This window comes from Maylandia zebra, linkage group LG16 (genome assembly GCF_041146795.1).
Source record: "Maylandia zebra isolate NMK-2024a linkage group LG16, Mzebra_GT3a, whole genome shotgun sequence".
NCBI classification, from domain to species: Eukaryota; Metazoa; Chordata; class Actinopteri; order Cichliformes; family Cichlidae; genus Maylandia; species Maylandia zebra.
This window is the reverse complement of record NC_135182.1, coordinates 28,199,699-28,343,877: the sequence shown is the minus strand read 5'-3', so window position 1 is coordinate 28,343,877 and position 144,179 is coordinate 28,199,699. Positions and strand designations below refer to the sequence as shown.

General features: G+C 40.4%; 2 protein-coding genes and 1 long non-coding RNA gene across 14 annotated transcripts; all 3 read left to right on the top strand.

Annotated features, from left to right (window-relative positions):
* Positions 1-42,637: 42,637 nt before the first annotated feature.
* On the top strand, positions 42,638-59,486 carry LOC106674663 (serine/threonine-protein kinase pim-1). Of its 3 annotated transcripts, XM_024805488.2 has the most exons (14): positions 42,638-42,746; positions 45,479-45,598; positions 45,889-46,306; positions 46,725-46,884; positions 53,692-53,765; positions 54,762-54,887; positions 56,267-56,509; positions 56,644-56,796; positions 56,918-57,012; positions 57,138-57,185; positions 57,289-57,507; positions 58,517-58,697; positions 58,784-58,954; positions 59,044-59,486. In XM_024805488.2, the coding sequence occupies exons 5-14, from the start codon at positions 53,729-53,731 to the stop codon at positions 59,133-59,135; spliced, it is 1,365 nt and encodes a 454-aa protein (XP_024661256.2). In that variant the 5' UTR covers positions 42,638-42,746; positions 45,479-45,598; positions 45,889-46,306; positions 46,725-46,884; positions 53,692-53,728; the 3' UTR covers positions 59,136-59,486. The 3 variants fall into 3 exon arrangements, with proteins under 3 accessions (XP_024661256.2, XP_024661255.2, XP_024661257.2); XM_024805487.2 differs by lacking the exon at positions 45,479-45,598 and having other exon boundaries at positions 42,639-42,746; XM_024805489.2 differs by lacking the exons at positions 42,638-42,746; positions 45,479-45,598; positions 45,889-46,306; ... (1 more) ...; positions 53,692-53,765; positions 54,762-54,887 and adding an exon at positions 55,632-55,851.
* Positions 59,487-69,142: 9,656 nt separating this feature from the next.
* LOC143413050 (uncharacterized) lies at positions 69,143-129,298 on the top strand. 10 transcript variants are annotated; one of them, XR_013093610.1, is made up of 6 exons: positions 69,143-73,575; positions 100,802-100,887; positions 105,483-105,553; positions 105,730-105,901; positions 126,218-126,300; positions 126,611-126,967. XR_013093610.1 is itself a non-coding variant. In XM_076875209.1 (4 exons), the coding sequence occupies exons 1-4, from the start codon at positions 94,884-94,886 to the stop codon at positions 126,639-126,641; spliced, it is 435 nt and encodes a 144-aa protein (XP_076731324.1). In that variant the 5' UTR covers positions 94,833-94,883; the 3' UTR covers positions 126,642-126,967. The 10 variants fall into 10 exon arrangements, 1 of the variants encoding a protein (XP_076731324.1); XR_013093608.1 differs by lacking the exons at positions 126,218-126,300; positions 126,611-126,967 and adding an exon at positions 118,063-124,900; XR_013093615.1 differs by lacking the exons at positions 105,730-105,901; positions 126,218-126,300; positions 126,611-126,967 and adding an exon at positions 129,198-129,298.
* On the top strand, positions 91,801-94,716 carry LOC143412988 (uncharacterized). Its single transcript, XR_013093531.1, has 3 exons — positions 91,801-93,711; positions 93,792-93,925; positions 94,008-94,716. It is a non-coding gene; the product is annotated as an uncharacterized LOC143412988 (long non-coding RNA).
* Positions 129,299-144,179: the final 14,881 nt, after the last annotated feature.

Below are 144,179 nucleotides of genomic sequence, written 5' to 3'. Positions count from 1 at the left end.
ATTTCTAGTCCAGTAAGAACAACTGCAAATTATACTATATATTATTTTGCATATAATTATTTTTTTTCTTATTTTTTATTTCTGTGGGTATGGCACATGTGTAGCATTTATTTCGTTGATTAGTAAAATTTCTTTAAACATAAGAATAAATATTAACTGAAAAAAGGTTTTGATCATAAGTATATGTTGTTTTCCAAAAACCAAACAAAAATTTTTACTGTCACGAATGATAATAATAATAAAATTAAATCTGAAACTAAAAAAAAGACAATTGCATGATAGAGCCACGTGAAAGTTTTAAGGAACATTTTCAGCACCAATCCAAGACAGGCCCCGCTGTAGCCGAGTTGTGGAGCTTTACAAACCTTCATCCCTCTCCGCTGCTTTAATTTCTTCTTCTCAATCCCCGCCGTCAGCCACAACTGTGCCTGGAGGCTTCGTTCAAGGGTCAGAGTGTCGGGATTATCGAAGAAAGCGACAGGGGGAAAAAAATAAAAATGAAGGGGTAGAACTGCCTGCACCTCCCTCTTCTCCTCCCTTTCCTCCCTTCTCACCAATGGCTTTCATCCATAAACTTGTGCCAGCTGTTGCCTCGCGCTAAGCCCAGCTTAAGAGAAACAGACCTAAAAGGCCCAGTGAAGAGCATGGTTCCACCATGAGGCTACTGCGCCACCACCAGCTCTGGTCAGGATGCGACAGTGCAACGAGGGAGGCTCTGGGAAACAAATCACTGACCTATTGCACAGTGGACGCAGTCTAAGCACTGATTCATTTCCCCTGACTCAACTTTTTCTTCTTGTTCTTAGGAAGCGTGTTGTAAATGCTTTTGGGATATTTATGATGCTTGTTGTCATTCAATGAGGAGACACATTTAGATTTTAGAGGCATAAAGGCACTGACGAAATAAAAGATGCATGAACCTCTTGTTATGCTATGTGATACTCTCAAACTCTAGTTAAATACATCAAGTTGATTTTTCAATGAATTTGTCCCTTTTTTATATGTTTGGGGATGTAAAACCTCTAAACCCTTAATTTAAGAATGTAGTTTGCAAGAAATTAACTGAATTCAAAGAAGTCTTGAAGTTGTTTTAGTGGCATATGGGGGGGCTTCAATTTTTTATGAACCACTACAATTTTCAATAACAAATGTCAAGTTTATGAAGCTCATTGTACTTTTATGCTGCTAAGATGGACGTCAAAGTTGATTTGGTATAGGTCTTTCTGATGATGTGGATATCAAGTTCTTGTGGGGGTGACACGATCTGCTGAAAGACCCCATAGTTTTTGTTTAAGGTTTTGAAGGGAAAATGCTGAAAGTAGTGGGGAATGAATGAGCCATCCATTTTCAAACAACCACTGCTCGTGGAGGTTGGACAGCCACGAGTTGTAGGTGGTGGTGGTGGTGGTAGTGGGGGCGAAAGCTCGGTAGGAGCGGCGATCAGAAAGCATGTGACAGTTTGGGGGTGAGGAAAAAGCCCGTGGGACAGACACATCCCGAGTTCAGTCAGAGGTTAGTGTGACAAGAGGAGGGAGCCGCTGCTACTCCTTCTACCACAACTGTTCCACCTCCATCATCATCACCAGCATCATCGTCATCATCATCGCTGCCAGAGCTATCACGGAAATCTGCACAGACACCACCCAACTCTCTGTGAACCCTGACGAGTTGGTTAATTTGGCTACCGAGTCATGAGCTTTTTGCGCTAAACTGGTTACGTTTTAATCCCCTCACCACCACCAAAAAAAAATCAGGGTGAATTGGAGGCCACGCTGACCTGAGATAACATGCGCAATCAAACGCTGTAAACATTGTTTAAATGTTTTTAAATGTATTATCCACATAAGAGCCATTAGAATGTAAAAATATGAGCAAAGTTATATTAACATCAACATGCAATTATATTATTGCATGTTATATTAATATTTTAAATCAGAATAGTAAAAATGTTATGGTTTTAAAGTAATAGTAAAATATATTTATAACGTCTTTAATATAATACATACATAATTATAAAAATAAAAATAGAAACACTTCTAATCCAATATGCTATTTACGAATATACATTAAAGCTAACGAGATTATAAAAATATTTTATTCAAAATGTTATTACGACATATTTATTTATAATTGCAGTAATAACTCAAATATTTAAAATATGTGTTACATTATATATATTTTGACAAAAATTTTATATTACTGAGAAATACGTGTGTATCAAATATAAAAATGTCATGTAAAAATGTCAGCATCATCATGCTTTATGTCCATCCTTAAATACAACATTTGAAATTATATATGAAACTGGAATTTAAACATACGTATATATGTATATTATGAGAAAAACAACAGAGTACCTTCAGTTCATATATGAAATTTAGTTTTAGTTACATAATCTTTGCACTTCACAAATGTTATTATTAGTTATAGTAATTTGATAATTGGCCAATGCTATATAATATAAAATAAACAACAAATGAAAATGAAAGTGTTTCATAATTAGCAATGAGTTTAAAATATAGTGCTTTCATTTCTGTTTTTTAAAGAATACAGGAGACATTTGTTACTTCACGAGTCATTTATTCTATTTTATTTTTTTCAAATAAAAAAATCTCATTAGTTTAATTTATAATTTTATTATATTGCACTTCTCTAAGCAAATATCTAATGTAATTTCCAAACTACTCTATTTACATTACAGATTATGCATTTAGTTATTTATCGTACAATAAGAAATCAGAAGAACAGCTTCACTTCTTTTACTTTCTTATCTTCACAGATGGAGCACAGTAACAGATTTCGATATCTTTCAGCTGCGACACGCATTATGAGATGATTAAAAAGCCTGTTGAGTGATTTGGTTATTCACACATGGTAGCCTAAACTCAGCTTTAGTAATCTTCTAAATATGGAGCACTGGCCTCGTCCAATCGCATGCCCTGATTTGCTCAGCTCCCACAGATACAGGCGGGTTCATTTGGAGTTCATCATGGCCGCCATGGCGGCGGCTCTGTTGAGCGTGATGAAGGCACAACGTCGGGACATACCGATCTGTGCCCGCAGCCTCTCACAGCACCTGTAGAGATGGGGGTGGTGTTAGGCTTTCAAATCGCCAGTTTTTGACATACTTTCTGTTTCCGTGCCCTTCGGTGGCGGTTGTATTTCTCCACTCATGCTCAGGCTGCACATTCCTACAGTTTAGTGATCTCATAAAAATACTTTTCCACGCCCTGTGCCAACATATAACACAAACCGAGTTACTGAAATCCCCAATGGAGTAATCTGTGTTTGTCCTGCTTTTTGCCTCAGCCGGGACGTTGTTGCCATCAGCAGGGCACCGAGTGAGTCCTGCATGTCACATCACACCCATCGCTCACAACGCTGCATATTCCCAACAAGACACTGTTTTACATCCCCCCAACCCAGCTCATAGTCGACCTCCTTGTGATGCAGGAACATGTGAAGTGACAGCATAGATGAAGAATGTTTGTCCTCGTGTGAAAACTCAAAATCCCCCCTCCCACATCTGTCATTGCCACATCTCCAGCTCCCCCAAGAGCAATAAGGTCGCAATACCTCCTGAACTAAACCCGCCCGATACTGAAACAGACCTTTCACCCCTCCGTGTTGTCAACAGGTAAGTAAACCAGGCTGTGATGTGACGTCATGACCATCATGGGTCATCAAATGAAATTAAGGAGGAATTTTGATTGTCCCCATTTGCCTAAAACTTGAGTTGAATACACATAAATTGAGAGACTAAAGTCTCTACATTTACACAGGGTATATTTAATCATAATTAAAAGGAGTCTAGCAACTGTGTTGGTTCAAAATCAAGTGACTTAAAAAGAAAAGACAAATTATTATTTGAGCAAGACGGCCTCTCATTTGGACCCAAAGGAAAAAAAAGCTTTTCAGAAATTCCTTTTCAAAGACAGAAATTTTGTTTTATATATATATACCAAAACTACTTTTTGAACAAAGATTCCTCAGTAAGGAAACAAAAGCCCAAACCCAACCATAACAAAACACAAAAGCACATGTTGCTTTCCTGAAACGCCCTCACATCGCTGTAAATTAAACTTTATATATGACTCTGGGTGTTATTAAAACCTGAACATGCTTAATTTTTTACCATCATCAATACAATAACAATCCGAATAGTATACATATATACATACATTTTTTCTAAAACACAGAAAGAAAAATCTCCAATAAACTTTCATGTAAAATTGTGAGGCTTAACTGTGATTTACTCATGAAAGTTTGCCTGACGTTGTGACATAAAAGAAAAACAGAAAAACTTTCAACATCATAACATAAAACACATTTATGACCTCATACCATGATACAAGTGCCTAGTGAGTTTTACATGACAATCCATTATTTATTTATGTTTAGTGACTCTTATTTTATTTCATACTTTTTCCATTCATCTGATGTCCTTCTTTTGGTTAATTTTCCAGTACTGAGCTATTTTCTTTGATAGTATATTATATTGAAATATGCAACTTTAAAATAAGTTACAAGTTAAATGTTTTGTCTACTACAGCATGGAGATTTGTTCATAATTGAGATAAGTAACATATATATTTTATGAGTAAACCATATCACGAGACATCTGTCTTATGAAGCTTATATTTTTTGTAATACATACAAGATTTACAGTCTTAACCTATAATCCAGTTTAATGTTTAATGAACAGTTTAATGAAGCAATATATCCATTATATTCATAAAAAAAAAATCAAATGCAAACAAATATGAGCCGATGCTAATGGAATATGTTAAGAATGACAGTTGGAACAAATGAAAATAAACAGAAAAAAAGTTGATTCTGTTCATTTGGACATTTTTAGTGGGAGAAACATGTCTTCAGAACAGAAAGAACTAACTGATATTTTCGTGTATCACCTCTCCACATGAAAATATACATTCACCCGAACACACACGGTACCGGCCCGTTTATTTTCCTGACCCTCTAATATATTACTGCACTCTAAAAATTTTTATATGAGCCATGTATGTTTTATATGATACATATATACAAAATTTTATGTTTAATGTGCACATCATATTTGTTCTACTTTTTTCATATGGGATAATATGGTACTCAAATCCAAAGGTTTTTTTTTAATTATCAAATATTGAAACTATTAACTAATGCAAGTAATTAAAAAAAGAAAAAAAGAAAAACACCCCTAAACAAAACATCGATTGCTGACTTCTGATACATGCATCCAGTTTTCTTTTTTAAATATATAATTAAACAATATTATAATATATGCCAAAAGTTTCCATTACAAGAAAGAGAAATGAACACAAATAAATGTTCTCTGATGTTAATGCACAAAAATAAAAAGTGATCTCTAATAAATGCAAACAGTATGTAAAATAAGCAATAATTTAATAAAGTGTATGTATAGCATAGTGCACATAAACATTTCCTCACACACACCCGGGTGTTGGGTTAGGGGTTATATTTACAATCCATTTATTTTCCCCTCTTTCTCGGAGTGACTAAAATATCACCAAAGTTGAAATTTCAAAATAAAACTGAACCCCTTGAAGCTTTTACCAGCTTTGTCTCCTGTGTTTCCTGTATGTTCGTTGCATATTTTGCCCTTTAAATGTTTCTTTTAACCTTCTGAGCAGGTCATCGTTTATTTGACAGCATTACTACCTTCTTTATTTGTACATGACTCTAAAGCATTTATATCTGCACAACTGTGTGCAGTAACAGTGCAAACCTAGTGAAGCACTAATGTACAAAGACGCATATAAAGTGCATTCAGTAGCAGATAGCCACTCTGAAACAGACCGCTCATCAAAAACAAAAGAAAAATGATGACTCCGACTGTCTGGCAGTCCCGGCTTATGATACAAAAATAATTTAGCTCTGATTACGCCACCAACTTATTCAGCATGGCATGATGTGCTTCAGTGGCTAAACTCAATACGGCTCAATCAAGGGCCTGTGTGATATTTCAGTAATGATCTGAGGAGCCATTGTGTTCCCTCGTGAGCAGCCCCCTCATCATATCTGTATCAAGGAGTCCAAGCTCCACGCAGCACCAAGCTGTTATGTAGGTTAGCTCCACAAAAGCGCCTTAATCCAAAAGCAGAAATAAATAAATAAAAGTGTTTAGAGAGAGAGGTGAGTGCTCGGTCAGCCTGTCTGCACAGCCCACACACACTGCCACAGTCGTGTCGCACCCAGAAGCGACCATTAAGACTATGCTGATCTAATGTGGAGTGAGTGTGCCGTCTACCGCACGAAGCGGGCACCGACGGGAAAAAAAAAACACTAGCTGAGCCCGCGAATACCTCCAGTGAGTGTACGCAGCCAGTCATTCCTTCCTACATGTAGATATTAGTGCAAGACCCCGTCATCATTAATCCCATGTTTGAATGGCGAGGGTCCCACAAAACACCCCAAAACTCTGACATGTTTTCCTAAAACGCATGAATAATGCACACTTATGAATCTAGGCCACATGTTTATGTACAGTAACAAATCATCTGGTTACTACTGTCAAAGTGGCAGTGTCAGAGTTCAAGTTCACAATGGAGACGCTCTGGTCGCAGTTTGTACAAGTCACACAGAGAAACTGAATGTCATTTTATATATTTTCAAATAGAATTAAGAAAGAAACTAAATTTAATTTCATGTCATTGTAATTGGTCTTCTGTAAAAAATGTAATTTTAAATTTTATTTATTTTAAATTTATCTTAACACAACTAGAAAATCTTTAAATTAAAAGTTTTAGGTATGTAACAATACATTAATAATTAGAAAGGAGTAAGTGTATAGGTATAATTTTATTTTGTTTATCATCTACATTATTTATGTATGTACTATATACCCACACACACATCTTATAGAGCATATAATCAATATTTAAAATATATATGTGAAATTTTACTATTAATATACTATTAACAATAATTCAAAACTAAACATAAGCTGTTTCATAAAACAACAACAATAATTTCAATATATTATTTGAATATGTATTATTTATTAAACATTTTTAAAAAATATGTGTCATGTGAATTAATAATATGCTTTTATATTTATTCACAATTTTTGTGACATTTCTCCTATTTTGAATTACATCATAATTTTAGTTATATTAAATGTATGAATTTAAAATCTGTTACTTATTTGGTTAATATAATAAAACGTTATTTTGACTGTAATTACAGAAGAGTTAACTCATACGTTTTTCAACAAAGCTTTCAAATTAAATTCTGTTTCTGATGTCTTCAGCTTGAACTTTATACAGGTTTGCTCATATTGATGGAAATCTTCTTTTGTGTCATAGAAATGGTTTGTTGTCACCGTATAGAACATGTGCACTAAATCCGTATTTTAAAGGGGTCAGTGTAGTTCTGTAGTGACGGCCTGTAACAAATCACTGAATATTGAACAGTGAGTGTAGCTGCTGGCGCCTCTTTCACAACACGTTCCACACGATTTAGGATCAATACTGTCACACTTTGCTCGCTGCACAGGTGTGACGGCTGCGAAATGAATCCCAGAGGAGAATTAAAGGTGTTCACCTGTTGAATTCTTGTCTCCTGTGAACAGGGTTAAAAACCAGAGGCTGTCATTCATATAAAGTGTGAACTTGCCTTCATACTTTTGGAGAAAATATGATATAACTGAAGCATGGACTGGGGCTGTGATGGAAAACGGCAGAGCGGTTCTCTGGCCATTGCCAGTTGAAATACTGCTCTGAAAGTGCGTTACCTTTTTCCACACATCCCTTTCAAGCCTTTCCAAAGGCTGCACTGTTACCAAAATACATCAGAGGTGAGTCTGACTTGTCTGCATCTGAGTGTGATTTCCACTTCCTCCCTGCAGTTTCGGTTGAACACAACTTCGCTCTTTTTGTCTTCTCTCTCTGGTTGAGCAGTGACCTCGCAGTGACCAGCCACTCTCGCCCACTCAAACGCCGAAGGACACGACGCTCCGACAGCACCTCCACTCAGGGAGCAGAAAGCAAAAATATGTCGGCTTTGGCTTTTTTTTAATTTCAAAATGTTTTTCACTTTCACCTTGGAGATGAATGTTCCATGCGAGGTGACGTTCAAGTGCAAAGCACGTAAACAAATTACTGACTGACAAGAGGTCAGCAACATCAGCAGCGAGAGACTTTTTAACCTTTTTGTAGTTATTTAGTCTTTTGGTTTGCAAAAACACAGTAATCGCTTTTCAGTGTCACAGCAGCGACAACAGGCAAAAAATTAAATAAAGACGAATGATATAAAAAACAAATGTTTCTAAACATTTAAATATTATTTTATTCATTGTTGCAAAAATGTATTAATTTAAGAATATGATATATCCTTAAATCAATAGTCCAATAAGCTAATATTAAGTGAGAAGCGAGTCATGTTTCAAAATGGGGTGGATATGAGGTCAAAGGTCAATAATGACATTTATAAATAAAACACTTTTGAACTATTTGGAATTATTTGTGGACTTTTTGAATACAGAAACACAACAAATTCCATTTATTCTAGGCTTTTATGTCAATATAGGTCATAAATGAAAACATATTCTTGAAGCTATAAAAAAATATAAGTCATGTGCTGCATGCTCTTTAAAACTTTATGTGTGTTAAAGAGCATAACGACGGGAAAACGTAAGAAAAAACTACAGATCTAGACGGCATTAATATTAATAATGATAATCAAATAAGCTTTGATAAGCATAGGATTATTAATATAAATATCATATCATATATCATAATATGCTGTAACTTTTCCCATATGGAAAATAAATAGAAAAGACTTGCATCAGATGTGGCCTACTTCATATAGTGAATCATATAAGGCTTATATGATTTACTCATGAAAGTGGCCACTTTCATATATTGTTTTAGGAAGTATCCAAAACATACAAGGTTCATTTATATAATTTTTCTAGGGATCTTATATCTGTTTTCACTCTTGTATGCTTTTCATCCAAGTTTCACACAAGACAGATACAAACTTTATAAGATTTATATATATCTTTTCTATATGGGTTTACATAGAAATATATGCATACTCTTTACATAGTTGCTGATTAATCTAATACGTTTATAATAATAAAACTGGAAGCAAGAGTCAAGATTCATTATATTTATATTTACATATGAATGCTAAAATTTACATGTCAGTTCTGTTACTTTAGCTATTAGCTAATTTAGTTATTTGTACAAACAACTGCAATAAAACCTTTGGCTGAGCGAAATTGTCAAATATTGAAACTTTACAAAATGCTAGAAATCAGTACTTTAATTAACATTTAAATAAATATTATTAAAATAAAACTGACCACTGGAGTTTGATACTGCACGCAGCATTAACAAAAATGAGAATAAAAACTGGATTAACTATATTAAAGCCATGCTGTAACTGTGAAACTGTAACTGAAATATAAGTTTTGTATTCAAACTAAAAAATTTCAACATTTAGAAATGTGTAACAAATACTGGGAAAAAAGCTGATTATAATAACAGAGTCAACAGTCGCAATTCGATATGAGGTTTTTGCATAACAACTTTACAAAAGACTTCATATAGTTACCTGCTATAGTCTGGTTAGCTAATCATAATAATGAATGTACAAGGAAAGTTCAATATGAGATCAAAGTAATATTTGACAGTAAGATGGCTACTTTTATACTAATTGAAATTACTTTTATACGATTGTAGCTGAAAAAATACGGCAGACTGTAATCAGCACACACAGGAGGAAATTAAAATAGGAACATATAATTAAACTTAATGTTCCCAACAATTTCAAATAAACCTTATTCGCCAGTACTGTTTCAATGTTGATTTTAAAAACAAAATTGCAGGATTTTTTCTTTAATAAAGTGACAGTGAAGCATTGAGGTCAAAAGGTCATTGCATGTGAATAGAATGAGGCAAAATAAAATAAAAATAGGATTAACTCTTTTTAACATTTATATGCAACATCATTTTATATACAAAATAAGGTTGTATGGGTGAAATTATTGGTAATAAATGGTGCCGTTAAATAAGCCGATCCTCATGAAATTATTTAAGGCACTGACTTCATTGAAGCAACAGTCAAGATTTGAAATAGTCGTCTTTATCGTGTCTGCGCTCAGCTACCATCGCATTTTGTTTTGTTTTGTCTCCTCAAAATAAACAAACTATAAATAAAATGTTGAACATAAAAACTGGAAATTTCTAAAAAAAAAATAGCACCTCAGTTTTACAGTTTCTTCAAAAACTTTCTCTGAAAGTATTACCCCTTTCATTTGATTAGATCTAAATTAATTTTAATCAAATCAGGGCAGAACAAATATAAAAATATAGCAAAATTACACATCCATTAAATCACATCTGATGGGCGATAAAATCTGTTTTTAACCCACTTTCATTTCAGAAACGCAACACAGGTGATAAATATGTAATGAGCCTGAAAAGAAATGTTGATGTTTTACCAGAACTTAAAACTTTATAATGAAGAAGTAGATGCAGATCGCCAAAAAATGATCCTCATATCTGATTACAATGCATATCTTATATCATGTTCTCTCCTCTTTTTAGCCGAGCGCACCTCATGCTAATGTGAGCCGAGCCCTACATAAACAAGGCGAATGCCCGGAGTGTGTGTCCACCTGAGATGTGAACAGCACTCACAAGCACAGCTTTACCTGATTATATAAAGGCTGGGAGAGCGTAGCATAGACAGAGAAATGAGAGAGAGACAGATCCACATAATAATGCTGGCCTATAGCTGAAGGGCCACTGCGCTCTGTGGCACATGCTGGCCTAAATATACCCTGAGTGAACTCTATAAAAAAAAGGAAAAAGTGCTGCTTTTCAGACCCTCCTGTCCTCTGTGTGCGCTGCGTTCGGCTGAGTGAGTTTAAGTAGAACATAATACACCGTGAGCTGTGCGGCTGCCTCCAGACTGAGGCCCGCTGGAGTTTGTATCTGAGCACGGCGCTGCTGAAACGCGATAGCGTGCAATCATATAGGTATGGCTGTAATTTCTGGCCCTGCCTGATGATAATTGCCTGCTTGGCTCTTCAGGATGCTCTGCTGGCTCACCCTGAGCTCACATCCTGTTCTGCTGCAGAGAAAGAAAAAGGGAAAGCGCCTTCTGACCCGATCTTTTAACAGCGACTGTCCTCTAACATACACTGATGATGTGACTAATGATGAATCATGAGTAATGACATTCATGTGGAAGTTAGACCCATACCACAGGTGAATGTTTGCTTTAATAATAGTCATAATAAAGTCAAATACATTTAAAATGACCTGAGAGTGATAACGCTAACTGTAGCAGAGGCAGATGCAGGGAGCTCTTCTAACCGAGTAAAGACGGAAGTTGAAAATAACATTAGCTCATGCATTTCACATTTGATATCTATAAACTTTAATGAAAATAAAAACACACTAGCTGTGGTACCACTTGTAGTCTGGAATCGTGTAGTGTGATTTAGGGTAGTTTGGTTTTCGATTGAGGATCGAGTGTACACTTGCCTTTGTATAGTGCAGTCGGCTTTTTAGGCTGTCTCTGTATGTTTATTTTACTAGTATGTTTAGTATGTATTATTGCTTACTTCAAATTCTGTTTAACTTCTAAGCGACTGCAAACGGAAGCTAAAAGTTAATATATAAATGTGTTTGTGTGTGCTAAGCTTGGTTAATTATTTGTCTATGAAATAAGATAAACAATTGTGCATTTTTCATACAGGTAAACATAATTTAAAATAAGCTATTTAATACAAATAAATATAGCAAAAAATATATGTATATAATTATGTCATGTAATGTCAGTGTCTGTCAGTATATTGTTATATACAGGCTACATTACATTATATATGTATGTTGGCTACATGTGCATATATATATATATATATATATATATATATGTATGTTGGCTACATGTGCATGTATTAGTGTCAGATTAACTAACCTTGCAGTTTAAATTAAAATACCTGTGTTAAATGAATATAGCAGGGCAGAGGTGTCAGATTTAACCTGGCGAAATGTGTGGTTATAAAAGTCTATATATCATGTATGTATACTGCATAAACTTTACCATAACCTCAATATATATATACAAATGTAAAAACATACATATTTTATGGACTTATGCTTTCTAAACCGGTCAGCTCTAACATTCCTGTAATATAGTGACCTTTCAGATTTTCTGCTATACCTTCTATAGTTATGTCAGTCAAAAAAAAAAAAAAAGGATTCTGATGTGACTAGCATATCGACCAGTTAAGTGTTTGAAACGCTGTTTATGGGAATGTTGTTGTAGTTTTAAATGCCAGCAAAATCGTGACAGGCCAGGCTACTTTTTTAAAGTGAAAAGCGATGATTACCATTTACATTTTTTTACACAGTCCTGTAATTTATTTCTGTTACCTTAATTATATTCATGAGCATTTTTAAAATTGTATCCACTAGATAAGCATTTTTTTCTAATGGCACATTTGAAGAATGTATCCTGTAAACATGTCTTTGGATACGTTATTTATACTTGTGTATGTGCTTTACATTTATATGTTAGCAACAGTAGCTGCACACGAGTAGCTTTTTTGGCACCTAGCAGGATGTTCAGCAGGAACAAATATAGTCCCAGAGGACCTTGGGTTTGCCAGAAACCTTGTTTTAACAGCAAATGTTTAACATCTGTTGTCTTGACAGATGTTACCCTGCCTGTTAACCTTTAAATCATGCGGTAGCCACATATTTCTCCTTTATGTTTTTAGTAAAAATGTTTCATACTGTGAATCTTTCAGTCTACTTTTCATAGATTTTAAAGGCACTGTTCCTAAATTATGATATTTTGCCGTGAGCCATGTCTAATAAAGTCCCTGCTACAGAAGTCTTTATTTTAAGTGTTTCTGCGCAAATTATTTTATTACCAAACCATGTTTAGTTTAAAAGTGAAGGTGAAACTCGCTATGATGACTTCCCTGCAAGTTGTTGTTGATCAAAGATTTACGGAGCAACAAATTTATCTGTACTTTACTGCGGAAATAATAATAGTACACTATAATAGGTAGACGAGATCGCTTTATAAAAACGGACAAACGAGGATTGCCAAGATAAATGTAATTTTGCTCGTACAGTTTGTGTTTTGACATAAAAATGATTATTAATAAATTAAAGACATTAAAACCTTTTCAATAAAGGATGCATTTATATTTATTAAATGGACCGAACTTGGTGGTAAAAATGAAAGATGATAGGTACTGGAACAGTTTGTATATTCAATAAAAGGGTGAGGTAAGAAGTTAGCAGTGAGAAAAGGCACGGGAGCAATTAAAAATTAGCAAGACAGATTCAGTAATTATTTAAAGATAGGTAGTCTTCTAAAATGAAAAAAAAATCCAGTTGCAAATAGAGTAAGAGCACAGGAGAAAAGACGTTTCTAGAAGTACCGAAGTGCTAAATGTTAATAAAAGAGTTCCGAAACAGCAGCATCAATGGTTGTACAAATAGAGATTGTATTAGTAACAAAAGGTTTGTGCTGAACCTAAAATATGAGGAACAATTAGCATTCAGTTGTTTATGAAAATGTTATTACAAGTCATCATTATATCAGTGATAATCAGCTGTAAGTGAGTCAGTGAGCGTCTGATGTCGATGAAAGGCTGCAGTGTTTCAGTGAATGGGAAGAAAATGTTGGTGACTAATGCGAGCGGACAGAGGCTAGAGGACACGCTGAAGAAAGATGGATTCCCAAGTTTCAGTGGAGAAAATAGGTCAGCCGTCTTTAATGTGCCTGAACTTTTGACCTGGAATAAGTGGAGCTACTGTTTCAACAAAAGCTTTGCTGTTCCTCATCAAATTTGCTAAACTACTGTTTTTTCACCTCAGAGATTGAGGAGACTGTTACTGCTTTGCTTTAATTTTGCGACTCCTGAGGTTTAAAAAGCAGGCGGCGGTGGCGGCAGCAGTGGTGTAGCGAGCCTCCGCTAAGCGTGGCGGTGATAAAAGATGAATGAACGAGGAGCAGATAATTAGTTCTTTACTGTGGCTTAGGTGCGGTTTAATTAAACGTCTTTTATTGTTTTAATTGTTCAGAAATCTCTCCATCTGCAGCAGAAAGAGGCTCTGAGGTGGGTTTTTGTGCAGAGCTGTTTGCGTCACGCCGCCTCTGACCTCATTTCTGTCCACAGCAAACCTCGATTTAACAGGGCTGCTCTGTGTGCACAAATAACAAGATGGCGGCGTACGGTACCTTAGCATGTCGCTCATCTCTGGCACCTCTTCTTTCTTTTAGATTGAGCCCCCTTGATGAGGTTTTTTTGGCCAACTTGTGCCAACGCGTTTTACATGAACTCCACGGCGTTACAGCATGCTACACAGACTACAATAAAACGAGCGAACACCTCGTCCTGCTGTCGCTGTCTAAAAATCGTTTTGCCCTAAAAGCACTTTGGCTGTGTGTCCATCCCCTGTTTTTTTCCTGTCTTTTTGGAGTGCTACTTGGAGCCCTCGCTCTCTCTGCGGCGGGGCTCATAATATCAGATTGCACAGCCGGTCGTAGCCAAATGTGAATTTTATACTCTAGTGAACACAGGCTTTACACTTTCATTAGCTCACATTCTCCTCAGCAGTGCAAATGCCATGTCGCTGGTCGAGGGGGAGGAGGAGGAGTGGGGGCCTGATAGCGCCCGATGGGGTGAAGGAGGACGGGAGGGCGGGACAAGGAGGAAATAAAAAGAGCTTCCGAAAAGTGCAGTTCACCTCGAGGTGTTTGTGTGTCTGTGAATGTTAAAATGTGGATCACTGAGAGCAGAAACATACCGGATACAGGTCATTTCAGGCCCTGAAGGTATGAAGAAGTTCGATCAACTCGCAGGTGCTGATGTCATCAGCAGGAAACTGCACTCTTGAAACTGCACAGGGAAAATTCACCAATTCACCTGAAATAATGAAACGATACCTCATTAAAATGAAACACACCGGTTTTATTAAAAGATCGTTCAGACAGTCTGCAAAATCCAATATAATTAACTTTATTAAATTGCGCCTTAATGCCTTAAATTTTTAGCTGATCTTTAGCTGAAAACATCTTTAGATATGCGAACGATTTTCTGCAGAAACACTGATCAGGAAAATATGAAAAAAGAAGCACAAAAACATGGATCTAGCCAACAAGGGGTTACTCTTGTGCATTGAGGTCTTTGAGAAATGTGTCCACTGACCATATAACTTGTCTGCCATTTTGGATGTTTCACAATTGTGGTGACAATGTAGGATCAAAATAATAAGGCACCAATCATTGAATGAACCCATAACAACCACCTTTCGCTGAGGACAAAATGTGTATTTCTAACACTGGTAAAAATGTCCATGTGATTTCTCTGGTTGCTAGCATATTGCTATAGTCACAGTCTGAGTGAATGTCATGTACTTGTCTACAGACAGCTACTCTCCGTGCAGCAGAAACTGGAAAGGAAGAAGGTCTCCCTTCAAAGTTAAGGTTATGTCTTTTGAAATACGTCGGCTGTAGCACTGAAGTTTTTACTTTGAAGGTGAATCTTCCATTTCCGGTTTGTGTTGCATTTTTTAGAGTGTCACTTCAACTGGGCTAGTAGTTAGCAAGTGTTTGCAGACAAAAAAAAGATGAAAAACAAGAAGCAATCTGCGATGAACCAAAGCAAACACTAGGAGCCGATTTTATCCAATGAGAGCCACCAACTTGCAGCAGCCACTTCCAGCCAGGCAGGGAATGCACGTTTCCCTAGCAACCAGTGGGTGTATCACGTCCAGTATGGTGGACAGCTCTGAGCAATGGCTCATGACGTCTCATATGAAAGCTCAATGTAAGTCTATGAGAAAATGAGCCCACGGCTCACTTGATCTGTGACCTAAGGAAACTCTTCTCTGATGTGTTTATGATCTCAATCATTGTGTCGTGTCCTTTCCTGAGCTTGTGGCTTCATAAAAGGACTTCACCAGCCAATGAACCATGTTGTCAGAGTGTCTACGTCCATCGTTTTTATAAAGTGTAGGAACTTTGAGTTAAAATTATGGTGTTTCCTGATCAAATACTGTTTAGTGTTGTTTTAACAGCACTGAGCTCCCTCATTAGGATTGAGTTTTTTCTTTCACTTTTCACCTTCTGCTGGAGAACAATAATCAAAAGTTAAAGTGCACATGTCTGGATATGACAAACAGAGGAGGGGAGGCAGAAAGGAATGAAAATCATTTGTGTCAGTGCTCCCCCTGAGAGATGAAAGCAAATGCTGGCTGTGTCTTAAGCTATTAGGGTAAGAAGCGGCGTTTGGCTTGCCTCCCCCTTGTCCTGCCGCCATGCCAGACATGGACGGGTAGAAAATACTGCCCCACTGCCACAGATCTGCCCTTCTCCCACTTGAGAGAATTAACTTTCACTCTGGCTCTGTGAAAGTGCAACGCTAGGTATTTGTATGACTTTTTGCCCCGCCATTTTTCCAATTATCCGCACACTGCACTGTGGCAGCGAGCGATGATCTAACGAGACAGCGACATATCTCCAGGGCTCCACTGGATGACGGCACAAGGTTGTCATCTTCCTATCAGCACTTGTTTCTTTTAGCGTGCTTTTATTTTGAAACAAATAAGAGAACAGGTCTCTTGAAGCCAAGGGGATGCAGGGGGCGGGTTAAAGTCTAGTCACATGGGGCAAGGCGGATACAAGCCACTTCCTTTTTAAGGTTTGGATTTTTTTAAAGGAACAGGTTCACGCAGAGGGCAGCGATTAGAGATATGAATGGAGCTAAAATGGAAACATCTTCGGGGCACTCGCTGACCTGTCAGCCTTATTTTTCTCGAGCGGATCCGATGGCGTGCCGCGATGCCATCACTCTTTCTTTTTCCTCTGTTTCCACATCTCCATCCTTTGCTCTAACCCTGCCAGGCCGGGGTTGGCACACAGAGGCCACCTCCCTCCTCCTCCCATAGCCCATGCACACACACAGAGACACATACACATATACTTGGTCCATTGTGAGCAGCGCCGAAAGCAGATTTGCTCTTTAAACTAATGGCCCGTTATGTGAAACAGACCTGATTACTGCCTGACAGAAGGAATTAAGGCCATCCGAGGCCAAACGAGTGTGCCAGCATCCATGACCTGGCACAACCACTTAGGCTGAATTTTATTTATACTGCACGCAGTAAACATGCATTTGATATATTTAGGAGCAGAAGAGAAGAGAAAACACAATATTCTTGACTTTGGTGGGACGTCATATTGATTTGACTTTGCCGAAGTGACTGTTGATGATTTATTAAAGTAGGAGAGAGGAGGGAGGAAACATAAAACTCTGTGTTAGAGATGTTAAACAGGAGAGGAGATGAGATCTGCTCATCCTAATGCCAGCCATGCTTACCTTTAAACACCAAAAGGACTTTTAAGGTCTTGTGTTCTGTACTTGTGAAGCACTTTGAGTGGGCAATAAAAATTAAAGCAAGGGCTCCTTATAAATGAAGTCTGTTCAGCATTTCTGTTCTGACATTAAATTCAGATTCTAATTTGTAATTTTAATTTTCAAACTTTTAAAAGTCAGCAGTTTAAGACAGAATTACCACAGGCCTGCTTTTCACTACTCACCTAGAGCCTGTACTATAACATATCAAGGATATCTATATCAGGAACCAGGATAAGGAGTCACATTAATGCTTATAAGTTAACCCAGTGAATTATTGGTACACCTAGAAGTATTTTCATATGATTTTACAAAGGAAGATAAAACTATGGTATTAGTGCAATATTAAGAGATTACCAGCAACACAGCAGCATGTGGCGTCATGAGTGTGTGTGTGAGAGAGAGAGAGAGAGTGAAAGTAAAGTATTAAAACCAATGTACAGGTTAGGTATGTAGCAGAAGTTATGACAGTTATGGAACCTGCTCTGACTTTTCAGGATTATGAGTTAGAAGAAGATACCTCGGTATGCCTGAAACCCTGCTGTGTAGTACGGACTTCTGGGTTTGCTGGGAATCCTCTGTTAATCATTGATTAGCTTCTGACTGGTGAGCGATTAGAAGCAGTAAGGGGGGCACAAGTGAGTGGTTTCCTGTAGTCAGTGCACAAGACAAAATCATTGTAGTGAGGTTGTATATACATTTAGATGTAAATAAGTACATTAGTAAAATAAACTGCATTTACATGCAAGTGGACAAAATAACAACATAATACATTACATGTGCCCATATCTAAAGTTTATGTCAGCAGGATTTGTTTTATTCTTATATTAGTTTATATTTTGGTTATTTATGTTGTATAGCAATCCTTCCTTACCTGAACAAGTGGTAGGCTCTGATTGAAGCTGTGAAGGCCGCAAAATATTTAGGCTTTACCAGGTGTTCCAATAAAGTTTCATATCCAGTTGTCCATTAAAAAGAAGATTTAAGAAGGTTAGCAAGTTAGTTTCCATGTAAAGCTGATATACCATAGTCTGACTGAAGTATTCCTAAATACTGAAAAGGTTCTTGTAAACAAAGATTATTAAATAGCAGCAAGATTTGGAGGTTTAGTAAAGTTGGGCTAATACACACATGCTAAGTACTATCTGATGGCTAGCTTCAGAGCTGTAGTCAAGCTAATATACAAACATGAGCAAAAGGAAAATAGAGAATGAGAGTAAAATTTGTATCAGTGAAAGTAGGTGTTGGTGTTTCCCAACGGGCAGAGACAAATCCCATCATACAACAAACAACACAAACCAAACTTCAGCTAAGAGAACGTCTGAGATGATCCATCCACAACACCAGGTGAGTCATTAATATGTTGCTGCGTGGTTTGGGTTGCTCGCTATGAATACATCGATCCTCAGGGTAATCTCCACACTGAAATGTAAGTCAGCCCATGAGCCCATGGGCGGTAGTCACACCATAAGTTTCTAAAAATTAAAGATGTGTTACTTATAAAAAAACAAAAAACTGAAGCATGTTAAAAAGACAAGAGCTTTATCTAACACGTGAGACGCTTGGACTGAAAAGTGACGGAGCAGTTTAGGAGTCCAGGCTCATATTTGACTCTTTCTTTTATATTCCTAAGATTTTGAACTTATTTACAAATGTAAGGGGAGATATGAATACAGCTTTTCTTACATTGAAATACAAAAAAATTCCTAAGTGATTAAAAGGAGCTGTAAATGTACACATTTATAACCTTAGGGACAGTTACTTTACTAAGGTTCATACATACTTTATACATATAGTTGATGAGGAGAATATTTCTGCTTTAATGATATTTAGTCTGCTTTAACATATTTGTGATGGTAAAAGGCAACACAGCAGAAACTATCTGTGGCATGATGAGCACTTTGCCAGAGCATTAGCAAGCTTTAAATTTCACTCTAATTTTCTGAAGGCCAAGGTGAATTTTTGGGGTAATTTCTCAGTTTGTAATGTCTGCTATATAAAGTAAAATATGTTTTTTAAAGATTTCTGAAATTACAGAGCTTGAATTTATTGTTGATATGTTTATTTATCTCTGCAAAGGTATTTGTCTGTATATGAAGAGCCTGTGAGGCAGGGGACATAGGAAGCTTTCTCGTTCATGTTTGAGGTCTGTTAGTCTAAGCTCTAATAATCATGCCTGGACAGTCTTTGGCAGTCTGTTTTAAACAAGCATTTGTCTGTTTTAGAGATTTATCTGAATTTATAGACAACAGATGCACAAAACAGGAAGTATATGTCTGAGTCACCAGAAGCTACACTGCAGGAAAATTGGACCTTGTTCCAAGTGGGCTAAAGAGGCCTTCGCACAGTAAGAGACTAGCAGCAATGTCAGGTCAATTTAGAAGCTTGCAGCTACAACAGGTGAGATCATTGCTAAAAATGCAAGTTGGGTAAGGCTACAACTTGCATTCAGTCTCATAATTTTGGGTTAAGGCAAGGCAAGGCAAGGCAAGGCAAGTTTATTTGTATAGCACAATTCAACAACAAGGTGATTCAAAGTGCTTTACAGAGACATTAGAAACAAAAACAAATAAAAGCATGATTTAAAATTGATTAAAACAAGCAAACAAACAAACAAACTAATTAACAAACAAACAAACAAAACAGGATATAAAATCAAAACAGATAAAATCAGAACAATAGATAAAATCAGTAGTTAAAATGTAAGTTTTGAAATTTAAGCTTAAAAGTGTGGATTTGGTGCTTTATTCAAGAAAGAAAAAATTAATTAAGAAAAAATGAAACAATGGAATTGTGTGAAAACATGTTTGTTAGCATGGTGATGCTTAAAATCAGACTTTATAATGTTTCTGTTAATAAATATAAAGTCAAATAATAGAAAGCAGGTTGAATTCATTTTCCTTTTAGTTAATTCAGGAGCATTATTGGTTGTGGTTGGATGCCATATTAATATTAATCTTAATATTAAAAGCATTCTGCTTACAGCAGTATAAAGTTGCTGAGTCACATGACCGGGCCAGTGTGCAAATGGAAGTTGTGACTCATTGCTACTACTGCAGGGACTGATGGGAAGAAGGCCCACTGGTGGAATAGCTTCACATCAAAGAGGAGAGTTTTGGGTCACATGCTCTCGCTCCTCATCCATCAGCTCATTCCCACTCCACCCAGTAACAGTGATGGGAGGGGCTGGTGCTTTAAAAAGAAATAAAGGAGAAGCCCAAGGAAGAAGGCGGGCCAAAGATGACGGGACGGCAGTCATGTGATACCACTACACAATGTCCTCACTGATCTACAGGTGCCGGAGTGGAAGAGATGTGACTTTGTGGTGACCTGCGAGCACAATATGTCACATTACATTATAATAAATAAAAAAAATAATGGAAAAACCTTGAAATTAAGTTTTAAAACAGTGTCTTAATTAAGAATTAATTAAATCTAAAAATAGAAACAACAAATTAAAAGAGCAGAATTAAGTCTTGTACACTTCCATGCCCCAAGAGACTGTGTCTGCTCCCAGACCCAACAAAACAAGCCAAAAATCAGTAAAAAAAAAAAAGAAAAAAAACCTCTCTAAAAGTCACAAAGAAAGAACAAAGTAGTATTCCCAACTGCACCAAAGAGCATGGATATGGTATGGAAGCAGTCTTCCACACCAGCTTATCAGTTAACTAAAACCCAGGCAGAGTTTAATTTCATTTTAAACCTGATGCTTAGCCTGGTCCACCCTAACTGGAAAACTCAAAACAGTTTTATTTGTTGATATCAGTAATGGGAATAACGGCGTTACAAGTAACTGCATTAATAACGGCGTTACTTTTTTCAGTAACGCGTAATCTAACTAATTACTATTCCTATCGTTACAACGCCATTACAGTTACTAACAAGAAAATGCAGTGCGGTCCATTACTATTTTTCAACAAACAGACGGTTGAAGCTGTGTTCAGCTTACTGCATTTTATATCAGTTGCACGGAAGTAGCTGACTACCTAAGTAATCTGGACGCTACAGCTTCGAGCAGCTGCGCACGCTCCCGCGGACGCCAATCACGATCACTTTCTAGCACAACACCTGGAGCTAAGGGGGCAAAACAGTCGCATGAGTTCTGCTGTTTGACTGAGGAAGAATAAAGTAGTCGTGGTAAGACAATCACATGACCACTTCAAGATGACAAAGCAACAAGGTGATATATACCAGTTTTTAAATTGTGTTGATAGGCCACGTAAAACCAGAGTCACGATAAACAATATATACGAGGCGTTTTTTCCTGAATAGTTTTGTCACGTTTACTGTCTAAGGACAACGCAGCAAGCACTCTCTGCTTATGAGCAAAAAAACCCCCCAAAAAACCACGGGAAGTTTTAGGAGTGACGGCGAGAGAGAGAGAGAGCAGAAAAAAAGTGAGAGCGAGTTTTGAGATGTGAGAGATTTGTGACGCTTAGCGTGTTTGGAGTGTGTAGTTAATGTGTTGTCTTGTGTAGTTAGTGTGTAGTGTTGTGGATAGTTTTGTGTTGTGTGTCAGAACAATGAGGCGACTGCTGTCTCCAGGTAGAAAAAGGAGTGATACACCTGCTGCTGTCAGACCTGCAGGTATCAGGCTGTGATGTTCTCCTTTATAGTGGACAGAAATATTTGGAGTGGCACAAATAATTTGTGTGGCAACTGATTGAATGCAGAACAGATTGTTCTGTAAATAGTTTGAAATGGTTATTTAAAAAAATCAAGGTAAACGGTAAATGGATGCAAATAACTTTGTTGTTTGCAAAACTTGTGCATATAATTTTAAAATTGACAATTTATATTTGCATTTAAAGTTATGAAATATGATTCATTAAACATGTTTGTGGTTGTTACAGTAAAAAAAATATAATAACCTTTTCTACTCAGATTTAATGTTTTTTGTCTGGTTTTAGATCAATTGTGTTAATACAGTATGTCAAAATGAAAACATAACTGTAAATTCAGACACCTGAGGTTGTGCTGAAAAGTACGATACCAAACAAGGCAAAGTAAATAGTTTTTAAAGGTAAAATGTGGAGGGAAAATCAAAAGTAGTTAAAAATGGCCAATTATACCCTGGACCCCAGAGGGTTAAACATTTTTTTTAAAGTAAGGCAATAGTTACTTTTCAAGTAATTAATTACTTTTAGAATATTGTAACTCAGTTACTAACTCAGTTACTTTTTTGAAGAAGTAACTTCTAACTATAATTAATTACTTTTTTAAAGTAACTTGCCCAACACTGGTTGATATCTATTCTCCACCTGGCTTTTACTCAGTTTCCATGTGATTTTTCAGACTTTAAATGAATTTAGTGCCCAGCCCAGATAAAATAGTTATTGCGGGTCATTTAAACATCCATGTAGACACTGAAAATAACAGCCTCAACATGGCCTTTAATGTATTATTAGGCTCAGCTGGCTTTTCTCAAAATATAAAAGAACCCACCCACCACTGAGTAGATGGCTGCCTCTCCCCGACCCCTGGTTCTTCTGGAGGTTCCTTCCTGTTAAAGGGAATTTTTCCTTCCCACTGTTGCCCAAAGTGCTTGCTTAACAGTCAGTCACCTGACTGATCTGTTGGGGTTTTCTCTTTAGTATAGTAGGGTGTGTACCTTACAATATAAAGCACCTTGAGGAAGCGATTGTTGTGATTTGGCGCTACATAAATAAAATTTAATTGAATTAAAAGAAATGTTCACACAGGATTTGATAAAAATCATGAAGCACTGCAGACTTCTCTGAAAGGAAGTGCAAACAAGTCTTTAGAAGTGATCTAAATATAATTAAAGACAGGATTTTATTTAGAAAGGCACAAGTTTGCAGAGGGCTATATCAGAGAAAGCCACATCACCTTTAGTTTAGGTGATGCTGACAGATGCCAAATTCTTTACAACACGTCTGTTTGGCAGTCAGCTCATATTTAACTATTATTGTCTTTTAAAATTCAGTTTAATTTTGGGTAGTTTGATTTTGAAACATTTTATTTTTTCATTTTACCTGTTACAGTTGTTGCTGTTATTATTGTTACTTTAACACTTCACACTTGACAGTGACTTATGGATACAAATATAAGACCTCTTACAATATTTTTGTTCTTTTTTGTTCAGTTACATGATATTTGTCATTGGTGGAGATAGTCAGGTAGAACAATGTTTCTTTTTCCCCCCCTCATTAATCAGTTAAGGGGACAACCAGTGTGACCGGCATGAAAACCAACTTTACACTCCATATGTTTTAAAAGAACATTCTGATCTGTGGTCTCAGATGCTGTGTTGATATCGAACGTGACTCAAATGTTACAGGAACCAAAGGCGACAGATGAAAAGATATAACTCTAACAGAACAGATTCTCTACTGTGCATGCTCTGAGGTAGAAAATGGTTGTGTTGATGGTTTGGATGCAGTACCAAATGAATCCCAAGTGAGGCCTGATGGAAGCTTTCTCTGGCACAGAACCTAAAGGATATAAAGCCTGAGTGAAAGCTGTGAGAAGAATTCAATAATGGAGCAACATTTTTCCACTTTTCATTTCAAAGTGGCAGCTTTTGTTATTGCCCTGCACCTTCTGGCTGGCTGCTTCAGGGCTCGAGGCAGCGCGAGCTCAAGTCTACCTCAGTCCAAGCTGCTCTGTTATAATAATATTCCAGCCCCACTCTCGGGTTTCATTTGCTTACACAGCACGTTTTAGCATGCGTGATTATTCTGGTTTCAGTGGAAAGTTTTTGCTATGTCTATGTCAGCCGGCTTATTACTTTTACTGCTGGTTGCTTTTAGTGCTGTTAATGAGGAAACTGGAGCTTTTTCTACTGAAGTGCGCACTCTAAAGTGAGTCACATTAAATAATAGATGAAAAATAAATTGAAAGTAGACACACGGAGTTGCGGAACATCAGCTAAACACCCTCAAAATAAGATGAACGAAAAGACTCCCGCGCAAGGCCGTGCTAGGACATCAAGCCAGATAAGTCCAAATTGTTGCATCTCCAAGAAAATGATTAGTGTGGCTGTTTTCCCAGGTCTTCTAATAAATATCCAGGCATCCATGAGAGGACGATTTATGAGATTTAGTTTACTGAGAAGTTAGCAGGAGGTTAGTTGTGCAGACATGTGAAGATAATACAGGTTACATGCAACTTGCTAGAGTTACAACATAACTGTTTACCTGATTGACCATGAAGGGTACTTCTCACTATTAAATCAGCTAAATCTCTTTATTTGTATTTACAGAAAGTCCATTTAGGCTTTTTTGGGTTTCCCCCCATCACTAACTGGTTGTCAAACTGTTTTTTTTTTTCTCTTTGCTCGAGACATCTGATTTTAAAACTCCAACAAAGGTCTTGCAGAAATCTTCCTTTCTGACTGACAAAATCAACTTAATGTTTTATTCAATATGAACTGGAAATAGCCTCAACACTAAATACAGTGTATATTTCAAAATCCATATGTATAATCCATGTAAATATAGATTATTAGGAGATTACGATTTAAAGTTATCCTTGGAAGTCATCGGTGAGTAATGAAACACGTCTAAATTTTCTAAAATACAAACTTCTTGCCAAATCTCTTTTATAAATAATGTGTTAAACTGTCAGAAAGACAACTGAGTTTCAAGCACAAAACACTCGAAATGAATGAAACCAAACCTCGGACTCGTTTCTGTGTTTGAGCACGTCGGTTATTTATCGCCGCTTCCTGTCATCCTCTGCCTGTGGGCTGCAGCGTGTAACAAATGGAGCCGCTGAATCAATAAATTACATTTTCTGAGCCAAGGTGCATATTTTGTGGTGGACCCAAAGTCATCTGATATGAGCGCATTTTATCCTATTGAACATGCATGAGAGATTTTCATACTGTACCCTCGCACATTTAGCGAGGGCTGCTATACTTTACCTTCTTTAGCACATCAGCACTCACATTTATGAGCATTATCCAGTCAGATTTAATAATCACACATCTAATAAACAAACACACAGAATAAGCAGCCTGTACTCGATCCAGCCCATTAAGCAGCATATTGATTTTATCAGCAACAGTAATGTAATTTGCAGAGTAATTGTGGTAGTAATTGAATGAATTCAATGGGAGCACAAAACGTCTGTGTTGCCACTTCTGCGTGATAATCATAACAGAGCTGGCAAAGCAATCTCACCCCGGGGTCCATTTAGCTTTCAGTTATGTTACATGAGCTTCATCAGCCTCATTGAATTATAGATGTTCATATTTCCCTGTTTTTCCCAAACCATTTTAAGGACTTTTATGTTTATTAAAAAGTGAGATTTAAACTGATTTCTTCACCTGAGAAATCTGATCGTGTAATAAACTGGAGCTCCTAAAATATAGAAACAAATTTAATAATATTAAATTGGAATAAGGATAGAGCTACTAGTGATTTTGTTGTGCACTGTGTTGAGATAAAATTCCAACTTTTCCCCAAATTTTGGAAAAGCCCCAATGGTAAATATATATTAAACATAAAAGAGCAAAATTAAATTAAAAAAATTAAAAAACTGTTTTATCCTGCTCTACTTGTTTATGGACGATTATGATATAAACAGGTGGAAATGAAATTTAAAACATCTGTCTGGTTCTTTAATTCCTGTTATAACTTACAGGTTTTAGTATTTAGGTATGTATGGATATTTAGGATTGTAGGTTTTAGTAGGGGCAGGGATAGCTCAGTAGGTAAAGTGGTCGCCCCATGATCGGAAGGTCGGCGGTTCGAATCCACTTAACGGCTACCCTGAGGTACCCCTGAGCAAGGTACCGTCCCTACACACTGCTCCCCGGGCGCCTGCTTAGTGGGCTGCCCACTGCTTCACTGAGTGAATGGGTCAAATGCAGAGAAAAACAAGTAATTTCCCCATGGGGATCAATAAAGTATCCATTATTATTATTTAATAGTTCACAAAAAGGAAATAAATACATTTAAAAAGCACAGACTCAAAAAAATTGAACTGGCTTTGAATAAGCTAATTTGAATAAGCCTGACTTCATTAGGTTCAAATACTCAAGTTCCTCAAGTTGAAAATGGTCCAAATTCGTCCAACTCCAATCAAAGGATGTGTTGCTGTTCTCCCAGGTGTTAAAATACAGTTTAATGTCTGTCATAATTGAAAAAGGATTTGTGGAGGTTAGCCAAGTTACAAGTTAGCAGGGAGTTAGCTGGCTGGTTTCCATTTAAAGATGGTCTGACTCAAGTATTACTAAAAATATATAATGTACCGCTCTGCTTGAACTTTGAACATAAACAAAAATGTAAAAATAAATAACATTTGGAGGGTTAGTGAAGTCAGGCCAGCTAACATATGACATGCTTCCCAGTGGATAGCCACAGAGCTATGGTGAAGTTCAAATAAACACATTGGCAGAGGGAAGAAGGAGGATGAGAGTTAAACTGTTCCTAAAAAGTTCCTGTTGAGGGTTTAGTGGACTAAACCTTACCCAAGATAATCTCTAACTTTTCAAAAGATAATGCTTTTTATTTAATTTCATGCAGATTGATAAAAAGAACAGCATAAAGCAATTCTTAGACACAAACTTCAATGGAGCAGATGGTCCATTGGCCCCTCCCTGAGCCTGGTTGTGCTGGAAGTTTCCTCCTGTTAAAAGGGAGCTTTTTCTTCCCACTGTCGCCAAGTGGTCATCTAACTGCTGGGGTTTTCTATCTATACAATATCTAAAGTGCCAATAATTGGAAGTGTGGTTGTTGTGATTTGCCACTATGTTAATGAAACTGAATTTCCACCACAACTAACGTGGAGAAAAGACTGATTGTTATTCAAGGCCACAGTGTTTGCTGGGAAAAAACTGAAGCACGTTAAGAAGACATGATGCTTGAACCTGAAAATAATGGCTGGTTTTACACTAGCAGATCTTGATATCTAGTAATCCCCCATGACTCGTCTTTTTTTGTTCTTATGAGCAAAATTATTTTCTGTGAATGAGGAAACATGATAGAGCCTTGGATGTGTCGGAGCAGTTCAGTTCCACTTGTCCAGCGGTTACCAGTCTGAATAGATGGGGGTATCAGAGTTGAGGATTGGGGTCACCCAGAAGTCCCAAACACACACTAATCACGCCTCAGGTCGCGGTGTTGGAAGCGATACATGGCGGCCTCTGAATTTCCAGCCACAAACATCACAATTTCCAGGCAGTGCTGGCGAGCGAGGGGCAGGAAAACGGCCCCGTGTTTAGAGAGGCGCTCTGTTTATGGTTTATGGACAGTTTCACAGTTCAGCCTGAAATTCCCCGCCACGCAGAAGCGGTGATATTCCAGGCGCCTCTGTGACGCTCGGTGTCATTACACCAAACTTTTCATTATTTTAAATGTGTTTCATTTACTGGTGTTTTTCTCTGTACAAGCTGCACTGAAATATGTAAGGCGATTAAGTGAGGGGGAGATTGTACAAACAAAACACGGTTATTAGACGTGACCTATCACCTCTCCCAGAATCTCCCCCTCTGTGGCTCTCTCTTTTATTAAGATGATTAAACATGAAATGAAAAAAACAGTCTAATTCTTTAGATTGCAGTTATTTCAAATGAGCCAAACACAGGTCTCTCTTTGACAGCTGAGGGTCTGGAGCGCTCACTCTGCAGTCTGAAACTTGTGTGAACGATATTTGACAGGCATCCTGAGGGGAGAGCGAATGCTGCAGAGCACAGATTAAAAAAATGCTGCATGGGTTACAGGAAAGCATCAAGTTGCACCTTGGCCTTCAGTGGAAAACCTTCAAAAAGACAAGAAATAATTCAAGAACTTAAACATGCTTTATGTCACACTGCAGCCATAATAATAATCAGTACATCACAAATTCAAAGCAAAGAGCGTCACAATCACCAGCAGATTGGCTGCCGAGGAGCGTTCGGTATATTTTAAAGCATTCAATAAGTACAACTGCTATCTCAGAGGCCTGCAGGCTTTAACTAAAGAGTGCCATAAAAAAAAGCCATCTGCAAATGAACTGGTTGGAGGCTTTAACAGATGACAGCAATGGAGGCATTCTGTAAACAGTTTAATTCCACTTACATTTGCAGGAGCTCATCTGTGTATAAAATAAGTTGGCGTGAGACCCAAAAAGAAGTACAAATACTCATCTGGGACAGCTCTGTGCAGACAGATATACCTTCTATCATAAAATGAAACACGTAACTTCATATGCTTAATACACGGAAGGTCTGCAGGTCAAAATCAAATGTAAAACTCACAGTTTCGCATATTTTATGTTTTACTTATGCTCACAGTTGCTTCAGAGTTGATTATTAATGCTTCTAATTGTGATGTAAGAAATTCACTTTTTTGCTTAATATGAAAATATTCCACCTTGGCGTGTTCAGCAAATAAACAGCACACCATTATCAGTGATTTTCATCGTTTCAGTTCTATAATGCGAAGGCGCCCCAGCAGAATTTTTGTTTTAAATTAGAATAAAGTTTGCAGACAAAGCATTTCCTGTATTGAACTTGGTGGAGCTGTCGTTGTAGAATAAAGAGCCATGCATAATAACAGTTTGTTGTTGTCCTGTGTGTATGCATGAAATGCCCCTGGCTCACTTACAGCCTCTGTGGTTTCCTTTTTTAAGAACAGGCAGCGAGAAAGCCAGAAATCCTGCACCGCATGAACTCACCCTCAGTGTTTGAATAATCAATGCACTGAACACAGCATGCTCAGCCGGTTCCTTCAGCAGTAACAGACTGTTATTTAGTTAATAATACAACAGAACACAGCCCACAACACGTCTACAAAATACGAAAAGTGTTTGATTCTATTACCAGTGTGTGCCAGTGGGCTGCTTTGGGTGTGCTGGGACTGTCAGTCTGCCTTCTGCTGCCTCGGTGGTGTTGTGGTTCAGTGTTACTGCTGAAATAAGATGGCATTAAAGCTTAAACGTTACGGTCCACTCAACACAGTTTGAATAGAGAAGGTAGCCATTCTAGCTGCTCAATGAGGCTGGACCAGAACACAGAATGAAACAGATCTTCATAAAGTTATTGGAAAAAAGGAAAATTTACATTGAACAAATATAACAAGTTTTGGGGTTTTTTGAGTGAGAAGAGAACGTGGTGTGAACAGAACTTCCAAAGAGAGATCTAAAAATAGGAGCTGGAAGCTGTCTGGAGATGTCCAAGAGGATGATCACAAAGGGGAGATCAGTCAAATTAAAATCAGGTACGAATTCTGTTGGAAGTTTTCATTCACACCTCCTGCAGCCTACCTGCCAAACAGCCCCTCAGCAGCTGTGGCTGTATCTTGTTATGCCCCAGTTACTTCTGCTTGAATGAATGAATGAATGTATCTCTAACAGTAAAAGAAAACCAGGACTGCAGTGTCACACAGCAGCGGATTCCGTGCCATGGAATTGTTGTATTGACACTTGAGTGTCAGAACTTGAAGCGTGTGAAACCACTGCTGTCAGAGACACAGTGAAGAACACTTCATCTGTTGCACTCCTGCAATTGTTTCCAATTTATACCTGAACTGTGGGACAGCGGTGAGATATCACAGGGCAGGACAGATGGCAAAGTTGTTTTTTTGACCTCTGGAAAGAAACATTTTCACTAGTGGAAGTCAGACTGTTCTGATTCATGGTAATAGCAAAGTAAAAAGTCTGATTACAGCAATGCTGCTGTTTGATGGAGATTTAGCCAACAGATAGAACAGTTCCTGCTGGCAGGGCTCACTGAGTCAACACAGATTGAAAACAAACAACTGATTTCCACCCTGACTGATGTCCGGCTGCCTAAACGCAGCTTAAAGACATCAGATATCGATCTCGACCCTTTAGAAGAAGAAAAGAAACCTCTAAAAACCCTTATCTGAGCCTCTGTAATTCTTCAGGATACCAGCGATTCAGTAGAGTTAACAGATATGTTTCTGAGACATGAATGAAAAACAGGCGGTGTTGGAAGGCAAAAGCATATCAGTGTTTGTCAAGATGCCCTTGTAACAGTTGGGCAGTACCACTAAAGTCCTTCTGGAAGTCTGACTTCTTGGCAGCCATTTTGCCATTGACTAGAAGGAACTTAAGAGTGTTTGCAGAATTTTGAAGCATTTTCTAAATTAAGTTTAATTTAAATGGTCACAAGGCAAATCAGATTAGAAACATTACAAAATAACTTCAGGCTGTGTGGTTTAAGCTTTCAGTGCTCATAGTTTTACCCAACTGTAGTAAGACACTGCCCCTACCACCACTTCCTGCCAGTGGCGGACTCCCTCAGACATCGGTGCGTTGGTGGTTCTTTGTGTCCGGGGATGGGCGTCCAGGTACACACCGGCTCACTCCTTGGCGGCCGCTTATCGGGGCCTGGAGCCTGGGGGCTTGCTCGGGCCACTTCGGAGGTGGGGTGCCCCCGGCCTCTCGGCCTGGGGCTCGGTCACTCAGGCGCGGCTGGCTGCCGGCGGAGCTCACGGACGCGTCACTGCAACTCCCCCTGGCTTCTGCTCCGCGGCTGCTGAGTGAGCCCTCATCTGGGACTCTCCTCAGCTCTTTCTGGGACAGTGGCGCGGCTGCCCCTCTGTTGGTCTTCCTTGGTCTCTTGTGTTCTGGGGGCCTCTGGATGTCTGGAGTTTTGATCTCCTCCATACCTGCTTCATGCCCTGGAGGACGGGGCTGTGGCCCCCCCACACCCTCTAGCAGATCATTACATGAAGGAACCTTTTAAAAAAACAAGCGCGTCCATGCTCACAGGTGTACACACGGGTGATCACACCCACAAACTACACCCTTTTTGGCTCCTACCTCAAAGCACACTGTGTTCTGTTGATCTTATGTGCTGCACAATAATGTTTAATATTTAGTATTTACTGTCATATTCCCATATATCATTGTGATGTTGTTTATTCTATTATTCTTGTTCTCTTCTGCTTGTTTTCTTTTTTCTTTCTCAGCAGGTGATCCAGGTGATTGATATATGCATTTTTTATTTCTTTTTTTTTCTGCTCATTCTGTTGGTTTTTGTTTTTTGCCCTTCTCCCCCGTCCCTCTTCTCAGCTGTTTCTCTTTCCCTCTTTCTTTCTCCCCTTCTTTCCCCCAGTCAAGTCTGTCCCGTATTCAGTAAGTGAAAATAAAATAAACAATAAAAGGTGAATCAAATGGACCATTACGGCAAGGCTGGGATGGTCAATTTGGTAAAGTAAATCCGTTGGGCATCTTTCTTTGCCTTTAGACAACAATTCTGATGGCAAAAGAGCCAAACGGGACAGGCCAAAAAAAAAAAAAAAAAAGACACTGCTTGGTAAAGTTTGCTTTAGCTACCACTAGCCACATACAGCCAGTTACGTGGCATACATTTCTTATTAACATCATATCTGAATTATGGTAATGATGACCTACAGGCCGTTTAAATATCAGCAACAATACTGAAGCCAGAATTTGGCACCAGCTGGGAGTGTCTGTTAGCATGTTTATTTCTGCTGTAAATGTGGACATTTTAACATGGGAGTTTATACTGATTAACTGCCTCAAGTGAGCATTAGCGTAAGTGCAGTTTTAGCTTATTTTTCAGGACTGCTTGAATGAATAGAATCTGTTCCTGTTTTACAAAGTTTGTTTGGTATGCTATGTGTGCATTTTCCCTGCATCCTAACCGCATCCACCAGCTATATTAAACTACATCTTGGGAATATGACCAAACCACAAGTGTCTCACATGAGTTGAGTCCTCAGAATTACCCAGTGGTGCATATGTGGTCCAGCAGGTACAGTAATGAGATTTAAATCAGGCTTGTTATGTCAGGCTGCTAATTAGTCTTTTTTGCTGTCTGATAGGGAGAATTTTCAGATTTTGTAGAAGAAAATTTAACTATTTAATGATGTTAATGTCCAGAGGAAACAGGAAGCTTATCTATCCAGGTGTACTGCAAATGTTTAAAATTGGTATAATAGCATCTTTCAGCTGAGAAATGAGCAATTTCTTTAAGGCTTCCATGAGGGCAGTTCAATGCTTCTCCCTGTTTCCCGATCCAGCCAAGTGAGGCCGAGCCAACAAACAGCCCAACAATAAGAGAAAATATCACAACATCCCTGTGTCGTGCCTTTTAGTTTCCAGTGAAATTAAATCTATTTATTGTTGGCCAGCCAGTGCAAACATCTACAGTATATTTTATGTTACTTATTTATTTATTTTTTTCTCCGTCACTGTGGCCTGTCAACATGCTGCAGAAGGAAAAAATATTTTAAAAGCGTGTATGGAGTCCAGCCCTGAGGCGACTCGTGTCACTTCTTGGATTTGGTCTCAGTCGCAAACATTTGGCCTCGGCTGCTCTTGAACACTCACCGTTTCCCACACAAACACCGTTACAGATACTTTCTGTGCCTGATTCAAGCAGCAGTTCTAATGTACATGAATTTAACTCGTTCGTTTTCAGCTAAACCTTAGCACAGTATCACGTTTCCTGGTAGTTTAATGAATTGCAAACTTAAATTGAGTAAAGTTACTACATTGTCCCGTGGGGTGACATTTCTCTTGGATGTAGTGGGGGAAACAAAAACAAACAAAATCTTACTTTACTATACATAAAAATTTAAAGATACCCAGTTTTAAAGGATTGTATGAGAGTGAAATTCAAGTGAAGAAACTAGAAAATGACCAAAAAGCTATTTCTACAGATTAAAATCCAAGTGAATGAATTTGCTGGAAAATATGCTAAATCTGTGGTTAACTGAATGCTCCAAGTTTGGACAGTTGCCTTGTGGTCCCCTGTCAAGATGGAGACCATCGATGGTGCGAAGTGTCCAGCCTTCCACAGTCGGCTTTCTGACCAGTAGAGCTTCTAGTATTCATATTTGTCAGTGTAAACTAAAAATCGGAAGTGTAAGTGGACAAATATATGATCTGAGATACACTATTAGACTCAAGGCAGAAATCAGCATGTCTTAAAAAGGTAGAGGTCACTGTGTTTTTCAGCAATAACAATATCTGGCTTTAGTTGACACAGCTGAGGTAAAAACTGTATGGCTCTATTTTAGAAAATCTTTATGGAGGTGAAGAATGAAAGAATGACTTATATCCGCAAAAACTGTGCATTTATTTGATTTCAGGATTACCTGATGAGTCACAGAATGAGACTGAGGTTTATGCTCTAGTGTGTAGACGAGCTATACTTTATCCCGTTTCTGAGTGGGGCCTGTGAGCCAGGATGGGTGGTCGATAGCTCTGATGGGATTTTTCTCTACCTCTGAGTTATTTCTGCCCGTGCTTAATAGATCTAATTATGGCCTCGTTTAGTGGATGAAAGGGTTGCTTTACTGTGGTCTTGGCCAGCAGAGAGCTTCAGAGAGCGAGGGAGAAGATGTTGTTTATCCATCATTAATTTTCTAATGTAGTTTATGAGTTTTCCTACATGCCAGGCATCTCTTCCAAGCAAAACTTGATGAGGTGATGGAAATAATACAGAAAGAGTTCTGATCTTTTTGTGCTTTTCAGACAGATTTGAAGTTGGCTGCAGTTGATTCTTTTAAGAAGCAAAACTGTAGAGTTACTGTGGGCAGCATCATGACAATTTACCACAAAGTGTAATCACTGGGTTGTCGCTGGGCTGGAGACGATCAGACTGGTTGAGAATCTTTTACCTGCTGGGAACAGCTGGGGGTGGTTGGTAGAATGCTATTATTTTGAAAAGTAGTGTGGGGGAGAAAACAAAAGGTAAGTGTGTTATTTTGTGAATACTATTTTTGTTTGAACATCAAGTTTTGTGTGTGAAGTGGGCAGGGCTACATTAAGGAAGAGGTTTCTTGAGGATTCAGCTGTATGTATCTTTAACTTTTATAATTTTCAGTCTTTGTGTTTATGTCCTAAAGCCACTTTAAATGCTTATTCTAGGCTTTTATCTCAGGCTCCTGCTCGAAAATGATATACCCAAAATAAATGAAATGATAGTGTTTCATGTCTCTATTTTTGGCTTCTACAGCTTTTTATTAGCACTATTCATGTGTGGCATGTTTTTAGATTGAGTTTTTAAAAATTTGACCTCATGATCAAGGGATTTCACTTTGGACATTTCATAGTGATTAATCCAAACCGCAAAGCAACATGTAATGAATTATCTTCTTGTCAGTGGATCACTTCAGATATTTTCTTGGTGTAAGTTTGGTCTCTTTATGTAGGGCTATGTAGCATTTTTACTCCTTGTCCTCCTGCCCCACATACTGAGTGAATTTCCCATGTTTTGATTTGTTCCGTTACTCTAAATTATTCCCTTTTCACTTCAGTTTTATTTATATAGCGGCTTCTTTTATTGTCTGCGATATGCCCAAGGTGGAATTTTACAAGTTACAACAAAGCCACAAGCTATGATATTTATGGAATATGATGAAAACTAACACATTACAAGCAGAATATCAGGTGAGTATTATTTCTCCAACAGAGATGTGACAGTTGACAGATGAACCTCTACACTAACCCAAACGACTACAAGATAAAACAAGAACTCTGTAGTGTCATGGTCCTGGGTCATTTTGACCCAGCGTTCTTAGTTTTCTTGTGTTTTTATATTTTGTTCTTTATTTATTCTATGATTCCTAGGTTGTTCAGTTTTGTTTATTAGATTTCCCCTCATGTCTTTACCCATCGTGTCCCCTTCCACGTATCTGTGTGTCCCCATGCCTCGTTTCTCCTCCTTGTGTTTTATTCCATGCTTTGCCCAGCCTGTCTGTATTCTCTTCCCCTCTGGTCTGCGTCTCTGTGTACTTCCTGTTTAATTGAGAGCAAACAAAACAACTGCTGTACAATGCCGTCCGCCATCTTAGTTGATATGGTCACATGACTGTAGGGCTGCTCAATTAATCGAATTTTAATCACGATTACGATCTGGGCTTTCAACGATCATTAAAAATGACTGAGCCGATTATTAGCCCCTCCCTCATTTATCCGCGACACCTTAAAGGCCGGTCCGTGAAAATATTGTCGGGCATAAACCGGTCCGTGGCGCAAAAAAGGGTGGAGACCGCTGATTAAGAGGACCCGAGGGAAGCTCGGAAAGCTAAGCAGAAGTTATTTGGAGAGTGACTGCCGTTGGTTGAAAAGAGAGTTTAAAAAAAAAAAAACTTCAGTGGTGTTGCACACTATTTTATATTATTTTTTTAAAGTCATTGTTAACCCTTTAAAGCCGGTCAGAGCTGCATGCTCCGTTTTGCGTAACTATTGTTAAATCCCTGTAGAACCTGAACCGTGTAAGCTAGCGCAATAATTTGTTTTGCATATGAAACCGGAGGAGTTGTACTTACATCTTATGCCATCAGCTTGTCCTCGGTCACGGCTTCGTTCCACATATAGCTTTGCAAAAATTGCATAAAAAGCGCTTGCAGGAACAAAAACATAATATTCCAGAAACACGCTTTGCCGTTCCTATCAGCTGTTCGTAACACTTCCCACAGTGAAATGATGCACATGCTGTTTTCTTTGCAAATTTGCATCATAGGATTGTTTTTTGTTTTTCCTGCAGTATATAAAAATTGCTGTATCTCCAAAATAAAACTATGAAGACACTCAAAATAAATTTCCTGTGGTGGGAAACTATTTTTTTGCAACTTTATTGTATTTAAAGTTTTGAGGGATAAACCTCTTAAATTTCTCCAAGTAGAAATATATGTAAACAAAACAAAAGCGATTTTCAATTTTTTTTGTAGTTTATTGCACTTTTTTTGCAATTTATGTAATTACTATGGACTTAATGCATACATATTATTAAAATATGGGCTATAGCAGTTGTATTGATGTATAGCAACTTGAAATGCTCCCACAAATGGCACTACAGCATGTAAAAAAATAATATAAGCTCTGGTGGACTTGGTTCTATAGTAGGTCTTAAAGGGTTAAATAAATATCGTCAAATAATCGTGATCTCAATTTCAGTGAAAATAATCGTGATTATCATTTTTGCCATAATCGAGCAGCCCTACATGACTGCATTATATGACTAAAATGCGTCATCGTTTTCGAAAGCCTCCGTTTTCGCAGTCCACACTGCTGCGCGAAAACAGTTTTTTTTTTTCAAATGTATCCACTTTGGAGAGCGTTTTCAAAAAGCTCAGTTTTCCTTGACCAAAAACAACGTCTCAGTGTGGACGAAAGGCCAAAACGTATTAGAGTGGACATGGCCAAAGTGGGCATAATAACATGCTAGGTTAATACCACCTATCTGAACAAAAAGAGACTTTAAACTTCAGGAGTTTAACTTTTAAAGGTTTACCTAAACAAATTTATCTGTTCACATTACATCTCCCTTTTTGTTTAACTTTGAAAAGCCTTTAAATAAAAAATAAACAAAACTAAAACTGGCTTTTGAGCTTTAATTAAAGTGGATTAAAGTTAAAAGGATGGGACTACAACCAGGAAACATTAAAGTTTAAGATGTTATCTTTACTTCTTTCATTTTTTGATTAAAAAAAGAAATTGAACAACAAATAAAAACATTTTGAAGGAACTTTTTTCTTACACTCACACACACACACACACACTGAGTAACAGTTCTGAATAAATGCATTATTTCCTATTACTTAAGATTTTGTTAACGCTACAGTCTCCAACTTTGTTTTTTAAAGTTCTTTCACTTCATTGCTTGGACACTTTCCCATTGCCTCAAACAGTGAATGGTTATATTTTTCATGGCTTATAAGACTTCTGTGGTTCATGATATGATTTACTTGTGCATTTTTCTCATGTGGCCTAATTATACATATTAACTATCAATCAAGTAAACATTACGTTGCATAAAAAAATACAAAAAGAGGCCACTTTCATCATTCTTAGGAGGCTTATTTGGAAAACAAACATTTATTAGGTCTTTACTTTTCAACATGAGCTAATAACATAATATCAACAAGTTCCATTTTATGTCAGCAGAACATGAAATATACACTCTTCATTTGCAATTTAGTTCAAAGAATCCATTTTTGTAGGAGACCCCCTTATGAAGTGCTAAACTTAGACTCATAAGAAATAAATTAGACTTCAATCAAAACAGTAAAAGTGATATGGAAATAACTGCCGTCACGGTGCCAGGACCTCTAATTGTAATCTGCTCGGTTGAAAACAGGCCACAAATGCCTCCGAGCTGCACTTCCAAGAGCTGCGGGAGAGTGATGGACGTCTAAAATGAGCTGCTTTTGTACTTCACAGTGCAGCAAAGGTTTAGAAGTTGTGCTGGACAGCAGGGGAGGCTTTTGAAGAGAGAACTTAAACAAGAAACTGAGCTGATAGAGTAACTCTCTATTATGCAGAAAGTATCTTGAAATTTGGTAGAAGTTAGAGCCCAGAGTCATAAATCTGTCACTAGTAATGAAACACAGGATGTTGCAATAAATTGTTTGAAGGGGTCTCAGGGATGGAGTGGAAACATGCACCTTGATGTGAGCAGATGTGGGAACATCATTTTAAGACTGGACAAAGAAATAAAATGATTGTAACAATGTTTAATATAATTCAAGAAGAAGTGCATGTATATCAGGCCAGACTTTTTTTAATGAACCTGATCTGCCTGAATGTCTGCCTTCTAATTTAAAAGCTACTAAATTTATCCCTATCACCAAATAATCTTCTCTTTAGACAATGTAATCACGGGCCTTCATCTGTTACTATAGTAACTCTGTCAGGCCTCGCTATGTTTCTGTGCAACAGCTCCAGGAAATATGAAGCTTCTATTTATCCTTCCTGTTTTCCACTGTGGCAATTTCTGTCTGTAGAACAGTCATCATGAAACTCTCTGTGTCTCTGTATTCAATTAAATTACATTAACATTAAAATTAAGCAACGTTGAGCTGAGAAACTCTTACCCTAAACTAGGGGTCAGCAACCTTTAACACCCAAAGAGCCATTTGGACCCAGTTTCCACGCAAAAGAAAACACTTGGAGCTGCAAATACTTTTTGACATCTAAAATGAAGATAACATTGTATATGTTGTTTTTTACCTTTATGCTTTGTGTGAACAACTAAGGTGTGCTGCTTATGAAATCCATGAAGTGCTACAGAGAAAATTAAATTTTATTTATGTAATTAACACATTTTGAACTCTTAAAGAAATATAACAAAAGGAAAGACACCCAGCTGAACTAAAATGATCCATGTAGCAAACAAAAACTGTTGTGAGCTGCCACCCTTATATCGCCTTTGTGCTTTTGGAGCCTTGACCTGACTTTTAAAAAATAATTGGAAAAAAAAGCACTATGCTGCGGAAAAATGAAAAATAGATATTTGCAAAATTCTGCCTAGATATGTATTTTACCTGGTTAATGTGTGTGGCGGGGCGTGGTCTGCAGTGCCGCTGCAGGGGAGGCGGACGCACGTGAGCGGCACCCACTATCACGCCTCGCCGCCTTAACGTCTGTGCTATCTATGCTGTTGTGTTGGTATGTGTCGGGCTGCGAGCTGCAAAGCTACAGCTGGCTGTGTGTGTACAGCAGCCATGTGTGAAAAGTGGTCAATAAAGAGAAGCTGTAAAGCATGTTCATGCAAACATCGTCGGGTCTGCTGTGATATGTTTACAATGGGACTTCTGCTCCTGAACCTCTGCGCACAGCGTCTGCAAATCGGAGCTGTACGAAGTCACTTTCAGATTTACGCAGAACTGTAAGCTGTCATCTGTGAGGTGTGAGCGGTGTTTGTTTTTAACATAGTTCACGGTGGAGAACAGCTGCTGACATAATGTGGATCTGAAGATCCATAATTGGCCTACCTGGGGTTGAAAGTCGGCGGGTATACCGGCTTCCACGAGTGTGACGCTTATTTTGAGCGATGAAAAAAATAATAGAATATAATTATATTTTTATATTTCAATATCACAATAATCTTCCAATTTAGAACTACAAGTTAAAAAAGAACTAACATAAATAAAATACACTTCAGCTAAATACTTCTAATTTATTTTCCCAAACCACGCGGAGCCGCACTATAAGGACTAAAGAGCCGCATGCGGCCGACCCCTGCCCTAAACATTCAGAATATGTGATTTTTGTTTTATTAATTTGTTGTATTCATTTTTCCTTTTTTCAAAAATAGTTATGTAGGATTAGGGTTGCCAACTATTATTACATGGGCCTCAGAGTGTTTAGATGCGCTGCTATCCTTCTACAAATTCTGGTTTGTAACTTGATTTTAAACTAAGGGCATCTTTTATTGATTATAGGACATTTTTTGTTGCTACTGTCTAGATTTATCTTAAAATATGAGATTTTTATAAACTCAACACTTATGCTTGGTCTAAGGTAACACTTTCTTAGAAATGAAATCCACATTAAAAACCATTACACAAATGTGGCTTCACAGACGATTTAAAGGAGAATAACATCAAGCTGCAAGCTACAGTTAGCCAGCTAGCTTGGATTTTACTACTTTTTTTTTTAACCATGTAGGCTAATGTTAGCCAACATTAGCCAAAACAAAGCCAGGTTTATCTAATGAAGTCTGCGTGTTTAAACAGCAATTTTACCATCAGCAGAAACCTGTTATCAATATATGCGGGACTTCTAAATTATGGAGGGATCATTTGGTTTTTGTTAACTTAACATTAACGTAGCGAAACAGCAAGCATCTGCTGTTGGTAGGTTCCTCATGTCCATGTCAGCTTAAATCAGAATCAGAATCAGAATCAGAATACTTTATTGATCCCTGGGGGAAATTATTTTTTGTTACAGTGCTCCATTTTAAACCAACATTAAGACAAGACAGACAATACACTAACTAAGAATAGTACAATATATACATATATATACATACATACATACATAAGTCACTCATAAATAAATAGTTGGAAAAGAAACATGTGTAGTTGTAGCAGCAAACAGTGTGTTAAGTGGATGCGTTGTACAGGGAGATGGCCACAGGCAGGAATGATTTCCTGTGTCGTTAATAGGCATTACACTGATACTCTAGTGTGCTGTAAATACACTGTTCACTCAGCGGCTGACATACAAAACACTGAATTGAGCAACATCATATTACAGGACTGCTTATGTAAAAAAGCTTTTGGGTACCAGGTAAATTGAAAAAAGCTCAAAATTGAAGAAATAGAAACTAAGGGTGTTATCACACCTGCACTGATTACTCAGTTTAAATCAAACTCTTTCCCCCTTGGTGTAGTTTATTTGTGCAGATGTGAACACTCATTTCCCATTATGCAGCTCAGAGACTTTAAAACACTTAATTCCTACTCCACATTTCAAAAACACAATTACAAATTTAAGTTAACATATATATGTTTGCACTATTTTTGCACTAAGTGTGTTTCTTGGCTGTTACTGATATGCCTATAAATTTTTATTCTTCTGTGTAATGTATACTGAACAATTCAGCAAACTATCATTAAGAAGTGGGAGGTGAGACCCAGCAGAGCCCCAAGGTTCATTTACACCCAGTATGCTGTGCCTGCCAATTCATGACCAGCTTATGTGTGTACAAACTAAAATGGAAAATTGCATCAGATACCCAGATGGAAAGACATTTGTACATAGTAACAAAAGGAACTAAAAACAAAAAAAAATATAAATACAATAAAGAAATGTCAGCTCCCATGCTTTCTGCATGGAAGACGTCTGCTTTTCCAGATTTTTCAAACACAGGATGTGGAAGTAGTCTAAATGAAAAAAAGGATTAATGCAAAGACCAACCAACACCAAATTTAAAAAAGTAGCATAGGAATCCAAAAGCAGGAAATCGCAAACCCCAGGAAAACTCAAAGACCACAAACAGACAAACTGGCAAAGAAACATAGAAAGAGTGGACTATACACACAAGGGTGATTAGTGATGTGATACAGGTGAAGCGATCCACATCAGCCGAAACTAATGAGGGCTGGCTAGACACGAAAGAGGGGAAGGAATGAAGATAATATTTCTAAAAATCTAAGACATGCAGAACGCAAGTTGGAAGTAGAATCTGCTTATTGTGTGAAAGGGAGGTAATGTAAACCATACCACTGACAGAACAATGAGGAATGCCTCGGCCTAGAGTAGTTAGTAGACATGAGTCAACCGATATCAGCTGAATATCTGAGAATAAAACCCACACACAACCATAGACACACACACACACATCATATTTCCCACACACAAGCATTTGACTATCCTTGTGAAACCACTGAGATGCCCTTCAGTTATTGTGGACCTTATTAAATGATACACGCACTTTATACTTATTCAGGATCAAGATCAATCACCTTAGCATGGGGATGAACAGTAATTTCACAGATTAGCATCTGCCACCATCATATAATTCCCCTTGCCTTTTTTATCTATATTACGTAAACACTGTTCTTAAACACGGGTTCAAACACTGGTTGCTGTAGCTGCATCTGTCAATATACAGACTCCTGGGCTTACTGGCAGGTTGTCACTTTCTCCATGACCAGGCTCGTGACCGTTGGTTGACTTTCAGAATGGATTGTTTCCTGCCAGCTTGAGAGCATCTAATATTTCCAGTCTTTCACATTTCTAAAACCGTTTTTGATTCAGTCTCAGGGGGCCTTTGGACTCCTCCTGGGAGAAAATGGTCTGTATGGCATTTGGTTTTAGTCATTCTTTTTTCATTCTTACAGCATTTGTGACTCTTAGAGAACTTCCAAATGAGCGTCTGCTGTATTCTCTGCTCCTTTCTCGATGCATTTAGTTGACATTGTCCATGAGCATTTTGCCTCTTTTTTTTTACTTGCCAACAGGGAAGATGTGCAGACTAATATCACTTTCCTTGTTTTTATGGAATGGAATTACAATCTAAGGTAGCAGCCCAGTAAACACCAGTATGTGGGCCCCACATGGGCTATGGGGGTTCCAAGTGGGGATGGGCTTACAATGGGCATCCAATCTGGGACCCACCTGGGTTAGCCAAGTAGGACCCACTTGAGCCAGCCCAGATGGGCTATGTTCTATGGGCACCATATGGGTAACATATGGGAAGTTGCATGAACAGGCAACTGAGTTTAACGATCTTAGTTAAGTATAATTATTAGTCATGTGTAAGTATAAACATGAATTAAGATGAAATAACTGATAATAAATTATGCCAGAGGCAGCATATGTATATTTAATTAATAACAAAATATACATATAAAATATATTAATATAAGTGAAACACAAAGAACAGATGTGACTTAAAATTGTAAGACGCTTAATAAAATAAAACAAATGGTTTTACATTTGAGTGGGAAAAAAATTTCACTCCATGTAGGAGTGCTTTTCGAAATCTCGCGTTATTTCATGAAATATCACGAGGTTTTCTCAAACCCGTCCCCCCATTCTGGAACATTCTTCATTTCGCGCCCTTGGACAAAGCTGACAGTTAAGCTGGCAATTTTTGGATTAAGTTCATCTTTGAGCTACGGACTTATTTTCTGCACTAACGGTAAGAACTTTTTGACTTAATTTGAATCCCTAAGTATAAATGAAATGTTTACAAAGTTATGATGCTGCAAAGTAATGTATGGCACAAGTGCTGGCGAACTTTTTCCTAGCACTCACGCAAGGCTAAGCTAGTTTAAATTTTTAGGTAATGTTGGATTTAGCCAATTTTCACAGTTTGAAAGCATTGTCTGGTGTCCTGTATACTGCTTAACTAGCACCAAAATTAATGACTGCATGTACTTAACATCAAGTTGTACTTAAACATTATCTTGGTTTTTCTCTATGATTAGTATTAATAAAGGACTGTATTAGACCAATTTAACAAAGTTCTAGTTTTTTAGGAGGAATATGGGAGGGTATTTTCACTATCAGAGCAACCAAAATTGCTTTGGTGTTGTCTTTATTAGCTTCATTCCTCACGGCTAAGTGAGGAGGGTAGGCCATGGCCATGAGCAACTAGTCCCCAGCTTTTGCCCCTGTGTCAGGAGCATGCACAGCAGTCAGAGAGGCAGATCAGTGAGCACTCTATTTCTGTAGAAGACATAATCATCATTTTTCTTGCCATTGTTCTCATTTTTCCAGAAAAAGCAAAAAAGAAAATATAGGTATTCTTGATTTGTTTGGGTTTTTTTTTATACACACTTTAGTATGCAACTTTATATGTGTAGTTGTTTTAGTGAGAACTTCATCAGAAATACTGTACTGACTCAAGAATCTGCCTCTTACTGTTGTGCAAGCTCTGTACATGAGGGAAACTGATTATTTAAGCAGAACTGGTCGGTCTTGTTAGGGCCACAGTGCCAACTCCTTTTACTATGATTGCTGTGGCCCTCCTTTTTTCCTTTTTGTAATGTATATTTGGCTAGAATCTACACATTTATTTATTTATAAAAAAGAAAAGCAATTGCTCTTTGGATGTGGTCCTAAAGATCTGTGATCTTTAAGTGTTTGTCTGATGCCTTATTTGTGCATGCGCACTGTTATTTTAATTTGTTTCATTATGGCTTAAATTTGTTTGAATTTTGTGCATGCTCCTTTATCAGCCTTCCTGCATGGACAGCTTGTGTGGTTATTGGCCAGGAGGGTTTGCAATTATCTCAAAACTTGAGATGTTTGTTGTTTTGATTATGACTATGGCTACTTATAAATTGCATAGTCACACTATTACAATAATATGTTATTAATATCTGTATATTGGTTTGATTTTGCTGTTGGACAGTGGAGTGAATAGTAGCAAGGGTTATGTGTGATTTCTTTCTTTCTTTATTTTTACAGACTTTGACATAAGAAGCAGTGTATATTTCAAAATTCATTTCTATTTAAAATTTGATGCATGCCAGAAATATACTTGTAGGAATCTTTTTTTGAGTTTGTAACAATTAGAATTGTTACTTTATAAATTGATGTCAGGGTCTTTTATTGTAATACAACAGCTTTTAAGGCTGGTGTAAGCATCACAGGAGATGTCTTTATGCCAAAGTAACTGAGGATAAAACACAGAAAAAAGGAGATTTTCCTAGAGTGGCTTTTTAAATCAGATAGCCTTAGAAATATTCTGCAGTTGAACAAAAACTGAAGAAAACCATGAATCAATATATGAACATTACCTGATGCTGCTGAAGTAAAGCAGAGCAAAGTTACAGAAATTTTTTTTAGAGGTTTTATTAGTGAACAAGGTGAGTTTTTTGCAATTTGGCATAATTTGGCACAAAAAACAACTGACAACAGCGCTAAGCACAACTGTACACTGATGTATAATAAGCAAGGGAATAATGTGGAAAACATATTTCAGATGGGGAAACTTTTCTTGAAGTATACTACGAGAGAGCTGTGCAAGAAGTATGATGTTTTGTTTTGTTTTTGTTTGTTTTTTTTCAATCATGGTGGAAACAAGACAGGAAGAGGGAATTAATGACAGTATTTATCAAATGTGAAGCGTAGTTTGGATCTTCTTTTGCTGCTGGTTCAGTTAATTTTGAATTTTGATTGGAGAGTGATGAAACCTGGAGCTTCAGAATCTGTGAGCTGTCTTTCAGAAAGCAATGGAGCAATCTCAGAGGACAAAGAGCTCAGAAAGTTGTTGAACATTTTAGTTTCGTTTCACAGTAAAATGAGTCAGAGCATCATCAGGACTTAATATTGTACTCTGATTCTTTTGAGAATAAAACACTTGAGGAAGAGCACTACGATTGCGATGAACATGCTAAAGATTATGTTATCATGAAATTTCTGTTGACTAAAGGACTGATGAAACTTTGTGCTATGGCCAACAAAGAGCACCAGGTTGGGGTGTCACTTTGAACGAGCTGGGTGTGGGATATGGGGGTAATGCGCAAGCTTATTTATCTTTGGTTAAAAAGTCCCCGAAAATGCAGACAGTCTATGCAAATTCTAACTGATTTCAGCATTCATGGTTTCTGTCAGGCAATATCTTCCTTAAAGTTTTGCAAGGAAACCAAGGGCTCTCATTGAAATTAGCACGTAGAAAGCAACTGAATTGAGACAAGTTTTGCTTTACACAAGCCCAGTTCTACTGAATAATATACCAAGCCAAATGTATAGATACTTTATACTGTTATCTGTATCTACAAGAATTCTTCTAAGTCCTGATTTGTATATTGATAACTGACTGTGATTATGCAGAGGATGTTTTGAAGCAGTTTGTGAAAGATTTTGCTTTGATTTATGGTCTTGACTTTGTTGGTTATAATATACATTCTTTAATACACCTAGCTCAAGATGTACGGAAGTTTGGCCCTTTAGACAGCATTTCCTGCTTCCCATTAGAAACCTTCCTTGGTGGAATTTATTTGGATTCTGGAAGCAGATTGGGAAAGGGAAGCGGAAAAGGAGGTAATTATGTTGAAAACACCTTAAAAGCAAAAATTTATTATTGAGATTATAAGAAAAAAAAAACCTGACAGTTTCTTTAGCAGACCCTTGCTGCTCATCAGGTTCAGATATGATTTCAAAATAGCGCTTTATAACTTTTTGACTTTTAAAAATCTGTTTTAGACTTTTTTTTTGATGCCATTATATACATTAATGTTTTTAGTTTGTAGGACTAACCAGTACCCTAAATTATGTGTTTGGTTTATTATTTATTTGTGTGTGTATGTTTGTTGTATTTTGTTTGTTTTAAGGCCAGTGATCCCGTCGAGCTCTGATGAGGATTGGGACAACACTGCGGAACAGCCAGAGACCTCACCACCATCAGCAATGGAGAATAGACATTCAAGTGAAACTCACTTCCTGAACATCACTCATCCATTTGTTCAGCCGCTACAACCCTCAACTCCTTCACCTGTGGTTTCACAAACAGTTCCAAGACAACTTCTACAAGCCACCAATACGAGCATGTTTGTACGTGTTCTAACCCTCCTGGAAGACATTAAGGACACTCAGAGGATCCACAGTCGAATGCTACAGTCTCTCCTTACACAACGTGATGGACCAGTTGCTGCAGTATTACCCGAGGGTGCTGTATTTCCCATCCGGACAGTAGCAGATGTGGCAGCATTGGAGCAAAAACTGGCAGACCCTGTCTTCCTAAAAGAAGTGGTAAATAATAATGATGTAATAACAATATTCAATGATTAATGCCTCAATCAGTCTGTGTTTCATGCTAGCAGTTATGATCAAGGAAAGTTGCTGTTTGTTCGAACATGGTCAGTGCAATGAAGGAGTGGGAGGAGAGCTGAACAAAAGTTGCTATTTTTGTTAATAAAATAACTTCTCCAAACATTACCTAGTTATAAGTTGTGCCATGCCAAACCCAAAACTTAAGAAATTACTTTTGGTGAATCATTTAGCTCTTTGCATTCACATCAGACAGTGTTTGACTTTGACACCTAACTCTTTCTCAGTCAATTAGCATCAATATTATAGAGCCTAATTACTGTGTAGCTGTGCTTGCTTTCTTTTAGGTGTGACTGATGGTACTACTGTCAGTAAAATTATTGTCCTTGCGTGTCCTAAGGTTGCTGTTGTGGCAGAGATCAGAGGGAGCACTGTTGATGAAGCCACAAGAAGAATGATGGCCTACATTATGGACAATGCTCTTTTTAGGCAATATAACTTCGTTGGGTGCCATGGAAAGCGGGAATTTCGAGGGCTTAAAGTTTTTGAAGTGCTATATGGTAAGTTCATTAGTTGTAAGATATTTTGTTGATGTTTGAATAACGGATGCTCACTACAGCTGCAGTCATTCAGAATCAACTTTTCTCTCCACCATTGTGAGCGGCTAGCTTCGCAATAACAGAAGTTTGACTTGATTGACGCGGGAATGTTCCCAGTTAGCCTAGCGGTCAGCAAGGAGGCTTCAGCGCTGCATTATGGGATCTGTAGTTTGTATATTATTAGCGCCTCATATCGCCGGGCCATGCATAACAATAATAGTACATCTATATAAAATGATCTTGCGGGCCGGATATAAATGTATGCCGGGCCGGATGTGGCCCGCAGGCCTTGACTTTGACACGTGGTTTAGATAGACTGTACAAATTGTGGAGATGAAACCATCAGCTCATGTTGTTCTGGAGGTTGGTGGCTGCTGGCAGGAATGACCACGTTTCTTTCTGGCTTGTAGCATACTTGAAGAAGTCTCTCACTAAACAGTTTTTTGGTTGCTCACAGAATGTGAATAAGCTCCATGAACTCCAGAGCCAGCCTCTATTTTTTCCAGTGTAATTAGTAACACACTGATTTATCTGATGGCCCTATTTTTCATTTACATGAAAATTATTGGCGCCCGCCTGGCACACACCTCAAGAAGTGGAATCTGTTTTCTCCTTGGTAGATGTAGCCCTTGTTAGGGCTGCTCGATTATGGCAAAAATGATAATCACGATTATTTTCAATGAAATTGAGATCACGATTATTTCACGATATTTATTTAACAATAACAATGCATTGAATAATTGCTTTAAAGATTGTCAAAAAATAATATAAAATAATGTGCAAATTCTGATAACCGTGCAAATGTTTGCAATATAAAAAATAAATAAAAAAATGTAAACATTAATGTTTAGTGAACTTCAAACTACTGCATAATATTTATGCATACAAATAACCAAACATCAAGGCAAGCTGTGTAGCCACACAATGCACAATTGCATCAAACTGACATTGAGGTATGTCAACTAAAATTGCAGCCTGTACAAAAATAAAATTAAACACTGAAAGTAGTACCTTTTATAAGAAATAAATAAAAACTAGTAGGCCCGAGTCCCATACAATCTCAAAATGGCTCAACAAAACATGGTTCCTGCAACCTTTCAAAGGTTTTTAGCCAAAAACACCAGCCTATTGACATGATCAGGCTTCAGGGATGCACGCAGGCAGTTGACAACATTTCCACCAGTACTAAAGACCCTTTCTGATGAGGCACTTGTGGCTGGGATGCAAAGATATTTCTTTGCCAGGATGGAGAGTCGTGGGAAGAGGTTCTGTGATAGCTTCCACCACCCCAGTGGGTCTTCCTCTGTGTCCAGGGTCCCTGCCTGGAGGTAGGCCTGAAGCTCAAAAGCTATGGCCCGGTCCAGTTGAAGAGCATGTTCTGCACCTGGAGCTGTGCTGTGAGGGGCCTTAAAGAAGCTGCTTAGGCCCTTTTTCCTCTTCTTTTGGTTTGATGCACCATCATCAGCAACCTCCGTGTTACCAACGGGTGTCCCCATCACTGCAGCCTCCTTTAATGGGACAAATATAAAATGACAGCAACACAGAATGAGGAACCAGTTTTATCTGTCTCGGGTTTGGCATTCTAAAATACAATCCTTAAATAATTACTATAAATAATGATAGATAGATGTTTAGTATCTTTATAAATACCATGACGGACTTCATTTCCATTGTCAGTCTGGCTTTTATTGTCTCTTGGCTGACCTCGCTTACATATCTCAGTTTGAACCTTGGGTCCAGGACAGTGGCCATGTCAAGCAACTCTTGTGTTGGTGAGTCACCATACTTTTCATTTAGGTACTCCAGTATTCTCCTCTTGATGCATTTTGAGAGGTCTGTGTCATCATCTTGCTCAGCCAAGATTGAGTTGTTAAATAGGTGGAGTGTTGGTTTTATTAAAGACACACTCACTAGGGCTGGGTATCGTCACTGATTTCTAGAATCGATTCAATTCCGATTCACAAGGTCCCGAATCGATTCGATCCACGATTCGATTTAATTCGATTCGATTCGATTCAATTTAAATCTGGGAAATTTTGACAGTCAGAAATATAATTCAGATCAGTACATTTACATATTTTTGTATCTATAAAAAGGAAGCTGACACTCGCAAGACTTTATCCAAGCTGTGAGCATCACAGCAGATGCCTTTGTGTCAAAGTAGCTGAAGATAAAACACAGAAAAACATGAAGGTGATTTTCCTGGCCTGGGATTTTATAAAAAATATTCTGCAGTACATCAAAAACGAAAGAAAACCATTAATTAATGAACATTACCTCTGACGTTACAGCGGTTTTATTAGAGACACGGCTAAGCATTTTGCATTTTGAATAATTTTAAAAAGTTTAAATTTGTTCAGTATTGAACAGCAGAAATAGACTTGTGCGTAACAAGCAAGCGAATAATGAAGAAAGCAAAACTGTTCGAGAGAGAGAAAGAGAGAGGGTGAGGGAGAGAGGGAGAGAGAGAGAGGGAGAGGGAGAGAGAGAGAGCTGCGCATCGCAATGGAAGCAAAACAGTAAAAGAATTCATGACGATGTTTATGTGAAGCGTTTGGATCTTCTTTTGCTGCTGGTTCGGTCAATATTGTTTGGAGAGAGATCAAACTAACAGCTTTAGAATCAGCGCATAAAGGGCGTGAACACAAAGCGCGGACCCGGATCAGCGAGCTGTCGGCTTTCACTTTCAGCCCCGACTGTGAGAAAGGCGACATCTAACTGATTCTGATCCGCGGGTCACGCCCTGTGTTTAAGTCTATGTGAAGAATCCCTGTACCTGCTCTCATTTACTGTTTGGTGGTTCTTGAAATTTTGTGAGATGTCACCAGAGATTCTGGCATTTCGGACAAAATAAATTTATATTAAAAAATCGATTCAGGATTTTAATGAATCGATTTTACGTTATCCAAGCCAGAATCGATTTTAATCGATGAATCGATTATAAAAACCCACCCCTAACACTCACATATTTCTCTCCAGAAAGTGCATCAGTGAATTCAACCAGAGGTCCCAAGGTCTTGTTGATGGCCTCAAGGACATCAATGTCCTGCCATGAGGGGATGAGGTGCCTGGTTCCTTTGTCTTGGGAGAGGACATGGGCAATGGCCTTCTGCTGCTCAAGGACTCTGGAAACCATGGCCTGCCTAGATCCCCATCTGGTTGGACATTCAGTCTTTAAGGAGTGGTCTGGCAGTTTGAGGTCTATCTGTGCCTTTTTCAGCTCTCTCTTTTTTTTCCAACTGAATGAAAAGGTGCTGACCACTTTTTTGGGGCAGTCTGAGGTACACCTGTGCACTACTCATGATGTCAGATCAGCATCCTGATGTGGCACACCTGTGAGGTGGGATGGATTATCTCAATATGGCAGATGTGCCCACTACCACACATTTGGACTGATTTGTGACCACTGTTTGGGAGGGATGGTTATATTGTGTATCTGGACTGAATTTTAGGTCTCTACGTCCATCCCATGGGGAATGGGAGCAGTAACAAAGGTGTTGCGTTTATATTTTTGTTGAGTGTATATTGCAGATATCACTATCTGCAATAAAAATCTATCAGGGGCGCATACAAGGACTTCGGTTTCCCCCTCGTTGAGTTGGAGGAAATTTGCAGCCATCCAACGTTTGATCAAATCTAAGCAATCATTCAGACGCTGAAGCTTAGATAAATCCTTGGGGATAAAAGAAATGTACAACTGAATATCATCAGCATAACAGTGATAAGAAATGAAGAAGAGCCCATTGTATGCTGGAGGGGGAGAAGATATATTAAAAACAATAAAGGCCCCAAAACTGACCCTTGAGGGACACCATAAGTAAGGGAAGTAGAGGATGACCTAAAATTGGAGACTGCCACAGAAAAAGGATTGGTGATGGAGATAAGAGGAGAACCACTCTAATGCAGTTCCAGATACACCAACCCAATTTTTCAGCCTTTCAATGAGGATGTGATGGTCAACTGTGTCGAAAGCTGATGTGAGGTCCAACATGAGTAGAACAGAGCATTTTCCTGCATCATTATTCATCAAGATATCACTTGAGACCCTAAGAAGAGCTGTCTCTGTGCAGTGAAATCAACAAAAACCGGACTGAAACTTATCGTAAATGCCATGTTTATCTAGAGCTGGATGTATCTGTATGTATCCTCTCTTAACAAAGTTAAAAACAATAACATAGTGATCAGAAATAAAAATGTCTTCAACGCAAATAATCTCAAATCATGCTTTTCTGACAAAACCCTGACTTGAACAAAAAGGCGTCTCTTATTTGTTTTAAACCATAGAACGTCATTGTGTGTGTTGTCTCAGAGTGATTTCAGAGGGGACAGTCATATGCCGGACAGGGAGGTCACTGGATCCCACGGCGTCTGGAGGAAGACTGAGTAGGTCATTACTGTGGAGGTTGAGGCTGCCAGAAACACTTGTTCCGAACCCACAGATGAAAGCCAACCCAGTAATGATAAACAAATTAGGCTAGGCTACACAGAGATGGAACCTGCAGATGTGGTTGCTGTCCGCTTCCAGACATGAAAGCTGCTGTGTCGTCCAGATTGAATTACATTACTCGTTTACATGGCAGCGCCCTTTTCATTGGGGAGGCAGACACAAGATCCACTTTATGAGCTCTGTCCTGTACATTGAGAGCAGATGCTATGCAATGTGAATTTTACACACCTCAGTGATTCCTTAAGCCCTCGATCAGCAGACTGCTCAGATTTCTGCTGCAGCTTGCATCCACGATCAGTCCTATGGTGTGAAAACAGGTGCTTGAATCATCCTTGTGATTGTCCACTAACACTAAATTGCCAGTGAAAACAAAAGTTACATAAATAAAGAAAAGTAAAGAAAATTACGGTCTCACACACGAGTCAAACCCTAGTTTCTAAATGATGTTAGTAATAGGAAATTCTATCTTTAAAAAAAAAACAATTACACCACTTTGTCAGCCTCGCTGGCGTCAAGAATCATTAGTATTACTCCTATGCTAAAGCTTTAGTAGAAGTTGCACATCAGTTGGTGTCCCCGCCCCTTATCCCCCTTAAAATCCTAACTTGAAGATGCAGAATTTGCTCTGTGCTGCAGTTGTAAGACCGGCACTCGAATCCTTCCTTAAACCCTCTCCCCAGTCCCTACTGACATTGTCGTGATGTTACTGCTTTCTCACTGCAGTCATGCAATTTATTCTGTAAAAAGCTCTTAATGTTGTGCTTTTATTCCCCTTGTTTTTTAGTGTATTGCATTTATAAAATGAGGTTGCTGTTGTAAAGTGTGTGACTTTGGGTTATCCTTTAAGTGTGTGAGCTCTCATAAAAAGAAAAAAGAAATTTGTGGGATTAAAATATAATTACATTTTATCATAAGAATCAAGAATCGCACTAACTGTACCATGACATAAAACATGTGGCATTTTACCCAGCTAACTATTTTAATTGGAATTATGTTTTGTAAAGTATATTTTTTGTTTTTATTTTTTGTTTTTGAAGGCTCTGATAGGATGAATTTCTTAGACAACCAAGAAATTGAGGCACTAGTGACTAACACTGTATTTTAAGCGAAAGCATAATTCTGGCAACCACTACCAATCAGCAATCAGAAAACAAAAATAAAAATAATGATGAGGAAAATGCAAATAGTTCATCCAATCTGGGAATCACATCAGCTTTAAGTAAATCATGCTAGCTCACTGCATGTGACAATCCCACCACCTCCTAACAACAGTATGTTGCTGTCATTAGAAGGACCACATTGTGTGATTATTTCACCAAGTGTCTGAATAAAATTTGACCAACTAATTTAGTTTGTGTGGCTATTTCTGTGTGTATAGATTAATAAAATGATTAGGTTCCATTCAGTAATCCAAATCAAGTGAGTAAACTTTGGAAATAAATCAAGAGAGGATACATACACATAATTCGGTAGTAGAAGTCATGAGCCGAATCCGACAGGCCATTGCATGAACTCCTCTGGGGAGTTAGCTTGCAGCACATGTTCAAATTGAATGTTCTGGGTCTTATTATGCTGCAGCGAGATTCAAATCCACAACTGCGATGTTTTTGTTAAGGAAGAAAGCTAAATGTTGTAAAATATGTGAATGAAGTTATTACCGGGCTGGATAGCAGACTGTTAGCAAGCTGGCAGCTAAAGAAACCTGGCTACCTTTCCAATATGGCAGCTGATACAAGGTCAAATATCAAGATTATGTGTTTTTGCCTAAGAAAATTTGGTTAACAGCATTTATTTTTTCTGTTAATATTTTTTATATAGGCCAGCCTGTATCTTTATGATGTTAATAATAATGGATTGGATTTATATAGCGCTTTTCAAGGCACCCAAAGCGCGTTACAATGCCACTATTCATTCACTCTCACATTCATACACTGGTGGAGGCAAGCTACAGTTGTAGCCACAGCTGCCCTGGGGCAGACTGACAGAAGCGAGGCTGCCATATCGCGCCATCGGCCCCTCTGGCCAAGACCAGTAGGCAAGTAGGGTAAAGTGTCTTGCCCAGGGACACAACGACCAGGACAGAGAGCCCTGGGATCGAACCGGCGACCTTCCGGTTACAGATGCGATTCCCAACCCCCTGAGCCACGGTCGCCCGTCTAGCAGTTGTTAAGACTGCTAGATGAGCTGTTAGTGACACTGAGTTAGTCATGACTATGCTTTCTGTGTTTTTTCTCTCCCCTTTTGGTATCCTGTTCCTGCTGGATGAACCACTTCATGATAATCCTGATCTGATGACTCCGCTGTGCTATCCTGCCTGGTAGATTCTCCTTGCTGCAGGTGTATGCTTCTGCCAGCTGGATGCTGTTACTGGATAGTACACCGTTCCAATGGAGCGGTAGGAACAAATTGAAACACACTAAAAGAAAAGGGTTATTGTTTAAAATTGTGTTTTAATAAATGTGTTAATGTTAATTAAGTGTTCATTGTGTGCTGGAGGTCCTACTGGTCCTATGGTGGAGCAGCTATTACCTCTCCTTTAAGAAACTAGCCTCTGATGGGATACAGATATTTGGGACACATTTCAATTCTTGTAAGGGTTTAAAAAATACACAAACTTGGAAGAGTTGGCTGGATTTGTACAAAATGAGAAGGCTGGCAATGGAAAGATGCAATTTGATTGTTACATGTTTAACCCTTTAAAGTCGGTCGGAGCAGGCACGCTCTGTTTTGCGTAACTATTTTGAAATCCCTGTAGAACCGGGAACCGCGTAAGCTAGCACAATAATTTTTTTTGCATATGAAACCAGAGTTGTACTTAAATCTTATGCCATCAGCTTGTCCTAGGTCACGGTTTCCTTCCACATATAGCTTTGCAAAAATTGCATAAAAAGCGCTTGCAGTAACAAAAACATAATATTCTAGAAACACGCTTTGCCGATCCGATCAGCTGTTCGTATTCCAGATGTATTTAATTTGCAATCAAGATGGCAGAGCTGTAATCGTGCTCTAAAATTATATATTGTAATAGGAAAATTGTAAAGTTACTTAACCTGTGAGTCCTTGGTAAAGACATTCTCTTCAAAGTGAACGCTGCAAAGATGAGATGCAAGTTTCAAATACAGTACATTTCAAGTACATCCTTCTTATGTTAGCTAGCCACTAGTTCAGTCTCTGTGCTACACCATCACCTACAGGACAACTTCCAAAAAAAACCAAAACAATAACAACAAAGAATAAAAAAACAAAACATGTAGTTAAGATGATGGTTTTTAATTAGCTGCTGTAAAACAATGTAATAACAATAAATAAATGCAACATGACATTAACTGCTTTTTAGGTAAGTACTTTATATACTTTTGGAGAACTGTTAGATCATCCATGTTTTCTACAGTCATTGGTTTGCTGGACAAAGTGGCCCACCCGAGGGGTCCCCTGCCATCAACCAGCAAGCCACCCTGGCTGAGGATCATCTGGTTGCCAGGGCAGAAGGAGCAGAGCATGCCAGGCAGTCATGGAGGTACAGCATTCTAATAAGGTGTCAAGGGGGTATACACCAGGCTTTGGTGGACACGGGCTGCGCACAGCTCCTGGTTCACCAAACCCCGCTTTGCCCCGGGACATTATTGGTGTTGGAGTGGGTGGAGGTTAAATGTGTACATGGGGGCATTCACAGACAAAACACATGGAATAAAGGCTGCAGTCAGTTTGTACCTGTGGCGTCCTCTAATTTTAGGAACACGTTGGCAGGGATTTAATAAACTTTTGGGGCAGTATGTGGGGTTCTGATCACGATATTAAGTAGTGTGTAGTGTCTGCGTGGCGCTCTGCGGTGATGCAGGGTTGTCCGACGCTGATTCCGATGATTCGCCCCACAGAAGATTTTCCACTGGTGACACCCTACGCTCAGCCTTTGACAAAGTGATAGAAATTGATGATCACTTCCTGCTGCGTGGACCTACCCTCGCTTTGTACTATTGAATGATCCTAACAGAAAAAAAAGAGTTAACACTGACTTAATAAAAAAGTGTTATATTTTATCTCAGATAAACTAGTCAGTGTTTATTAGTGTTTGCTCAACTAGAAGTCTTCATAGTAGCATCCACACATCAAGTCTTTAAACAAATAATGAAAGGATAATGAAAGAAAGTTTAATGTGAAATTACTGAATTATATGAAATATTATGGCTTTGTCTGCCAGAGTGTTTTTCTTTAAACTACTTGGGACACTGCCTTTTAGTGATGTCACTAAAAGGCAAGGTTCTAATGTTGTGTTGCCATAGTCTCCGGAGTTTACTTTTAAAGCTCACTTACAGAACTGACTTATACAGCTTAGTTAGAAAAGTCAAGCATCCAGACATTTGAAGGACTATTCACTCATTAAGGTGACATTTTCTATTTTAAAAGTTCTCAAAAAATTAAGATGAAAAGGGAAACAAGAAAAGTTACGACTGAGGCAGATAAGAAAGATCCAGGAGATCAAAGTAAGTAAAAAAAAAAAATCCCCCAAATAACAGAATGTACATTTCTAACAATGTTGAGGCTCTGTGTATAAAACGATTCATTTTTAGAGGATTTAAATCCTGGTTTTGATTGAAACTAACCTAAGTGCAACATGTCTAATCAAAGAAAGGTTACTGGGGCACTTTGTCTTTTGGTAAAATAATGTGACAAGTTTATTCTTGGACTGAGCAGTGAAAACAGAGCAACAAGTGTCATCAGTATCTAGACTTAGTAGACCTAGTATGGACTCGTGTTGGTGTGTTTTTTATCAAAAGGATAAACTTGTTATTATATTGTAAGCAATACTAATTTAAAATTCAGTGACATCAAAATCCTTCTAGTCCTGATGTCGAGCGCTCTTTTTCACTAATGTGTTGTTGTTGTTGTTGTTTATAGATTGTAAGAGCAGGATGGCTAAAAGAAAGGCCAGTCCTGAAAAAACGACCCCCATAAAAAGAAGGAGGGTCTCTGAGCAGGCTGGTCCTTCCACCAGCTCAGATGCTCATGTGGTCAGGGGAGTCAAGCGAAAGGTCCAACAAGATGAAGCGGGGACAGCCAACACAGCAAAGAAGCGTAAACTTCTTGACCATGTGAGCGGTGACAAGGGGCAGGCATCTTCCTGGTTGGACACTGGTAAAGGTAGGCTAATTAGTTGAGTGAGAGGTAGATTAAGTGTACATCTGGTTGCTAGTTTGAAGATATTAGTGTTTGGGAGATATTTGTGTCTATTATCTAATAAGCTGACGTGCTTTTGGTGTTTTCCACATCTGCAGACTGCAGCATAGAGATTTCAGAGAGCTGCAGTAAAAACAAAAAGGCTGGCAAAAGGAAAGCTGCGGGAGACACCAGGGACCCACCTAAGAAAAAGAAAGTGGACCAGGACAAAACCAAAACTGTTGCCAAAAAGTCAGTGGCTGAACAGAAACGTGAGTAGCAAGCAGCTTGGCTTTTATATTCAGGTGAAGAGCAAAATGAACATTTAGGGTACAGCAGAGAGTAATTTGTGTGACAGCTGTAGTAAAACCCAATTTGTGTTTGTCTGTTTAGGTGACTTCCAAGCGAGATACGTGGAGGAGCACCGGCTTGGAGAAGGAGGATGCGGAGCAGTGTTTGCTGGCTACCGCATAAAGGATCATTTACCAGTAAGTGTTCAGATGGTGATAGTAAGACAGGCAGTAACGCAGATAAGGGATAATATCGTAAGCTGTTTTACACCTTTAATTATGTCATACTGAGGAAATGCTCATCAATGCCCTGTGTCTTTTAGGTGGCCATCAAACACATCCCAAAGGGGAACGTGTACTGCAAAGTGAAGGTAAATATGCAAAACTTGAATTGCTTTTACATTAGTGGATTGCATGCAGCGTTCACCTGTGGAACGTCTGTGCCTCATCATCCACTTTGTTGAAATATTTCAGGATGATAACGGGAAGAATGTGTCAGTGGAAGTTGCCATCATGCTGAAGCTTGCAGCTGAAGCAGATGGATCAGTGGAAACATCAGCCCCAGTGTCTCTGTTGGAGTGGTTTGACTTTGGCAGAGAGCTGATCCTGGTGATGGAGAGACCTGTCCCCGCTGTGGACCTGGATAAATACATAGAAGAAAATGGAGGATTTTTGCCAGAGGACAAGGCCAAGGCAAGTTGACTTGCCTTAGAAGAGTCTTAGACTCTACATCATTCAATCAAAGCACAGAGTGTTAGAGAAACATTAACCCATTGATTGATTATTGTCTTTTTCATCGTTTCCAGGTAGGGCTGGGCTATATCATACCATTCACGGTAATACCGGGGTAATTTTGGGCAACGATAGGAAAATGAAATATCACGATAGAATATGGGTAAAACGCGCATGCGCAGTGCCCTTGTTTACATACGCACATGGCGGTGACGCAGAAAGAGAAGAGCAAAAGTGGATCGTTGAATGAAACGGATGAACCAGAACTGGTTTGTAAAAATGCTGCAACTTTAGTGGTGTGGAACTGGTTTAGCTTTTGTCCGTCAGATACACAACAAAGCACAATTTTTGGTAGCGAATGCTAGCGGGGCGTCGTTATTACCGTGTTGTTTGGAAAATACGGCACACTTAAAATCAATCCTTTGATTTTTCTGAAACTCGACAGTGCCCCTTATAATCCCGTGTGACTTATTGATGAATTCTGGTTGTGTTTACTGACCTCAAAACGATTTTATGTACACGGCAACTTTGCTAAGCTACAAAGCTGCACCGCTCGATGGATTGTCGGAGCATTACGGCTATTGTAGGCAGGCGCCTCGCGGAGTGATACGTACTGCACCTCAACATTATATTACCGTATTGTGTGTATAACCTCTTTTTAAGTTTTGTGGATATTATACATGGTTATGCTGAGGATATGTCGGCCAATTTCCACTGGAAATGCCTTTTGGTTAAACTGTCAGCAAGGAATTTGCACTGTTACATTTTTATATAACTTTAATGGACATAAAAAAACAGCTGCTTGTTTAAGTGAAAATACATTGATGGGGTTTTTTGCACTAATAAGGTTGTGGAGTTGTAAAGTATTTTGTCTAGTGTCAATTATATCGTCAGTTATATCGTTATCGCAACTTTTCAAATGTATATCTTGATAAATATTTTTGGTCATATCGCCCTGCTCTATTTCCAGGTCATTCTGAAGCAGCTGGTTGATGCTGCGAAGCACCTGGAGGATAAACACATCTTTCACCGGGACATCAAGAGTGAGAACATTCTAATTGAGACCGGCTCAGATGTACCGCGTGTTCGTATCATCGACTTTGGACTGAGCTGCTTTGTTAAGGAGCAGTCGCAGTACCGCGTCTTCTATGGTAACATATTCTGCTCTTGCTCTTCACAGATGTCACAATTTTCGCCTTTTGTTTTAGAAGAAATTGCAATTGTCTCTGTTTATTAGGTACAGAAATTTACTCCCCTCCCGAGTGGTACGGGCGCAGTTGCTACAGGTGTGGACCCACCACGGTATGGCAAATGGGAGTGGTTCTGTACGAAGCGCTTCATGCGGGGGACTTTAACACCACGAGCTTCCTCAAAAAGCGCCTGAAATTCAAAAGACATCTGTCCAAAAGTAAGAAAACGTCACACTTCAAGACTGACTGATGGCTTGGACCACTGGAACTATCATCTTCATGTTTTTTCTCTTTCCTTTCTTTCCAGACTGCCGGGATTTCTTGGACGCGTGTTTAACCAAAGTCCCGGAGACGCGGCCAACGCTGGAGGAGCTACAGCATCACACGTGGCTGAGATAAGCATATCACACACACACACAAACACACACAATTCAGACGTTATCATTTATGTGTGATGTATGAATTACCTTGCTTTTTTTCAGGAAATAATTTTTTTAATTGGCCCACTTTAAATTTCAGTGTTTTGGAATTCCTGTAACCCCCCCAGCCATCCCAGGAAAGGGGATCTCTCTTTGAATGGGCTTTCCCGAGGTTTCTTCCCGTCAATCTGGCCCCCCCAGGGGAGTTTTTCCTCGTCTTCATAGAGAGCTTGGGCTGGGTCAGGAGCTCCATCAAAACTGTCTTTATTTAATTACTCTAATGTAATCATATACTTTAAAGTAATCAAATAAAAGACAGTAAAAATCTGAAGACTTGAAGTAAACTTCCATTAAAATAAAACTTGTTTAATTCATCTTTGCTGAGGATACTGTGTTATTACTATTTCAAGGATTGTATTTTACCTACGATGTGTTTTGAAAAGTAAGCAAATTAAAAGGTAAATCAGGTTCAGGTATATACAAAAAAGTCACGCTGCCACTGCTCTGAAGACTTGCATCTGTTGCCCTAACCCCCAACCAGTCTTGACAGATTCTAGCAGAGGTTGCAGCAGTTTTTCCTTCCCACTGTTGCTGATTGTTTGCTCATAGTGGGCTGTCTGATTGGTGGGATTTAGGGTTGCCAACCGTCCCTTAAAATACGGAATCGTCCCGTATTTAGAAACAAAAGCACACGTCCCGTATTGAGCTAATAAGGGACGCACTTTGTCCCGTAATACAGTGAGAATCAAAAGTAGTCTATAAATGTTAATGGAATTAACGCTTTGTTGGAAAGCATAATTCCCAGCCCCTCTCCTGCTTTGTGACCAATGAGCTGACAGCACACTTATGACAATTCGAGTATGACAATTCAGATTGCCGCTCATCTCATTGGTCGATGAAAGGTCGCTTACGGAGAAAATACCGGAAGACAACAGATGACCACAACAAGAAGCATGGCCAACAGGGAAACAAACGCCGACACTGCGGTGCAAGTCTCGGACGACAGTACACCTAAAGCTGGGCAGACACTGTGCGATTTTCAGTCACGTTATTCAGCTCCTGCTCAAACTGCACGATTGACTCGCAGGGGTTAGAAGTTGGTAGGTCACGATGCAGGGTCTCACACTATACGGCCCGATGCTCTGATGCGACCTGAGTGCTCACACTGTGCCTCCATAACATGAAGGTTATAACAGAAAATCTGTCGCTCTCTCTCTCTCTGTCTTTCACTCACACAGACACACCACCACCATCAACTTTGCTAAATTGCTAATGAAAAACATGATCAGGCAGCTGTGAATGAGCAGCAGTGTAGATCCAACTATTTTCACGGTTGTTGTGGTCGTGATAATTTTGTGATGCCACATCGAAAAGGCTCGGATGAGCTTTCCAAAGTTCTACAAGTTGTGCCTCCATCACTTGTGTCCAGATCACACGCTGCACTGCCGTGCTGCGCAGTCTTTTTCACCGACGTTTACGTGTTTGCGCGTGAGCAGTGTGAGCGGCTCACGAGCGATTGATGATCGGGAGCTGCTCGAGGTGTTAATCGCTTCTCGTTACCCCACGTATACTACACGATGCACGATGAAGGCCAAAATCGGGCCGATCACCAAATCGGTCGCACGACTCAAAAATCGGCTCAAAATGGGCCAAAAATCGCACAGTGTAAGCCCAGCATTAGAGCAGCAATGTTTGTTCGCTCAGAGAAAGAAAAATAGGCTGCAAAAGTACTGGGAGGAATGGGAAAAGGGAAACACCTGGCTGGGAAAATACACCATAACACCTTTAAAGCGCACTGCACTGTGTGCCGGCGCACTTTTTCCATAGGCATGCTTCTAGTGGTGGGCACATGAAGAACATGAGGGGCGTGAAAGCTCGGGGAACCCTTAACCAATTTCTTGTCCACCAGGCCACGGCAGAAGCAGATATGGTATGTAAACACTGGTTTGTTGTTTAAACCCTCTGGTTAAGGTTAATATGGGCATGTGCAGTGAATATCAGCGCTATGTGGCCAGAAGTGTGATAATATAACTTATTTTGTGTAATAAACAACTGCAAGGATAGATGATTACAACAAATAGATCACTAATACATAAAAGTAATACATAGATGAATAATGATGATGAGTTATGATGCGTAATCATGGGAACAAGTGGGTTTACAAACCTGATTAGCTTTAGAAAAGCTGAAATAATACCTCAACTGAAGCCAGTTGTACTAAATGCACTAAATGTGCACAGTTACAAGAATGATTTTGTTCTATTGTTTTCTATTAATTTATATAATTTTAAGTTAAGCAGGACAGAGTTCTTTTAAAGAAAGATTTACTTATATCTTCAAAAGCTAAGCATGACAGGCTTCTGTTTAAGAAAGAGACCTGTTTTACTGTGTTAATGTTGTCATTTTGAGCTAAAAATAAATGGCTAAATGATCATTTGTTTCCCATATGGTCATATCACAAAGAATATGCATCTGCTTAAATCAAATTCAAGTCAAATGGTTAAAAAATAATTTCACACACAAAAAAAAAGAGCTACCACACTGGGAAGGGTGAAGACAACTGGGTTGCCCGGCCCTGGCCACGAGGTGTCCCTTATTTATTTTTCAGGGAGTTGGCAACCCTAGTGGGATTCTTTCTCTAATATGGTGGAATCTCTACCTTACGATGTAAAGCGACGGATGTGATTTGATGCTATAGTTACGATTGAATTTATTTGTTAATCGAGTCTGCAGATGGCGGCGCGTGAACAACGCGAGGCTCAGTGTCTCTCCAGAATCTGCTATTTAGCGGTTTTTTATCTACTTTTAACCGGATTATTCGTCCAGAATTGCTGTGCGTTGCTGACCTACAGCAGACAAGAGCTTCTGGACATCTGGAGTCACAACTCCAACAGTTTTATCGCCGATCTCCGACTCATCCCAGAGATCTCCAGAACACCGGAGGCTGCCCACTCTCCCCGGCTGGGCGGAAGTGCACGCAGACGGCGCCGAGATCGTAAACAAAGGCGAGGTAGGCGCGGAGGGCTACGGGCTAAGCTAAAGCTAACACCACACCGGCTGCCTTTACCCAGTATTTTTCTCGCCAATGTCCGTTCTCTGGCAAACAAAATGGATGAGATACGGCTCTCCATCACTAACAACAGACGGATTATGGACTCAAATGTCATGTTTTTCACCGAAACATGGCTGAACAACAGCTGCCCGGACAATGCTATCGAGTTAGCAGGACGCCACACACACCGAGCCGACAGGCTAGCAGATGACTCCGGCAAGACCAGAGGTGGAGGTTTGTGCATTTATATTAACAATGCTTGGTGCATGAACTCCACTACTACTGAGAGTCACTGCTCACCTAATGCGGAGTTTTTAATGGTCAAATGCAGACCTTATTATCTCCCCAGAGAATTCACTTCGATCATACTCACTGCCGTGTATATACCCCCCGACGCTAATGCTAGGTTGGCCATGAAAGAACTTTCTGCAGCCATTAACAAACACCAGAATAAACACCCCGAGGCTGCTTTTATTGTTGCTGGCGACTTCAACCACACCAACTTAAAGACAGTCCTCCCCAGATTCCACCAACATGTCTCCTGCCACACCAGAGGAGACAAGACTTTAGACCATGTGTATTCCAACCTGGCTGGAGCCTACAAAGCCACACCCCTCCCCCACATTGGACAATCGGACCATCTCTCCCTGTTCCTCACACCTAGGTATTCACCACTCATCCAACGTGTGAAACCTGCTGTGAGGACAATTAAAGTGTGGCCAGAGGGGACAGACGCAGTGCTCCAGGACAGATTTAAAAACACAGACTGGAATATGTTCACCCACACAGACCTGGACCAGTACGCCTCATCTGTACTGGATTACATCTCCAAAACCACAGACAGTGTCACCACCCAGAAACGGATCACCATGTACCCCAACCAGAAGCCTTGGATGAACCGGGATGTTCGTCTCCTCCTGAAGGCCCGCAACACTGCCTTTAGGTCAGGAGATGCACACGCCTACAGTACAGCCAGGGCTAATCTAAAGAAGGGCATCAAAAAAGCCAAACACCATTACAAAAAGAAGGTAGAAGAACACTTCTCCAACTCCAACCCCCGACGCATGTGGCAAGGACTCCAGACCATCACAGACTACAGGACCACCAAACCCTCCCCCGCATCCTCTGATGTCTCCTTCCTCAACGAGCTCAACAACTTTTTATGCTCGTTTTGAGCGAGGGAACCCCACAACCACAACCAAAGCAGACATGACGCCAGACCACCAACCTATGACTCTCTCCCCCACCGATGTAGGAGCGGTGCTGAGCAGGATCAATGTCCACAAGGCTGCAGGCCCTGATGGCATCCCCGGGCGTGTTCTCAGAGCGTGTTCTGGGGAGCTTGCAGGAGTGCTCACAGACATATTCAATCTGTCCTTGGCCCACGCTGTGGTACCGGCCTGCTTCAAATCCACCTCCATCGTCCCGATACCCAAAAACTCCAACCCATCTTGCCTCAATGATTACCGCCCAGTAGCACTCACCCCCATCATCACTAAGTGCTTAGAGCGACTGGTCCTAGCACACTTCAAATCCTGTCTCCCCCCCACCCTGGACCCCCACCAATTCGCATACCGCCGGAACAGGAGCACAGAGGATGCAGTCTCCATCGCAATGCACTCTGTCCTCTCACACCTGGACAACAACAACACCTACGCCAGAATGCTGTTTATAGACTTCAGTTCAGCATTCAATACAATCCACCCCTCACAACTCATCAGGAAACTGACAGACCTGGGTATCAGTTCCCTCATCTGCAAATGGTTACTGGACTTCCTGACCAACCGCCCCCAACATGTCCGGCTGGATAACCGCTGCTCATCTACCATCACAATGAACACCGGTGTACCACAAGGCTGTGTGATGAGCCCTTTCCTCTACTCCCTCTTCACCCACGACTGCAGACCTGCTGATGGTTCCAACACCATCATTAAGTTTGCAGATGACACCACGGTGATTGGCCTCATCAGTGACAACGATGAGGCCGCCTACAGGGAGGAGGTGGATCGTCTGGCTGAGTGGTGCGACAGAAACAACCTGCTGCTTAACACCGAGAAGACCAAGGAGCTCATCGTGGACTACAGGAGGAATGCTGACCCACATCCACCCATCCACATTAAGGGGACGGCTGTGGAGCGTGTGAGCAGCTTCAAGTTCCTGGGAGTCCACATCTCCGAGGATCTCACCTGGACGACCAACTGCTCCAAGCTGGTCAAGAAGGCTCACCAGCGCCTCTTCTTCTTGAGGACTCTGAGGAAGAACCACCTGTCCTCAGACATCCTGGTGAACTTCTATCGCTGCACCATCGAGAGCATCCTGACCAACTGTATAACAGTCTGGTACGGGAACTGCTCTGCCTCGGACCGGAAGGCGTTGCAGAGGGTCGTGAAAACTGCCCAGCGCATCGCCGGAGCACCACTTCCTGCCATAAAAGACATCTACAGGAAGCGGTGTCTGAAAAGGGCTGGGAAAATCATCAAAGACCCCAGTCACCCATCACATGGACTCTTCACCCTCCTGCCCTCTGGGAGGCGCCACAGGAGCCTCCGGACTAAGACCACCAGGTACCGGAACAGCTTCTTCCCCACAGCTGTCAGACTCCTGAACTCTGCCTCCTGACATCTGACCCACGTTAAACTCATGGACTGAACATACACACACCCACAATGGACAACTGTACCCTCAAACACAATAATAACATGGACTGAACCACCACTCACAACCACTAGCACTTTATATAGCCTCTGTAGAAACTATCTACACCCTCACTTATCTTAACTGCACTACTGTATAGCTCTGTGTAAATAATCATTCTGTACATTCGATAATCTTTAATCCTACAACTGTTTACAACTTGCATAGTTCCCATTTCTGTATAGCTGTATATCCCAGATTCTGTAAAGTTATTTATTTCATATTCTGTATAGTTTTTCATATTTATATCCTGTTCATATCCTGTACATAGCTTGTACTCACTACAGCCTGTACATACTTATAGTTATAGAATATTCACAACATACTTCATACCGTGTACATTATAACATACCATAATAGACCCATTTCTGTAATATACTCACATATCTATATTATTGCTAATATATATTGTAATATATCTATATCACTAAAGCACTTCTGGATGGATGCAAACTGCATTTCGTTGCCCTGTACCTGTGCATGTGCAATGACAATAAAGTTGAATTCTATTCTATTCTATTCTAATGTCCGTTCAAGAAAGTTTGATATTTCTTAATATCCGTCTATGCTCAGTGTGAACTGTGAGCTGTTTGACTGATCACCTAATGTGTGACAAAAGAATGCGCTGTGATGCTAATGACAGTCTGCGCTCTCTTACCTGTCTGCAAAGGTTGGCCATAAAATTACTGCTGCAATTTATCGGAGATGTGCAGAAGCAGAGGCAATTTACCGGATTTAAAAATGATGTAATTCATGCAATATTGGTTAAGCTACTGTTAAGACATAACGTAATAATTTAACAAACTGTGTTTATTTATTTATTTCTATAAATATTTCTATATATATATATGTGAATTCCACATTTGTTCCTTGTACTTAACCTAAATATTCAACATCCTCACTGAGGACTGCAGAGATTGACAAAAACAATCTCAAAAACTATATCTCAATCTGAGCTTGGATTGAATTTGCCTGTATGTCCGTTCACTGAATTAGTCAAGTCAGGTGTGACTTTTTAAAAACAGAACAGAACCACTGTTGTTAAGCTTTATGCAACAGTTGCCCTAGATTAACAGTACTGGTGATTTCAAAATATGATTTTATGTTTCTGTAATAGTTAGATCAAAAATATAATGCTTAAAATTAAGGAGCTTGGAAAGAAAAGCGTCTGGACTTCTTTTAGTTGCTTGAAGGCGTTTCACCTCTCATCCGAGAGGCTTCTTCAGTTCTAAGAGTCAAATGGTGGAGAGTCCCAGATTTAAACCCAGTGAGAGTACCCCCCCAAAGAGGGACAAAGGACCCCCTGATGATCCTCTACCTAATCACATGTGCCAAGGTGTGAAAACAGGTGTGGGTCACAATCAGCCAGGGTTTCGGGTGAGCTCATTGTGAAACCTGGCCCCACCCTATCATGTGATTTCCTGAGGCCAGATGCAGTGTTGCCAACTTAGCGACTTTGTCGCTATATTTAGCGAGTTTTCAGACCCCTTAGCGACTTTTTTTCTAAAAAAAAGGCGCTACAAAAAGACGTGAAAGCGCGTATCGCTTTTACTCTCAACAAGCAGCGGGTGCTATAACGCAGTCAGTTCTTCTTTTACTCTTGTGCTGTTTTGTGGATCACATGGTTTAAAACTACTTATAAACAAACACACACAAAGTAGCTCCACCACAGTGCCTATTTCGGGTCACTTTTGCCGTTATGTCTTAACAGTAGCTTAACCAATATTGCATGAATTACATCATTTTTAAATCCGGTAAATTGCCTCTGCTTCTGCACATCTCCGATAAATTGCAGCAGTAATTTTATGGCCAACCTTTGCAGACAGGTAAGAGAGCGCAGACTGTCATTAGCATCACAGCGCATTCTTTTGTTACACATTAGGTGATCAGTCAAACAGCTCACAGTTCACACTGAGCATAGACGGATATTAAGAAATATCAAACTTTCTTGAACGGACATTAACAAATAAATTCAATCGTAACTATAGCATCAAATCACATCCGTCGCTTTACATCGTAAGGTAGAGATTCCACCATATTAGAGAAAGAATCCCACTAGGGTTGCCAACTCCCTGAAAAATAAATAAGGGACACCTCGTGGCCAGGGCCGGGCAACCCAGTTGTCTTCACCCTTCCCAGTGTGGTAGCTCTTTTTTTTTGTGTGTGAAATTATTTTTTAACCATTTGACTTGAATTTGATTTAAGCAGATGCATATTCTTTGTGATATGACCATATGGGAAACAAATGATCATTTAGCCATTTATTTTTAGCTCAAAATGACAACATTAACACAGTAAAACAGGTCTCTTTCTTAAACAGAAGCCTGTCATGCTTAGCTTTTGAAGATATAAGTAAATCTTTCTTTAAAAGAACTCTGTCCTGCTTAACTTAAAATTATATAAATTAATAGAAAACAATAGAACAAAATCATTCTTGTAACTGTGCACATTTAGTGCATTTAGTACAACTGGCTTCAGTTGAGGTATTATTTCAGCTTTTCTAAAGCTAATCAGGTTTGTAAACCCACTTGTTCCCATGATTACGCATCATAACTCATCATCATTATTCATCTATGTATTACTTTTATGTATTAGTGATCTATTTGTTGTAATCATCTATCCTTGCAGTTGTTTATTACACAAAATAAGTTATATTATCACACTTCTGGCCACATAGCGCTGATATTCACTGCACATGCCCATATTAACCTTAACCAGAGGGTTTAAACAACAAACCAGTGTTTACATACCATATCTGCTTCTGCCGTGGCCTGGTGGACAAGAAATTGGTTAAGGGTTCCCCGAGCTTTCACGCCCCTCATGTTCTTCATGTGCCCACCACTAGAAGCATGCCTATGGAAAAAGTGCGCCGGCACACAGTGCAGTGCGCTTTAAAGGTGTTATGGTGTATTTTCCCAGCCAGGTGTTTCCCTTTTCCCATTCCTCCCAGTACTTTTGCAGCCTATTTTTCTTTCTCTGAGCGAACAAACATTGCTGCTCTAATGCTGGGCTTACACTGTGCGATTTTTGGCCCATTTTGAGCCGATTTTTGAGTCGTGCGACCGATTTGGTGATCGGCCCGATTTTGGCCTTCATCGTGCATCGTGTAGTATACGTGGGGTAACGAGAAGCGATTAACACCTCGAGCAGCTCCCGATCATCAATCGCTCGTGAGCCGCTCACACTGCTCACGCGCAAACACGTAAACGTCGGTGAAAAAGACTGCGCAGCACGGCAGTGCAGCGTGTGATCTGGACACAAGTGATGGAGGCACAACTTGTAGAACTTTGGAAAGCTCATCCGAGCCTTTTCGATGTGGCATCACAAAATTATCACGACCACAACAACCGTGAAAATAGTTGGATCTACACTGCTGCTCATTCACAGCTGCCTGATCATGTTTTTCATTAGCAATTTAGCAAAGTTGATGGTGGTGGTGTGTCTGTGTGAGTGAAAGACAGAGAGAGAGAGAGCGACAGATTTTCTGTTATAACCTTCATGTTATGGAGGCACAGTGTGAGCACTCAGGTCGCATCAGAGCATCGGGCCGTATAGTGTGAGACCCTGCATCGTGACCTACCAACTTCTAACCCCTGCGAGTCAATCGTGCAGTTTGAGCAGGAGCTGAATAACGTGACTGAAAATCGCACAGTGTCTGCCCAGCTTTAGGTGTACTGTCGTCCGAGACTTGCACCGCAGTGTCGGCGTTTGTTTCCCTGTTGGCCATGCTTCTTGTTGTGGTCATCTGTTGTCTTCCGGTATTTTCTCCGTAAGCGACCTTTCATCGACCAATGAGATGAGCGGTAATCTGAATTGTCATACTCGAATTGTCATAAGTGTGCTGTCAGCTCATTGGTCACAAAGCAGGAGAGGGGCTGGGAATTATGCTTTCCAACAAAGCGTTAATTCCATTAACATTTATAGACTACTTTTGATTCTCACTGTATTACGGGACAAAGTGCGTCCCTTATTAGCTCAATACGGGACGTGTGCTTTTGTTTCTAAATACGGGACGATTCCGTATTTTAAGGGACGGTTGGCAACCCTATTTCTAGCGTTAACCGAACTTCCAAAACAGAGCTACCCAGATCACTTAAATTACACAATTGAAAGCATGTGTGTATTGTTTGTGTATTTATAGACAAGCACTCATATTTATTCAAATAATTAAAAAAAAAAAAGTTCATTTACCTGTTACTACCACACACCAAATCCGGTTGTTGATACTTCCTGGCTTGTGTAGCCACTAGGTAACAAAAGCTCAACACTGCGCCCTAGCATCCTGGAGAACTTCTGTTGTCTTTTGTACGTATTCTGAGTTCGTACGTGTTTCTGAGTTTGTACGTGTTTTGGACTTTGTACGTGCTTTGTCTCTAATGGCCACCATGAATATACTTTATTTATTCACTCCACATAAAATGTAATAAATAAATCATATAATACAAAAAACAACTATTTACATTTTAAACTTTTAACTATTTAAATTTTCAGCTTTTTCCTTTGAAACAAATTTAACGTGAAACAACACAAAACACTGCAAACCACAACACAATTAAATATAAATTAAAATATTAAAACAAAAAGAAGATGCAAATTCTCTGTCATATGGGCCTGCATGATTTCTGAATCTACTATACCTTTCTAATGTGACGTTGTTGTCCCGCGCTCTTTTTTTCTCTGGCTCTGTTCCTGTGCTACTGCGAGTGTAACTAACGCCCCTCCCCCCTCTGCCCAGCGCAAAGTACAGGCCGCGCATGCGGAGTTTAGCGGAAAAAAGGGCCCGAGAGGGTGAGAGAAAGAAAAAAACAAAAAACCTCACGAGCCGGCTCGCGTCGTTCACTTCAAAGAATCGGCTCAAAGAGCCATTTCGTTCGCGAACGACCCATCACTAGTCAGATCATCCCCCAGGTAGCGACGGCCATCTGGGACTGTCTAGTGGACGATTTCATGGCTGTGCCTTCAACTGAAGACTGGCGGTCCATCACAGAGGGATTCCAGGAGCGCTGGAACTTCCCTCTGTGCTGTGGAGCTCTGGATGGGAAGCACGCCCAAAGGAACCCCATATATCATATAGGAGACACACACATTGATATATCCTAAATATTTATTCCATTTCTTTTTTTGTGGTGCCCAAATTTATGCACCTGCTAGATTTTGTTTAAACAATTATTGCACACTTTCTGTAAATCCAGTGAACTTCTTTTCACTTCTCAAATATCACTGTGTGTGTCTCCTATATGATATATTTAACTGACATTTTTTATTGTAACAACGATTTATACAGGAAAATAATGTCTATTAACAAGGTTGCCCAAACTTTTGCATCCCACTGTATTAGTATATTTTGTCATTAGTATAATATGAAATAAATTCTACATGTGTCAAGTCGTGTGCCAACATTTGCTGTGTAATAGAACTGAGACATTAGTCATTATAAAAATTTATTTGAAATAATATTAAAATTCTCAAACAGAAAAACATTAAACATAAATATATAAAATATAAGTGTTTACAGAGAGACAGGAATAAAAAGGACCCAGCTGCTCTCCAGAGCAGGAACAAGGCTGAGGAGGAAATGCTCCATTGGAGACTGGTGTGGCCTCTTCAGGGACTCCAGGATGGCCAGCTCCACCGCCGATGGACCGTCCTGGGACCTGTCCCTCATCTGCCTCGGAGCTGTCCTCCTCTGTAGGCCTGTAAAACAGCACAAAACACAAAGAAATGAGAAGGCTGCTACTAGATTTTAATTTCAACATCGAAAAAAACAAACAAACAGGATATAATCAGATTGGTTGTAGACATTTAGTAAAGGTGATCACAAGGGAATCCCACTGAGTAAAAAGCTATCAGTGCTTGCTGTACATCTGATGCTACAATTACATACTAGTGATGGTAAATTTGATTCTTTTTACTGAATCGAGTTTTAATGAGTCACTCACCAAAGTGAATCGGGTTTTTGAGTCATTTGATTCACTGGGTCAGTTGACCAGAGAGTGCAAAAAATTTACATTTTCACTCAAACTTAATTTGTTTCTCTTTTCATGTAAATCCCACTGCTAAGATGAATGATTCTAAAAAAAACAACTATTTTATAGAGCAAAAACATTTCTAAAATTAAGCAATTTCCTATCAAAACTGCTTAATAAACATTTATTTTGTTTATTTTTATTTTATTAGCACTTTCCTTAAATGTGTTAAATATATATATTCTCATCTAAATGTCCACTGAGCCAGGGGGCGGTAATGCGCCTTAACATTGGTTGCCAACCAAGAAGAAGAAGAAGAAGAAGCTGTGAGCCAGGAGGGAGGGGGTGAGTGAGTGAGTGATTCGTTCGCTTGCTCTATGATTCAGCACAGGAGGGAGGGGGTGAGCGAGTGAGTGATTCGTTCGTTCGCTCTATGATTCAGCACAGGAGGGAGGGGGTGTGTAGCTCAAATGTGCTGTTAGCAGAGCAATGCTACTGTGAACCGAGGAGCTATTTTCTTGATGTGAGCTTCTACTCAGGGTTTTTTCTTCCAGTTCAGAGCAGAAATGCTTTTGTTAAGAAACTGGCTGTTGTCCCCCCCCCCACACAATTTTAATTATAAGCTAGATATATTTCTACTAAGCGAATTAGTTTGCTAACAGAAACAGGGATGAGTCAGTAAGTCAGTTGGGCTTGTGAATCATGATTCACGAGTCAGTAAAGTGATTCTCGAGTATTGAACGATTCGTTCATGAATCGAACAGCTATTACATACCTGTGGTGCAGCAGCAGAAGCTCAGGGACTGGGGAGGCAGGAGAAGCAACAGGGGATGCTCTGCTGCAGAATCAGTTGGTTCTATCAATACAGTATTAAATGTTAACAGGTTGAATATAATAATCATAGAGTAGACAGTGGTCCCTCATTTATTGCAGCAGGGGTTCTCAGAATAACTAGCCCCTCGCCACACACTTTATACACTTTTTTCCCCACACACATGAACATTGGTCACAGTTCTCACAATTGATTCTCAAAGTGCAAACCTTTGTAGATTGCAAAACGTAAAAGTATTATTATGCCGCGTTTTGTCTTCATCTGCCTGCCACTTTCGTGCGCCTTTTCCCCTCACAGTGCAGGTGTCTATTTCCGAATGAGGGTCATAGTTATGGGTGTTTTTGTGCTGTTTTTTCTATTGGACATGATGGTTATCAAAACCAAACATGATAAATTTGGCAAGCGCAGGAGACACGACACGGAGCAGATTTGTCAATCAGGCTGCAGAATGCAATGCTGTACTGTGCAATAAAAAATCACAGAAAAAGCAAAGCAGTGACGGTTGAACAGCGGGACCACTGTGTGCTGTTTATTAATAAACAATAAAATATATTCCTAAATGACAACATGCATAAAAGCAGAACGGTATTTGTACGTCAGTGGGAAAATAGCGGTGGCTTGCTAGCTTTTGTGCGGCTTCCCCGGGTCAGCGAAAACTTTCAAAAGAGAAACGAATGAACTTACCAGGTTGCCCGATCTCTTTACATATCTTCCTCCAAGCTCGGTCCTTTTTATTCCTGTCTCGGTACAGAAAGCAGCTGGTGTCGTACAGCTCCAGGTTGTTTGCTACGGCATTGATTAGCCTTCCCTCCATTGAAGTATGAAGGGCTTTGGCTGGATCTGCCCCTTTGACCTAGGTCACAGCCACGTCACCAGGCTCCTGATTGGTTGTCGTGGCGTGATTTGACAGTTTAGATTTTGGAGTTTAGATTTTTCCAACTCGAGCGGTAGACGCGAAACGCGCGTATGCACAAATGCAACACAAACACTCACGCGCGTGGTTTTTTTCGCGAGTCAAACAGACCGACGCATGTTTCAGGCGTTTTCGCAACTCAAATCTGCTTCCGAATTTTCGCGGGAGCCGCAATCGCGGGTCATCACGCTTTTCCATTGACTTTACATGTAAACCTGACGTTCTATTCACGTCCATCGTGTTCGGTGTGAACACACCATTGGTCACATTACCATTGTTTAATTATAGTCCACAGACAGTGCATACCTACCTACAACAGCAAATGTCACATTGGCAGGCGGTGAGTCACGGCAGGGTAAAAGTAGCGGGGCTTCGTTAGATGTGACACCGAGAGGCTCCATCTCACAAGTTTCTGGATGTTTTTTCTGCTTTTACCTCTGAACCTTATTAGGCTAAAAAAAAAAAAAGTAAAAGGAGAACCTGGAGCCGACGACAGGAGACGTCTAGAAGAATTAATGAGGTCAGCCATTTTGGTTGGTTAACAGTATTATTTTTCAGTGGTTGGGCCAGGCTGTTGTCTGCAGGAAGAGAGGAACATATGACATTTGCCTAATTAACTTGTGCCACTGGTGGCGAGTTGGACTTCTACCATCACGGCGAGGACCCGCCGAAGATGTTTCTGCTGCTAAACCATCATTAAAAGGAGAAGCTGCTGGCTAGTTTCCCCTCAGCCTGTCATATTATGACTTATTTTTTATCTGTTCTCTGTTCTTTTTAGCACTGAATCTTGTGCCAGAACATCTGACAAGGTTCAGAACGAGGGCAGAAGAAGATTATCAGGTTGCTGTGTTTTCCCCTGTTGAAGTGGGCAGACAGGGCTATGTCACCTGTGCAGAGATGAGGAGCTCTTAGGGCAAAGCCTCTGCTTTGGCTTAAGAGCTGAGTTAAACCAGGCAAAAACAGGTGAAAAGAATACATTTCTTTGCAGGTCTGTGTCTCTCTTGGTTAAGACTGTAGGGATCAATAAGTGAAAGATTTGAATCAAAATGTCACTGGCTGGCTGTGAAATTTAAGTGTAGCCTTGAACGGAATGTATCAAAAATTCCATAAAAGTAACATAAAAGAACTTAAAAAAAAAATCAAACTTGAAAGTATGTTCCACATCAAAAAAGTGAAGCCAATGAGTGACCAGCAGGGGAAACTCCTCTGGCTGTGAAAAGAAGTCTGATTGTATAGAAGTGTGTTAGAAAATGAGCTTCCTACTCACCTGAACTCTAAGCTCAGTAACTGCTTCCCTGATGAGTTTATGGTCTCAGTCGCTAACTGAATGAAATGTGATGATCATTTCAAATGATCAAGTCACTGCTGTCTGAACATGCATTGTTAAAAAAATTATGATTGAATTTGTTTATAAATTTTATTCTTGGCTTAGCATAGATGTGATTTACTTTTGGAGTCAAGCTTTATCCAGGAATGTTTTAAATGATTCTTTACTTTTGCAAAATAGAGCAAAATTGGACATTTTGCATCATATTGACAAATCCAGCCATCCATTTCCACCTGCTAATCAAAAGTTGGGTCATAGTGGGTATTCTGAATATCCTTTCCAGTTCCTCCTGGGGGATTCTAACACCGTCTTAGTCAACATGAGACCTGTAATCTCTCAAATGATGTTTGGGTGTACTGTAGGGTCTCCTTCTAGCTGGGTGTGAGTTTAAAACCTCCAAAGGGAGACGACTAGGAGGACCAGATTCTTGAACTAAATAATTTGACGTGGCGGAGCAACAACTCTACTTTGATTTACTCTGAGGTGCTCACTCTATCTCTAAGGCCCAGCAGAGACAGCCCGAGTGGATGAACCTTATTTCAGCTGTTTATGTCTGCGACTGTGTTTGAAAGCTCCTCCATTCAGAGTTCAAAGAGGTCAGGATCCTGTTCACCAATGAATATAAAGTGGAAAACATTAGGGGAAAAATAAGGGGACATCATTTTGATTCTTAAGAAAAAACGGATATCCTTCTGGATGATGAACATTACAGGTACCGATAGAGTAAAAAAGCAGGATGCATGCTTTACAGTGTGAATGATAAGTAGCTAGCTTATAATCATACAGTGTACCTCAGTTTCTTAATCTAAGATTTACTTTCAAAACAACAAATTGTTGGCAGCACAAATGCTCACATCACGTATGGGTGACGTCAGGGTGACCACGTCAGTGATGGAAGGTATCAATATTCAAAATGAATTTTGTTTCACAGTTGGTTTGATGCTCTGATTATCTGTACAGCATACTTAAGACATACATAGATATAAGACATACAGGGTGAATTTAGTAAAAGAATTTAGTCATTGTAGAAGTGAAGTAATTTCTTCCCTCAAGTTTGACTCTAGAATTAATTTTAAGTGCTTCCTACAAACACAGCCAATTCATATTGGCATGTGTAATTCCAGGGATTAACCATCACATTGGATTAAATCCTCTGTCAATTCTGTCCCTTAACAATGCTGAGTGTTTTCATAGCTGTGTGACACTGCATCCTCCATCCTTCATTGATTGGCTCATTGAAAGAAGAGATCATCCTCTTTCTGCCTGGCCCCTGCTTATCTGACAGGCCCCAGCATCGTAAAGCTGATTGGAGTGGCAGACCTGCGCTCCTCGGCACCGGAGATGGCCCCTTTAGTGGCTGTAAATGACAAGCTGACTGACAGCTTGGGATTTAACCCTAATTACACCTGGCTAACCAGAGCCAAAACAGAGCATTTATAAGGAGAGCCCTTCGGCCGACGGAGAGTTCCATTCAATCCCCTGGAAGCTTCTATTTCACCTTCATTTTTATTTCCTGTCCCTGGAGTCTGACAAGCACCATGAAGAAGAAAACAACTTTATGCTTACCACCGAAATTTAATAACAGGTTTACGTGGGCAAAACAAAACTGCAGAGTTTGACAGCTCAGGGGACAGAGAGTGAGCCTAGCCTTGTGTTAGCATCATCGTTCTGTTTGAGCTACTGACGACCACAACCAAACCCCTTCCTCCAGGTATCACATACAGATGTAAAATGAAACCGGAAGAACTTAATCTGTCGTAGTTGTCGGTATCACCACCATCTCTCTGCCTGAGCTGTAATTCCTGTGTCTCTAGCCGTTTTCTCCTCGCAATCACTCTCCTTCTTTCCCCTGCCACCTCACACCTCTCTACCTCCCAGCTCTCTCTCTCTTCCTCCCTCTGTTCATCTCTGGCAGTCCCTGCGGGCAGATCGTAGCCTGGCAAGGCGCAGTGGCTTTATTGAACGCCGTCTCCTCATCTTTCATTTTATCGAGCGCCCCGGCCGTCGGTGCAGCCTGCCAGCCCCCTTCCTATTGCACCCCATTTGTCTTCATGTTTGGGCAGCTTTTCTCAGTCAGTCACTGATTGCATAGTGGACAACACCCTCTTGGTGCCGGCCCACACCAGCACAGACACATATCTGCACATGCACAAACACGTACTGGACCATATGTCTGGAGTATGCAGTGTGGGGGAGTGCATGTTCTGCCGATGCATCATAGTTGTTAGTGATTGTGAAACTAATGCGCGCTTAAACACATGAAGTATGCTCCAAGCTGATCTTTGAGAAACCATATGCTGGGTACTTTTTTTGTTATCAGGGTTAGCACTGAGAAGGCTCCAAGGGTTCAAGAACTTAGTTATCAGCTGCACAATGTGACTGCACACTGTGGATTTTCTTACCATTATAAAGAACCAGAATAACCAGAAGTGTACACACTTCCAAACAGTTTGAATAAACATCTGGGAACTGAGGAGACTGGCTGTAGGACTTTTGGGAAAGGAACGTTGCCCCATGTCTCTTGTCTGATACTGGATTGTAGTTGCTCAGCAGTCCTGGGTCTTCTTTGTTTGTTGTTATTTCTTTTTTAAAAAACTTAATTCTCCAAATGTTTTCAGTCAGTCAAAGGTTTGAACCGCAGTTGGACCAGTTCAGCATCCAGACCCCTGCTAGATAAATGCAGAATGATGCTGGATAATTGAGTATCTTGCTCTACCCATGACATAAAGCATAAACAGTGGCTTTCTTGCCTTACAATACTCATGAGAAAAAGATTCTTAGAGTCAGATTTACTAACAGTCTGCACCAACACGAAACCTTTTGCCTCTAAAATGCTCCTGTGGGGATTTACAGTGTCAGCTTTGCGACTGAAAGGTGTGGACACAGATATTTTTCTTATTACATATGTTTTTGTAGGAGTTTCCCTTTCAGAGCACACAATTTTGTGAGGAAAAGATTTAAATGAACTGCACAAATATAATTTACTAAAGTCTGCAGCACACAGTTTACTAGAAATCGTGTTGAACTGAACATAGAAAAGTCTAATTTTGTGCCCGACGTGGTCATTATGAGAACAAGGTTGTAGTTGCTGGGGTGGATGTCTCAAAGCTCTGCGCAGAATACCAAAACTATGCCTCTGTCCTGTAACTCTTCATTGATTTCTCACCCTGAATGTTTAGAGCCACACGTTTGTTTGGTCCCTGATAATTCTTGTATTTTCATGAGACACAGGAGAACCAAGAGGAGTAAATGGTCGGAAACCACAATAATGTCTCTGCGTGTCTTTTCTAAGCCGTTCCCTTTGTGACCTTTGGTAAGATGGCAGTATCTGATATCCTGAAAATGCGCAGTTAGGGGCAGATTTTTGTTGACATGATCTCAGAGCATTATCCAGAAAATTTAGCTCATGCTGAGCTACATGTGCGAAAATAGTAAATTTATATCGAAGCGTTTGGAGCAGCGTGAGCTGTGTGTCTCCTCAGTAACAGAGACTTCAACAGAGGAGCTCGTGTTAAATCCCCTGCAAAGTTATGAATGACGCTCTAACGGCAAAGTAAATCGTCCGAGGAGAAAAATCAATTTAGAAAATTGCTTGAATTCTTGCCGGCCTGTTTCATTGTCATTAAGAGATCAGACAGAAGGAGGGGATGAGATGAATGTCTCCTTGTGCTTAGGGGGCAAGTGCATAGCTTATACAGCGGCCTCTGAGGGCTTATTAATTTTGTCGGTGTTCCACCAACGTCTGCCGCTTCTCCTCTCTGCCTTTTTAAAGGGTCTGTCCAACAACGAACAAAGGAGGAATGTGAGTAATCGATGAGAAACTCTCTGGAGGAATTTACTCAGTCGCTTGTGTCGATCTTCACAATGGTGAAGAATCCTGTCTGTACTTGGCTCTGATCTCTGCTGTTTTCCGCTGAATAACAGCAAAGTGTGCAGCAATGTTTGATTTTATCCTTTAACTACTTGAAGCAGCCGTTCTTTGGTACTCAGTGATGGGACATGAATGCAGTATGCCGTGATAGGGAGGAAGTGAACAGATGTTGCTATTATCTTCAGCCAAGATGTGCACAATCCATGAATGCAGCTCCCAGTCACTGTGTTCCTCCGTCTTTGTTTCCTGCAGCCTTTTGTTGCTCAACAACAGCCTGAATTAGATCACTGTCCACTGTTTTGCTCTGATGATTAGCTCATAAGCTACTGCAAGCACCCGTGATTACTGAGGCACGAGTGGAACAAGAGACAGCAGAGAGTGACTAGTTGTCATGCACAAGTCCGCCAATAGCCATCTGTTCCAACGTGTAAAATCAGTCTGTGTGAGAGCCTCGACGTATCCCAGAGGAACCGCACACACATTCAGCCACAGAGGAAAAGGCTTATTTAGGCCAGCTATACCTACAGTCAGAGTATATCAAGAATGAAGGAAGAAAAATTCAGTTACATACTGGAGAGCCAGCCTAACCCTTCAGTTAGGGTTAGTTTTGGCAACATGCTGAACGAAAAAATTTTAAGAAACTAGCAGATGTTACACTTCAAAATGAAGGCTCCGGTATATTTTGCCATCACATATTTTTTGTGAAAGATTTTCCAGTTGGCTGTCTTCACATAGTTAAAAGGTGTATAGAAAGGGATAAACAATAACTCTCTCAGGTCAAAGTTGTAATCAGTGATTACAGTGATCACTGGTGATCCCAACACTAATCCTAATCAACTGTAGCTAATGAGAATATGCAAACATGCAATCGCTCTCTCTCTCGCTCCCTCGCTCCCGATTTCCCTGTAAGTCTAATGTTACTGTGTCCTAAACCTCCTCCATGCCCAAAGCTGGCTCCAAGAAACAACTCTAAGGCTTTGCTTTTTAGAGGTCTCAGACCACAAAGAAAAATATTTTAAAATAAATTCTTATGAAGACTCTTCAATTGAGAAGTGGGAATGGGCAGACCTAAAGACTTTTATCACCTTTAGAAGTCTTTTACAAATCCAGATTCAATTCAGTGATGGTTCTTAGTGGGCAAAAAGTGCCATTTAAACTCACACGGTCAGTCTGTGGTCATTCCGTGATCTTTGTTCAATGTTAAGGTCCTGGGTATTTTTCTTCCTCACTGTCAACAAGTGCTGCTCATAGGAGATCACCAGATTGTTGGAGTACTCTCTCTCTTACAATAGAAAGCGCTTTGAGATGTCCTCCTATGAACTGGTGGGCAAAGTAATTTTTGTAATATCCATGTGAGATGGAGCAAAAGTGGAAATATTCCAATATCTTCAGGCCACATGAAAATCATGAAAAACAGGAGATGTTATCTTGATGTTCTCAAGAAAACATCTTGGATCCAGGAACCCAATTCATGCACGGTGTGGAGGAAGTATTTAGTCTTTATGAAAGGTACGCAAATCTTATTTATTAATGAAATTAATTAAAACATTTTGTGTTATTTGTTAATTAATTGATTTAATATCAACTTAAAATACCATAGTCAACCATTTCCTAAAGAACTAAGCCAATAGTCCTCTGACCTCACAGTTCTTACACTGTTTCTGTGACTGTGATCCAGACTGATAAAGGTCCTGTAGTCAAGTGGTCAATAAAATGGCAATTTATTAAAAAGCTGGTCATTTTGTCAAGTGTGTAAATGTTTTAAATTTAAACATTTATTAAATCGCTTTAAGTGAGTGTTGTTAAGGGCATTAAAACCAAATGATGGCGGTGTAATTACCCCTTTATTGTTCTCTTATTACTTGATTGCAATTTGTCTCTTTATGGTTTATTTATTGTATTTAGTCTCCAGCGCTGTGTTGTGTAAAAGTCAGAGCTGAGGTATTGCTTCATAAAACCTATGAGGGTACAACATAAGAGTTACAGATACTTGCACCTGATTCAAGTCTTTCACATCAGTAACAGAACGTTGTTTTCACACCCTGCCAAGCACTGAGGTGGCAGTAACCTCTAAACTACACCGACTGAGGGGAAGCGGTGATGGTGGGGATGAAATGTCAGATTAGGTGTTTAGATAAAGTCGGGGCTTTCACAGCTTCGCGGGATGACATGTTTTCATAGCCAGAGGTGGATTCCATCAGCAGCGAGTGCGAACGCGCCTCCTGATGCATCCCAGCAGCGTGACTGCAGAGTGAGACGGAGTTAAGGGGTGTTTGGGTTCATGCATGTTAAAATGTGCTCACACTGACTGCACACTTTAGCTGAGGATGTCATGAATATTGATCTGGAGGTGTGAGTCTGCGTGTGTGTTTGTGTGGGTGTGAAGCATATGTAAATGACTGCGTGTCAGCTGTGTATATGTTTTTCTGTCTTGCGGGCTCCTCTGTGCCTGTTTGTAACTGTGGTGGCCCAATTTCTTGGTTGTGATCATTAAAGTTTAATCTTAAGCAATTACATGAGGTTATTTTACTTTTTGCAGTAGCTGCTGCTGCGGTTTTCAGAGATTTTGCCTGGATTTTGGTATGTGGAGTTTAAGTAAATGTTAAGGATGGAGTTTCTGTACAGGTCATAGCACTCACTGAAGACATTTATTGAAACTTAAGTTCATATTTTCAGAGGAAAGCATTTAAACTCTTAGTTAAGATGCCTGCTAAATCATGGATGGGGCAATTGGGCTACCTCACCAGGCTATGACTGAGTTGTCACATTCACAATGAAAGGACTTGGCACAGGCGGGATCCACATGCTTGTGTAACCAAAGTGGAAACCTCCAGGGCTCCAGCGTAGCTTTTGTAGGAAAAAAAAAATGTATTGTGTATGTTTGCATCAAGCGCAAACCTCTTGGGCTAAAAATGAAGCCAACACTTAGTGCCAAACTCTCCAGTTCTTCTAACATCCACTAGAGGCACCAGCGGTACTTGAGTTCAGAAAGAAACACGTTCATAGTCTGACAAGGAAAATATTTTTGTTAGTATGGATGGGTACCTCCTTTATAACTCTATGTGGGGGTGAGCAATTTATAACTGACATGTTTGGATTTTGAGGCTTCAACTTAAGACTGTGGCTTTTGTGGATGACAGTGTGGTGCAGCGCTGTAGCCTCATACAGATGGTAAAACATGAAATGGCTGCACAAGATTTTGTTGGAGTTTATAACTGTTTTCTGGGAATTGAGTATTTCAACTGTTTACTTCAATAAAAGTTTTAATCCTTCTTTAGTGATAGTACTCAAGTTTTAGCGCCCATAAAGTAGCTAAAGTCAAATACGTGATATTACTGGGCCATAATCATGGATTCATGTGTGTCACTAATGTTTATGTCATATTAATGGCATTTATATTCTTGATTAGCTTTATCTACAATAATAGTGATTCAAGTAGATTTAAACTAAAAATCAGCAAACTACAATAGAATTAAAGCTTAAAATATCAAACAAGAAACATTGAAATTAATTTAATTTTTCAATTTTTTTTCATTTATATAGCAACAAATCACAGCATTCGCAATAACAGCCTCAATGTGCTTTATGTTATAAGGTAAAGACCCTGCAATATTAGAGAGAAAACCCCAACAATCAGATGACCTATGAGCAAGCACTTAGGTGACAGCGGGGAAGAAAAACCCCCTTTTAACTGGATGAAACCTTACCAGACTCAGGGAGGGGCAGCCATCTGCCATCTGAGGGTGAGGAGAGAAAGAAAAGACAAAAAGGACTGTGGAACAGGGCCAGAGATTAATGGTTAAATGATGAAAAGTGTTGTATAAACACATGGCGAGTGAAAAAAGGTGAGTTTAATGATCCACATTTAGCTTTTTACTTATTTTTTGATGGTCTGAAGGCAGACACAGTCTCTGTGGGGATGGGGTTTTGAGGGGATGACAGGTGGGGAGAAACTGCAGTGACACGTTTAAGATTGAAACTCTGCTTATTGGTCCAAAAAATGGATCATCATATATGTTATTGTAGGGGAGTGGGGTGTCAATAAATTTGGCCAGATTTCGAGAAATGAGAGCTGCTCTACCCAAAGTGAGATGGATGTCATCTCTACTATCAAGACTGGGTTTTTCTCAGAAAGCTTACAAGTTATTGATAAAAGCAATAAACACCACAGGGACCTTCCTGGTGAAACCTGCACAACCAAGTTCAGTTTCCCTGTCGCTAACCATCTCTTCCTTAACATTCCCTGTCAGTCCACATTTTTTGCTTATACTGCTGTCAGGACCAGCAGCTCTACCTTTGAAAGAGCTGCCTGTCCCCAGTCTAAGTGTTCTACCACAAACCTTTGGTGCAGGATGATAAAACAAATCAGGTGATATGTGGAGAGGAGCTGCATGCTTCACAGGAGGTGATGGTAAGCTCTGAGCTCTTGCGAGCTGTAGCTACAGGCCTCGTTATGATTGTCAGATTGTCTAACAGCATCTGACCCCGCCTCCCCCGACACCTTTCCCCATGTGGGTTGTGGGAGCGCTGCATCCGACAATTTCTGTAACCTTTCAAAGTGGACAACCTGAAAATTGCACCTACTTACAGAGTGATGGGCCAGCTGTGGGGAAGTGAGAACGTTTACGGAAAGTCCAATACTAGCAATGACCTGAAGCAAGGATTGTCCTAAATTATATCTTCTTATGGCCATTTGTGGCACTCAACACTTCTCGCCTCACTCTTTGAGGGGAGTAGAGTTGAATACTGTGAACTGACATGTCGCCATTTTCTTTTCTAATATAAAATGGATCGAAACAAAGACTCTTGTCCTTCAGACCTTGTGAAACAAAAGACGATCCATGAAACTCTGCTCTAAAATGTTACAGAAGTGCAATATTTTAGTAGTGCAACTACACAGCCTTTATGTCCTCTTGTCCCCCTGTCACTCATATTAGGACAGTGTCCTGCATTGTGGTTGGTTAGTTTGCAAAAGTCAACCATGTAGGAGAGACATTATCCTAAAGTCTAGCATTTATTTAACATCTTTTGCTGCAAGTAAGGCTTGCACAGAGTGAAAAATTGCAAGTCAAATGAAGACTATGTAGATTTTTGTGCTTTATGATTAAAACTGCCAGCAATAAACAGAAAGCTGCATGAGGATCATGCTCAAAAAGAGAGCAGAGAATCAGCCACTGTTCTTTGTGAGTTGTATAGGTGACTTAGGTACCATGACAGGCTAACCAGGGATGCCACCTTGTTGGAGCCCAACTTTCTTTAGAAACCTAAAGAGGAAGTCTCCACCATGTTGCAGTCACAGGCATGTGTGATTGCTGTGATTCTCGATTGTGTCATTGCTGTGCATCATTTTGTGCACAGCCGAGACTCTGGGCCTGCGTCTTTAGCCGGGTTTTCACATTTATTTGTTGGAAGTGTTCCTCTGCAAATACCCTATAGCTGCTGAATGGGAAGTATGAAATAAATCGATTTGAGGTTATGACTGTATTACGACCAGCTGTGAGACTGAGGTTAATCTGAAGTTAAAATTGTTTTCATGATAATCTGCAGTTGTGTTTAAAATCAAAGTAGTTCTAATACATGGACTGTCCTTAAAATCTCACTTTCCAGCAGTTCCATACAGACTCTGGTTTTTCAGGCATACTGCAGCCTTTACACTGTTTCCTGCAATGAAAAACGCACGGCTATGTTTCTGCAAACTAGTGAAAGTTGCATAGGAGGAGGTGATTGATTCCCAGAAGACTGTCACCACCACTTTAACATGTCCATGTATAATGGTACATCTTCCTGTGTGGGCGTGCAAGCTCTGTATACAGAAGCAGCACAATGATAGTGATCAATAATAGTTGTGCTAGCAGAGTGACCCGAGCAGCCTCACAGGCCGCTCAGAAATACATCAGCCAACTCCTAACAACACCCCAGCTCGTTATTTCCTCCCTGGGGCCGCCATGCAATGCAGAGGCTAAAGGCAGCTGCAGCCACATGTATGTATATAAATATATATCTGCAGTGGGAGGTGGAGTTTGAAGGTGACAGACAAAGTCTCAGTCTCTCCAAAGTGGCTCAAGGTTACAGCTCACCCCAGAGGTTTGTCACTGAGAGGAGGGAAAGGACAGCGAGACAGCTGTGAAACGAATCGACAGTCACCAAAAGAACTGCGAAGGAGAGGTAAAGAGCTGCGTGTCTGATGTTTGTGCTGACCAAATTATTGGACAGTCATACAGCCGTTTCTATTTTAACATCATCGATACTTGTTGGTCGATTTTCTAATGACATTAATGCATTCAACTGGCGGGACGCTAGGGAGTTATACCTCTGTTACTGTTGTAAACAAGTTCAAAAGCACCATTCTGGCTCTGTGGGTGATTTGTGATCCAAATTCGGATTCATTCATTCATCTTTTTGTGAATCTGGAGGAATTCTTTGCCCTGGTGACTCATGAATCTTCCAAATGAAGAGCAGAAGCAGCCATTAGGCGACTTGTGAATGATGTCGAGTCAGCCAAGCCCCGCCACAGCCAGTTGCCGTGTGTAATTGTTCACCCTGTAGCCAGTCCTATCATTCATCATGGGCTGGTCAGTGGAAATCCGTGAGCAGGGTAAGAGAGAGGAGAGGACAAAGGGTGCGAGTTGAAGCTGAGGTTCATTAAGATTGGACCTTTTCTGCCAAAATGTGAGGGACTATAATGTCACTGGAAGCCAAAAGATGCAGTTTGTGGTGACAAGAATGAGCTTGATTTCTTTGACCTGACAGTGCTTGAAATGCCTCCAAAAACCCATTCATTTCCATGAAAGGTCAGGTTTTTTAGCATGAGATGCAAAAAGATAATGTAACGAGGCCAAAGTTAATTATTTGGCAACAAAAATTGTCCTTCTGACATGTGTGGCTTTAATCTTAACCTCTTTATAAATGAATTAACTTGAAAACATTGTTTTCTTAAATCTTACGTATATATAATGTATGTATAATGTGGGGCCAAGGTGATACAGCATAATAATAATATAGCCAAATTTTAATATGTAACGTGTTTGTGGGTATTAATGATGTAGTATATTCACTTCTCTATCAAGATTGTCCCACACAGTCCCAATCCATGACTGATAATGTTGTGTGTGTTCTTTTACTGTATTTTGCAGTGTGTTTGGGATTATTGTCGTACATTGACACCATTTCCAAGCAGATGCTTTCCAGATGCTTTTCATAGAGGATCAACATCCAACAGACACAATCCACTTTTTATGTTGGAATGGTTCAAATGTTTGTTCAACAACAACAACAAAACACATTAATTTGAATGTGTTCAGGTGCGAGGTTTGAACTAAAAGTGAGCGACAAAGCAGTCCAAAGAAATACTTTGAAAAACCATCTGAAAGCCTGGAGAACTACTACTTTAGATCACTTTTAAGTACAAAATAGTATAATATAAAGAAATGAGGGGAGGCTCAATACTTTTGCACAGCACTGTATGTGCAAAGCCCAATTGCATGCAGCGATCTAGTTTCTACTCTATTACTACTCTACTACTCTATGGCATGCTTTAAAGTGTTAGTTTTTAGCAGAGATGTGTATAACTAGTCAAGTCGTATGATTAAACTTTGTTACCATCACCCATCACCACCAGAAATACTGGTTAGTTTGATGAATTGTTTTATTTCACCACTGTTCAACAGCACAGAACAGATATCAGCACGTCCCTTTTTTCTCTATGATACGAAGTTGCAAACAAACAAGGTGGGAAATAATATTTAAATGAAATTCTGCAGAAATTCTGCAATAGATACTCTTCAGCCTTATAGGGCTAGCTATATTCCACTGATATGATATTGATGATGATGCTTAGTTAATATTGTTTGTAAAAGGAATCCTAATGTCTATAGAGTTATGGACTCTCTTGTCTCTCTGTTTTCAAATATCTTCTACTAGAAATCCAATAATATCCTTCTAGTGAATTTTTTTGGTCCTGAATGACCTTGGATGCCGTCCCAGCCTGAATTGCTGTTTGAGTCAGCCGCTGACTGTATGCATATTTATGGCCTGACATTCAGTTCGTGACGTCTCCTATTATTAGAGAAATGGTTTCCTGTTCAATGTGCCCAGCATGTTTCCATTAAATACTTTATAGAAGAAAGAGGTACAAGAAAGCAGTACACACACACAGTACACGACTGTGTCGCAATTACAACGTATTCACTTACAACAAATCAGAGGATAAATGAGCCCCACTGGCCATGGTTTATTAAGTTGACATTGGAATACATTATTTTGATTTGAATTATTCCGAAATGTCCCAGGCTTTGCCAGAGAGCGTCACTGGCTTTACATCATTAGCAAAGCCAAACAAATAAACTCACATAATCATGTTCCTTCAGGGGAACGCTCGGCTTCACAAATGTCTCAGTTTATCTGCAGAAGTTAATGTTTCTGTAAATAATCCAGGAGCAAATGTTACATTAACATGGTCATATTTCTGTCTGAGTGTAAAGTTATGGGATTCACAAACTATGACCTGAACGACTGCTTCGGTGTTTTGATGCTTTCTCTCACAAAGTATCCATCCATATTTCCCTATTAGCTGGATTTCATGGAAGTATGGCCAAAGTTCCGCGTGAATATTGAAAGAATGTAAATGAAGGCAAATTTTTATCTGTTAACTGTTGTTAGATTATTAGGAGTCATCACATACTGATGCTTGGAGCATTTCTTCTCCCATTTCCATTCCATCCTTTAGCATCATTTTTGGTGGGTTTTCTGATATGCATGTTAAGGGTAGCGAACTGGACTCAAATCTAAAACACACTGGAAATACAAATTCATTTTAAGGCTTGTGTGGGTTGTATCAAATGCTATGAATGAGTTTGAAGTCCTTAGACCATTTTTAATGCTGGCATACACAGAGCAGCATTGGCAGTGCTTTGGCTACCGTATGAACATTGCTCTGATTTTTCTTGCTCTGCTTTTGGTCTCCTCCACACTCTCACTTGGAAGCTTTTAAAATAATCAAGAAAGTGTCTGCTACTTTTTCTACTTATTTTTAAGTTGATGTCTTTATTAGGGATGGGAATTGATGAGAAATTAGTGATTTCATTTCCTTTCTAGATATCACTTGTCAATATGATTCCTTATCGATTCTCACTGGATGCTCGTTGGTTCTGCTTTCAGAATCACCACCTGATACAGTTGACCACATGCTATATCAGTATGTGATGACTCCTAATAATCTAACAATCTTGAAGGTATTTCCCCTCTTACAAATGGACTGATACTGATCCAGACTGTTATCGGCTGACCTGTGCAGCTACTCCAACATTCTCTGATCTACCCAGTTGAATTCAACAAAATATAAGATATTGCCCAAGCTATATAGATGATTTTCAATGCAAAGACACTACATAGCTAGTTCCACATGTAGAATTCAATGAGTGAATCTAATCAGCATCATCTTAAACATAAATTGATGTCTTCTGTCCTTGATGTAACACAGACAATCACTAATGGATCAACACAATACTTCAAACTAACCAGTGTAGCCAAGTAGAAGATTTTCATGCAACCTTTAAATCACACAAAATTAGTATACTTCAATTTGTTTTCCAAGATTGATCATAAAAACATCACGTATAGATTCAAAATCAGATTTAAAAAGTCTAAATGAATGAGAACATTACACGTAAGATAAAAAAATTACAGTTTACAAAATTTCACTTGCTGAGGAGTCTTTATTTCTAAAAACAATTTCTCATCTTCCTCTCCTGCTCTCTCCCCGTAACATTTTTTCCATCTCAGCATCACACATCAACTTTTTTTCTCTCCCCGTAAATACAGCAGCTGTACATTTAACTCACTGCACAAAAGCAGTTTGTGTTTGCTGATATTTTTGTTGAGCTGTTTGAAAAGCTGCATTTGAAATTATCTTGCCACTTGAAAAAAGATATGCTCCCTCCTCTTCCGTAGTGACTATGACAGCAACGTTATTTATGTCTGCACCATGAATGCATCACAGGGATGAAAAGGGATGTGCTGAAGATGTAAGTGATCTGTGAGATGTCATTATTTTCTTATTACTGAGCAAATGCGTGGCTGCAGCACACAGAACAAATAACTCATTCAGAAGTAATATTGCAATCCATCTGTTTATTAGATTTATTAACTGGTTTATTAACTCATTAACTGAATTTGCCAAAAGACTGTTCTAGCACGTTCTGGTCCATTGATTATGAAGAGATTTATAAAGGAAATCTTGAATTAAAGTCCGACTTTAACTGATAACTCCAACTAATCATACTTAAAAATTGTTGCATGTAATAACTAAGGATTTTTGATTAATCGTAGTTCTGTGAATAACTGAGCGAATGTAATTCTCTTTTATAGTTTTATTGTGTACTAGACATTCTTACAAAAAAAGAAGAAAAACTATTAATTTAATCATTTAAGATAACATCTGTAAGTTGTTTTATTCAGTTGAGTTTCTTTTTCTACTGCTTATGTGTAGCAGTATACAGTGTATATGTTAAAGGCTTTTATTGTGACAAGCTGGAACAGGAAGAAGTCCTATCTAGTCGAGTACAACAAATTGGATTTCTGGTGACATGCCCCAGTTGGATTTGTAGTCTCGTACACAACATGACCCAACATGAGATGTTCAACTGGTTTTACAGATGCAGTCATATTGGATTCATCTCTGTGAGAGCCAAGATGTGAAAGTCTCTTTCCAAAAAGGGACTTGTCTCTTTTTTCCCCTCCGTCAGAAATCTAAGATGTCACACTGTGTGGATAGTGAGCAGCTAAAGGAAACCTAAACTGGATTGATGTATTTATCCAAATTTTTAGTTACAGTTTATGACTCGAGCCATTTTGCATCTTTACAGTTGAGTCCAGCGTGAATGACTGTGTGCAAACGGGATAAGAACAGTCAAGAGCTGGTTATGCCCAGCCTTGAGAAATAGTGATTGCTACGCCAAGCATGAAGCGTGAAAATATAAGGTTATGCATCAACATTCTCTAGATGTGACACGCTTTATTTACGAGATGTCACAGCAGTGAGCGATAAGCAGATTTACTATTGTGCAGTATGTCAGGGGTACAGGGACGGCTTCCTGCGTCACACTATGGCAAATGAATCTCAAAAGCAATAACAACCACTGTAGAGACTGTTTAGTTATTCTTTAGGCCTCAAAGGATGATTCGTGTGATGGCACCACCCAGGACGAGCAAAGTACTGTACTGTTTTAATGACACGGTGGCTGCGTTCCAAGATCAGCTAGGCCTGTGAGCCTGAAGGCTGGACCTGCAAATAAAAGACAAGAAACAAACTTTCTGCCTTTTCTCAGGCTGAGTGGGGTTTTATTCTTGTTTTTTTCCCACCACCTTTTTACAGCAATACCCCAATGGTGCTGAAGGAGACGATAAATACAGTTATTACTGCTTCTCTTTAGACCTTCCCTTTAAATTCATCTGGATTTGTTAGACATTGAGATTAATTGCAGTCTCTGTGAGATAGCTGATAGCTGAAAACAGTTTTTATCCCAAGAGTGTCCACAAGAAAAGACAATATCAAATCTGGAAATCAGACTGATGCTATCTGGCACTCTGACATGCCTGCCAGACACCACTCATAAAGTCACAGGCACTTTACTGAAAGATCCATCCTACAGGTCAGTACACAGCTGATAGCCATGATGGGTACTTTGGGTTATTTCCTTAAATACGTATGCTTTTCTTGGCATTTTCTTTTAACACAGCCGACATGCTGTAAAGATTAATTGATGCATGTTTTAATCTTTGGATTTGAGTTATTTAAAGGCAGCAGAAGAAATCAAAAATTGATACAAAAATACTTACTGTTGTTTTCTGCTGACAGCTGGAGGAAAGAGATAAAAAATTGGGTTTATGACATTTTTTGATTTCAGTAAATGCAGAGATAGGAATATGTACTAGTGTCCTTCACTGTGATTTACAGTTTGGGAATCAAATATAAGTTTGGTAGGTTTTCTTCTTACTTTAAAATCCTTAATCAGATATGGGGATTAAACATAAAACCCCCACAAATTGTTCTTTTCAACTGACTGACCACAAGTCGAGAGAAAACTTAGTAAGGCATCAAAATCTTCAAATCTGCTACTTTGCGAGTTTCATGATTCTCAGAATTATTCTCAAAATGAAATTTCTGATTTAATTTGAATGTTACTTGGGTGTTAATTAACAGGTATCTGTTGCCATACATACATACATTTTATCGATGCATCGTCATGACCAACCAATTAAACCTCAGCTTCACACTCAGCTCAAAGACGTTAGATTGACTGCATTCATTTTTCACTTGTTAAAAAAAAACCTAAAATATATTTTTAAATTACTGCAAAAGGTGAAACATTAGTTGACTCACACTTCATCCACAAAGAACTCCTTATCATTTTAATTACAATTTGCTATCTCGTAATGACAAAAAAGATCTTGTAATTACCGGTTATCCTGGTTGTACATTAAATCCAGCAGGGCAGGAACTACTCTTTCTTAAGAATTGATACAGTGGCACAAAACACAAACTAACTGTTAACACCTCATGTATGCTGTTTGTTGTAAGTGAAAAAACATTTCCATCATGCTGCTTTTGTGTTATCTTTTATTAAGTGTCTCCTAGTAGTTTAGTTTTTTTTAATATGAAACAAATCTTTTTCTGCTAATTACAGCTAATATAAGCAAATGTTAGCTAATTAGTTATAACTGGCCAGTTAGCTTCCTACACTTTTTCTACACCTTTGACTGTAACTGTACCACATCATGGCTACAGTTTGCATACAGTGTTTGACTTGTACGATTATGTGATCAGACTTTGTTATTTCCTGCTTTATTTTGAAATCACTCATCTCCATGCATCCCAGTTTTTGTGTACTTCCTGTGTTTGCAAGAATGTATTTGTATTCGTAATAGTTGAGCTGTCTGCTCATTTTGTGTTTGACCTTTGCCATAGCTGAGACACAGGTCGAAGACGGGCTTTCTTTTGTTAATGTGTAGATATGGATTTCTGCCTTTTCTCTTGGTTTCTGTTTGTAATGTTTGCTATTTTGACTGCCTTTATGTGTGAACTTTGTGCTTTAGCTAATGTTTTTTGTTATATATTTAAATTGGTTCTGACTGGTTTAACAGTCACTACAGTTTGATGCAGTACAGTTAGAGTGAATTATAAAGGCTGGAACAATCTGAAGACTACCTGATATATTTTTAGTCATTAACAGCATAATGGGAAAACAATGTGTTATCTACTGGGTTTTGATTGAAAAGATATAAGATATCTCTGGTAGTATCAGAAAACCTGAAGAGATGTTAATGTGGGACTATTCAGCTGTTTTAGCTCCTCCCATCTTTGTTTTGATTGGTTGTCCCTGACAAGCAGAAGATTTGAATGACAGGTGAGTGGGCCTTGAGTCATTAATTCCGTAAATAGACAGATTCTTATATAGCACGTTTCTGCTCTCCTTTGCACTCAATACTTTACAGAACATTTTTACACCTCAGTGGTTTCTAACATTCAAACTCCAATTAAAGTATAACAGAGGAACTTCGGTTTATTGTTTTGCTCAAGGATACTTAGGCATACAGACTGGAGATTGGAAAACCCAGGTATTCAACCACCAGCCTTCTGATTAGTAGATGGCTTACTCTACCCGATAGTCTTTTTCTCCCAGTTCTCCCAGCGGTATCCCACTCAGGAATCATAACTATAATAATTGTATAATATTTTCATCAGAAAATCATCACCCTGGCACTTTACCATATGTAATAATCCTCTAACTGTTACCCTGACATCCTGTTAATGGAGTTTTGGGTGCTATTAGTGTTTATAGTGCACAAAATGGGCTGAACTGAAGCATGGTTGTTATATTGAGTGGGTTTTTTGTGCACAGCCAATTGTCTACTGGGTTTACATGATGCTGATGATGATGGTGTCAGATGTGGTTGCTAGGAGATTTGCGATGCAAGTCTCTATTTTGTGTTTACTCCCCACAGTGGAAATCCATTATAGTCCAAAGTGAGGTTAAAAAAAGCCTCTGTGACTGAATGAGTGAACTCGCTGTGCTTCAAATCTCTGACTTAAAGACACTATATGTCATGGCATGTGTTGTTCCTTGATAATAGGATGCAGATTTTCTATCTAACAAAGGTAAGGTCTTCAAATTGGAAAACAAAAAAATGTGGTTGAGAAGAGAAGAGATGCTTGAAATGTGTGGTGCACAATATCTGCTGTCACATCCTCTGACAGTAGCAGACATAAATGCTTGATGTTATGTGCAAGTGAGAACATGAGGATTAGCTTTTACCAGAGGTGCTGCCAAATCTGACAAGACAGGAGGAGGCAGGGAGAAGCTAACAGCATGAATACTGGCTGGTGAGTGCAGAACGGGAGTGGTCAGGTCCAGGAGCACAATGGTAGAGATATTCAAAGACACAAGCACATGCCAACAAGCATGAGTGCATGCACCAGGACCACAGTTTTAATGGCTGATGAATTTCCTAACTTCACAGCAGCCTAATTTATGAAATCTCAAGCCTAGAAATAAGCTGTGCAACCTGGCCAGCAATCAAACCACCAGTGAGCTTTATCAGCTGATCGACAGCCCACAGCAATCATAACTTCACATGTAGGCCCAGTGAGTATTCGATCAGCCCCCGCAGGGACTGCTCAACACAGTCTTGTGGCAGTTTGTGAAACAGTCACAACATTCAGTCAATTAATTTGTGTTTCTGGGAACAATGTTTCACAGTTTTTTTTTGTTCCTGGTCACAAATTTCTCCCCTCAGCACAGTATTTGGGGCTCTTCAGATGTGGTTAACAAACAAACAAACAAAACCAAGTAACCCTCAATTAGGTTTCGGCAATAAAGGGTAAAATGACAAAACTTCCAAAATTTCCAGTTTAGTACAGAGTTGGCTCACCTTAAATCCATGGGCCTTTACATCATGTTGTGTGTCGAGTTACATTAATTATGTTCTTGTGTAAAGCTTTGTCCTGAGTCTGCGCTGCTGTTGTGCTGTTTCTAAATATAGACTATTTTAACTTCATCTCTTCTTCTTTGTCTCTTGCTCTTCGCTGCAAGTTAGGCCTACTGTCTCTACTCCACTGTGGAAGACGGGTATCCAGTACGACCTGTATACCATGATAAATTGAACATAGCCATCTTCACTGATTGGTGCTAACACAGGACCATTGCTTTTCCTTTCTTTAGCATAACCTTATGAAAAGACGCAGCTTTGGGTTAACAATAAATTTGCTAATGGCTTAAAAAATTAAATTTGGCTAGTCAGCTCATCCCAAAGACAGAAAACCCTCACAAACTATTTAAAACCAAGTACACATGAAATGAACAAACATCGACCAGGCAGACATTTAATGCATACTTTAGGTGCTATATGAAACTATTAATCACATTCTTCATTAATCAAATCAGGTGTGGCTGAAATGTGCAGCACTTTGCAATGTGTGCAATGTGGCAAACTCAAACAGTATCAGATTTTAGAGTTTGGCTAACCTTAGTATTGCTAGCAGCAGTAGCCTACCCTACCCTAACAGCAGCTAGCATCCTCATCCTGGTGCAGAATCTGTTCACACCTGGCTTCGATTCTCCGGTTACATTCCAGGTAACTCTGTAGAAAGCCGATTTACAGCTTCTCTTTTTGTTTAATACATCAAAGTACTGCAGAATAACACTGGTTAGCAAGAGGTCTGCTCATTTAAAACTTCCATTTGTCATGGTCCGCGGCCCGGCGTCCGGGGTGCTGTTGGGATGCCCACGCCCACGGGCGTGGCTGCTAACCCCACACCTGCATCCCATCCCAGGCGATCACCAGGTGGACTATTTAATCCTGCCCTACCTGCTGCTCCACGCCAGTCCGTAGTCGCCTTTCAGCGGTAACGTACACCTGCGGGAAAAAAAACCCTTATGACAAATTGTCCATTGGAACTGACTCTGTTTTACCCTGTGTACTCAGATCCCAACTCTGCGTTTTTGCGAGCCACCTGCCTGTCCACCTGTCCGCCTGAGATTCGGAAGCACTATCAGCCTCGCCGTCTCGACCCTTTTGGAGCCCCCCCCCCCTCTGGTTCACTCAGCCCGGCTACCTCCGTAAGACGTATACTCCACCTTCCCTCGTATGCTGCCTTTTTTCCGCACCCCAGTAATCTGTTTCTCTTTTTTTGTTTTGCAGCTTCTCACAGCCCCGCTCTCGGCGTTCCCTGCGCAGTTCACCTCCCCAGTCCCTCGGTTTCTTCTGGTTCCATACGTTGTTTTTTCGGCTACCCTCACGGGACACCTTTAGTTATAATAAATTTGCTTTCTTTATTCCCTCCTACCCTGGTGTGTGTGTTCTGCTTCTGGGTCCAGCTTGCGCACGGAACTTCGGTTCATGACAGTATGGACTGGCCAGTATGGACCCAGCAGATCCACTCCGCTATTAATAAACAGGGCGCTATCCTCGGTCGCCACGATCAGCAGCTCCAGTCTCTCCAAGACCGTTACCAAGAGCTCAGCGACACTCAGGATAAGCTGCAAACCAGGCCACCCGACCCCGTGCACCGCAGTGTTTCGCCTCCGTCGCTGGAACCCTTCCACGGGGAGTTAGACCTGTGTGGGGGGTTCCTTTTCCAGTGCTCCTTATTTTTCAGCCGCACGCCTCACGCTTTTCCCACGGATGCCGCTAAGATCTCCCACTTCGTGGGATTGTTACGGGGGCGTGCTCTAGCATGGGCTGAGGCTTACTTAACCTCTCACCCCATTCGCGAATGTGAGTACGATGAATTCCTGGAGGAGTTCCAGGCTACATTCTCCCCTCCGGTTTCGGAGGACGATGCCGCGCAGAAGTTGCTGGGGCTCCGTCAGGGGCGGCGCAGTATTGCGGAGTACCTAGTTGACTTCCGTACCCGAGCGGTCGCCGTAGGTTGGCCCGATTCGGCCCTCCGTGGGGTTTTTTTGCGGTCACTAAACGACCAGATGAAGGACCAACTAGCATTTCACGAGGAGACTAGATCCTTTGAAGAATTAGCATCCCTCGCCCGTAGGATCGATAGACGCTTGCGGGAGAGGGATGCCGAGCGGCGGCTTAAGCCTATGGGCTCCGTATTGCGCCCCGGGATCCGCGTTTCTCCGCCCCCGCCCCCGGCTGCGTGTGCGCGCTCTCCGTCGCCTCCCCCGCCCGAACCCATGCAGATCGGACGCTCTCGGCTGTCTCCGGAGGAGAGGGAACGCCGATTTCGGGCTGGAGAATGCCTGTACTGTGGGAGGCCCGGTCACTGCATCGCTGTTTGCCCGGTCCGCCCAAACGACCCGGCCCACCGGTGAGTTCGGGGATACGGGTGGGCAGCGCTCTAAGCACTAGTAGACCCCGATTGTTACTGTCCGTTACTATTGTGACTCCTAACCAGACTTTTACATGCCCCGCGTTGGTGGACTCCGGGGCGGAACAGAATCTCATGGATGAGAAGCTGGCTAAGAGGTTAGCTGTGTCTCTTACCCCACTCGAACCGCCCATCCCTGCGTCCACATTGAACAACCAAGTGTTTGCATACATAACTCACCAAACCGCGCCTGTACGGTTAGTCACATCAGGTAACCACCAAGAGCAGCTGTCCTTTTTCACTTTTCCCGCTCCTGACACCCCGCTTATCCAGAGCGTTCTCACTCCCGAGGCGTAACATGTCGACGTTTTGTCACGTCCCGCGGCGTTCCTGAGGAACGCGAAAGGAGACCTTCGGCGTTCTTATGGTACGCGGCGGGTTATGGCTGGAATCCAGTGCAATGACGCTCCCGTGGGAGTAGACGTTCCAGCCCTGTATTCCAGCCCTAAACCTAACCTTATCCCTAGCCCTGACCATAACCTTATTCCTGACCTTAACCAGGACTTTAATGATGTTAAATAGCGTGTTTCTAAGCGATTTGAAGAATAAGAGCGAACATGTGTAGGTTCAGTCCAGACGGTTCTCATATTTCCTCTTTTTCCGAGGTCGTCATTTAGGAACGTGGTGGGTAGCCGAAAACGTAATATGGTGACGATTTGTCACCTAGCGTAAAATGTTACGCTTTGGGAGTGAGAACGGGTTGGCTTATCTTAGGCTACCCCTGGCTACAGAGACATAACCCACACATAGATTGGGCCGGAAAGAGTATCGCGAGCTGGAGTGAGTTTTGTCTGGCGAACTGCCTGAGGTCAGCCGTTCCCTCCGCCTCAGCGGAACGGAGTCCCGCCCCGCCACCCGCACCGGATCTCTCTTCCGTGCCCTCCGACTATCACGATCTTCGGCAGGTGTTCAGTAAAGACGAGGCGCTCTCACTCCCGCCTCACCGTCCATATGACTGTGCTATTGAGCTGCTCCCGGGTGCATCGCTGCCCTCCAGCAGATTGTATAACCTGTCTCGCCCCGAAAGAGAAACCATGGAGAATTACATCCAGGAGTCGCTAGCTGCAGGACGTATTAGGCCGTCGTCCTCCCCCGTGGCTGCGGGTTTTTTCTTCGTGGGAAAGAAAGACAGGACGCTCCGCCCGTGCATCGATTACAGGGGGCTGAACGACGTCACCGTCAAAAACAAATATCCCCTCCCACTCATTAGTTCTGTTTTTAACTCACTCCAGGGAGCCACAGTCTTCACCAAACTGGACCTGCGGAACGCCTACCACCTGGTACGGATACGTGAGGGCGACGAGTGGAAGACCGCCTTCAATACCCCGCTAGGGCATTTCGAATATCTGGTGATGCCGTTCGGGTTAACGAACGCCCCGGCGGTTTTTCAAGCCCTAGTCAACGACGTGTTACGGGATTTCCTGAACGTGTTTGTGTTTGTGTACCTGGATGATATTCTGATTTTTTCAGGACGCTTGAGGACCATCGCATCCATGTAAGGAGCGTGCTGCAACGGCTGCTCGAAAACAGACTGTATGTCAAAGCGGAAAAATGTGAGTTCCACGTCTCATCCATTTCCTTCTTGGGCTACATCCTCGCAGGTGGGCAGGTGAAGACCGACCCGGTGAAGGTTAAAGCGGTATTGGAATGGCCGGTTCCGGAGTCACGGAAGAAGCTTCAGCGCTTCCTGGGGTTTGCGAACTTTTATCGCCGCTTCATACGGAACTACAGCCAGGTGGCCGCGCCTCTCACCCAACTCACCTCACCCAAGGTGCCTTTCACATGGTCCCCTGAAGCCCACGCAGCCTTCGCTAAGTTGAAGCGATTATTCACGTCCACACCCATTCTAACCCATCCTGACACTTCAAAACAGTTTATTGTTGAGGTTGATGCGTCTGATGCGGGAGTTGGGGTGGTTCTCTCCCAGCGGTCCGGGCCCCTGAATAAACTCCGGCCGTGCGCCTTCTTCTCACGCCGTCTCACCCCCGCGGAGAGGAATTACGACATCGGCGACAGGGAACTCCTAGCAGTAAAACTCGCATTGGAGGAATGGCGTCACTGGCTGGAAGGGGCCAAACAGCCCTTCCTTATATGGACAGATCACAAGAACCTACTGTACCTTAGAACCGCCAAGAGGTTGAATCCACGTCAAGCTCGCTGGTCCCTGTTCTTCGCCCGCTTCAACTTCACGCTCTCCTATCGTCCCGGGTCACGGAACATCAAACCCGATGCGCTCTCCCGTCAGTATTCCCCCGACAGTGAGGCGCCCCCCTGCCACCATCCTACCCGCCGCCTGCGTGGTGGGCGCTCTCACCTGGGAGATTGAGGAGACCATTCGCCGAGCGCTCCCGGGGGACCCTGACCCAGGGACTGGACCGCCAGGACGGCGCTTCGTTCCCGCCGCCGCCCGGGGAGCGGTCATCCACTGGATCCACACAGCACGATTCACGTGCCACCCGGGCGTGAGCAGAACGGCGCGCCTCCTCAGCAGACACTTCTGGTGGAAATCGCTAACACGGGACGTGAGAGACTACGTGTCTGCCTGTGCCGTCTGCGCTCGTAATAAGTCATCCACTAAGCATCCCGTAGGTCAGCTCCACCCGCTCACTACACCCCACCAGCCCTGGTCTCACATCTCCCTTGACTTTGTTACTGGTCTCCCTACCTCTTCTGGAAAGTGTGTCATCCTCACCGTTGTGGACCGGTTTTCTAAAGCCGCTCACTTCATCCCGCTGGCCAAACTGCCCTCGGCTGCTGAGACTGCCCAAGCATTAATCACTGAGGTTTTCAGGCTCCACGGAATTCCCCTGGACATTGTCTCCGATCGTGGTCCCCAGTTCACCTCACAAGTATGGAGGACCTTCTGCTCCATTCTCGGCGCCAAGGTCAGTCTGAGTTCCGGTTTCCACCCGCAATCCAATGGGCAAACTGAACGTCTCAATCAGGAGCTGGAGACTATGCTGAGGTGTGTGGCTAGTCAAAACCCCTCCTCCTGGGTTACCTACCTGCCCTGGGTGGAGTACGCCCATAACACCCTCACCTCGTCCTCCACCGGATTATCTCCTTTCGAAGCGTCCCTCGGATATCAGCCTCCACTGTTCCCTGAAGAGGACTTAACTCTCTCCGTCCCGTCAGCTCCACATCACCTCCGGCGCTGCCAACGTGTGTGGCGCAGCGCTCGCCGCGCCCTCCTGCGTGCGAAGGAACGACACGCGCACTACGCCGATCGTCGCCGCGCCCCAGCCCCTGACTACCGGCCGGGACAGAAGGTTTGGTTGGCTGCTGGGAACATCCCGCTCCGGGGCACGTCCCGCAAACTGGCTCCCCGTTTCATCGGGCCGTACGAGGTGGACCGAGTCGTCAACCCAGTGGCGGTCAGGCTCCGGCTTCCGGCCTCTCGGCGTGTACACCCCACGTTCCATGTGTCTCAACTTAAGCCGGTCCGCCTCAGCCCCCTGTGCCCTCCTTCCGAGCCCCCTCCTCCCGCCCGGCTCATCGGCGGCCATCCGGCCTATGCGGTCCGGCGGATCCTGGATGCGCGCCGGCGCGGGCGCGGCTGGCAGTATCTCGTGGATTGGAAGTTGGAAGTAACAGACGTGTCTCACTGATGCCAAAGCCTGGCTTGTCATGCTCCATTGTTTTACATCTTGAGGGCTGGGTTATGTTAACAAAATCCATATTTCTATCATTGAAAGTCATGCTGCTGGGGTACCAAGTATGTAAAATTGTGATGCAAGAGGACGAAATGTCCATATGTGATGTGTTAGAAAGTGTTTGACAGACTGACCGCCGTTTAAATCAGTCAGCAATTAACAAGGAAACTTACCTGATCGGTCTGAAAACTCTGCTCCCTTTGAAAATTGTGTCAAATTAACTAAACTGCAACATGCCAGTCATTGTCAGAAGAGAATGACACTGATGTGCACGGCTCCTCGGACCTCTGGCATTTATCGACTAATTGTTTCCACAGTAAATACACCCAAACTCAGTTTCAGAGTTGCTTTGCTGAACTTGTCAAACACATTTAAATTTCTACGTCTGTGATGTGCCTTGAGTTTGAAAAGCCATCTGGCACTCTGACAATGTGGCTCCGTATTAAAGGCAAACCTGTCATTTAAGTGCCAGTAATTTGTCAGTATCCCAGTTTAGGTTTTCCCCTCACATATGAGACTCTAAACAAACGTGGAGCCTCGTACGGTTGCCACGTGTCCATGATGCTTAAAGCAGGTGATCGGACATTTTCCTGAGCAAACAAAGGCTCAAAAATATATCCAATAAAAAAGGTGTGGCTACTAAAATTAGAGTACCATCTTTTCTACATTGCTTTTTATTCGTATTTGGATCAGAGTTGAAGTGTTGGTATGGCTTTGAGCAGAAGGTGGCACGACGTCCTCATGTGTGAAGGTGAGGCCCTATGCTAATGAAAATATGTATGCGCTAATGTGACAGGGACACCATCTCCTGTCCCCAGGTCAGTCCGTGCTCGTCCGTGTGCTCTTTAACAGCTTTTAAAGGCAAAGCAGCCATGTAGCCTGGAGGGCAGCGGCCATATCCTGCAGAGATTAGACAAATTAAAGCAGCACTTAAAGTATATGGACCTGATTAGCCCCAGTAATGAAATCAAGCCTGACACCATGGTTCCCCTTTTACACACAAACACGCACACACTCAGTTCCCTCTGCCTCTGATGTGGCACTGCTCTCTATCGAGCCTATAAAGCCTGATAGCGAGCTGCACACACAGCCTTTCTCTCTCCCTCTTTTCTTTAAATCGCTCACCCTGCAGCTCATAAGCCACCTCCTTCTCCCTGACCCCCTCCTTCTATACTCTCTCTCTCCTTCTCAGTCATCCTCTCATTTCTGGAGTAAGTGTGCTCCCTAGTGTTGTTTCCACCGCTGAGAGCCGGAGATGGAGGAGCAGAGGAGAGGCTGCCTGTAATCATTCCTTTTGTCTATGAAGCAGTACCTTTGCAGTAGTGGCTATTCTATAGAAAATAGAGGATGAAACCTTTGTACTTGTTCTGTGCAAAAACGCTTTCAGAAGTTCAGCCAAAGCTAATTTGAGGGCTGATTTATGTTTGGCTCAGACAGTACCATATATCACTGTGTCACAGAGGGCAATACAAAGAGTCAAAGCTTTCTGCTCTATGGAAATCATGAGCAGCATCTTTTTTCTTTCCCTTCACCTTGCTTACATCTGTGGGAACTTAAGTATCCAAAGCCTGCTCAGAATGATGTGGTACGGTGGTGTGTTTGCAATATATGAGTCATTCCATGGAAAAATCAGTGACTCTCTCCCACCTACCCCCCTCAAATCAGTCGCAGGGGGCTGTTTGTATAACTTTAGTTTTTACCTTCATTCGATAAATATATTTGGATACATTCACTTCTAACAGAATCAGGCTGAGGAAAAGGCAGCCATCTGCCTCGACTGGCTGGAAAGGCAAGGAAAAGAGAAGAACAAATAATACTTATTATAGACGTCATTCATGCAATCTCCATCTAACTTTAACAACACTTTATGTAGTTTGTTGTACAGGCTGTTTAAATGTCACAAAGAGATCCAAATACCAGAATAAACAGCCGCCAATTTTCTAAAACTTATCCAGGTCCAATCCACAAGAAGCTCACTTCCTTATTCCAAGCCACATCTTCCAGCAGTGCCCGAGGTGTTTCCACTGTTGTGCCATTTTTGGTAAGTGGTGACCCACCAGTTATATGAATTTTTCTTTTTGAAGCAGCAGCTAACTTGGAGTGAATAGTCCATTCATTTCTGTTGGAGAACCATGGCCTCAGACTCAGAGAATCACTGCAATTTAAGCAAGTATAGTCTAGAGATCATTGATCAACGAAGAGTATGGGAGCACATCGTCCACAAAAAGAAGCAGTAAAAAGGTGGTGACCTTGCCAGATTTAGGAACAATTAACAATAGTCTCACTCAGAAAACTTTGTATGTTGGAGAGTGTCTATTGCCAGATGAAGGTAGTGTCCAAAGTATGTGGTACAACCAGTCTGTGGGCTACTTTGAGTGAAATTCTGGGATTTTAATCCGATTTTGCTAATTAGCATGTATGATGCTTGCTATCCAAGTTAGATAGCACTAGCACTAAGATGGTGGGGATCAAAAACCTTTAGAAGTCCAACCCCAAAACTGATGAATGTTATGGTGACTACATTCAGCTATAAATGGTTGATTAGTGGCATAATTCAGGGGGTTGAGTGGGCCACATTCCATGCTCCAAAGTTGGTTGCTGTTTCTTAAGTTTTAGGATGTCTTCATTAAAGCACAATGTTGTTGCTTTGAATTACAAGGACAAGATACAGAAATATTGGTGACTAGACATCAGATGATGTAAGAAATCTGATGCAAACGAATGTCGGCTCTGTCAATGAGGTAAAGAAATGCTCATGAATAAATAGATGAAGCCTGAATGAGGACAGTGGCAGCAACGGATAACATGCAATTGCTAATTAGCTCAGTGCAGAAATGAACGAATATACTATAACAGTCATGCATAAATTTAACTTAACTGACATGCTGTACGTGTATTAAATCATACTCGCTCATTCACACAAAACACACACACACAAGCATGATCAGCTGTGTGAAATGACAGCGTGTCACGTTGCACTCCAACACTATTCACATTCACAGCTGCACTTGTGCTGAAAAGCAGTCTGTCGTCGAGCCTTTTTATTTGACAGCTGTTCCAAAAGGACTGCAGCCCTATCTATTGCTTTTTTATTATCTACATGCATTTTTTTCAACATGCTCCGACACTTGGAGGGCTTAAGGGATAAGGGAAATAGCGTATCGGTTACTCAGGCGCTGTGAAAATGCATGTAATGCTCTCTATAACCCCATTGTTAATGGAAACAAATCCAAGAACCACCCCGGCGTGGACCACATATCTCTATAACTTTTATGAAGTGACGGTCATTTGGACACCAGCTCTCTGCAGGTACCATCCTTTCTAATTTCATTTTGACCTTTCCATAAATTCACACCCATTTCCCCAGCCAGGGATGCAGCACAGGAAGATCTTTAGTATTTTAAATTGAAATGTTGTAATTGAAAGAGTGCCCGGAGCAGAGAAATTATAGGGTATTCATTTTTTATACTGATACCCCTGAGAAATGCAGCAATAGAAGCAAGTGAGGACACCCTGCATTACTCACTGCAGGGGGGAAAAAACCCTGCTCTGGACCTTTCCATCAGCCCTCCCCTGACATGCAGAACATTACGTACACAATGTAGGAGTAATACTCTTTTGTATTTTTCATCCATGAAATTGTGCCAAATGAGTGCAGAGATTTAGGAGCACCGCTTCCGTCATCGCCTTTTGCAATTAAGCAAAGCCACACAGGAGAGCGGCAGGCTCGCCTTTCCCATCGCCACACAGGAGTAATTTGAGAAAGCCAGCCTTGAGGCTGTCCTTTAACAAGCTCGCCCAGTTCGCCATATAGCCCAACACTCTGAAGTCAGCTGGCTTTAAGTGGCTGCATGTCACTCTGAGGACCAACTGACAAACATACACAGCGCCACTTAAATCTGAAACTATAGGCATCTCGATGCCATTCATAATGCAGCAACTACAGAAGGGGAGTCGTGCTCTTACATGCGAGCAGCAGTGCTCCATGTGCAAAAGGAGTTATTTGAAAAATGCTGCTGTGCTGATGCGGAATAAACGCAGCTAAAGACAGCCGCTGTATTCTGGAGGCAGCTGGCTCGGTGCAGGCTTGTGTGTTTGTCAGCTGGCACTCCAGAGGACCGTGCATGCACTGTCACACATGAATCTGTGGAGATTGTTGTCCTGTTTGCTCCGCTCCTGCTGAATCTCAGTTTCTCCACCCGCCACAGGAAATGTCCTCCCATCACGATTATGGGATGAATGTAGCCAAAAAAAGAAGGGAGGGTGTGGGGTAGCAAAAGACAAACTGCAGATCGGGGGGGGGGGGCAGAAAGGAAAGTGGCCTCTTGTTTGGCATGAAAAGAGAGAGGGTGCACTTCAACCAGAATGAGGGGTCGATTTGATTTGCAATTACCCCCCAGATGATCAGCTGGTGTTTGAAGTTGATTGCTTCCTGGAGTAGAAAGTTCTGGAGGGGCTTTGACTCCTGACGACCTCAGGGCAAGCACGGTGTGACCCGGGAGCCCGGGATGTGCCCCGTGCACATCAGTCATGCAATCCATCCTCGTCAGAATCAGACAACAGATGTCTCTTCCCGTTGGCTCCATCTAACTGACCAACCTGTGACCTGGAGAAGAAGATGCAGAGAAGCATGTATGGAAACAACACAATACACACAATCGCAATTTTGAGAGTCTACAAGTGGACGTAGAAGAACAGAAACCTCATATGTGTTTGTGAAGTCTTTTCATAGGCAAACACGCTAACCCTTTGAAACCGTGACTGAGCAGCTGCGTTAAAGACAAATCTAATTGACCTGCCTGACTGGCTGTGCCCCATAATGCAATAGAAACTTAAGCCTAGAGATCACTGCTAATGCTATCCCTCTATCCCAGCAGATGACCAGGGTGTGGATCTAAAGGCAGATTTGATTACCTTGATTAGCGTGTTTGTAATTGGCTAATGTGTGAAGCAGGAAAGTATGTCAGAGAGAAAACAAGAGAAAAACAGAGCAGGGTCCCTCAGATATTTTCAAAATTTACCAAGCATGAAAAGACTGTTTATTGTCACACAGAAAATCACTTACTGCTATAAATGTTTTTTCCAACTAGAGTTTGGTTTTGTCCACTAGCATCATGCTAATAAAAAACACTTTGCAACTGCAAATGAACTTTATTGAAATGAAGAACTGAGAGAGGCAGATGGGAAATTGAATGAATTCTCAGTGCCTTTTCCATCTCAGCTGTCTGATACCCGCAGTTTTCCCCTCCAAGAGCCTTAATTTCCCCTCAGTCAATATTAATCTTTTGCTCGTGACATTTGCAACACCGTATTTAGATTAGATTTCTTGATTTGCAGCACCGAGCTGTGTCACCCCGCAGTCTATTTTTACAGTTCTTAGATTGAAATCGCTTGTCCTGTAGCAGTGCTACTGTTGAACTTATGCCACCAAACTAATGATTTCTGAGAAATCATAATTACAATAAATCTTTGCCAAATAGCAATCAGAAAAAGATGGGAGATAAATGTATGTATGCAGGTGGATAAACTCACTGCAGATGTGCCTTTATACAAGGCACTCCGGTAGCTCTAATAATAATCTTGAAGTAGCAGGATCCCAAATTGTACACTCCATGGAAATCAGATTCATTTTGATAATTTAAATTTTAGAAAACAAAACACAAAAGCAAAAACGTAAAACAAATCTCGTGGAATTTTATTATCATGAGTACAAGGTCGAAGAATCCTAGATTGTCAGTAACTCTTGCAATTGTTGGTGTCATTAAGAGATGGCAAACAAGCCCCCCATGCATGATTAAAGTCTGGATCTGGATGAAGTTTGTGAATTTCCATTGCATTTGTTATGATGACACATTTTGTCCTTTCTCAGAATGGGTAAGAATATTTTTTAAAAGTTAATCAGGTCTGAGGTAGGCCTTATAGAAAAACAAACCTCGGTGGTACTAAATGGAAAAATAATAATGGATTGGATTTATATAGCGCTTTTCAAGGCACCCAAAGCGCTTTACAATGCCACTATTCATTCACTGGTGGAGGCAAGCTACGGTTGTAGCCACAGCTGCCCTGGGGCAGACTGACAGAAGCGAGGCTGCCATCGGCCCCTCTGGCCATCACCAGTAGGTGGTAGGGTAAAGTGTCTTGCCCAAGGACACAACGACCAGGACAGAGAGGCCATGGAACGAACCGGCGACCTTCCGGTTACAGATGCGCTTCCCAACCCCCTGAGCCACGGTCTCCCCACAAAATAATAATCACAGGTTGCCAGTGAACACCAGGTCTTACTCAATAATGTGCTCTGAACAGGTTAATGTAAGATAAAGTTGTTTGGAGCAGAAGCTCATGCCTACTGTGAAGCCTGGCAGAGGAAATGTCCTGGTTCGGGGTTGCTTTGCTGCCTCAGGAACTCCAACCTGTGAGGCCATCTGTCCGAAAGTTAAGGATGAATCATAGGTGGATGTTTTGAACAGAATAATGATCCTAAGTACACTCTGATCATAGAAGGAGCAGCTCAGTAAACACAAGTCAAGGTTTATGGAGGCGTTAAACATTGAAATAATTTTGAATAGAAATTTGAGGTCTTTCCCTGTGGGGTGTGCCTGAAAAATCTCAAATCCTCCTTCTTGGTGTCATTATCAGAGCTCATAAGCAAAGGTGTTGGAAAGAAGTCAAAGAGTTCACCTCAGCTTTGTCTTAAAAACCATGGTCAGGTAAGACACCTGCACTACTGCTGACACTACAGCAATCTGTTGATCCACCTTCCTATCACTCGTGAACACTATCCTGTTTGAATTCTTTCACTTTTCACAGCCTCCTCAACCCAGGGGAGGAAATTTACATTTTTCCTCCAGCTTGGAGGAACTGACTCTCACCCTATCTGCTTCAGACTTTCGTGCATGCACTGTTATTCCTAAGATGAAGCCAACAGACCCAAAATGTCGTCTATGACTTCTACGCAAAGATGCAAACCACAATGATTGGGCTGATCTACATAGCCATTTATATTTAGTGAACATTGGAAACATCTCGGTTAACACTGGCACTCCAAATTGCAGAAGGTAAGCTTCTGTTGAGGTCATTTTTACAGCAGACATTTTGCCTTCTCTTCTGAGGAAATGGCAAAGGTGTTGCAAATAATGATGGTTCTGTGCTGCCTAGGTTGGTATTAACAGTAAGACCCTGTTACAGAAGCAGCTAAATGAAATACAACCATTATTCATTCTATGACAGCTAGAAAATCTTCTTTGGAACTCATTTCAATACAAAAATCTAAAGCTTTAATACAGAATTTGTCATGTTGATCTATCAATATGGTAACAAAATAACATTCAGTGTTTTCCAGGTCTACAAATGTCTGAAACGATCTATTAACATACAATAGAGTTCACAATAGTTGTAATTATACAATTAGTGAGCATAATCTGAAAAAAAATTGGTAACAGTTTTCATTATTACGTGTGAATCACACCCTAAATACCCAAAGGCAGTGTGATTAGAAAATATATTTCCCCACTAAGCTTCTCAAACATACAGTTCAATAAAATCACAGCCTGTTAGGTCTTTTTATTTCACCCTAACTCATCGTCTGACACATATATGTCACCTTAGCCTATTAAGTTGCACAATATATTGGAACAATAAGTAGGCACTTACACCAGAATGATTGAGAAAAATGCATGCATCAGCCTTTATCCACTTGATGAAAATAACTAATACGGCAGAACATAATAATGACAGTAAATCCGCCCATTCATCAAAATGAGGAACGGTGTAATTTCTTCGCTCATCAAGCACCACTGACCCTGTGGATGGGCGATCTTTATTACAGCTGGCACTTTAGTGAGGTGTGCAGAGTTATGTGCATGCAATACCCAGTCATATAATAAATGTTCAATATCTGTTCAACACCCAGATTAAAAACAAGCCGCACTGAGCGACTGATTCAGAAGAATTTTGCTTCATATAGAAAATAAGGGGCTTGACACTGAAGACTGTGCTGTGAAGGTCAGAGGTATAAATATAAATGCATCTTTTAAGTCTGACGACACAGTTTCAGCACAAATCCCAGCTGGAGATGAAGTTTTCCTGTGTTGAGGAGAGTCTCGAGGCTGTCCTCCCCCACAAAACAACCCTGCAAGGTGTTTTTTTTTCTCCAAGCTGCTATCCTCTTGTTAAGCAGTGATGTATAGATGCATCTGCTGCGTTGGATGAGACTCCTTTTTTTTTTTTTTTTTTATCGTGCTGCAGTTCTTTGTCTCTTTTTTATCTTTGGAAAAAAAACCCTGAAACTATTCAGCCATCACTCTCAGACTCTTCTTTTTATCAGCTCTCTTCACGTGCAGCACATTTCAAAGCTCAGTTTTTAAAAACTAGATGTAACTACAGCCCATTGGCTCGTGCTATCCTGAGCACCTATTATTTTTCATAAGTAATCCATACCATTGAGCAACAAATGATGGGTAACCTCATATTGTGGAACATCATCTCAGGTTTTCTCTTTGATCTTTTGTTGGCATCTTCTTCCTGTCATAGAATTTTTACTTTTTTCTTTACGGGAAAATGAACTCTAGCACAAGGAAAATGAAATATTAGGGTTTAATTCTTCACAGTAAAAGTGTTTATATTGGTCTAACTATAGCTCTGTAGCTAGCCACTAGTAAGCACATCATCATAGGTCAAATAGTCTATTTTTACTAACCATTTTTACTACTTAGTTTTCCTTCTTGGCTACCTCCAAAATTACTTCACAGCTTTAGGTTTACATTTAGTTTTTGTTTTATTTGTTTTTGTTTTTTAGAAATCCCTCAGTGAGAATATTGTATGTTATCTTTAGATGGGAACTTAGCATGCTAACTTCCTGCTAACTTCCACCTTAGCTAACTCTCCCTCATAAATTGTTTTTCTCATGAAGGCCTGGGCATTAAACCTTACTCTAAAACCTGGGAGAACAGCTACACTAATCACTTTATTGAAACTGAAAGTATTTAGACAATTTTTAACTAGTTTTGTCCAAATATGGACTCAAAAAAATCTGCATTTTTGGTCCAGGAATGGTCCAGCCCACCATGAATGATCATTCAAAATAAAAAATAAATAAATAATGATATCTTAGTTGTAGTGCAGCATGCCACAATAACCTACACTTTAGCTATCAACAGTGAGTAAGGTAGCCATTTATTTTACTTAAATCTCTCCCTTCCTAATTATGTCCCACCATCTACTTTCTTACAAAGTTACTCACACCTCCCTCTATCTCCTGCTGCACTTCTCCAAGACAAGTGCTAGCAACAGCAACCATTAGTGACTATGAAGGCTTCTTTTTTACTAGTTGTTACTGGTCCATTGCTTACATGTCAGTAAATCTGACACATTTTACTGGATTTATTTGTAGTTTCTCTTTCTTTTATTTTCTCAGATTTTCAGCTCCACCTTTCTGCTTATGTTTGTCAATTTTTGTCAACCACTTCTTCCACACTAAACCTTTCTGCAAGGTGCATGGGTGGACAGGAATGGTAGGGGAGGGGCTGGTTATATTAAGAAATTTGACTGGACAATCCAGTGTGAGTAATGAAAATGAACCAGTGGGCTGCTGTCACTGCTTGTGGAGCTGGTGAGCAGTGGGTCAAGTGTGTCTGCCCCCTGGCAAATGTTCAGTATGACAGAATACCAGTCCAGCCCCGGTTGTGCCCCAAAGTTGTTGTTTTTTTTTAATTTTTGGAAGTGATGGAGCATTTGGACTTCAAAATACAATACAATATATTAAAATACAATATATTCATTATGAAGGATGCTCTTCACTTGCAGAGAAGGTGTGAGATGTTAATAAAAATACCCCTTGTTAAAAAGACGATCTTTGGGAAGCATCATGAGCAGGTGTTCCTCAAAATATTTCAGCAGTGCTCCTGGGGAAATAGTTGGTGACAGGGGATGAGTATTTTACCAGCTAACTCAAATCCACGAGAGGAATTAATAAGCAAAACAAGAACATCCAGTGCAGGCCTTGATTAAATAAAGTAAGCTAGCTGAGGTATTACGGTTCTGCAATATAACTTCAAAGACCCCAAAATAATAATGCACATAATGTAACACTGTTATCAGAGCCAAATCTATAAAATAAATATCTGTTTTAAAAATGGGTTAGTACTAGTCACAAACTAATGGGATATGATATGAGGATGTGATTTGCATACTCCCTTAGTTGAAAAAAATTGTTTCATTACAGAAAATGTTTCCTAATCAATAATAAATCATTGTTAGAGTGTTTCTACACAATGTACTATGTAAGTTCAAATGATCAGGGCTATTGAGGAATGTGATTAAAACATAAACACCACGAGTTTAACTAACTTGTGATCTAATTGTTACTTTCTTCCACTCTTTTTTCTTCTGGGCCTTTCCTGTACCAGAGTAATAAATCATTTTTTTCGGGACATACTTGTCATAATCTTTTTGCAAAGAGTTACAGTGTGCATAAAGGTGATCAGTACGGGTTAAGCAGTTCAGCATAGATAGCTAACCATACAGTCATATAGTCTCCCTTGGTCACCAAGCATGGTTTTAAGATATATTAACTGAATATGAAACTTTATGAACCTTTGCTATACATGTAATCTACGGCACTGGAGTATTGTGACTATTAGCCAATGTAGTGGTTCTTCTTTTCTACATAGGCTACATTTCCAGCTCTGTTTATTTTTAGCAAAGCTGGAGCAGCTAAATACATGAAATGTCTTGACTGACAGGAAAAAAGTGGGGCAGCCTTGGTTTGAACTTCTAATGTTTCCCATCCTTGTTTTCAGAGGTGACACATGGGTGAACACAGTTCAATAAAGACTTCAAACTTAGGTTCAGCAGTGTGCTAAATAAATATGATATTCTCTGAGGAAAATGTATTCAAAAGACTCAGAGTGCAGAATCAAAGCACAAGCTACCATAGAACAAGAAGCAGTTTATAACATCCACAGATGGAAGTGGCAGAATGGCCCACTGTGGATTCAAGCTGAATGTATTCCTCTTGTCTCGATCACGAGAGGAATAACAACTAAGCAGCAGGGAGTTCCTGTAAATACTCAGTAGCGGTAAAGTTGCAGTGAGTGTTTTTGATGTTTCAGCTGACACGTTATTGGGTTTAAGATTCTGTGATTTGTTTATTAATGAATCAGATTATTCATGTGTTTATGCTGCTATGAGTCAGAGTCAATACTTTAATATGCGTGTCACTTACAGGTCGTTGACTTGGTTTTTAAAAACAACATAAACAGGGGAGTGAAAAGTTTATGAAGGATACGTGTTTTACATATTTTGCACTGGATATCTTATGTCTTATAGGATCACTCTGCTTAACAAATCCAGGTGAATCGAGGTATGAGGCGCTTGGTCATTTTGTTTTTTGTATGAAGAACTTTGTGTGTTTGTTTCAGCTCTCAGATAAAATTACAGAATTTCCAAAAAGTAAATGGCTGTGGTTGGCATTTACTCGCTTTAACATTACTCTGGGTTCTTAGCTAGCTTTATGTTAGCGTACTGTCAGTGCAGATGTTTGCAAAGACCTGATGTTGTGTGAGCAGCTGTTTCTATCCTGGACCATCGGAAGCTTTTCCTTCTATGCGCTAACAGTAAAAATAATGTCCATTTCTCCACTCTTTAAAAGGTAAAGATCTCTCCACCTGTTAGGGACCCTTGGTCTTAAATCTTTGTGAGTTTATTATTTGTTTTTGGTTTTGAGTAGGGAATTAAGTTCAAGTTTAATAGTCTCCTGTTTGAGTGGTTTGATTTTGCTGTCTTGTGTATATTAGCTTTTGTTATTTCCTGCCTTTAGTCCCTTGCTTAGTTTTTTGTGTTTAACCAGTTTCCCTGTTGTGATACCTTTCCGTTCCTCCAGTCTCCATGACTCCTTGTCTCTCTGTGTTCTTTCTGTCGACGCTGTGCCACTAACTGAAGAAACTTTTCAACACAAGTAACAACATAAATTATAACTGTAATGTAATTACACTAGAAAACTGAGTAGGAGTGGCTAGTACAGGAACACATTAAATTACTACGTGAGCATGTTACACCCACAACACAGCGACACAGAGGTGTTCCCAAACTATACAAGTGATATAACCCCTCCCGTGTCCTGGTCTGACCTAACGCCTCCTACCAGTCGAGCATGTCTCCTGTTTGTTTCATTGTGGAGGAGCAGCGGCTGTACTGAGCTCCCACAAATGTATAAAACCATTAACGACATTTCTTTTAATCAAAGTAAACATTTATATTTAATCTACTGTTTATTTACAAATGAGCGTTAAAAAGATTGAAATTTTAAAAAATACCTTACATTTTAACATTTTGTCTTATTACATGTGTGTTACCGATCACAGTAGATGTACAGAAGCACAACACCATTATGTTAGAGTTTCTGGAGCTAAAAAAAACCAAGAAATATTTTTAGTTTTGCACACATTTTCATGCCTGAGACTATTTTTTTATCTACTTTCTTCAGTTTTCTTTATTAAGTTTGTCTTTGTGGTGGATAAAAAATATGTTTGACACCTGCTGCCTGTGGTTACATGAACATCAACTGAATGTGAGACATCGCAGTAATCAGCACGTTCTAAAGCATCTAGACCAGAAATGTACTTTAGCACCTTTCACTTTAGCACACATGTTGAAGTCCTGCCAACAACTTTAATGAACAGGCGCATCAGAACCGGAGCATTTTGTAATGATCCCTCGATGGCGAGGCGACCAGATGCTGGCAGACATCGTTACTGAAATCCCGTCTTACACAGAGGTGGCAGAGTAAAGGGGGAGGCTGTTAACTCACATGCTGCAGGTGTTGGTGTTCTAGGATCAGTAAAAGAAAAATTCAGTCGCAAAATAATTTCACAGAATCTCCGCGCAGTGACACGAATTACATACATAAACATGGCAATTCCCTCCTTCAATCTGCCGTCCATTCAGTGTAACAGTGGTGCGCCACTGTGTGGGCGTTTATAATAATGGGGTGGTTGGTTGGTGGCAGAGGGGGGTTGACAGAGCGCCTCACATGTATTAGAGTGGTACAAGCTCACTGATGAGGCCTGCTGAGAGACTAGCAAACGGCTTCATCTCGGTGAACAGGCTCACTCTGTGCAATATGACTTGATGAGAGAGGATATGATTCACGGTTCCCGTTGGCTTCCCAGCGCGGATTCCTCCATTTCACCTCTTTGTCAGTGTCTCGCTTCTTCTAAATGGGGCTGATGGTAGGACTGTGGGGCCCCGTGTTTTAAGTCGCACGAGATGGGAACAAGTTCTCATTTCTCTTTTTAGGGTTGTATATGAAACGCTATGAAAATGGCACAGAGATGTTTGACATGTGCTGGAATTGGAGGGTTTGCATTAACAGCTGTGACATTAGCTGATTAATGTGAGGCAGAAGAGGGGCCCGAGGGCCAAAACTGAGCTCTACCTGTCGCTTCCATTGACAGTGACTTCGTCCCATCAACATTTGTTTCCTATTTCCAACAAAGAGAATGCTCCGTGTCTTAGGCTGCTGCAAACGTTTGTCTCAATTACAACTTCTCCACTAAAGAAGAAGTCAAAGTTTAAATATTTCCTCCCACGCTTCCCCCTCAGCTACCAGCCTCAGACACAGATATGTCTCGTCAAAGGTCGCAGTCTTGAACTTCAGCTGCCGTAGCTGGACAGAGCCGCGCCAGCAACTCATTCATAAAGGCAGGGCGTGCGTGAAAGCGCTTCGTGTTTACAGTCACTCGCTTGATTTATTAGTGCAGCGTTAGCGTCTGCAACACATTAGTTATTCTGCTCGCCATTTAAAAAGCCCATTCATTACACGTTAATTAGTTGTTGATAACAGCCACGGGACAATGCCAAAATACGGGAAAGATGGGCGAGATCAGGTCTGTTGCCAAAGCGTGGGGTCGTTGAGAGCTGAGTATCAGTACTCTTGGCTGTGGCGGCTCCTCTGGGGTTCATACTGTAATTTGGTAAGTCATAAACACAGGAAGCTGAGAAATACATTAGTCAAATAAGTGCTAATGGTTTAAGAAGCTTTCATTCATAGGATTTGAAAAACTTAAAATGCACTGGAAATCAGCCATTTGGGAGTTTGTGCTAAATGTACTGTCAACATTGGTTTGGCAGTCAGTCATATAAACTGTGTTTTCCAGCCAGGGTTACACAATATACCTCCTCTTACCTTAAACATGGAAAGAGGAGCATAATGATAGCTCACTGTAATCCTATTATTAACTTTGACCTACTGGCGCCATTGGCAGGCCCGTGCCAATGTCGTTATAGTTTTTCATTTCTTCGTGATATTTTTAAAAATGTCTGTTTTCTACCTTAAATCTGTTGTTTCTCTTGGTTTCAGAAGAAAGTGGTTAATTTCAGTCTAGCCTTTTCATCTCATGAAAATATTTTAATTTAGTTTTTTTTGTTTCATTCGTTCTTTATTTTTAAAATATGGAAAATATTTATCAAGGGCAGTAGTTCAGAACAGCTATTTTATATCGTTTTTCTTTTATATGGTTTTCTTTTATAAATGATTGCACTAGTTTTAGATTTTTGTTTAGTTTACCTTGCTCAATACCAAACAGCACACAAGCCTTTTCGGACTGCTATGACTTCTTTGTCTTTATCACTTCATCGTGGGAAGTTTTTGAACATACTTATTAAAAAAAATGCTACATTAAACCATTATTTTTGCCCACGAGGAATCCCAGCTAGAAAATGATCCTGGTGTCAAATGTAGGCTAAAAATGAGCCAACTATCCCACACCTGTGAGTTTTGAATTTATTATTTATCCAGAATGCAATTTCTTGGAAGTTTTCTCTAGAAAACAGATCAGCCAACCAGGGTACCAATGCTTGTTTTAGTTCCTCTACATCACTGATGCAGTTTATCCCAACTACAGTATGATACTGATGCTCAGAGCTGGTCATAGAAAGAAATCGTGCTAAACAAAAAAAACCAAACATTTTTCTTGGAGGGCTTTGAGCTCTCAACAATGCTTAAAAAAAATAACAAAAATTGAAAATAGTGCAAAATTTCAACCCGCCACCTCAAAAATATTTCTAATGCAAACGTTTGCATTAATTGACTAAATGACTACCTTAAACCCTCATCTGATTTTGTGGGGGTCACACTGGATGTAATTGGTTTTTCCAATTCAATACAAAAACTTTAAGAGTTGTTTTTGTTGTTACATAGATCATAAGCATTCATAGTATTCACTAGAGTATTTACACAGATTATAAGCATATATCCATTCACTCATTCTCTTCCTCTTATCCAAAGTTGAGTCACAGTGGTGGCAGACTAAGCAGGGTATTACAGACATGTTTTTCGCCCGCCAGTGTTTTCCAGTTTCTCCTGGGGAATCCCATTGTGTATCCAGGCCAGATGAGATATGCACCTCATGTGAGACATGACTGGAAAACATCCAGCAGTAATTGTCTAAGAGGGATCCAAATCGGAAACCTGAACCACCTCCATTGGTTCCTTTCACATGAAGCAGTGACTGCTACGTTTGAAAAAACAAAAACAAACTATACTTCAGTCATGAACTATGAGTCATGACTGAAAACGAGGGTTTGTGTGTGAAGTAAACTGTTTTCATGATTATCAATCACTAGTGACAGCTTGTTTTATCACATTACCTCCAGCCAAAATCTTAAATACTGTAGGAGATTAAAAAAAAGTGTCAGTGCCAAATATGCTGTTGGTTCTCTGCGTGGCACCAAAACAGCGCTGACCCTTGAAGGCCTGGACTCTACATGACCCCTTGAGGTGCTATTTGGTATTGAGTACCAGGACATCAGCAGGGGATGCTCTGAAAGTCCTGGAAGCTGTGAGTGGAGCCTCGGTGGATCAGAATTGTTCCAGCTCGTCTACAAACACCCTGTAACTAATTCATGCCATCAGCGTCTCTCATCAGACCACTGATGGTAGCACTCATCACTGCTGACTGAGAATAACCAAGCATTGTTGTTTAGAGGCCATAATGACTGCCTATCTATTTGTCCCACATTTAGCATGGAAACTTACCTTCTTAAGTTGCTGAGACATTGATATATAAGACAACCTATACTCTGTTCAATTATGATGTACAAATAGCAAAAGTGTGTTTCCCCTTTTGCTTTTGGATGTTTGTCTTCTAGTCCCAAAGATCTCATGTAGTATAACTTGGAAATGGACGGATCAGTGAATTTATTGCATGTGTGCTCATAAGATGAGCTAGATTTAGTTTGCACTCTGAAAATCCTCCAGATGATATCCACAATGAATGTTGTTCCCCTTCATCAAATCATCAGGAGCATGGGACTGTCTCAAAGGTGTGATGGTCAAGAGGATTTGGGAATGAAAAGCTTTGATGTTTCTGGAACGGGTCATTTAAAGTGTGTGGCACATTTCCCCTGGCACAGATTTTATCGTTGGGGTAGAATTGTCTAGGCACTAATCTGTCACACCCTCGATACAAAAGGCCATATCGAAATGCTTTCATGTCTCATTCTACTCTGCTGGCTAACAGTTGTTGGCTAATGGATTAATCAGCTTTGATTTTGAGCTTCGGTTTGGAGAAAACATGAGTACTCTGTAATACAAAGATGAAATGCCCAACCCTCGCCTCCAAAGGCTGAGGAGGAAGGCTGTAAACATCAGCTGGCAGGATGTCTGCCCATTGAGCAGACCTAGCATGACATAAAGTTTGCCGAAAGGGAAGATCTCGCTGACAAGGGGCTGCCAAAATCGGTCAACGGGAGGTTTTTGGGTCAATCTGAACTTAATACTGTCAGATTTGGCTCAACGTATTTTGCCAATAACAATAATAAAATGGTCCCAAGCTCATTTTTCTACCATCTGTATTCTTTCACACGTGTAGACTAGAGCTCTTGATCCTATAATAATATTTAGCTCATGTTGGGTTCATGGAGAGTTCACGTGGAATTTCAGAATAATTGAAAGTAAAAGAAAATTCACGCAATGGTTCACTGGGCGAGTTCACTTCCACTAAATACATTTTCTCTCGCTCCAATTAAGACACGTTAAAGAGGCACGCCAGGCAAATGGCCTCTTTATGTTTTTGAACATGAAGAACTTGGAGTGAATACAGTAATGAAACGTCTGTCATTTATTTAGTGTTATGAGCAAATTTTTCATTGAAGAGCACATCGCTAGAAACAAGGGTGTAGTAAAAGCTACTCCATGCATGTGATCCACATGAGTGTACCCCTTAGGGTTAATTATTCAACCTCCTTCCTTCAGGACCTAATGGCACATACGTGTCTGAGCCGCAAAAGGCTTACGTTTGCACGGTTTCTTCAAGATTTTACATTGCAAATAAAGTAAAACATACATTTTAGACTCAGATTTTAAGGTTTTACCATTTTATTTAGTTAACCTTTTAACCCTGTGAGGCTGAAGTCATCGGTAAAAGCCTGAACCCCAACTGTAACACTAGACAATCAGATTACATTTTTTAAACTGCTCTGTCTTGGCAAGCTGTAAAAATATAAACACAGACAAAAATATTTAAATGATTTCCTCAAAAAAGTGTTTTATGTTTCTCCAAATCATAGTTAGGGTTGATTTGCTTCTAATATTTTATATTGAATTTTCATCTATATAACACAACTAATTACAAATCTTGCTCATTGGGGGTCACATGATTGTTGGGTTTTTTTTGTGTTATTGTAGAGTCTTTATGTTACAATATAAAATGGCTTCAGGTAACTGCTGTTGTGATTATGCACTATATTAATAAAACTGAACTGAATTGAACACCTGCAAATGTATACCAGAGAGACTTAATGGAAAAGGTAAAACCTACTTGTTTCAAAACCAGGGAAGTTTTGGAACAAGTAGAAGTGTTAGGTTACATTAAATTAAAAACATTTTATCTATTAAAAAAAATATATACAATTTTTTTTTTTTAGTTTTTCTTTTGCCTTGTTGCATTGTGTTGCTGTTATTGTGACTGTCACTTCCCAGCAAGAAGGTTCAAAAAGTGCTGCACAGTACTAGACTATTACTAAATGTATGACTTAATAATTTGGACTGGCGTTAGCCCCCTGTGACCCTGAATTAATAAGTTGTTAAGAAAATAAATAGATGGGTGAAGTTACAATTAATTTTGCACATTTATGTCCATGTTGCACAATCACATTGAGGTGCAAAACTGATACTAGAGGTTCAGCACTGATCTCAGTCAAGTTGACGCCACAGAAGTACAAATCATTATCCTCTCATTCAACTTTAATCTTAAGAATACAACAGCAGTGTCTAATTTTAGAAAATATAACCCTCAGTCGCCAACATGTTGACCTTTTGACCTCCAATGGCTTCCTGTTAGCTGTAAGCAAAACAAATCAAAAATATATTCATTTGAAGTGAATATTTTTTTTTTATTATTATTGTATTTACGTTCCCAAACTGTAAATCTGTCTAGCCTATTCAACACATAGCATGCATGCATACACCTGATTATACCCCCAGGTATGGGCTCTAAATACCAAAGAAAGAAAGTCGTGCTGATAAATAGGAAAGTTCACATTGAGAGGAAAATTTTGTGTGCTTCAATCACAGGGAAATTAGCAACAGCGAACAAAAAATTAAATAATTTTGAAAAACAAGCACATTATTGTTGTGCTCGCAGGCAGTGTGTAGCTGGAGAAAACAATAAAGGATTAGCTTGTAGTGACCTGGACTTTAGTCAAAATTAAACAGAAACTGGTCGATTTTGTTTTGTTTTGACTATAATTAAAACTATTGAGCTGCTATGTTTGTGATCTTAGGAAAAATATTTTTAATTTGATTCATTTGCACAAACATGAGTAGGACTCAGCGTGCCTGCAGGGCAGTGTTCCAAAGTAGGCCTAAACATATGAGATTAGATAGGACCATGACATTGTACAATAAACAGTTCACTACAGGGTAGGTGATAAAAAGTTTTAATTATTTACACCTGTTAGTGTTATCGATCCGCTTGTTTCTTTTCAGCAGGCTGCTGCCTTCATCATGAGGCTAACATACATATTTTTTTGAATAACCAGGACTTAACTCAAAAATGTCTCTTTGGTATTAACAGTTTCCAACCCCCTCTATTATAGTCGGATACCTCTAATAATATTATCTTTGAGGTTACATTAGAAAAGTATGGATGCTTTAATTCTCTCTCATTGATCATTTTCCTTGATTTTTATCTTTTGATATATTTTTCTCTGCTTGCAGATGCCCAGGATATTTAACAGTAGGTGCAGTAATCTACACACTGAGCTAAAGTCGTAGCCTGTGGCCCACGTTAGAACTTAGAGGAGGTCAAAGCATGTAACAAGTTCCAAGGGCTTTGACAAATTTGTTAAAAATTTATAGCGGAGTGAAAGCGGCTCAAGTGTGGCTGTCAGAGCCGCCAGAGCGCTGTCCCCATCTTGTCAGCCGCACTGTCCCACAGCAGGAGCACAAACAGCATCGCTGAGACAGGAAGGCTTTTGAGTGCTCAGTATTCATTATTTACACGAGGAACGTGGCGAGGAGGAAATCCACGGGCATCCAGCTGCAAGGAAAAGATCAAGGAAGAAGATCTATGTTTTTTCTGTCTCTGAGCGAAAAGACTTTGAGGCAGGTTAATGGGCGGGAACTGATGAATCATTTCGCACATGTGTTGTGATTTAATTTATTTGTCAGAACAGGTAAGATAGTCGCTGTGCTGTGATTTTTGTCTCTCGGTCAATTTTTATATGAGTGATGAAAATAAATCGTTCGTTACAAGTCCCGACAGATGAGTCAGAGCTGTGAATCACAGTTTTATAGTTTGCTGAAGATGCTGGTGGCTGGATGTTAACGGCTGAATGCACTCACATGATTAAGTCATAATTTTACATGAGTAAGTCATACAAAGAACACCATAGCCGACGAATAAGGGCACATTTTACAAGCAGAGATATTACCGCCTACTTGTGCACACCCCAGCCACCATCCATCAGGTTGGGTTCAGCACTCGGAACAAATTTCTCTCTCATCATTTATCTGGTTTCTTTTTTTTCTTTTTTTTTGAGAGCCGTCAAGCTCATTTCTGCTCCCACTAATCCCTCCATTCTAATGCTTGTCCACATCGGGGCTTGGCCACATTAAACCAATGATTAATGATGTATTGATTGGGCTGTTTTCCACCACCGAGCCAAGGTGCTGAGTTGACAGCACACTTGCTTATCTGTGCCACCCAGCTTGCCAGAGGAGAATGTTTCCTGCAGGGGAATAAAGGCCTGGTACACGCCGGAGAGCCAAGGAGCATTTGTACGCTTTTGTTCTCCAACCGGGCAAAAACAAAATCCCCAAGAAATTTTAATTTGTCGTTGTGATGGATGTGCCGTGTTTCCTTGTCATTTCAAATTCATCCATTTGTGTTATTATCTGCCGTGCTTTTCATGGAGTATTTCACGGAGATCTTTCGACGTTAAACCAAATGAAGACAACATTAATTTTTCCTGATTCGAGAATGAACCAATAAATCCCAGGTGTTAAAAATGATTTCATTATTATGAAACTTGAAGATAATTTGTATTTAAAAGCAATATCTTTAAAATGCTTTCATAACACAATTTTTCCATTGAGAAATTTTTGCAGTTTTTTTAACCATGGCTGTCCACTTCTTTCGGCCGAGTTTTTGGCTTTCACCAGCTTCATATTTTCAAACCAGACATCGCAGTCAAGCGATAACTACCACTGACTACCATATTTCTTATGGTAGTCAGTGTAATAAAATGATAGCTATGCCGTAAGTCATACATTTCTTTATTGTCTGTTTGACTCTAAATGGACCATAATTTACTAAATAAACATGAAAAAACAAACAGGAGAAGTTTTTACTGAGGTCATAAAACAGTCTGCCGTCTGCCTTCTACTTTAGACCATTAGAAAGATTGCATTTGCCATCATAAAGGGAATTGTCATACAGTTTCTCATTTGTGTAACTTTTTTATTCAACTAGTCATTTGATGTAGAATTCTTTTATTGTATTTTTCTTTTATTCCCTTTTGTTCTGTATATTTAACTGTATTCTGATATCATATATTTTAGTTGTACAGCACTCTTTATCTATATTTCTGTGTAAAGAACTTTATAAATACCTTTTGTATACTTATTTACTTATTGATCCATTTTGGATATGGCACTTTTGCACTTCTTACACACACACAGGCGGCTGTAGCTGCTAGCTGTCTGCTAGGCTTGCTCAGCTAATTGTATTCCCTGAAATGGAGCGTTTTGGCGTAATTTTAATGAAATTATCTCATTGATAATATGGCTGTTAATTGTACTAACGGGCTGCCCAAAAAATGTGAGCACCAGTTTTGATGAATGAAGTTTTAGGATTTTTTTTTTGATGTTACTGAGCACCACCTATCAGATATCTGTGTCTGTGCAATGTTCCCATACAGTCTGTGGTTGTAGCCTAGCAACCAAGCTTTAGCATTAGCTGATAACTTTGTATTCTACCCTTGAATGCACTTCTTGCTTTAAAACTAACACAACCTGTTGATGACCTAAAATGTCACCTAATTTTCACGTCATAACTAGAGCAATCTCAAAAGTAGCGATAAGTAAACCAAACGCAGCACAATAAATAAGTTCCACATTTGTTTATTTCAACATGGCTATAGGTGATAATAAGTGCTAGCTAGCTTTGGATAAATTAGGAGCAGAAAGCCTAGATGACCTACACATAGAACTTTTTACAGGGTGGTAAATGTAGGGTTAATATAAAAGATTATTCTAATTCTGTTTAAATTTAGTCACATAAAATGGTGTAGATATTGTGTACTAATGCAGACATGACAATGGATCTTGGTAAGAAGCCGGCCGCGTTTCTGGGTGTTGTTGATATATGGCTTTCGCTTTGCACGGTAGAGTTTTAACTTACAGGTGTAGCGCATACTGTGTTAACTGACAATGGTTTTCTGAAGTATTCCTGAGTCCACGTGGTAATATCCTTTACAGGAGGATGTTGGTTTTTAATGCAGTACCGCCTGACATATCGAAGGTCATGGGTATCCAGTGTTGGTATTCAGCCTTGCTGCTTACGTGCAGAGATTTCTCCAGATTCTCTGAATCTTTTGATGATATTATGGACAATTAAATGATATTAAATGATAAAATCCCCAGATTCCTTGCAATTGTACAATAAGAAACGTTGTTCTTAAACTGCTGGACTATTTGCCCACACAGTTGTTCACAAAGTGGTGATCCTCGCCCCATCCTTGCTTGTGAATGCCTGAGCCTTTTGGGGATGCTCCTTTTATATGCAATCATGACAAACACCTGTTTCAAATTAACCTGTTCACCAGTGGCATGTTCAAAACAGGTGTTTTTTTTATGAACATCTCTCAAACTGCCCAGTGTTTTGCTGCCCCTGTCCCAGCTTTTTTGGAACCTGTAGCAGGCATCAAATTCAGAATGAGTGAAGATTTGCAAAACAACAATAAAGTTTATCAGTTTGAACATTAGATATCTTGTCTTTGTAGTGTATTCGTAATTGGATATAGGTTGAAAAGGATTTGCAAATCATTGTTTTCTGTTTTTATTTACGTCCCAACTTTATTGGAATTGTACATGGATTTACTTTAAGTATTGAATATTTCAATACTTGTAGGTATCCATTATATTTGCGGTGTCTGGACTGTGTCATTTTATTTCGGGAGATTTTCAGCTTGCCCTTCCCACTCATCATCACACTGTGCATGTACCCATCAGCCTGTTCTCTCCTGACCTTTACCATTTTGAAGAGCACATTTTAAGCAGGGGAGAGTAAATTACCTGTATGGAGATGACATTTTCATCTAATGTTCACTTTGTGGCAAAATTGGTATCTTCCCCAATTGCACGAAGTGAAAAAAAGGTCTGCTGTTCTTTTTTCCCCATTACATTTCTCTCTCTCCTCCCTCCTCTCACCCACCTACTATTTCTCTGAGTCACGCTTGCTTTCTCTGCCTGCACACCCTCTTTCTCTTTCATGACCCACGTGTGCTTTTTCAGCAGCAATCTATTACCTACTCCACATCCTCCTCCCTCATTCGCCTGCAATCTGAGCGCTGTTCAATCTCTCGTCCCCCCTTGTATCTCTCTCCGGCACTCTCTCCTTTACTTCCTTACCCTCGTCTGACACCTCACTTCCTCGTGTCTCTTCACCTGCGATCCGCTTTTCCTTATCACAGATTCCCTCCCTGATTGGCAGATAAGTATCATTTTGGAGGGCCTCCACAAGCCGCTGCCTTCTCATTTCCTGACTGAAATGGCTTTTCTGCCTATTTGCACTGTCAGTGATCATACAGAGCATTCTCTGCATAGAGCACTGATTCCTATCTCCTCCACAGATACAGTAAAAGGGGGCGATTGGGAGAGTCACCTTTAATGGATGTGCTCTCTCTCCCCTCTAAAATGCGAGTTTTGACTTTGGTTTTGGGAGTGAGAGGTCACAGAATTATTCTCTGAGAGATACAAAATTGCGACATGTAAAAATCTTTTTGCGGTCCTATTGCCAAACGAAAATGGGTTTTGTGTAGGATTACAGTTTGTCTATAGTGTCTGATGCAACGGTGCTACCTGCTGTTAAACTGATCTTTCCATGGTGCTATCAGCATATTAAAGTGTAAGAGGAATCACTGAAGGCGGAATCAGTTATGTTTTAAACAGATCAACAGCCAGAAGCTGAAAAAATAAAACCTGCAGTTCCTGTAATGGCCATGAGGGGCTCCAGCAGTTAGTCAGTCCCCCATAGACTTCAAAGTTAAAATGTCCAAATTTGTATCAGAAATAAACATGTTTACAGCCTGCTGCAAAAATGATGTGAAGCATTTTAAATATAATTATCTGACGAGTAAGATAGTGTGCTTAATTGTACTGTTCCAGTTTTGGTGCATGAAATTCTTAGACTTTTGTGCATATAGTTTCAGTTTATTCAGCCTAATGTTGAAGCTATTAGATGTTGAAGCTATTAGAGCACTCACTCATCAAAGTATGGTCACATTTGGCTCCAAAAAAGGGATTTCACAAATCAGTTGTTTGGGAATCTTCCTTGCAAATCTTTTCCACAGATTCCAAATATGGAGAGGATTCTGTGATTAAATGTTTTTCATTCATAGACAAAAAAATGATTTGTGTTTTGACACAGTGTGGTACATGCACTCATCAGCCACAATATTAGAACTAATAACTGTGGAATGAATAACATTGCTCAATTTGTTGAGAAATCTTGGGCCCTGACAGCCACGAGGATGATATGGAACATATCTGTCCTCCCCGTCCCCGGGCATTGTCTTTGCAAATTTATGATCAGACACAAATTATTTTTCATATTCCACATCACATCCTCATCAACTGTTGTCAGATTTTCATAATAGAATCACAATCTCACAGATGTTTGTACTTTTCATGTCCTTAGTGAACTTTAGGGTTCACAGGCTTACCTGCAATTGAGAGAATCTGAATTTTCAACTCTAACAAAGTTGCATCTTATATGAGTAAATTCAGCAAATATAGTTAGTTGCAGCTCATTAGGGTGGAAAGCACAATATGTGCTCACCCACCCATTTTTTTTCCTATTGTATATGTACAAAGATAACTCCCATAGGTCCTCGGGCTTCAGTCTAGAGTTCATAGCATGTCATTTGATCAAATATCTTTTTTTCCACAGCTTATCTGGTTCAGGGTTGCAGGGTGAACAGAGCCTGTCCCTGCTTATATTTGGATCTAAAAGTTGGTTGTTGGATCTCTGGATTGAGCTGATGGCCCCCTCGAGGCGTGCTACCATCTGTTCCAGCCCCTGACTCTCAGCGCCCTCTTGATGCTCATAACTCGAGTGTCCCACAGGGTCCAGAGATTTGGAAAAATTGGAATGTCCATAACAGGCATGGATGACTGCATAGTGCGGCGAGAAATAAAAGAACATGACACAGGTTTTGTTTTGTAGTTTTCTCTCTGAACTGGGAGGATTTGTATTGTGCCTCTAGAGACTTGGAGCAGCACAAACATTGATCAAGAATGAAAGTTGGAGCTTTAAAAATATTCAGTTCCTGTTGTTCTACCCAGAAATGATGAAAAATAGTGATCGACCAGCATTATTCCTATAACCCACCACAGAGAGTATGGATTCAAAGCTTTCTTCTTTTCCTGCACAAGTAAAATGCTAAAGGCTTTGTGACTGTCCTATATCATGACCTTGAAGAGCAAGCCAGTATGCACTTTATCAAACTCAACACTCCTAACCTTTAAGACCAACCTGAGGACAACAATCTTTGTCAGGTTTGCTGTTTTTCTTTCTTCTCTTTTGTTAAGCATTGAGGAGCTGTAATTTCCACACAGCCCGGTCCCCAGTGGTCCGTCAGTAAGATACCTGGAGTTGTTACAGATTTATGATTAAACCTCAAAGCCTCCACAGGTTTGAAGAGCATGTGGTGCTATTTGTTGGATTACTACAGTTGATATCAACAGTACACATCGCACAATAAAAATACAAAGAATGACAGAATCACAACACATTCGATCCCACTGGTAATAAAGACCATATTGCATTGTTTTCTTGGTGTCTGAATTTCTTTGCGTGAAGGACGTGTTCCTGTTTTCAATTCCAGGTTCTCTGCGTCGTCTCTCTGCTCTGCCCTCTGTGAACTAAAGCTGCGAATCTTGTCTGCATTAAGCGCCCACTTCATGTTGTCACGCTGACACAAATGCTGGCTCAGAGCCTGGCTTCAGCCGGCCCCACCCCGAGTTTATTACAGAGAGGGGAAAGTAAGTCATCGTCCATTTTCTGCATCTGCCGAGCGGCCTGATCCGCTGAGATGACAGGACATGACGGACAGGAGCAGAGATAGATTTAGGGAGATGGGAAATATGAAAGTGAGCAGGCAGAGAAGAGGGGCAGGAAGATAAAAGCACGGTGAAAAACCGAAAGACAGGCAGCGCGGTAGAAGGGGAGTTAAAACAGGAGAGATGAGAGACCATGGGGAGAAAGGACAGAGAAGAGAGGGCTCGTTGAAAGGGAGGAGAGAGACAAAGAGATCAAGAAAGGCAAAGGGAAAGTGAGAATAGAGAGAGACTCGGGGGGGGGGGGGGGGTTATCTGTCATTTAGTTCCAGTCGAGGTCTGATGGTTGCTCTCTGTGCTTCTATCAAGCGCAGCACTGATATAATGGTTAGCTGGATGCTTGGTCTCTTTAGTCCTGACAGACTGCTACAGATATAATGGGAGACTGACAGTTCATGTCAGATCGGGTGTCCTTGTGACCTGAAAACAAAGTGTGGGTGTTCAAGATGAGCAAAAAAAACCCCATCCACCAAAGTCACTGTGAACTCGTGCACACAGAGTATACATCCATATTTTTATTATCAGGGTCATTCCATAAAAAATCAATCAGTGCCTCTGGCCTGACCTGCTGGAGAGGGGTGTTTTTTCTCCAGTACCTGTGGTATATTTAATGAGGACATGCAAGATTTTACCCACATACCCTGAAAACTTTCCAAGTTCCAGACCCCTGAAATACACTGAAAAAAAGGGATTGGAAATCTCTTGGTTTTATATAAGCATCTTGGCAACACAATTGCTTCATGCTTTAAAGTTATGTGTAATTATATAGTGTAGAAACAACATGATATGCAGAGGGCATATTAAATTGCTCATATCATGTTCGAGTGAAGTAAGTCAATAATATAGCAATGTTAAATCTCGCGACATGATTTCATCTCGTGCGCTTTGGATCGTGGTTTGAGGAAGGCATCCATCTCAGTCAAGTCGAGCAGCCGCCTCTACTTTTTCCAGTATATCGAAAAAAGGAAATTGGGTGGTTGTTACATTTACAAAAGTCTAACTTGAACAAAATAATTTCATGTTTCTATGGTGAACGTAATTATCTGTAGGATCTGTATGAAATTCAACAACTTAGTTTGCATCATGTCATCTCAGCAAGAACAATCTAGTAAGAGCGGTTAGTTGCTGGACGCATGAAATCCACAAGATCACATGAGATTTCAAACTGCAGGAAAATCATTGGAGTTATAAGAGGTAGACAACTACACACACACTACATGTATGCTATCGCTATTTATTGTGGTTTAACCTGTCAAGGACAAAATCTTACAGAAAACTGCGCATCAAGCCTTGAAATCATAGCTTTCCTACTTTTGTTAAACCTCGATTGGCAACTTGGTGGCATGGTGGTTAGTGCTGTTGCCTCACAGCACAAAAGTCCTGGGTTCAAATCCACAAACTGGCTAGTTTGCAGTTGGTTCTCTCTGGGTATACTGGTTAAATGTCATGCATTTATTAGAGTTAGGTTTATTGGTGTTTTTAAATTACCCATGAATGTGATTGCAAATGGTTTTTTGTCTCTATGTGATAGACTGGTGAGCTGTCCAGGGTGTACCCTGCTTTGGAACCATCACTTCAGGGTTTATGCCCCTGCAACTTGGATGAAGATAGCAGGTTGATTCAATTTTTCTGTTAACCAGACTATTATGTAATATGAAGACAACATGTAGTATTTAAGTGACCAAGTAGTATTGGGGTAAAAGTTGACAAAATTGTGAAGGATTAAAACATTCCAAGAGCTCAACTTACTTCATCTAAACATCTGTCAATCACGTTTTATCAACAAGAAATGCACAGGTTTATTGAATATGAATAAGTTGTGTTGATTTAACTCCATTGTTTAAGGTTCTGCCAAAGCAAAACAACTGCGTGCAACCCATGTCCACTATTGAATTAAGTAAATCCGACATGCTCTTTTTTTCAGTGTACACAGGATGTCCCCATGCACTGACTGAGCAAAGCGTCCACACACTGAACCGCCTGCAGCAGAGTTTTGATGCGCTGCACTAATGTGGCGCCACCACTGCAGCAAAGATACTAATTTGCTGCCCTGCATTATCGGAGTAGTTTGATTTAATTAATTTATTCTAAATTATTGTTAATAATCTTTTTTTTATTTTTCATTTGATCGACTCGATGCTATTGGTGTTGAGTGAATGTTTTCTTTTATTGTGTGCGTGATCAGCTGACAACCATGGTGAATTTCCTTCAGGACTAATAAAGATCTATGAAACTAAACATCATACTAGTATGACACTTTTGCAGCTGCCTGTTTACATCAAATTAGTTGTAAAAATCATTATATATTAAAAGAGACACATGGACTTAAGTTCTGTATTGTAACAACAATATACTTGGAAGAACATCATCTGTCCATCTACGATGCCTTTTTTTTGTTTGATGGTCAGATTATAAAACATTGCACTGCAGCAGTTTAGCTGAACTAGCACTATTGCTAAGGACAAAACTGTGGCAGGACAGGAGGAAGTAAACTTTTGTTATTCAGAGAGACACCCCAATTCAGTCAAATCAAAGGTCCAGAAATGCCTGTGACATTTTTTGCTGCTGCTGCTGCTGTTACTCCACACAGAGCAACAATCAGATGTCTGCTTTTTATCTCAGTGAATATGAATTATCAATCTAAAAAGTCACAGATTAGCATAAAGGATGCTAAAGTATGACTAACATTAAAAGTAGCCCTTATTATCCTTTTTCAAACCTTTCAGAATAAATAAAGGTTTGTAAATGCTTTACATGCAGCTAAACGTGTTTCATACCAGCACTGCAGATTGTCCTTCAGACATGTACTCAACCACTTAACCCTTCTGAGAATGCAGCAGGAACGCCTGACTTGTTTACGGCATCTGCTGGGTGAAGGCTGGACCAGGAGGGATGAATGACGGGGTTAAGGGTATTATCTCCTCCTCATCCAACACCCTGACACTTGAGCCCATTCTGCTGAACCATCTGTGACCTGATCGAAATTTGTGAGCTGGCAACCTTCAACTTGTGTACCGTAATAAACGGACAGCACTACAATAGAAGCTGTAAGAAATGATCTCTATTCTCATACAGCCTGGCTTCAGGGGAGATGGCGACTGTAGATGGAGCTGGGAGGACACATTTTGTTCACAAAAGGTTCTTTGAGTTGAAGCCTTTTCACTTATAGGTGACTAATAGCTAATGACCCTTTGAAAGCTTTGATAGCAAACACTTCTACTTCTGTGATCACATTCAAACTCTGCCTTAGTATTTGATGAGCTCAACTGCTTTTGTTCAAAACAGTTGCTTCATTTATCATTTGTGCTTCTGACAACTTTTCACATCATTAGGTCAAGGGTGTTATGGGTAAAATTAAATAAGCACAATATAATGTGCATGATATAATTTAAGAGATGCCAAAGGGAGATCTAGAGTGATTGAAAAAACATGTTCAGTCTAAGTTGTAACTCTTTTCATAGAGTTCTAATACTGGGACATTTTGTGTCCTTCGAAATTAAATAATAAACACAACACGTCTCTGCTCTTTTTAAGTAGGTTTATATCAATATTGAAGGAACTGGATGTGAGAAACAACCCAGACTGTACATGCAGTGCAGATTGGAACAAGCTGGATATGAGCACACGTGTATTTTTTGATGATTTCTGGAAACACTTTGTGAATCTTCTGTTCTTGCATGGCCAGCTCATCACTCTTAGTATTGACTGTAATAATGAAAGTGTAATTTACTGACCACCACCAGCTAAATGGTCAACGTGTTCGGGGGTAAAATGACAATTTTCTCCACTGTGCTGTTACTAATGTTCTGTCTCCAGCAGCAGTAATATAACATTATATCTGCTGTCACAATAAGACCGTGGAAAATCACCCACAACACAGCTGCAGGCTTCTTGAAATGAAGGCACTGTGGACAGTTGTTTTCTTCATCTCAAATTCTGCAAAGTGGTTTGTAGATTATAAAAGATGAGAACATTACTTTACCAAGGTGGAGCTCAGATCATCCTGCTCCAACAATCATAATAAACAGTGTTTTTTTCTTGTAACCCTCTAAAAGGCTTGTAAAATTTCTGAAAGTGTCACAGATGAAAGTGCCACCATCACAGTGCTGCTTTGTCCAACCAACAGCCCAAACCTGAAATTATCAAAATGACTGGAATGACAAACAGCAAGCTGGAACCATCAAATGATGGTATTTTATTTTTATTTTAAGTGCTTCAGCTCTCAGGCTTAAATTACACAACATCCGAGAAGCTCTTCTTACATTTTTCGAGCTGGTGTCTTATTTTGAAAAAGCAACTCGAGCTGTCAAAAAAACCCCACAGTGAAGCAAAAGAATGTTTGTCTAAGTACAAGTGTACATTATTTATTCAAGAAAAGAAAGCCACTGAAAAAGTCAACAGCACTTACCGTCTTTCAATGAAGGTATTGTCAAATCAAATGTTTGACCATGAAGTTACTCAGAAATGTCTTTGTACAATAAAGAATACACAAGGTAGTATTTGTGTTTCAGCCACATCTCCTGGATCAACTCCCAGCACTCATCGCTGCTTACCCACCTCTCCCCAAGACTCCGAGAAGTTTCTTGTCTACAGCCGTGGCCACACTCCAGCTGTTGAGAGGCAGCTGCAGCTCACGAGGTAACACAGGTGATCTACTACATCATCAGTTTAAGCCCGTTAATCTATTTAGAACTGAGGACTCGACAACAATTCTGTTCCAGACCATTTCCAGTTAACTGAATGCTGCTGTTTTGTCAGAGCAGCTGGCTTTTCACACTTACACACATTTACCTTTGGCGGTGCTTGATGATGAACCGGGTTATGGAAAAAAAAAAAACCACAATTCATTGATGTTATATTTAAATTCACTAGATAGGGGTCATTTTTCATTGTGCAGTATTGCTGTTGTAACTGTGTATATTTTAACCCAGATGTCTTCCCCCTAAACCTAACCAGCACGTGAAAGCGATAAATGTGGCTGATAAACCTGCAGCACATGCCCCAACTTCTCCTTCCTAACATGGACTTTGTGGTCAGACTTGTGTGCCAAAGGACCACCATCAAAGGACATCCCGCGGGTAACGTGGCATACATGCAACACGTGTGTGAAATAACCTTACACTGACACGAGCAGTGTGTGTGTGTTTAACTAGGGAAAAAAATCAGAAAAGATGAGGTTCATTTAGGTAAAGAGCTATAAATGAGCTTGTATATTTGTGTACTCATCAAACAAATCCATATCATGCTGTACTAATAAGTCCAGCAGCATACTTTCCTAATTAAGAGCAGCCTGGAGGTTACATATGGGGAAGCAAATGCCAAACCATTAAAAGTATTTATTTACTTAAAGCAGAAAAAGAGAGACCACCATTACAGCACAACTCCTCCTTACAAAAAAAACCCCTTTCTGAACTGGAGTATGTGTATTTATACACCTCCTTCTGTGTTTTGGTCTTTCCTCGGGATAAATAAATGAGTCAGCCATGTAGGGATGGATGTGAAGAAGTAAACATAACAAAGTGAACACATTTACCCCCTCGTTCTCATTCTTCACAAACCTGTGATGTTGTTTCAGCACTTAGCAAAGAAAGACCTGCAGGTGGCCGTGGAGATAAATGAATCTGAGGCACAGAGTTTCCTTGGAGAGCTTTCATTTGCACCAAAAGGCACCTGCTTTGTGTCCTTCCTTCCTGGGGAAGACACCACTTCAAGTCTTCCCTCCATCTGCTTGTCATTTTTCATGCGTACTGTGTGGTCATCCATGCTGTGTATACAGTACCAGCTGCCATGTGACAACCACATTTCAGCACTGGCATTAAGCATATTAAATGGGTTTCTTATGTCACTGATACACAAAGCTTGCCAGAACTTAACAGGATGTCCACTCACTTTTTAAATTTTAAAGTGGTCTTTCAGCATCTTTCAAAGTATTTTCTTGGACACGGGCTGCTTTTCCCACTGATTTTCAGTCCAGTCCTTGTACCTTGTGTTGCATATAACAGACAAGGCCATTTCTACTCTAGCAGCCTGTTGCAAAAACATAATTTGTTCCAATTTCTTTAGTTGAATCTGTGAAAAATGCCAAAGATGAAACAGTTCGACAGGCAAAAAATAATATTTTTGCAACAACCAGATGAGTCCAGGCGATATCATCTGGAAAACAATGATATCTGATTGGCAGTGGCTTGTTATAAAATCTGGATGAAAGGTGGTCAAAATCAAAGGAAAAGCTTTGAATGTCCTTCAAGAAGTCTGGAGAGATTTTCCTGAAGACTGCTTAAAGACATTTAAGCAGTCAGTGTATGAACAGCAAACCTAGTGATCCAAAAGCTCAGGCTGCATTACAAATGTTGATGTCAGAGAGGTGGGGTATTCTTAAATGGTCATATCAAACATACAAAAGCTCCACCCACCTGTTGTTTCAACTGTCCATTTATAAGGGACATCCAGTCGAGAGGATGCTAGATGAAACCATTTGTTTGCTATTGCATGACATTTATGTTAAATTTGATTCCCTTTCAAACTTTAGTCACCGATAAAAGCTTCAAGGTACGAGGTCTGAACTTTTTTTAGCTTCAAAATGAAGTTTGCAAGTTTAAGACAGAAGATGAACTGAGGGCATCAAAGCATAATATAAATAATTATTTTGAAATATTAATTATTTAAACCTGGATATGCTCTTTAGGTCTTTATATGGCAATACAATGGGTTAACCAATTATATTGGCCTATTAAGGGTTAAAATTTCCATACAATTCAAAATTTACTTATATAGTGCCAAATCACAACAGCAGTGTCCTCAAGGCAAACATGTTGCATATTGCAGCTAACATTGGTGACTGGTGACTTCACTTGAGTGCTAATAAATAATCAGCTTTACCCAAAGGGAGCTTCTCTTTACAAAGGTTTGACTGTAGGCACCACGGTCCGACTTTCAGGATCTCAGCCAAACTGTTTCAGGCACAGAAACAATTCAGTCTGCTGTTAGTGTTTGTTAGGGTACATCACATGAGAATTCCCAGGAATTTCAACAGTATCATCATCGTCCAAACGAAGTCCTTCTCTCATTCCTTCTCTCATTCCTTTTTATTCCTTTTCCTCTTCCTTTGTGTTTCTTCTGGTCACTGTTTAGTCTCTGCTTTGTGAGCAAGTGCATCTGTGCTTATCCCTACGATCATTTCTTGCAATCAGCCTCCACACCTGACGGCTACGCACTGATCAGGCTCTGCAGTATCATCTTAAACACTCATTGCTTTGCTAGAACAGCATGTGAAGACCTCTACTCAAAACCTTTAAAATTCTCCATCAACACTCAACGAGTTCCACGCTCTGCCACCTTCAGGCTGCTTGAATCACACTTTAAAGACTCCCTTCTGCCTGCACATCAGTGTGTTTATCATTACCACCCACCATTTTCAGCAAATCTCAGCTTAATTATCACCAAACTGAAATATTTTCTTTCTACCCTCAGATCAGAGTCAGTGTTCTGCTTTAGGTACGTCTATCTTTTAACACCAGATTTTCCAGCCATTACTACTGTAATCATTCATGTATTGTGGCGTTTAACACGTTAAACAGAAATCTTATATTTGTTTTCTAATTTCTCACTTATGAAGATTTAAGGATTTTGTAAGGATTTGTCTGACTTTGTTGTTGGTCTCTGGGCATTTTTGTGGTTTAGAAAGCAGAATGTATAAAAAATGGATGCAGCCACCTTGACGTCGCTCATTGCTTTCTGCTCTCCACATTTTGAAGCCTCACTGTTTTGGCCAGGAGCATTTTGGGTTTTCAGAATGAGATGTTGAAATATTTGGATCAGAGGACGGAGTGCTTAGTTATGAGCTAATGCATTCATTGGATTTGTGTACTGCAGGGGGACAATGCACAGACAAAGACCTGATAATCACTCCTAAGTGGCAGACCAATAAAATCACAGAATTTCTGTTCTTCCAAAACTGGAGCTCCACTTCTTGGACGGTTTGTTAGTACAATTAATCACACTGCAGTCATATTATGGGTCAGAAAATTGAATTACAAATGCTTCTAGCATACAGATAGCAGCTAAAGCTGCCTGCTTAGGGATGCCTAGTCCCTTAAGTAGCCACAACTCTAACTTTAACCCTTACTAGTATTATTTCTAAGTCTATGGGACTGACTTCCTGCTGTAGCCCCACTAGAGAAACTTCCCCTTTTCGGTCTTGACACGTTCATGTTAGCAGACCTGGCAGTTGTTCTTTAGAAATAAAGGTATCAGCTTGAGGCTTCAGGAAAAAATGTTGGCATTTTGAAAGTCAGAAGAGAAAAGATAAAAAGTGCAATGCCCTATGATAGAGACAGACTTTAGTCACTGAGGGGACGGTGAAGTTTTGTTTCCTCCACCCTCAAATCAAATCAAATCAAATCACTTTTATTGTCACATCACATGTGCAGGCACACTGGCACAGCACATGCGAGTGAAATTCTTGTGTGCGAGCCCCACAAGCAACAGAGATGTGCAAACACAACAACACAAACGAGCAAAATACAAGAATGGCCAACCTGAAACTAATAAATATATGTACAATATATAATAGTATATTATATAATAATAATAATAAAATATATAAAATATACAGAGTTGAATATGTGCAAAACAAGTGGCATTTATATACAGTGTGGAGTGCATAATGTTGAAGTTCCAGTAGTGAAGCTGAGGTGTCTATGACGTGTTCAGCAGTCTGATGGCCTGATGGAAAAAGCTGTCTCTCAGTCTGCTGGTACGGGACCGGATGCTGCAGAACCTCCTTCCTGATGGAAGCAGTCTGAACAGTTTATGGCTGGGGTGACTGGAGTCCTTGATGATCCTCCCCGCTTTCCTCAGGCAGCGCTTCCTGTAGATGTCTTGGAGGGAGGGAAGCTCACCTCCAATTATCCGTTCAGAGCACCGCACTACTCGCTGGAGAGCTTTGCAGTTGTAGGCGGTGCTGTTGCCATACCAGGTGGTGATGCATCCAGTGAGGATGCTCTCAATGGCACAGTGATAGAAGGTCCTGAGGATGCGGGGGCTCATGCCGAATCTTTTCAGTCTCCTGGGAAAGAAGAGGCGCTGCTGCGCCTTCTTCACTGTTTTGTTTGTGTGTACTGACCACGTAAGATCCTCAGCCAGATGTACTCCAAGGAACCGGAAGCTGCTCACTCTCTCCACAGCAGCGCCGTTGATGGTGATGGGGGTGTGTACTTCTCTGCACCTCCGGAAGTCCACTATCAACTCCTTTGTCTTTGCGACGTTGAGGGTGAGATGGTTGTCTTGACACCAGTGGGTCAGGGCGCTGACCTCCTCCCTGTAAGCCGTCTCATCACCGTTGGTGATAAGACCCACCACTGTAGTGTCGTCCGCAAACTTCACAATGATGTTGGAGCTGTTAGTGGCTGTGCAGTCGTAGGTGTAGAGTGAGTTAGAACCATTAGAACATGCTTGTCTCATCAATCAACTCAGTGGGTATGCAGTGTATCTAGTTATATATATTTTTTACAAATTAATTTTTATGACACCAAGTCTAGAGTGAAAATAAAATTATGCAATTATCCTCTTATCTTCCCCTCTTAATTAAACCACAATGCAAACAGTTTCATGTAGTTAAATGTTGAAACATATTTCATTGTTTCACGCCCAAGTATTTACAACATCTGACTGCTGAGTGCATCGCAGAGAGAGAGAGGGAGAGAGAGAGAGAGAGAGCTCTTCATAATGCTTTTACTAACTGGGCAGTTTAAACCACTCAGTTCCTTGAGGAGGAGTGGTTGCGTACATGTGGTATGATTACATCAATGGTTCATTAAATTGCAGTGCTTTATTAAACTGTGGCATAGTGTAGCTCTCAAGCTGTTATCTGAAGCAAGAGATGCTTTTTTATTATTATTATATCAATAGTTGGATGTTACATTAGGTCTTGTAAAGTTTGCATTTACGTTAACTGTGTAAAAATGGAAAAGGTCAATATACTCGGTTGGTTTGTCGACACATTTTTACACAAAACCTTCTGATATCTGTTTAAATTGATCCTTCAGAAAGAAATCAATGTTTTCTTCGACCAGCTGCAATGAGACATGCAGTAGTCTGTTGTCTGATGTGCTCCCTTTATCAAAAATAGCCACCTCATGACAACGCAGGAAAATCCTACCTTTTATGATCCACAGTAAAACTCTGTTCATGATGCAACAGCTGAGGCTTGTACAGGAGGTGTTACTATTTTTAAGTTTTTTAAGCTGCTATTGTCATATATACAAAGCCTCAGTAATACACTTCTGTTTGCACTGTCCAAGTTATTGGATTAATCTGATTGTACCACTGTGATCGATGACTCATATTTTATAGACAGAATTTATTTTCTCCAAACTTTAAATTTTCTGTCACTCTGCGCAGATGTATCTGTACTGACACAGCTGAAGTTGATCAAACAAGCTATCGTACTGCACCCATGGTGTCACAGTTTTGCACAACAGAAACTCAACTCAGCCTGTCCAGGTTTTTTATGCCACTATTTCTATGCAACTTTTTAAACCCTTCAATGCCATTTAGAAATATTTCAGGAAGAACAGGGTATACCATCTTTAAATGGAAACTAGCTAGCTCGCTTTCTGCTAACATCTAACTCAGTAAAAGCACCTTAATCCTCAATTTTATGGGCGTTACATTTTTTTATGGCAAATAGAGAGACCAGCTATTATTTTATTGGATCTGAAAAAAATATGGACAGTTTTTAACTTAAATGACAAGCTAATGTTCCAGTTACAATGTCCTCTAGAGACTGCAGCGATTATAACCAGGGGTGCACATAAGCGGTCTGCAGGTGCTCATTCGCTGTCAAAATAAAAGACGCGCACCAGATAAGAAGTTGAAACACGCGTTTGCGTACATATAAAAGGCACTATTTTTGTCTGCTAGAGTGGGATTTTCACACAACATATTCTGCACCACATCTTTGTGCGTTCATCATTTGTTTGAAGCCAGCTCACCTTGTGCAACCACTTTTCCGAGAATACGCGCTTCTTTTACGGCTCGGACTCGTTCTGACATTTCTTTGCAGGTGGAGGAACACCAAAGTAAATGCTTAAAGGAGGTTGCTTCTTCAACATCTTTAAGAGTTCTAAACAAATGTCTGTCCTCCTCCAGAAAATCTTATGTACGCAAACACGCATTGCAACGTCTTATCTGGTGCGCGTCTTTTATTTTGACAGCGAATGCACAGCTGCGGACCACTTATGTGCAGCCCTGATTATAATAAAAGCAAAGGAGGAAGTCAGGTGAAACCACAACGTCACCATAGGGACGAGGTCAGGATGGATGAATGGGCCAACCAAACACTGGACTTTGATGGTAAAGTTTAGGGCGGGCTCAGAGCTCAGCTCCTCATTCTTGTCGTAGCTTTGATTTAAATGTGCATTTTCTGTACGTTTTCTGTCATTATGCTCACGGACATGTTTTGTCACCCAGAGATAAAGAGACAGATGCCACCAAGGCTTCAGAATGTCCCGCATATGGCGTGCCAGTGTGGCAAGACACGAAAACTGAAGTGAAGTGAGTATGAAAGAGGGAAAGAAGCGGAGGTCAGTGTGCAGTCTGTTACTCGGGCCTAATTAGTTGCCTCACAAAGCACTCTGAGATGGAGAGACGGCGGGAGCAGAGGAGGCAAATTTACGGCTGAGCTTCTCACAACGACACAGCTAATAAAACAACTTTAACTGCAGCTACCCTCACTAAGCATTTGGAAATGTGTGATTGTAGCAGCTTTGTGGCCGCAGTAGCCGGGCAGTTACGAATGACATGTGCAGAGCTGACATTAGCAGCCAGGAGAGAAACTGCCAAACATTTGGAGTGCATTTCAGTCAGTGTTGCGTTAAATGTAAAGTTGTAAAAACTTCCAGAAGAAGAGAGAGATGCAGAGAGACGGGGAGGGCGGAAATTGGAGGGAAAATAAATTAGGTCTGCTTGGTCATGTATGGTGTAATGTGAAAGGAGCTAAATCAGCAGCATTGCTCCCCCAAGGCAAAGATGGAGGTGCTGTAAAGAACACTGCAGCCTACTTCTGAAATAAATTCTGCCTTTTACTGGCAAAAGGACACGACGCCTACTGTTCTGCATGTGTTTTTCAAATCACACATATACAGACACCTAGGAATTCACCTATAAATATACACACAACTGCATGCTTGAATGCACAAGGGTATAAAAGAGTTACATACAGCAGCTCTAACGCTGAGTAGCACCCACTGAGATTGTTAAATATGGCCCAATGCTGCAGTTTTTAAAAAGTGAATTAAACGCTTTTGATGCATTTTGGCCTCACTCCCACAACAGAGTGGCATCAATCTCACTGCTTGACAAACTAAATTACCTGCGCGATGACTGATGATGAAAATAAAAATGCTCTCTGTTTTTAATTTTAAAGAGAATCTGGGAATAAAAGTTTGAAAGAGGCAAGTAAGAGACGTCCTGATTAATTACAAAAAACAGTGGAGAGTGTCATCAGGAGCCCGTTATGTGCAATCAAACCACACAGCTGCTGCTCTTGGAAAATTGTTTTATCGCTTTATTGCAGCATTATAATGATCCTGTCACAATAAATCATAGTGAAGATCAGTAAAAGACTGGCTGCTTCATTTTCATCAATAATATCATGGCCTGTGAAAGCTTGTGAATGCTATAGAATACACTAATATTAGAGATCTACACATATCTCACTGCCTGTCATCACATTTTAGCTCACAGCAAAATGATGTGACACATATTGGATTTACTGCCATGAAACCTGGCACAAACATGCAGATTTCCCACAGGACAAGCTGTAATAACTGCAGGATTTTTTGACATGTATAAATATAGGAATCAGGTGATTCTGCACCTATGTGTCAGCCATACACCATCCATCCATCCATCCATCCATCTTCTGCCCCGGGGCCTCCTCCCGGTGGGACATGCCTGGAACACCTCACCCAGGAGGCGCCCAGGGAGCATCCTTGTCAGATGCCCGAACCACCTCAGCTGGTTCCTTTCGATGTGGAGCAGCAGCTGCTCTACTCCGAGCCCCTCCCGGATGGCCGAACTTCTCACCCTATCTCTAAGGGAGAGGCCAGCCACCCTTCGGAGGAAGCTCATTTCTGCCGCTTGTATCCGCGATCTCGTTCTTTCGGTCACTACCCACAGCTCGTGGCCATAGGTGAGGGTAGGGACGTAGATCGACCGGTAAATTGAGAGCTTCGCTTTTACACTCAGCTCCCTCTTCACCACGATGGACCGGTGCAGCGTCCGCATTACTGCAGCTGCAGCCCCAATCCGTCTGTCGATCTCCGGCTCCCTTCTCGTCAGCCATACACGTAATATTTAAATTATTACTGATAAAATGATTGTTGTCTACTAACAAATCAACAGACAAGACAAGACAAAACTGGGAGGAGGTTAGGGTGGATGGACGGGCATGCACGTTTTCAGCCCATGTGTTTAGTAGTGCTGTCAGCATTAATCTCGTTAAAGTGCCGTTAACGGCATAACCGCATTAACGCAGCAAATCTCCGTTAGCAAGTTACCGCGGATCGTTCTGTGCGGGGGCTGCACAGTGTCGATGCGTTAGCCCGGTTAGCTCCTTAACGTGTCATACAGCCCCTCGCTCCGGGCGATCCCCATTAACTCGCTAAAGGAGATTTGCTGCGTTAATGCGGTTATGCCGTTAACGACATTTTAATGAGATTAATGCTGACAGCACTATTTTTTAACTAAAAATATAAATGTAAAAATCACACTTTATTGAAGTGCAATCTGTAATTTGTCTCAGTGGAAACCAAAACCATCAATCCAAATGTTCAAATTTAAGTACTGAACTCACAGGCTGATCCCACTTGTGTCAAAAGTCACCCTTTCATCTGCTCCCTTGTAACAGTGCACGTTACTTACTAATTATTTTGCATTCGTGGATCATTATTATAAACTACTGATAACATAAGCTATATTATTGTAGATTAAGTGATTTAAAAGACTGTCCTTACAACGTAAGGCCCAGAATCTAAACTTGGAGCAGTTTCTAGCACAGCTTGTATGACCACAATCCAAGACAGTTGAAATAAAATTGCATTTGGATTGTTGCTGTATTTAAAGAAGCAGAAGACAGGCTGGCACAGATTGAATCCGTGCAGATGGCAAGCAAAGGACACTAAGTGAAATATGAAATCACACAAATTGTAGTGACATAAGCCGTGCACTGCAAAAATGGGTTTTCTTGTAAAAGTGTTTCTACTGTACACAAGCTGTGTTCACTCACATGGAGGTCAGAGTGAGCTGCAGGACAGCGACTCTGGATTCAGCCTAAGTTCAGTCTTGTGCTGACAGACTGTTTGGTGAGGTGGATGCTGGAGAAGATATTTCTGTTGTTAATAGCAGCATTAGCTGTTCTCCTTCAATAAAGAAGCATATTTTCCATTCCAACAGCATCCTACCACCGTGTAAAATGAATAAATCATAAAGAGAGAGTTTTTCAACAGGGAAAAATCCCAGGTGCCGTACAGTTCGATTGCTAATGGATTTGCTCTGTCATGCATTTTTTTTTATATCACTTACATTACTGTATGGTTTACTCTTTTCAGTCAGTTACATAAGAAATGATGACTTACTTCCAGGCAGCGTCGGGGGGAAAAAAGCACTTTGCTCCATGAAATCTGTTGCAGGTGACAAAATATTCAGAATATGGTTCCCCTGCTGTGTGCACATATTCCCCTGATGCAAAGCCTGGCAAAGGGAGTCAAACAGAAGATATGTAAATGCGAAAAGCTGCCAATCGTCATCTACAGATACCCATTTCCTCTCAGTGTCTATCAGCAGCTGCGGGGGGAATCATTTCAGCTGATTACTGTACTGTTTCAGATGTCGTCATTAAGCCAAATCAAGAGATGCAGACAACAGAAACCTATGGGGAGCAAAACGAGGAGGAAAAACCAAATGCAACAGAGCGCTGGAGAGGAAAGTGGGAACGAGGAGTGTGTCTGTGTGAGGAAGAGGAAGAAAAAAAGCGATTTTGAAAAGTTCATTGAGGCAGGTTTTTATGACGAGTGGAGCTGTGTTGGTCTTGACGGCAGAGGATCAAAGGGAGCTGTGTGTCACGGGGGCAGACAGCGCCTTTTCAAAGCCTGTCAGCCTGGTAGCATTTTAAGTCATAGTTATTTAGTTTGCTTGGACAGACACGGCACTAAAGGAGAAGGGAAGAAGAGCCAGCATGGGCTCAACTGGCATGTGGAGTAAGTGGCACTGCATTACAGCGGGCAGTGAAGATTTCTCCTGCCTTTTTTTTGGACTGTCAAAGTCACAGCAGAGCTACATGTCACTCAATCACAGCTGCTTTCTGTGGAATTTTTCAGTTTTCTGTCAGAAGATTAAGTGAAAAACATCAGCTGATGGCAGGTAGTGGAGACTGTTATAGACAATGCTGGATATTTGCTAAATGACAGGACATCTTTTCATGGGTCATTTCAGGAACAAAAACAATCAGCAGATCCCACCTGATCCCCTCTTTTGTATTTTTTGTACAATAAAATGATTATATTTAATGGAATCATGCAAAGGTTTACCTCTATGTACTTTAAAATAGTTATAGAACCTTAAAGTGCAGAGGGGTGGATTCAAATCCAATGCTTTTCAGTTATTTTCAGACATATACAGGACATATCAACATGACATTTTCAGGACTCAAATGCATATGTAGCGCTGTTAAAAACAGCAACTAACTGAGTTTTACATCAACTCACGGTGTCGTGAATTGTCTTTAATCAACTGAGCAAGAGTTTGATGGATCTATCACAGCTGTTTGTGATGTAGAGGAGCAAAAACAAGCACTGGTTCCCTAGATGACGATTTTATTTATATAGCACATTTCATTATGTGAAAATTCAATGTGCTTAACACAGAAATGAAGACAAAACAACCTGTGTCGTCTTACAATGCCTTATGGCAGTGAAAACAGCAAAAACAGAACAAAACAACACCTATTAACTGTAGGCCTGTGAGAATAAATACGTCCGTTTAATCTGTTTTCCAATAATTCACTAGGTAAAATTTTAAGAAGTTATTCTTTCTTGTTATTGTTACTTTATTGCCTGTTCAGTTTAAGACACTCTGATTAAACTTTGGAGTAGAACATCCAACTGCTGTGACTGCTTCTTACACTTTGATCATCCAGTGATTCTGGGACCCTCGTGACCCTTTCGATCCAATCCTACATCCAGGTTTTAGGAAAACTTCCTCACCCAAAGTAATTTAATATATGTTATGTGCCCGATTTATCATCACTGTTGTTTCTCTCTTTCACAACCATAAGCTATACCAGTGAGTCTTAAAATATGATTATATTAGGAAAGTATTTAGACACTGAAGGAATCAGGTTTAAAAGATGAATCTAGTATCAGGCTTTAAAGGAAATGTGGTAAGTAGTGTTTCTATATTTAGGGCATCTTTTAAAGTCTGACAATTGATGGTAACCGTATTTACAGAAGCTCTTAGAATAATCTCTTCTTCTAGGCTTGTGGAGCTTCTGTTGTATGTCAAGAACATGCTGCCGTGTGAATGAGTACTGAAAAAAGTGTCACAACATTGAAGCAATGTCTTCCTGTTCAAGACTGCTTGGATACAAACAGCTCCCTTATAGTTTGCTTCTTCGCTGAGCCTCGTCTTTCTACCTGCTCTACTATTCGTAGCCTCTGGCAGGCCTAATTACATCCAATCAGAGCTGACTTATTTTCCTCCTTCACAAAGGTTTCCAGCTCTATTGGAAGATTGGCAGATGAAAGCAAATCATTAAGCAATTTCCATCAGATATACATATTCAGACCCTCTGGGGCAGAAACAGCCTGTAGAGAAAAGACATTCATGCAGAAGCAGGAACAACTTTCCTGATCCAAACCGACCGTTTCAGCAACTTCACGCTTCAAACTTCAGACAGACGTTCCCATCACGAGGATAGCTCCTGTCTATGCTGAGCAGTCGAGATCATTACTGATTAATTCGGTTTCACTTTTAGGTCTGGTAAGCCTGAAAAGCTCCGCTCCAAACACAGCAGTCTGTTGAATCTTCATTTTTAGAGCTGATTTTAGGCTGATTGTAGAATTGATGGAGGTCATGCAGTTGGTACTTAAAGTCAGACACTTCTTTACTTTAATTTTCTTTTTCAAATGCCCCATAATTTATGATTCATCATCCTCCTAGATAACTAGAGAAAGTACAGACATGCATGGTGTATGTGTTTTACCCCAAATTCAGAGAAATCAAACATGCTTCTGTAGGAATAACTCAAAATTATTGCTTAACAAAGAAAACGCCCTTGCCAATAATTCTACTTATTTATGGGTACACTGGCAGTGCGCAAACCAGCTTACTGGTGAATTACTGCCACCTATTGGACTTGAGTGCAGATCCGAAGCTCTAAATAATTTCACAAATGCCATTATTTGGCCATAAATACACCATAGTTCTTTTAGTGTGTAATTTTCTTCTTTCTATCAGGCTCTACACTCTGATATTAGATACTGGGCAGATTCTGGCTGATTACAGTGCAATGGACTGGCAGTTATATACTCTGAGTGAATGCAGTAAAAAAGAGCTTTAAGTGCTCAGTTACTTTACTCTCACCCAATCACCCTTTTTTTCTATACCCAAGTGCTTTGCCTAAGATCACACTTTGTCATGCAACCTTCTGATTGGTAGACGACCCAATCTGCCTCCTGAGCCACAGCCACCGCGCAAATTAATCCAACCAAGTGAGAAAAAAGTGAAACTTTACATTTGCAAACCATTGTAAACACAAAGGGGGAAAACCACAGAGGCAAGAACTAGATTGATTACTGCTGTCAGCCATGCTATCTCATCAGATGGTCTGGTCCACTTGCATTTGAACCAGCTCCACCCACAACCTCCTCTTTGGGTGAACCTGGATGCCCAAAAGTTGTAGATAGGGTGAGTCAAAAATCAAAAGAAGTCCGTATTGCGAGTCGCTGACATGAATTGCAAACCCAGTGTGAACAAACTGTTAATCTTAGTCAGATCAGGTTCTACAGAAGCCTTTAGTATGTTTATAAGATGCAGACATTAGCAGGGCCATGAGATTCAAACAGCTGCTACTGGAGACCATGCAGTGTAAAACATGGATGGTTGCATCTCCTATTTCCTGCTGATACATCTGCAGAGGTCTGACTGAATGCATCACCAGTGGATTGTAATGTCAGTGTGAAAGTGGTCGACTAGATTGAGATCAGGCAATATTTAGAATTCATAGAAAATGAATTATCTTGAGTCTATCTCCCCTGACTGCCTGAAAGTCTGTCAGCACCGTCATAGTACAAACTGATTCCACTTTCACATTTTCCGTTTTCTGCCATCTCTCACACACGGAGCTGCTGTGGATAAAATTACTTTGTTTAAAAAGCACTTGGTTGCTGCTGTTTTCAGGTAGTTTCATCTATAGGATGCGGCCCGCTAGCTCCGGGTCTGTGCGGCACAGCAGGTGTGAGGCTGTTAGGGGAGGAAATGAAGGCGAGAGCTCACCAGTCACACAATGCAAATCATATCACTCAGCGGGAACTCCACCTCACGTGGGGCAGGCTGGTTGGTTGGCGGTGGAAACGAAGACAAACATCCTGTATGTTGTATTTATGTAAAGAGTTCTTTTTCTGTGTAGTCTGAGTTTTTAAATTTGAGTTTTCATTGTAGCATTTTTTCTTTTCTCCATACATGGGATACAGATCTTCATAAGCATCAGTTATTTTGCTTCTTCATCTCGTCATAGCGGTTTTGCACCTCTTTCTGAACATTGAATTGATCAACTGATCAACATGTAACTAAAACATGGCTCAACTTGAAGTAGAAGTGTAGTCATCTTCACTGCAGTCATCTTGGTGGATAATTCTGAGCTTCCACATGTGTGCTTTGTAGAATTAGGTTTTTGTAGGATGGTTTTAAGTAATTCTTTAAAGTCCTTAATGTTTTCCTGCAGATGATTTACGTCCATCTGTGTTTTCAGAAGTTAGTTTTGCTTATTTGACAGCCTTTAACATGCTGCAGTGTGAAAGCACAAAAACTCTGAATGTCATGCTGCTGACCTCGTAAACACTGCATGCATGAACTGAATATAAAGATTTGAGTTACAGTGAGTAGTTTCTTTTGTAAAAGCAATTTTGTATCATGGTTACTCTTTGACAAGGTTAAATAGAGCTTGAATTCTTTGGACAGCAATATACGGCCTTCATTGGTTTTCTTTTAACACTGCTGAGTGGTATTTATCTTAAGACTTGACTTTTTGATTTCTCCCTGAGTTTACATTGTCAAGGCTTCAAAAGTTGCATAAAGCTATGGTTGAAACTTAGGCTTTTCTCAGATGGCGGTGTTGTACGTTCACGCAGAGTGGCGTCAAAGGGCCGGCCTCCGGTGCTGCCGTATCAATGGGGTAATGGAGAATGAAATGATGTCTGTCCGAGGTCATCACA

Coding starts and splice junctions, on each gene's coding strand:
- LOC106674663 (XM_024805488.2), top strand. CDS start 53,729: ATGCTGTTACTGGATAGTACACCGTTCCAATGGAGCG. Junction 53,766..54,761: donor TACACCGTTCCAATGGAGCG/GTAGGAACAAAT, acceptor TGTTTTCTACAG/TCATTGGTTTGCTGGACAAA. Junction 57,186..57,288: donor ACGTGTACTGCAAAGTGAAG/GTAAATATGCAA, acceptor GAAATATTTCAG/GATGATAACGGGAAGAATGT.
- LOC143413050 (XM_076875209.1), top strand. CDS start 94,884: ATGCCGAGCGGCGGCTTAAGCCTATGGGCTCCGTATTGCGCCCCGGGA. Junction 105,554..126,217: donor GTCTTAAAAACCATGGTCAG/GTAAGACACCTG, acceptor TCTATGTGATAG/ACTGGTGAGCTGTCCAGGGT. Junction 126,301..126,610: donor AACTTGGATGAAGATAGCAG/GTTGATTCAATT, acceptor TCTTTTTTTCAG/TGTACACAGGATGTCCCCAT.